The following is a 142,356-nucleotide window of genomic DNA, read 5'->3' on the forward strand; positions in this document are numbered from 1 at the left end:
TCTACACTGTCAGATTGAGATCTTAGTCAAGATTTTGATTTCGACCATTAAGACTGAAGCAAGGTCCTAAAAAACCATTTCCACAGCCTGTGCGGAAAGCTTCTCTAGTAAATAAAATTGAGTGCATCCAGCAAGGCCAAAAATGCCCACATTTCACTTTCAGAACAAGGGTGGCTCTCAAGTCTCAACTACCTAGAGATGAAGGCAGCGGGTATACTTTTTAAGAGCCCCCAACTCTGAGTTTCTACCCAAACGACACTGGCAAGGCCCAGGAACAGCACTACGTCTTGAATCAGAAAGGGCATTAGCTGAACCATCTGTTCTGGAAACAAGATTGGAGTACTTGGGAATTGACCTTATCTTGCCCGATTGATCTAATCTAATATACAACCAAGTTTACTGGAGTAATTTGCATCAGGTCTTTTATTCTAATGAACGCTCATTCACTTAGCTGAATCAGAAGGTCGTCCCTTAGACGGTCTCTTCTGAGATTGCAGATGCATGTGTTTAGTATTGTTTGATAAATGGAATTGGCCTGGGAGGGAATAAGCCTTGAACCAATTTATTAGTAAATAAGTAAACAGCAATAGATCAGTAGCACCTGCACCGGCATGGACCAGCGAGAGCGCATGAACAGCAAAAACAGAGTCCTGTGTCTGGACATGTGAACCACACAACCGGTTAGTCCTTCCCACAAGTAAATAAATAAACAAGGGGAACGGTCACAATATAGTAGAAATGTGAATAGAAACATCATTAATACCAAAAGATGATGGAAAGATAAATAGTTGAGCCTAGAGATTGGAATTCCTTCAGTCAATCCCCAATGAATGGCAGTAGTACCCTTTTAATTCGAGTGCCAATTCAACTCTTTAACTTGGATCAAAATGCTTAAGCCTCTGAAATGGTTTCTGTTCATCTTATCATGCAACATTTTTATTATGTAAAACCAAGAATTAGGGACTATGGATACAACAACTCCACCTGCTAATCCACACACAGGAAAGTAACCAGGATACATTTCCTTTTTTCTTTTTTCCTTCCTCAAAGTAAACATTTTATTGACAATATCTAAACAATGCACTCAATTCAGGGGGAGCAGTTGCTCTTCTATGTCAGATATCGATTTTGAGTTAAACAACCCACACCCACCTCACCTCACCTCCCCGTTGGAGCCAAGAAAGGGAGAGGTTTTGAATATCCCTCCGCATCCAGAATCAAAAGGAAAAACTGGAAGATTCAGTACAACAGTGGACGTGATAATACTAGAGTGCAAGCAGGGAGAGCAAAATTCAATATGTAAGGCTCAAGGAAGTAGCGTAAGATTGAAGAAGAGACAGTGCTTGCTCTGTGATAGCCCTGTTCCTTGCTCGTCTCACCCAATCACCAACAATTCCCTCTGCTTGGCTGCCACGGACTCCTAGCTCAAGGGCTTCTGCTGCTTCTGCAAGCTTACCTTCAGCTAAGAAGCTCTCAACTCTACTAATAATGGACTCAATTCCATCACCAGATTCGTCTTCTTTCACCTGTTTTTGTGAGTGTGTGTGCACAAGACAGAGGTGTGCATCATCAGTGGGTATTGGTTCACCTTAAGATGCATAATATTATGCAGAGGATTTATAAAAACTCTAGAACATAAGTACCTTCAACCAAGATGCAACATGAGCTAAAGAATGAGTCAAGATGCCACCACCACCTGACGGAATAAAGCTGTAATGGCGCAGCAAACCTTTCAAGTTATCAAACTGCAAGAAGAACTTGATTTCAGAAAGATGACAACTTCTGGCTATATGGAGTAGGCAACTTTATGCATTTGATAATTTTTATTAACTAGTAAAATTGATATTTGAAGATATTCCCACACAAGTAGACACAAAGTAGCACTATTTATTGCTTTAGCAAATCAGGATTAGAGTGTCTGATCCACCAATGGGATTGAATGATCCACAATGGATACCATGGTTTTCAAAGCATCCGCCTAGGCGGCAAGAGGGTTTTTTCAACCGCCTTGTTTTGAACCGCTTAACTGATGTGCTGTTTTTTTACCATTTTTTTGCCTAGGCTACCGATTTGTTGCCTTATTGCCTCCTAGACGCTAAAGCAACCACTTTTTTGACACTTTGTACATAATATTTTTTAAATCAAAATTTATTCGACAAAGCAGTGTATAAATTTCATAGTTAGTCATTCTATGTCTGTCGGCAACAGAATGTGAAGCATGAGCCATACTCAACATCGAGAATCAAGGAATCATTAAATGGACAGTGACTTGGAAATCGGAATAATGAGATCTTTTTTTGGGGATGAAAATGTGATTATTGAATGTTTGTTAGCTTATTCTAGAAAGTAGTTGTATTAAAAAGTAGTTAAAAAATAATTATATTGAAATTTTTTGACCCCAACCGCTTTGGTCGCCTTATTGCCGTCTAAGCGCCACTTTGTCGTCTAATCGCCTAGGCGGAGCCCCAACCACTTTGGTTGCCTTGCCGCCTTGACAACCATGGTGAATACTGATCCATAATACTGATATTGGAGACTTCTATGCTTAGAGCTTTATTGAGGATAACTATGGGAATCTTGGACATATGGAGAGAGTGCAAATACATAGTCACAAAAAGGCTTTCAATTATTGGCCTCTTCCAGCTTTTTAAATAATGACCAAACAATGAAGACTCCAGAACTGCATGCGTATTGCATTTTTTTTTTTGGGGGGGGGGGGGGGGGAGAGAGAATGCCAAACCCACCTAGGCTGATCCACCTGAACCCAGAATGGTAGAATGACCACAAAAGCAGGCTATTATTGAATTTGTCCCATTAGCTCAATTGTTAAATGGGCTGGGCTCAGGCATGATACCTGAACTCAATGGGCTAGGGACGCTAGTCTACTAACTGTTCCTGATTCCCATGTTACCCACCAATAGCCTGGTCAATGCTGCTCAAATACATTTTCTATATACCAGAAAACTAAAATTTGATAACTAAATTCTCAGGAGCTGGACATACAGTCTGAGACACCAGAGCCCAACCTGGGGACCCTGCCAAAGTGCCACCCACCGTAATCGCAAATGACTATCTAAATTGATTCATTCTGCTCTGTGTTTGTGAGAGAGAGAGAGAGAGATGGAACAAGCTGGTTGTTTGTGTGTGTACTGTTAGCTCGATTATTAAATGGGCTGGGCTTACACAGAGAGAGAGAGAGAGAGAGAGAGAGAGATGAACAAGCAGGTTGTTTGTGTGTCCTGTTAGCTAGATTATTAAATGGGCTAGGCTCAGACAGGGACCCCAAATTACCAGCATATGTATAATAAGCAGGTTGCTACTGAGTTTGTGCTGTAAGCTCACCTATTTAATAGGCTGAGCACAGGCACAGTCTGTAAACTCTGAATTGTGTGGAATAAGCAGGTTCTCACTGAGTATGTGCTGTAGCTTCGGCATTGAATGGGCTACAAGCAGGCATGATAACAAACAGGTTGTCACTGAGCTTGTCCTGTGAACTGGATTATTAAGTGGGCTGGTCTCAGGCATGGGGGTGTGTAAAAGAGAGAGAGAGTGTGTTCGCAGAATAAGCAGGTTGTTACTGAGATTGTGCTGTTAGCTTAATTATTAAAATGAGCTGTGGTCATGCATGGTAATAAGCAGGTTGTTACTGTGTACTGTTGGCCTTGTATGTAGTATGGCTTTAAACAGAGCTAACTGGAAGGCAAGAATCCATGTAGCCGACCCCCGACCCCATTTAGTTGGGAAAACGGCTTCTTGCTGCTGTTGTTACTGGGTACTGTTGGCTCAATTATTAAAAGAGCTGGGCTCAGGTGTGGGTGGGTGGGTGGGTATGTGTATGAAAGAGAGAAATGATGTATGCATGTCATAGACAAGTACAATGTAACTGAGTCTGTCCCAGTAGCTCAATCATTTATGGGCTGGGCTGGGCTGGCCTCAGGCACCATAAAAGCAGGTTAATATTGAGTTTGTCTTGTTATTTTGTGTGTGGATTGATGGGTGTGCATGGGAAAGGAGTGATTGAGATCTAACCACCTTAAATTAAGGACTTCCATAAACAATAAATAAAATCTGAATCGTGGAGGGTTTAGAAACCAGTGAACCAAAGTTAATTGACCCCCCCCCCCCCACCCCCACCCAAAAAAAAAAAGGGCCCAACACCTAGGCCCAAAAAAGCCCAATCTAGAGCTGGTCAAATACCCCAGGGGCATTTTTCCCATTTTCCCAACCTTTTTGGGTTCAATATGGGAAGTTGGAATCCCCTGATTCCAAGGGCTATGGATCTACCTTTTTTTTTTTTTTTTTTTTTTTTTTTTTTTTTTAATTTGGATTAGTATTTTGTGGGTTATGGTCCATTTTAAATTCTTATTTGAGTTGCGGATAAGATAAGACTCTTTCCTATCTTTTAAGAGTTTCCTTTTGATTAGAGTTTGTCTTTGGGTTTTTGTCCTTTATTGGGACTCTAATCTGATTTAAGAGTCCCAATTAAAGTGTCTAGTTGTTTCTTATCTGGGTAGAGTTAGTTGGATGGACCCAAGTTGAAGTCAGTTAGGAGTAGAGTTTGATTTGATTCCAAAGATTATAAAGGCTATAAATAGCTTAGAATTCTATGTAATTTTCAGTTTTGGATTGAATGAAAAGTTACTGAGTAAGGGACCTGGGTTCCTGTTTTGAGGGGACCTCAGCGGATTTTAGAAGATTTTCTTCAAAATCCAGCATCATTCAAGTTCCAGCAGGTTTCTTCAAGCTTTTGAATTCTGTTCTGCAATTTCCAGCAAGTTTTCACAAGCTACAGCCATCAAATGACAGTCTCTAATCAATCCCAGGTCAGTCCAGTCGCCTCCCAACCCCATCGCAGCCCCTTCCTAACCCCTCCCTCTTCTTCTAGACCACCCAAAAGCTTCTCTTCGCCTCCCCATCTACTTTTAATTTTCCAGAATTTTTCTGGAATTTTGACTTTTTCTTAGACCTAAAATTCAAGGTCAGATCTACAGCAATCTAACCGTTAGATCTGTCCCAGACTTTAGGAACATCATCCCCCCAACCTTGGTGACCATCCTAATTTCAACCCAATCGGACCAAGCCCTAACCCTAACAGAGAATCCTAAGCCAAGTAAGAAACCTAGTTTGAACCGTAGCCTTAGAGGATTAATTCTGAAGTTTGTAAAACAACAAAATCTGAGTTAGTTCTAGCCTAACCGAACCCTTGACTCATTCCATACTCAACCTTAGAAGCCTTAAAACACCCAAACCCTCTAGTTTCCGAAAAGTTTTGTTAAAATTTCAGATCTGAGTTCACATCAAGGAACGACCTTTCGTTGGTTTCGCCCAGTTCGCTACCCAGCGAAAGGGCGAATATCGCCAAATCTCGGCGATATTTCGCCCAAGTTGCCATTCAAAGTTTTAAAAATGAAAACCATAAGTGTCAACATCAATCGGTGTCAGTTCTTCCATTACTATTTATAAATTAATATAAAATTTGAAAATATCCTGCAAAACATCACATTCAGTTAGTATTCACCTTTATAAAAAAAATATATTTTTTTAATAATCCCATGGTTCTCCTTGAACCACGTGTGGCTGAATTCCAAATATCAAAAAAAGTTACAACTTCATCTTCTAAGCAAGGAACTTTTTTTGACCGAAGTTCGGTGATTTTGCCCCCTGGCGAACCTAAACCAGGGGGCGAAACGATATTGTTTAAATATCGCCGGAAAATCGAATCAACGAAAATCGCCGACGATTTTCCGGCGAATCAAACGAAAATAGCCGGGTTGAAGGAGAAGAAGAAGAAGAAGAAAGAAAGAAAGAAAGAAAGAAAGAAAGAAAGAAAGAGAGAATGGAAGAACTGCTCCGGTGATTAGCACTTTGTCCTGCTCTGGTGAGTTGGCGAGAAACAGACCGCTGCACCTGCAAGAAATCACCGAAGATGATGATGAATGAAGTGAGAACTTAGAAGATGAAGTTTTAACTTTTTTTTGATATTTGCAATTCAGCCACACGTGGTTCAAGGAGAACCATGGGATTATTAAAAAATATATATTTTTTATAAAGATAAAGGTGAATATTGACTGAGTGTGATGTTTTGCAGGATATTTTCAAATTTTATATTAATTTATAAATAGTAATGGAAGAACTGACACCGATTGATGTTGACACTTATGGTTTTCATTTTTAAAACTTTGAATGGCAACTTGGGCGCTTGATTCTAAGTTCTCACTTCATTCATCATCATCTTCGGTGATTTCTTGCAAGTGCAGCGGTCTGCTTCTTGCCAACTCGCCGGAGCACGACAAAGTGCTAATCACCGGAGCAGTTCTTCCATTCTTCCATTTGTTTCTTTCTCTTTCTTTCTTTCTTTCTTTCTTTCTTTCTTTCTTCTTCTTCTTCTTCTTCAACTTGGCTATTTTCATTTGATTCGCCAGAAAATCTATGAATTTCCGGCGATTTTCACTGATTCGCCAGTGACAATTTTCCGGCAATATTTAAACAATATCGTTTCGCCCCCTGGTTTCGGTTTGCCAGGGGGCGAAATCACCAAATTTCGGTGATATTTCGACGAAATTCGGCGAAAAAAAGTTCCTTGGTTCACATTACAGCAGGGTGGTTTTAGAGTAATAAAATACCCTATAAAACCTAGGAAAACCATTTTCTTTTGCTGGAAATTCCTGGGCAGCCCTTAGATTTAGGAAAATTCCAGTACTACCCGTAACCGTAAATCTGGGTTTACATCAACCAGATTCAAGAGAGAGAAAATCGACTGGGCCAATCAAATGTCCATATGAGGCCAAACTCTGATCAAATGTCTCTATTGCACTAAGAAGCAGTCTGCAAGATTTTGCTTAAACTAGAAGGATGAATTCAAAATTACAAGAATCCTTGTTGAGGCAGGAATATCTATTTCTGCATAATCAATTAGCACCATTGAAGATTTAATGCAAAGATCAATTGAGGCTCAAATCACAGATTAATTGACACCAGAAAGAAGATCAGGTTACCCAGCAACTAGCATAGGTTAAGACCAAAGAGAACAGCATATAAGAAAACCAGAGTTTTAGGAGAATGTAAATTTCAGAATTCAAATCTGATTCAGTAATAACTTTAGTTATCTGCTTGAGTAGAAGAATGTGACTTGAAAACATAATTTAGATCCAATGGACAGATTTGCAAATCAGGAGTCTTGCTATAAACAATGAAACTGGTTATCAGAAGGTCTAATATGAATTATACCTATAACATAGATGAATCCAAGTTTCACGTTCTTTTAAGTTTTCTTTTCTGAAACAATGCTAGACAGAAAACTACAAATCATGTGACATATCAGAGCCCTGGTCCCTTATAGAACTAAGACAAACATTCTAGGATGTATTAGCAATGCTACAAGTTATGACCACAGCATACCATGGATCTTTTGGCATCGAAGTCCAGTGCAAACTACTAATTGAGCATTGTCAAAGCATTGAAATATTAAGATGAAAGCAGTGCAGACTAAAAATTCTGTAGGACTGTGACTGATTAATAGTTAAAACAACAGAAATAAGTAAAGTATAAAACCACATTAAAGAATGCAGAAATTTGGCAGTGAAAACAGATGAGGTGAATATAATGATTATAGATTAAGAATCACATATACTTTAGCCATGAGAAGCTGCCAATAACTTGCCTTCTCATTCAATTGCAATTGAGTATCGGCTCCGGACTTCAGAGTTTCCTCTGGGAGAGATGAAAGGACCAAACCTATAAGTGAATCTCTGTCAATGCCTTCTATATAATCATGCAAAACATTTATTTCAGCCTGAATTGGCAACCCTTTAGCTAGTGCGTCTTCCAATGCAAGTGCACCCTGCAAGATCCCAAAGTTAATGCTAGGTTGCACCAAATAATTACAATGTCTCAAGAGTACCTAACATGTGCATAACCTCCATATATTTGTTATATACTTAGTAATCATACATCTCAAATGTAATTTTTTCCTATACATTAAAACCGAGGGGACTGGAATGCAGAAAAAGATTTTAGACCCAAATTTGGAATTACTTGGAGTTTGCACATGCTATGTTAGGCATTGTTACAAAAGTAACTTGCTAAGGTTTAAAATTTTCACTCCATTTCCCCTCATTTCCCTTTCAACCAGATGGAGCCAATAGGACAAACAAGGTAGGACATTTACCAGGGCAAGCTTGTGAACAGACTGAGTCTGGCGAGCCTCTTCAGACCGAGCATAAAAAGCCATGCATAAAGCATTTATCTGATGCAAAGAAATAATTAATTAATTAATTAATTGAAGGAAGATCTAGCTGAATTAATTTAGTTTCTACATACAACTTAAGATGATCATATGACACAAAACAACTAAACAAGTGAAGAATAGCCAAGTGCACTAAGCATACGTGGTACCACAAGCAGCATGAGGAACTCAAGAGTAGCCTCAAATATAGTGGTTAACGATCAACTCAAAGGCAGTCAAATCCTAATAGGGTGGAACAAATGGGATGAAGACATTGAAGAATATCAGCAAAATATCAAGGGTCAGAAACTAAGGGGTTATATCCCACAGTTAATCGCATAGAAAGGACGTATGCAGGTAAGATGTGTCTCGTGCTTGTGTAGAAGCCATACATGCAAATTTGCTTCTGCCATTTTTTCAATCTGTGATGCTTTCTCACTTGCAATAGCTGCAGCTAGTTCAGCTTTTGCCAAGTCTTGAACATTCTTCAGTTGTGATTCTGCTTCCTTTTCCTGCAGACAAGATATAATAGTAATTCAAATTAGTGATCTGAAGCCATTGAACTGTGCAGCAATAGCAAAGCTGTAGAAAAAATACCACACCTTGCGTTCCAGTTCCATCTTAAGCTTCTCTTCGGTTTTTTCTTGAAGTGACCTGATATTAGCTAGATTCTTTGCTTTTTCTTTGTTTAACTCCTGAAAGATAAAATACAGTGGATAAAGCAAGTGATCAAATATGCTGACCATTACTGTTATACTGCATAACGGGCATTGTAATAAAAACTTGTGAAGGTTCTGATTGCCTCTACACAGCAGCTCCTGCGATTTTGAAAGTGGTTTAAAGGTGATAAAAGGAAACAACCAACCCTTAATATGGTTACTCAAGACAATCTGAACCCAGCTCACGCAGCACTTTAATGGGCCGACACCGAGGTGCCAAACCTTACAATCGATGTGCACTCTTAGGGAAACCTTAATATCCTTAATATAGTGAAATTTTTTGAGAAGAACCACTGATCTAGACATGGCAAGATACTAGATGAAGGTGATCATGATGGCGGCACTCAGACAGTGTAGGTCACCATGCACACAACTAGAAATAGGACAGATTTTGCCTATTCATGCTAACATACCTCACTGTTACCAGATGGACAAGGAGCCACTATAACTATTATTTCCTTAAGAAGCAGTGCATCCATCCATTTTTTCTCTCCCCCTTCTTTCCATTCAACTTTTTTTAACCAGTACCTCATAGATGTAGTTTACATAATACAGTGGTGGAAAGAATAGGGTAACAGATTAAAATTGAACGAGACTTGCAAATTCATTCAAAATACAAAGGACGTAAAGTAGACATAACAGAAACTGGATCTCAAGCATTAAGAAAATAATAAATAATAATAAAAGGAAAAATGGGTGAACATCTCGTTTTTTCTATTTTTTTCTAGAATTAGAGAAATAAGATAATACATGAAAAACAAAAGCATTCTCTCAAGCATGGCTATCAAATCATCGCCTAGGCAGCAAGACATAAGATGCCCACATTGGTGTCCTAGGCTGGACACTTTGCCTTGGTGATGCCTTGGATGGACCATTTGTTGTAAGGCTATTCTTTTTTCTTTGTTTCTTTGTTTCTTTTCTTTTCTTTTCTATGTAAGTGAAGCTTTTTCTGCTTCTTTTTATCATATTCTATTATGCTCTTAGCTTCTCTATAAATATGCTTGTAATATATCCAATTATTTGTTTATTACATGTTCATTTCCCCATATTAGGTTATTACCAGCATAATTATATCAGCCAACTAAAAACTCTTGTAGGGGCAGTCTGGTTAAGCCATACTAATACAACAAGCTTTTGGGATCCAGTTGAACCAAGTTTGACAGTCCAGGAAGGTCCGGACTTCCAGAACAAACATGAAAACTTGTAAATTTAAGCAGATCTATACTTCTGAACATATTACTAATGTGAAACCTCTTTTCCTTCTATTTTATTTTTTCCACAGGTGGGCGGGGGATGTTGTAGACACTTATTTTAACATAGTAAAATTGGTAAAAGAAGCAAGAGTGTACTGGAATAAAAAAACACCATCAAGAATCAACTGAGCTGATGAACATGGATGAAGAAGTAGAAGAGCTTAAAAGAAAAGAAATGAAGGTAAACATTATCCATACAACCTTATCCAATATAGCTGCCTCTTCAGCATACATAAGCTCCCTGGCACGTGCATCCTTCAGTTCTTTCTCATATTTTTCCTAAAACACATAATAAAATTGGGAAGAACCGAAGAAATAAAAAAAAGTAAAACATCCATTATTTATCAAAGGAAAAGGAATTTAACATCGATGGGAATATCCTCGTATAGAAGCTAAATCATATTTGGAATTATTCAATTTAATAAGCTGTATATCAAACCTTTAACATCCTTTTTTCTTCAGCAAAAACACGTGCATCCAACTCAGCTTGTGTTTTCTCAGCAGCATGAATAGCTTGTAAAAAATCAAGAACCAACTTTCCATCCTCAGATATATAAGCAGTCTTCAGATCATCACTCGTCCCTGATGAAGTCTTTAGTTAAGGAAATAGTTTGTTAGATCTACGAGGGATGCCAAGTATATGCATGAGCTACAATAGAGGATGCAAGCAACATGGTGAAAGCTCTTTCAACAAACTAACCTCTTTTCTGCGGGGTAGTTCATCATAACCCTCTCCACTCAAGGAAATCTCAGGTCTTTCAACATCCTTTTCAAGTAGAAAATATTCGTCCAGAAGGGGTCTTGCTGACTTGGAATCTTTATTTGGTTCATCCTGTAGGAAAGGGGAAAATTAATATTAATGAAATTGCTTCAAGCAGAAACCAATAAATAACTCTGCAAACACTGAGCAGAAGTTTGAAATTGATCCACTCAATAAGAGAAACAACTTAAGATAAAATAAAACACATAAGCCTCCAAGCTACTCCAAGACCAACTTTAGACTGGTAAGCCTTGAGTTTGGTCCGAATTCATTCATTAAATCCTATAACAATACAATTTGAACCCAAAAAAATGTAGATCACATGGTGAGTGGCATTTTAGCTGGAATTGCTTGAGTATCTGGAATCATAAAGACTTGGTCACTGAGTCTTAGGACTGCTTATAATTCCTACAATTCATAGGATTATTAAAGATGGACATTGAGTTGACTAAGTAGAGATTAGTCAAACTCGGTCAGAGGGAAAGAAACTCGTTCATTTCATTTCATCTGTCAATCGGCCTGGAATGCAGTTAGGAAGCATCACATGTTGGTGAGTTGCAATAGTATTATCTGGAGAAAACGTGCACTTCTCAAGCATTCTTGCTTTGAATGGAAACAGAATAGTGAGTCTCAAATGGAGAGAACATGAGAAACATAATATTTATCTAATTCCAAGATGTGAATTGTCACCACGATTATGGAAGCTCACATTTTCCTTCTTTTCCTCTATCAGTATGAATTTTGAGTTAATTTTCTGTGTTTTTTTAAGCAGCAGTGGGCATCACTTGATTCTGAACAAAATCTGCTATCACAGTGGAAAAGAAAATTTGCCGTTCTTTCATCCAGGGATATCAGGTTGACTCTTATTCCTTATCCCCTGTGGCATGAAGAAAATCAAAGGTGTTTTGAGAATGCAGCAAGGCAAGGGGAAGATGTTGTGAAGTTAATTAACTAAAGATGTTTCATCAGTGAATCATCGCAGAATTTGAGAATTTCTTCAGTCAGGATCACATGTGTGCAAGACTGATGGAAATTAGAATTTAGAACTGTCCGTAGCTCCAACAGAGATATCAGAAGTTTGTTGGTTGCTCCAACGGAGACAGCAGATTTGAGTTGAAGCTATTTTCAAGCCTTCTCTTCCCTAAAACATAAAACATAGATATCTCCTTCAACATGACATAGAATCTGATCCTGTTTGTTACCTCTATTTCTCTGCTTCAAAGCTTCAGATGGAGGCAATTTGAAGAGGTTTTGGGAGAGACTTTGATTTTTGTGTTTTTGTAATTGCTTTTGGTTGTCATTCATTTAATGGAAATGTCTATGCTGGAACCCCTGAACGAGCTTCCAAACAATATTTATATGGCTTCCAGTTAATGGTTAGGCATTAAAATATATGCATAATTAGATTTAATCTATTTCAAATTTCTATAATTTTATGCAATTTTTTAATTCATCTGCGGAATAATTTGAACATACAATTCATCGTTCAAATCCTGATTTGAGTCAACACCATCTTATTAGGATGCCCTGTTTCAATCTGATGTGAACAATTATGACGGGTAACACTATTTTATTAGGAAATTGGTGCAGGAGACAGGAGATAAATTCTGTGGGTACTTGGGCTCAATGTTTGAAGAAATGGAAAACATAAAAAATGCAAAACCACTACTCACACTAAGCCGAGACACGAACTGGTCCAAAAACCAGTAAAGACCATATCTGACAAGTTAGGATTCAGGAATTGTTCTGAAGGCGTAAAATGTGAAAAGATATGTTTGGTTAATTGTGAATTCATTAAAAAAAAGGCTTGATATAAAATTTGGATTAATTTGCAAACTATTTGGTTCCCCATAAAAAAATTGAGTGAACAATTCAGATGTTAATTTTTCATATTTGTTGTATCTAATTCACCAGTCTCAGTATTCTTATGACTCTGTTTTTCATTGAAGATGTGGACTGCATCCAGCCCAATGACATTTATTGTTGTTCGTTTGCTTGCATGGTTGTTCTAATAGTATATTATAATTTTGTCAATTAGGCCAAAAATTATTTGCATGCAACCAAAAAGCAAAATTAGTTTCCCACAATAGCAATTTCTAGTCTCAAGATTTCAACATTACCTATATTTTTATAAATCCAAACCAAAAACACTTCTCTATTCATTTGGCATTTTCCTCATGCTCAGGATTTTTTTAACAAGGTTGGTCAGTCAAGATAAAAACCACATATCCGTAAGCTCTACTACACTCCTATACAGACACCACCTGGATCCAGTGCCTTGCCTACTTTCATTCTCCTTAAAAGTTCCTTTACTTTCAAAACTCCATTTAGATATCTACAACATGAGGTGTTTTGATGAGCAGTGCAGTCACTCAGTTGAAGTGTCTTCATTTAGTAAGGTATTCTTTCCTTAATATCCCCAACACATATTAAATTGTATAATCCTCACAGTTAATGCCTAAAACCTGGTCAAAATCTCTACACTTCCTTCTTCTCCCCAAACTAACAGATATTTTCCGCCATCACGTCTCACTGTGCAGAGCAAGACTCTTTCAAGTTTGGAACATCTAATTCAAACGGATGTCTTAAATCTAACGACACACGGTGGACAAGCTGCAAGGGAGGGCTCTCTTAAGGCTCATCTACATATAGGGCCTTATCCAAGCAAGCAATTCAATTATTCTCTTCGTTTTAATGCGGTTGCTTGCACTTTTTTTGGGGGGTACTGGCATGTTCCTACATGTAATTGTGGCTACCATGTTTCTTACATAAAACTAACTAATTTGGTGAATAAAAAAAACTGAAAATTTACAACACAAGAAAGAAAATATGAGTGGGGAGGATAATGAGAAATATAGATCTAACTGACCACAACATTTACACAAAACAGATAAAAGGATATATACCTCTGGATTGTTGTTTAAGGAGAGCTGATGAGCTGGAGTTGTCCTAATCTCAGCTTCTTCATGCACTGCCTTTGTATTGGGAAAATTGGGTACACTGTCGTCTTTCTTGTTCTGTTCCTCGTTAGTTTCTGCGTGCGTAGCACCATTTCCAGTGTTTTTCAAATCAGAACTTTCTTCAACTGATACATCAGAATGGGGACTTTGACCATCAAATGTGACACTATCTTGATGAGAACTAGGTAAATCTTTCTCTTGAACAGGAACTGTATCCTCCACAGGTAAAACTTCCACTGTATCCTGGATCTTGTTTACATCTTCCTTAGTGCTTGGATTCTGAGCGATTGGAGGTTCCAGGTGAACATCATTGTTTTCCTCAATAGAACTGCTTGTCACGTGATTGTTTTTATGAACAATTTGTTCCCCTAAACTTTCAGTGCCCTTGGGAATTTTATCATCACCACCATACTTGAAGTCAATGGAAGAATGATCTTTGAAAATAAGTGGATCTAAATAGCCAGTTTGATAAGCTGCCATGAGAGCAGCACCAACTGCAATACTTCCAATTAGAACTTTTGAGATGTTACTCCCTGATTCAGGTGGTTTGCCCGTGGATCCAGAGCTTTGAGGTCCATTTTGTTGGGATGCAACTGATAAATCTTTTCTAGGAATAAGCCAAAATGGTTTCTGCTGGGGTAGGGAAGCACAAAAAGGCAAAATAACAAATTCTGCTAATAAATAAATTATTGTTTTCAACTATAGTTGCTAATTAATAAGAGCATATCGTACAAATATATTATTCTGAGGTTTCTATTGAGACAAATTAAATAAAAGCTGATACTTCAAGAAGGGGGAAAAAATAATTCTAGATATCTTTTAATTCCCACCAACAATTTAACCGCAATAGCAACACCATAAAATTCTCCATCTGTAAAGTTACTTGTGGCACCAGTGAAACCCTTATTGTAACTCAAGCAGTTCCTTTGTCAAACATTTCAGAAGAATCAGAACTAGGATTGCACAAAGTCCATCTAAAATCATATATCGATGCATACAAAATAAGAGGTCGACACACTTCAAAGTGATCTAAATTGAAAGAACAAATTGCTCTGGCACCCCAAAACAAAGGCTTTTAAACACTGACACCCCCACTTTATCTTTGAAAAGTAAAGACACCTGAAAGTTGGACTTTCATTGGACACATTAGTCCGATCTATTACTAAATGCCATTAAATCATCAGTAATTTTTTTTAAATCCCAAAACTACCCTTTGAATTGTATGAGATTACCTAAATATTCAATTTTGGTATGACACATGACCCAGAAAGATCCAACAATTGCAAGTAAAGAGCACATAAGGAATTGAAATTTTGCCACACGAGACTATTTTTTAAATTTACAAAAGGAGCCCAAGGGTAAGTTAAACATACAAACGAAGTTCTTATTTGATCTCTTTTTCTGATATTCTTCCTCCTTGTAATTGAACTGTTGGACCATTACCCCTCTGAAGAACTCGACGGCGCTGGTTCTGGGCTGGATCTGATGTGATAGTCCTTTGTCAAAAGTAATGTTTGAATCCTAGACCTTCTCGATCGTTCTAAAACGCACCCATATCTTTCTGTATACTTGGACTTCCTTCAGCTCTGCCTCCACTGGACAGCACTCAAAGAGAGGAAATGGGTCCATGCTCACATTAAGAGCTATGTTGTATCCGGTCCTAATATGATTCAAATCCATTCAGTTGGGTTTGTCTCCCTTCATTTACAGAAGGGTTTTGGATCTCAGGTTGTTGCTTCAACGTGTTCTCCTATTCGGCATTTTGGACAGCTTTCTTTCGATCCATTTTTCAGGCATAGATTCCATTCCTAGGTCTGTAGGAATTGAACAAAAAACGTTATCTACTTTCTTAGTCCATGTATCATAATTTAAGGGGATCCTGTTCATTGGTGGAAATTGATTGTCTGGATAAAAACATTATCTCAATTTCCTAGCAGCTTCAAGTTCTTTCTGCCAATCCTCAAAACTTGTTGCTGCAACTCATCAGCTTTGAAACTTCTCATTCTCAAGAAGCTATTTACCCTTGAAAATTTTCTTTAGAGATTCAGTTCTAAGCTCTCAGTGCAGAATCTACAGATCTACAATTCATAAATCTCCCACGATTTAGGTTTGAAACAACCCATGAAATTTCAATAGAGGACGAAGAAATGAAGAACTAGTCCCCATAGTTTCTTCCTCTCTGCCAACCAACCCTCAGTTTTGGTGTTAGATCAACAAAATGGAGGAAGAAGATGACAGCCACTCCCGTCCACTTTGCACCGCCATCATAGTTTCTTCCTCTCTGCCATCCAACCCTCAGTTTTGGTGTCTTCAGATCAACAAAATGGAGGAAGAAGATGACAACCACTCCATCAACTTTGCATCACCATTGGCCATCGCTGACGGGATTTTTTTGTTTGTTTGTTTAGTTTCCATGTACAATCCTCTGAACCTAAACCTAGACCGCTTTTCAAAACATCAATGGGCCTCCTTTGTAAATTTAAAACTATAATGCCCATGAAGTAAGAGGACATCACACTCGCAACATCCCATTGTACATGACGGTATAATGGTTCATTACAACTGTTATTCCCAGGTTGACACTGAGAGGAGGGTGAATCAAGGTCACAAAATAACTGTTCCAATTCCTGCAAATACTTAGCATACAGTCATGTACACACCCCAGCCAGATTCAAAGACTCTACCAAATGTGTACACCCATCCTGCAGACAACACATTTCACAAACAACTGAAAAAGAATTGGATGGATTTTTGGCCCTTTTTGGGAAGACAACTTCTAGTTTATTTGCATGGGATGGATAGAATCTGAAAATGTTTTGGATGCCTTGATATATTGCCTACGTCTAGTTTAGATCATGCACAACTTTCCCACTACCCGATAAAATGTTTGACGTAATAAGGAATTCTTGATCTATTACCCAAACCAAGGAAACATGGATGGCCGCTAAGCATCACTCCTTTTTTGGTGGACATCTTTAAGTAGTACTATGAGTATTAGTCTCTTGTTTTAAACATCCAGGCCTGCTAACACTTTTGACTCATATGGCTTTAGGGGTATCTCAAGGTAGCAACAAGAAAATATGGCTTAATGGAAAACTATGTGATCTATGTACTTGCAGTATCTAATTAATAGACTTTCTACCTTTTATTTAAAAAATAAAGTAAATAAATAAAACACTTCACAAACAAGAAGGAACAAACATTCAACAAACACAAGATATACGTGGTTTGACAAGTTGCCTACATCTACAGAGTAATGCATTAATAAGGTTTTTTATTTACTCAATACTCTCCTACTAAAAATTTAATCACTACAGTGACCAAAGAGCACACACTCTCAACACATGGAGCACCCACTCCAATATAAAACCTTGCACCCACAAAAAAATGAGGCTACAATCTCAAACAACTTATATGAAACAAGCACCCATTTGAAAGGTACTAACCAAATAAGGAAAATTACAATAGAAAAGCTCACTCACTTTCTTTAATATTTTCGTCAACTCATGCCTTCGAGCTTCTTCACCACACAAACTTTCCTTCTAGGCTTCTTCTCCACCTTTTTCCTTGTCTCCACATGCTAAAATCACCAAAACCTTATTCTATCTCGTTCAAAATCGAGTTTTACAAGAGAAAGAATGTGAATGTAAAGGAACCATAGATTGTCTTCTAGATGACGTCCAAATAAAATCTAGCATTCAAAATACCATATAATGAGTAATATGATTCAGTACACCTCGGGGATATAAAGCATGATATGAAACATTCCATCTGAAATAATCCTGCTTAATTCAAGGTGCTCTAATGTGATTTAAGAAATTCAATGGCCCAAATTTGACCCACCACTTAAAGCAGCTTATCCAATGGTTTTGAATGCCAGATTCTATAATGAAACCCTGAATCTAGGGCTTAGGGTGCTGGGTAATTTCCTTGGATTCTTAGGGTTGCCCAAGAATTCTAGCAAAAGGGGAAGAATGTTTAGGGTTTAGGGATACTCTCAAGGCTCTAAAACTCTGTTTTAGGATGTGGTTCAGAATTGAACTTCAGAACTTAGGGTTTATGAAAGTTAAAATTCTGCAGAATTTCTTAGAGAAGAAGACAAAGTGCAGAATTCTTCAAGGGAAGAAGGCAAAGAGAAACTGTAGGGTGGGGGAAGGTGGAGAAGGGACTACCGGGGTTGTGGAAGGTAGGGGAGGTATAGGGGAAGTCTTAGGGGCTTACAAGTGCTGCTAAACAGATGCGGCAGCAAGGTCAGGGGGTGGGGAATGGTGCGCAGGTCAGGGAAGGGGCTGGGGTATGGAGTGTGATGGCCTAAGGGAGGTGGGGAAGGGGGAAGCAGTGGGGAGCTTCTGTACTTGTCAACTGAGGAGGCTTGGTGGAACTACTGCTTGAAAGCTTGAAGAAGAAGAGGAGGGGAATGAAGAATTGCAGAAACACTATCTCAAACCCAACTGCAGGTCACCCCTAGGGATCCCACGACTTCTATTAGGTCTATTCTTCAAATCATAATTTTATTCATCAATCAAAACTGATAATTACAATGCAAGAACAAGCTATTTATAGCCTAAAAATAAAAGACTGACTCTAACTGGGGTTGGGAATCCCTAATAGATAAGGTTCCCAACTCTTTCACCAAAACACTCAAAACAAAATCATATTACTATAAGGCCTCAACCCTTAGATTGGAATCTTGTTAAGACACTAAACTAAACAATTTCTAGAAAAAAACAACCTCTAAAAGATAAAAAAAAAACCCCCTTGGATAAGGAATCTTATCTTATTCCAACTAACTAATTTCTATGGACTTGAACACTTCATAGTTCAAAATTGACTAACCCAAATAGAAAAACAAAAGTAGAACCATGACCCTTGGATCGAGAGGATTCTATCAAGCTCCATATTAAGCCCCAACAGGGGATCTGAAAAATGACCAAAATGCCCTTGGAGTTATTCGGCCAGCTTTAGGAAGATTCATTGGGTCTGGATTTTTGGGCCCAATTTTAGGGGGCCAGAACCTCGTTACATCATTCTATCTGGATGTCATCCAGAAAAAATAATCGGACAATTCTTGTACTCACCTTCTTTCTCTTGTGAAACTCGATTTTAAGTGAAAAAGAAAAAGGTTTTTGGCGATTTTGGCGTGTGAAAACAAGGAAAACCAAGAGAAGAAGCCTAAAAGCAAGATTTGTATGGAGAAGAAGCCTAGAGGTATAAGTTGGTAAAAATATTGAAGAAAGTACGTAAGTGTTTCTATCGTGATCATCTTTACTTTATTAGTATAACCTTTCAAGTGGGTGCGTTGGAGAGTGTGGGTGGCCCTTTCGGGGGAAGGTGCATGTGTGAGTGTCCATGTTTGAATGTATTGAGAGTGGGTGCTCTTTGATCATTGTAACAATCAAATTTTTAGTAGGAGATTATTAAGTAGATATAAAGCCTATTAGGACATTACTCTGTGAATGTAGGCAACTTATCAAACCACACATATATTCTGTTTGTTGAATGTTTGTTCCTTCTTGGTTATGAAGTGTGTTGTCTACCAGATTGATGCACACACTTAGTGGAGCATTTGAGTCTGGCAAGGGTGTGTACACAACTGTGTGATAAATATTTGTAGGAATTAGAAGAGTTATTTTGTGACCTTGATTCACCCCCTCTCATTGTCAACCTGAGAATAATAACCCATTGGATCAACATCAACTCCTTAAAGTGGCGGGTCAAAGCTGACCCGTCAAATTTCTCAAGTCACTCAAATCAACTTGAGTTGAATAGGATTATTCAAACCAAATATTTCAAGATCATACTTTAACTCCGTGATGCACTGAATCATTTTACTTAATATACAACGCAACGTACCATATTACCTTGCTCCCGACCAACCTACAACCTTGCAATGGAATATTTTTTGCCTTAATATTTGAACTCTAAGCGCAAAAATCTCAAACCTTGAAACCGAATCTTTATGCTTGGCTTTCTCATAGTTGTTGGATTTGCACAATTCAAGCGTGGAATGACCAAAATAACCTTTATATTCCACATCACTCCTTAAGACTTGATTCTTCTATGAAAGAGATCGGCAAAACTCTTCTAAGTTATATTGTAACCCCTGTAGCAAAACAATACCACAGAGGGCAATTCTCTTTAATCTCCAAATTGTCTAGATTTATTTCCATATCGCGCATCCTAATGAGAAACACCATAACTCCTTCATTTGATGTCGAATCACAATCCGAAAAGTGTGTCAGAAAGAGACTTCACAAACTACCTTTGTTCAGTTCAAGTTGAACCTTAAAAGCAACTGTATGACCATCGAAAATTCATTGAATATGACTCATATGTAGTGACCTATGAAATTTGTCATACTAGGGAACCTTAACTTCACCTAAAACTCTCAAAGCTTCTCATAGGCACTCAACCATTAAATTGTGCTAATCACCCTCAAAAAACGTAGTAAATACCCAAAATCTTCTGAAACTATATACTTTCAGTCAAACAACATAGCGAATACCCAAAATCTTCTGAAGCTATATACTTTCAATACATGCCCATACACTCTTAGGACATACTACATTTTGGTTGTTAACAATGACAACACATGCAATCTCAGCCAATGGATCAATAACAACTATAAGACTATCTATTCTAACGGAAGTGGAAACCATGTGTTTTCCAAAGATAAAGTGGAGTGTTAGGGTTTAAAGGCCTCCATTTTGGGGCGTCCGAGCAATTTGCTCAAAATAAAAATATAGAAGATTATTTGGAAGCACAAAATGTAATTTCATATTCGGTAGAAGAGCACATGTAATCATATTCTCGGCATAAAACATCTTCTTAAGGCAATGCCTACGGTAAAAGTATGTTGTTGGGCATCTGTCCAATATGTTAAGGTGACCACGCAAGCAAAAAACATATGAACAATATTGGACGATATACAATAGAAACAATCCTGAGTTATACATGCCTGATTTGTAATCTGCCTAGGGATCCGCCTTACAGATCGGCTGCCAGAGAACTCTAAGATACACCTGTTAATGTCAAATTACATGTCACATTCTTCTTCTAGCAATGCTTCAATAGGGTAAGAGATAACTGATATTATTATCACTACAGAAAGCATTTTAGCAGAGTGGTTGTGAATCGAGGAATCCCCAACGAGTCTCAAAGGTAAGCAATGCAAATACCAAAATAAACTCGGTAACCTCCGTTTAAGAAAATTAAATATTGAAGTACGGAAGAAAATTCGGGAAATAAACCCTACAAGGCATCGGATTCGGCCAATACTTGAGAAGAGAAATAACGAATGGAGGGAAACTTTTATTGAATTGATGTGGACCAAACAATTGATACGTGAGCTTGCAATAAACTAAAGTATGGAGAAAACCAGAGAGAATTGTTCGTAATTCGTACTTTCGCATCATCGTCGATTGTTTAGTTGAAAGCAGAAGACGGAGAGAGTTCGGCAAGTCAAGCTGCTGCTCCTTTTGATTTATTGATGACTTCCCGCCATTGAAAACCTTTTTCCGAAGTTCGAACTTCCAATGTTGCAAACTTGCAGGTTCAACAGCGTTGCAGGAAAATCCCTCGCTTACGGCGAAGGGTTGTGGCAGGGAATTTTCATTTTCTACGCTCTACTCTTAGAAATGTCCTCTAGTCTCTACTGTAGAATACGGTAAGACAGAACTGCTGTTATTCATGGGCCTATACGAATGGTCCTGGGCCCCGACATATCTGATCGGCCCAGTAACTTTTTGGGCCACGATAGGTCTGTGACCTTGGGCCTGTCTAGTAGAGCACGATAACAAAGCCGACCTATATATTTGAGAAAGAGAAAAAGACTTAAAAGTAAAAACCCTTACCTCAGGCCCATAAGTCCAATGGTCGGTCCATGGACATATCAAAGCTAGGGCGGCACTTCAGCCCTAAACGACCTTTAACTGTCTCATCCTGTGCAGGTTAGCGAAACCCTTTACGGTAAAGTATTTAAGTTTAAAGCCTTGACCTAAGGAAAAAAATCTAAGTTTCAGGCCCTGCGCTCCAGCGTGTTAAGCAGCTTCAGTCTCATAAAAACTCTAACTTTCTTCTCCAAAATGGGTCACGGTAAGCCGAAGCGTAACAGAAACCACCACTCTCATCGAGGACATGCCAGTAGTAGTCGGGATCATTCAGGGTAATTCCTTGGAAGCAGAACCTTTTTCTTAGCTTCAGCAATTAACTATCACCACTTTCTTTTGAGTAGCTGATCGTGGTTACTCTTAATCCGCATAAACAAGAATCGTTTCATCTGACGATGAATTCCTATTTAATTTTGATAGTAATTAGTTCCTTAATTTTTTCCCCAAGCGTTTTGTTGTGAGAGATGGTTGATTCCTGTTGTTTTCATTATTATCTCTACTGCAAGTACTCAATTTTTGTGTATTGGACTTGCTTTAATAGTGTTGTTATTGCCCTATACAGAGAGTACTGTCTTGATGAATCTCTCCCACAAGATCAAGGTAACACCCTACCTTGTTTTCCTCTAATTGTATCATGGGTTGCTTATATTCAACTTCTTACTTGGCTGCTGCTTGTTTTAGTGTTCCACGGGGAGTTCTCTACTTCTTATAAACCCAGAAATTTTACATATGAATTCTGTCTACTCTAATCTTCTGAATTTGGTTTGAAGTGATGATTCTCAGTGTAGTATGCCAACACAATGGATAAGATTGAGGACAACAATGGCTCCACTATTCGTCTGGAAAAAAAAACCCACAACGGCTCCACTCTATTGATATTTTTGCCACATCTGATATATAATAAATACATTGATAATTTAGCTGTGTTGATATCTAATAAACACATGTTGATAGTGCAAGTGCATTCCAGAGGCTGAGAGGTTGTGGCTGTTTTCCTTGAAGAAGGTTTATGTTTGGGGGCTTGCAATTATCTGGTTTTGGTGGCATTCAGATTTTAGGAAATGTTGTGGAAAGGATGCATATGATAAGGGGTGGGTAATAATTCATTTGGTAAATAGATCACAAAGCCAGATCATTTATTAGCAGATCTTGAGAGTAAAATGGAAGGAAAAATTAAAGATGTAGAGATAGGAAACTTCAGGAATCCATCAGAAAATGAACACATGATATGCTTCATAGAGTGATCAAGACAAGTAGGTGAGCGCTGACATTGGAAGGGATGCCTAGATAAAAAAGAAGCCTCCTAGTCCCCGCAGTGCAGTATTTGACCGTTTGAAATATGATGATGAGAATTTATGTACTTGTGCTTGTGTGCAACATAGATTAGAAACCATATCGGTGGATAATGATGTAATTATGCTAGTATTGGCCTTCCATGAGAAAATCAACATGTAAGCAACAAAGCATAGAACGTAACATAGCACTTTACAAATAAATTAAAGTGGTAAACATAAATCAGCATTAACTTGGGAACAGTCAACAAGGCATGTTGCTACCTTAAACCTAAGGAAGAGCCTAGACGTGCCTGCAGGGTGACTAAGCACTGATGCCTTGACAACTGTATACACTAATCAAGATCCCATGGAAAAATACGTTAGATTTAAACCACTAATTTAACTAATTAAAATTTTCTGCTGCTAAATAAGAACAAAGAGCATTTCAGTGCATGAGCTTCTTCTACTGCAGGGTTTTTCGGGGCATGATAGAACATTTTCAAGCCTCGAACCCTTGGAATAACGAACTTAAACGTTGTACCAAGGCTTTTCCTACTCTCCTGCTTAACAAGAATAGTTGACCTTCACTCTGTAGAGGTTCCATATGATCACTCACTTGCAACTGGTTTGCTATGGATCTAGTTTCATGTTTGATATCATATACCACTTCATCTTGATGGTGTTTGCTCCATTAGTCTCATTGTGATTTCCGTCTTTCTTATATATGTAAGATTGGTTTTCATAGCAAGTTGGAGAATGCAATTGCTTTCATGTCCAGACATGGGGAGTTGCCTGTAACCCCCATTTTAAAACGGATGTTGATTGTCTGCCAAAAAATGAGACATGGAAGAGAGACAAGTAACCTGGAATTGGTATGTCCACTGTGGAAAACTTGTCAGCATGCTTTCTTGAATTTATAGGGATGGAGTCTACAATGTCACCACCTTCTGTAAAATCCTTTAGGATAACACCCCCCCCCCCAACCAAACAAGAAGTAGCAGAAGACACCGAATGCTGTTTAACTTATGCAGGGCTTTGTTTGGCCTTCAAATAAGCAAACCGAAGTCCTGCATAAGTTCTTCAATAATCCATCAATTGGTATTTTTTTCATCGAGCAAAAAAGTACCAAGAGAGGGGAAATTGAGAGAAACTGTCCAAAATAAGACAGTGGCTTGTGTCGATGAGATCAGAGGAAGAGGAATATTCTAGAATAAAATTCAGAATGCTTACGAGGACACAAGTACCAGTGAACCCAATTGCACCCATATTACAACAGAAACTAGTAGCTTATACATTATAAGATTATTTACGAAGTAATTCAACAACCAAAAGTTAAACGACATCCTTTCTTTTGGTTATTTGAGTGCTAACTAGTTCTTCAATTTTTGTTTTTTATCCTTTTCAAATAGGGTCTCGAGTTTCATATGCTTGTCAGGTTGCCAGTGCTGCTTATTGTCAATTTTTTCTTTCGTTTATAACTTTTGTCCAAGAATTTGCTAAGATGTTTGTCTTACAAGTTTCTGAACAAATGCAGCAAATGAAGAAGAGTCTCCAGTTCCAAAAATTCGGCTTGCAATGTGGGTATGTTCTATACATCTGCATGGATTTTAACAATAGGAATTCTTTGCTAAGCATGCTGATATTTTCCATGAACTAGTCTCATGTCCTTAACATGATGCAGTCCTTATTGACTTGAATCAGCCAGCTATTCTTTTTTAATTGCCAGAAACCATGATATTAGGAATCATGGGGAAGTGATATCTCATCAATTTGAGACTCAAATTACATCCAATTCAACATGTGATAATTGACTGGAGATTTTTACATTTTTCTTCTAATGAAGAATGTGGGTTGCTATATGTATGTCTAAGATATGAAACTGTTACTGGACTACTTTGACTCTTGTTATTGGACTACTTTTGACTTTTGAAACTATCATATCTTAAGTCAATACAGTGGAAAATCGGGGGATGTAGACTGATAACATATTGTTGATTCAGGATTTTGGACAATGTGATTCAAAAAAATGCACGGGGCGCAAGCTTTCAAGATTTGGATTGCTGAAAGAAAGTACCTGATCCATATTGATGTTGCCGAATCTTTTTTGGTTTGGATGCATAAGCTTGATTTCTTTTTGTGTTTAGACTGGTTATTTCATACTTTTGTCTTCTCTCTATTTTATTAATTTACATTAGAACATTCAGAAATAAGTATGCGCTTATTTCTTTGGGAGCAGTTACCTACATCCTGGTATAACTATACATATAAGTCTGATAAGCTTCTGGGTTTCCACCTATACAGTATAATATTAACCAGGAAACAAGGTGTGTTTTTAGTATCAACAAAAAAGTTAATGCTAATGCAGTATGTCATGTGTGATATTGTTCATTACTCCAGAGTCATGAGGAATATTCATGTAGGATGGCTCAAACCACCATTATGGTTTGGTAGAACTTGGGGTGGCTAAATTTTGAATGTCCTACCTGAATGTGATCTAATTTCATTAAATCTCATATTATCCTCGTTGTTGTTTTCAAGATTAGTTTGTAATTTCATTTGCATGGGCTTTGCTCCATTAGTAGTTGAATTCAAGGGCTATTGTGTTCTTCTGGATCCATGCATAGATTAAAAAAAAATCTATTTGGAAGGAGCTACAGCCTACAGTACAATTTGTTTAATTTTTATTATTTAAATTAGTGTCATCTAAGAATGAAGAAAGGGAACCAACGGGGGTTGGTCCAAGTGGTAAGCAACTTGGTCCACTTAAGCAAGGTTCCGGTATCGAAACCTTGTGGATGCAAAAAATCACTGCCGGGAGACTCGTCCACCACAGCCAGGTGTGCGACCTGGGTCAAACACCTGATTAGTCAGGCCAAAGCCTTGGAAACTGGGGTTGGCAAACCAAAAAAAATAATAATGAAGAAAGGGTGATGTCCCATGTGACTGCCTCATGCCTGCCTTAGCGAGGTTAATCGTCAAGGCCACCTTTTGTAGCCCATTGATGAAAGAAAGTCTGAGTGAATTGGTGGATCTTCATGTTTATTTATTGACGAAAAATGTTGTGGGTTTCTGGAGATATTATTATGATGCAATTGGCAAAACAGGGAGTCCCAAGTGTGTGTCCTGACATAATCATGTAATCATGTGAGAGGTGCGGCTAGATGAGATGCTGGCAAGGTCTTTGTCCTGTATGCTACACTTAAGGTTTAGATGATCCCTTACTTTTCTGCATTTATTATCCATCAATTTCGTGGCAGATATAGGATGTATGTGGGATGGGGTAGTGCAAGGAAAGGCATCTTAAGTGGATATATTTGAGAGTTACAAAAAGATAAGTGAGAGATTTCTACCCTCTTATTTCCAAACGGTCATTTTTTGTGGGAGAGAGTTAGGAAATATTAACCATCATCAACATAGACGAAGGACTTCCGTCTACCTATAGAACAATGACATCACCTGAGGCCTTGTTCTCACAATCTGAATATTGGTTTACTGAATTTGCTTAATTTTATTTGAAGGAAAAAATGAAAAACATAAACCTATGTGCATGAAATGTCTTGCCCTATGGTATTTTTTTTTTTTTTTCACACTGCTCATATTTTAAAACCTTTTGTAAATTTATTTGTTCCCTTTATTGTTGTGGTTGTCCTGGTGACTAAGAAAACATTGACAATGCAGGAGTTGCGTGTGAGCTGTAGCTTTGGGGGCATTGTTTTGAGGTATATTTTGATGGAGCAAAGCCCTTTCAGTTACGATTTAGTATGTCAGGCCTCTGTTGAATATAGTTTGCATAGCTTTTGTAAAAATAGAACCTGATGCATTTTATTCTGGGTTGTGGATCATTTGACTTTGGATTCAATTCCAACAATACAACGTAAAAATATCTCAGTCTAGTTCCAACTTCTAAGTGAATATTCTTTCTCTGAACTTGTTATTCATATAAAGACTTCTTACTAATATTCTCTGGTGTGACACAGTTGAGGCTGTTTTACATATAACCTGGAGGTCTCTTTACTTGAATGCTTATTAATTTGGAGCTGAGGTCATGCAGTTAATGCTATCATATTTTTAGTACTTCGTGTAGGTTCATTAATTTGGTGATCCTAATTATCTTCCATTGAACGTCATGTACTTATTATCTGTTGCAGAAACAAGTCAGAGAACCAAGTAACTCTGCTTGAAATCCATTTAAGCCTTTTGTGATGTTCTCACCTAATGAATGATCATGCCAGAATACACATCAATGAGCCATCCATGTTTTGCTGTCAGCTTGAAGTTAATGTGGCCTTTTTATTTTTGAGGCCAGAATGTGGTTAGATAGTGGTGCCATTGGTCAGTGCAGTGGGCGGCTACCCTGATATTAGTTTGAGACAGTGCTGCAGGTTTTGTTTCACATTCAAAGAATATAATTTTCTAATTTTAGGTCATAAAATGTGGGGTTGATTTTTAGGCTAGGAGATCTTGCAGCTGGGACTAATAAGATGGGTCCGCCAGATGGATGAGCATTTGCACTATGCATATGTGAATGCCCCGTTTATTTAGTTAGCATTTTGTAAATAAGTGGTTTATTCATCCTACATTCTGTTGATTAACTATTGCTGGAATGATGGCTACAATGGAAATTCTGAGTTCCCTTTTTCTTTTCTTGGCATTCTTTTCTGTTGCCACTTGCAGTCCTGTTGGGAATCGATGTGTCTCGAGGGAAGACCAGCCCTTAATGAAGAAAAAAGGGCTGGCTGTGGTGGATTGCTCATGGGCACGCTTGAGTGATGTACCCTTTGCGAAGCTACGGTGTGCTGCTCCTCGTCTCTGTATGGCATCCTCTCATATATTTCAAGTATTTGATATTTGTTTCCTGTTTCTGTTGCAAGACATGTAAATTTCGTTCTCTATTCTGAGATTTTGAAATATGTTACTGTCAGATGGGACTTACAATGATGTCTTTTTCTCTTGATTCAATATTATTTCAAATTTTATTTCAAAAAAAAAAAAATAAAATCTTGGGTATCATACCCTCGGAGTTTGCTCCAAGTGAGGTCCCATTATTTTGGAAGAAAGTTTCAAGGTTTGGCACAGTGTACCTACATTTTTTTTTTGGGGGGCGGGGGGTGAGTTAAAAAATGTAGGTATATAGCCTATCTTAGGAGAACATGACATTCAAATCTTTTCTTCCTAGCCATAAGAAAGAAAAACTCAAATGGTTACAATCTATTAAACTTATTTGTGACTTTAGAAATCTGCATGCAGATGTGCCAATTGTCAGATGTTACACCCCAGTTTGATGGTTGTGCAACCTGTTAAGGTCTGGTACCCATGTTGAATTGGGTTTGAATATCTGAAATAGGCTTTGAGATGGACCCCGGTCCCTCTCCCCATGGAAGTGATGCAAACTGAAAATCTAGACCAAGGATCTCAGATGTGAGCAGACCCAATGGTCAAATCTATGATCAGATCTAAGATAGAAGAAGATGTTGTGCTGTTAAGGGAAGAAATCAGATTGATGGAAGGGAAGGGAAGGGAAGAGAGGTGAGACCAATCTTCTTGGAAGCTACTAAGTATCCTAATCTAGCATTGGCAATACCCTACTTTATGTGCTTGTGTAGTGGTTCCATTGCATCAATGAACTCAAGAATAAGAAGCCCAGGTCAACTACACTTTTTGAACATTTGGCAGAATCCTTGAAATTCTGAATATCATAGAAGTTCATGCAATCCATGAAAATTTGACGAAGCTTCAGAATACTAGAATTAATATCAGTACACGTGACTCATTCTTGGAACTCTCACGTCCATCCTACATAAATAATTGGTCCATACCTTTGTCCTAGTTTCAGGCTCAACCTCTGCACTTACTTCCGTTAGTGCCTGGGGTCCAGTTTTGCCAGTTTGACTGGTGAGTCAATTTAGTCAAAACCTCCAATTGCAATGGAGGACAGGAAGACATTTGCAATCAGTGGTGGACTGTTCTGGAGGTTTCTGCATTGAAAATCGTTCTAGCTCAACATACTTTGGGAATCTCAGAGGTTTTTGAAGTTCTGTTTGATGACATTCATATGGAAGCTGATTGATCGCATGTGCTTATATTTGCATACTGTCATACTTGACTCTCTTTTACTCTGGAATACATTTATGCTACCCTTATAAAGTAAGTTAATGCAATATCATGTGCTATTTTGTTCTTTTTGTGTTGCAACGTTGCATGTGCAAGTTTGAGTTCCCTTTTAGAATCCTTTTAAATGGATTCGCATAAAAAAAAAGTGTGACAGCTCAAAATATACCACTTGTGAGTCCTACCCAAAAGCTTATACTTGGGATAACCTCGTGGTATATGAAGACTCCTCCAAGGTCTCAAATGTCAATGTGTTACTATACCTTTATAACTTACACCATCTCAGAAGTTTCTTTCTATATTGTGACCAGTACTCTGTGTACACCATTTTGTGTTTCTTAGGGTCAAGTGTAAGAATATTTATTACTATACTTGGTTATCTTCAGAAATTTTACAATCGATATCTGAAAATTTTATATGAACTGCAGTACCATGGTTGGTGGCAGCAAATCCAGTAAATTATGGTCGGCCATGTCAGCTATCTTGTGTGGAAGCACTATCAGCAGCTTTAATAATATGGTATCAAATTTTTTTTTTGCCTTTTACATTTAGTGGGTTGATGTTATCGTAGTATTCTGATCCAAATCGATTCAACTTTCTAGTCTTTATTAACTGCTTCTAGTCCTAACCTGATTGTTTGTGGTTAATTATGTCAAAGATGATGATTCCAGAGTATTTTTTCTCCCTTTTGTATGCTTAATGTAGTGACAAATAGAAGGAACAGAAGCCACATAACATTAAATGTTGCTATGCAATCTGATTGGATGGTCACAACATGCCAGTTTTTAGTACTGAAGAATGTTCTCTCCTTTGCCAAATCTAGTGATAGGAATAGCAATATTGTAATATGTTTGGCATTATCTTGGAGTTCATAAAGTTGCAAAATCTGGTACTGGAATAGCAATAATGTGGTATGCTTGGCAGTAGCTACGGAGTTCATAAGGGTTTAAAGTTCGGTGAAAATTTTTGTAGGCTTGGTATTGGTGTCCTCACGACATCTTCAGTAACTGTTTATGTGGGATTTCCAGTCTTTCCTCGTATTTTGAATTTACTGTTTAATGGTCCTTAATTGTGACCAGCATGTAGGAGTCTGTGGATTTCACCCTGAGGCTCGTCTTTGTGTGAAGCTCAAGGTACAAATCGCAGGATGTCATGCTGGGAATTCTGAACTCATTAGCAGTGCAATGAATGAAATATACAGACCAGCTTCTTTATTATAGTCTTACAGATCAATTTGTTGAGCTTCTTTGTGGAAAAATACTCTACTTCTTGAATAAGGCTGTTTCATAACACTTTCATCACATGTTTCAACAGCGGAGAAGAGGAAACAGCTAATCTGCTGCTGGGAAAATTTAAGTGGGGTCATTCATTCTTGTCTCTAAACAGGTACAATGCATTTATTAACCAAAAAAAAAAAAAAAAGAGTGGAATGTATCTACTGTTTGGGTCTTTTAGATGGTGATAATCATCTATTATTAGAATATCGCATACTTGGAAACATATGCATGAGGAACAGACTACTTCTGGATCCTACCGGCTACTAAGCTTATTTTCTCTGAAGAAGAAAGTTGCTCTGCCTGGATGGTTATTACCTCCTGTCAATGTGAATTTTCTGCTCTAATATTTTGTAGTTAGTTAGTGCAATACTCATTTTCTCCAATTGGATCTAGAAAGTCTATGTTGTTCTTTGGCATGGCATCTACAAACCTTCAGCTTTTGTTGCATGTTGGTGAACATTCTGTTTCAGTGGAGGATATAATCAACCATGAGACAGAAAATATAAAAAAAAAATTGTTACAATCCACAAATTTGTGGGTACTTTTTGCTATGTATTTACTATTGTTGCGATATGTCCATGTAGACAACTGCTGAAGGCATATTCAGAATGTGCAAACAGTGCCGATGTTATTTCTGTTCAAAATTCTTGGCTTTCTCAGAGCGATAAAGTTCCACAACCTCATCCAGAAGCGGATGGTATGTCTTTCTGATGTTGTGAAGATTTATTTTTTCTTCCAAAGTTGGTTATTGTGCCATTTGAATTGCTTTCTGGCTTTGACTGCCGCAATGAATTGCTCACTGCATGGGTTTTAAATATAGTAAGGTCTAAGGTGTTTATGCTCAGGTTCTGGTGCTGTGGACTCCTCGTTACATCTCAAGGGAGATGCTGAGTCTGATTATGATTCTGAAGATGGACTTCCACCGCTTGAAGAGAATTTGAATCACTTGCAGTTGGATGACAGTGAGGATGAAAGTGAGTGAATGAGATCAACATGCTCAACTTCCTCTTGCTCAGTTAGAAAAAGATCATTATGGGCAATTTGCTGCTGGTGTCTGGTATGACTTCAGTGTTATGATTCAAAGACGAAGCACATTCTAGAATGCTGATTGTTGCCCTTGAGGATTATATAATCCAAATTTTCTATTGTAAATTTGTAATGGAAAGTGCTTGTTTAGCGCTCTTTGAAGGGATTCAAATAGTTATTTGCAGCTCAAGGTCAAGTAATCTGTGGCTGCTTCGAGACTCAGAGAGCAACTGGTTTTCTCTCTCTCTCTCTCTCTCTCTCTCTCTCTCTCTCTCTCTCTCTCTCTCTCTCTCTCTCTTTAAATGACTACTCCACAGGTTCACAGGCCCAAATCTGATTAGAACATTGCTGCTGCCTTGTGGCGTGCGGGCAACTGAGCGATCATAAATTATTAAACGTCCATTCATCTATCCCTGAGGGAACTACTTTCTTACTGTTGCTACAACACTAGCTATTGTCACCTTCAGTGATTTCTAACAACTTCAGAAGACGGATGATGCCTGTCGAAGAAAAATAGGGATCACGCAAGAGAATCTCTCTCCCCTTCCAGTGACAAATAAAGATGCTTACTTTTCCATTTACTTCTTGATCTTGGTATAAACCATTTTCAAGGGTGAGATCCCTCGAGTGTTCCTCGCCCATTCCTGAGTCACACATCATGTACGGGTTGTTCAGTATATTTGTTTTTCATGGTGGAGGTATGGATAGTTTGAATTGGATTTATAGAGTTTGGTTGCAGGAGGATATGGATTCAGATTTTAAAAGCTGGTACCAGAGTGGGCAAAAATAGATGTTTGTGTGCCACTGGGTGCAGCAAGTGGGATGCCATATGATATAATGTTGGGACACATGGCACACATCTGCAATAAATGGATGGTCCATTTCTGACAAGGAAATGAACCTGATAAATTTGCGGATGACTAGAGCTGCCGTTTTGGACCTGCGAAATTGCTTCAGTCATGTGCATTTATACTCAAGCTAGATTTTGGACCATCGGATTTGAAATCTCTACCGTTAAATTTCAATGGTCGAAATCGAGATTCAATCCGACAGATCGAAATGTTTAGCATGACGGTCTTGCTCATTAAATGCTCAATACTAAAGTAAGGTCCATCATCCAATGTATGTGTCATTTGTTTATCGGAGAATCCAATGTGTATGTCTCATTGGCATGTTTGCTGGTGTAGTGAATTTACATTTGAAGGGTGCATGGTGGCACACTAAGCTCTAGCAATTAAAGGATTTGAATCTTAGTCAACATTGTCCTTTGCCTCTCTCATCGAGGTACTTACCCAATGAAAAAAAAAAAGGGTTTTATTTCACTAAATTGTTGAGTCATACTTAGCCCTAGCACTGTGGCACTTTGAAGAAAAGTATCAAGCACTACGACTCATGTAGTTATGAAGTCACTACAGACACATGGGTTTTTTTTTTTTTTAATTGTCAAACACTAAAATTTGTATTAATTGAAAATAAACAAATCAGGGGACCTGGACAATAGCAAAAAAGTATCAATGATAAACAGATGTGGAACATTGCACCAAGACCTAACCAAAGAGAACCTAGAAGGTCCTTTAACAAGAAAATCGGTAAACAAATCACCTTCTCTAGTAAAGTAATGGAAAAAAACATTCTGAAAAAATAGAAGGATAACCTCTTAATCTTATAAAACTAAGCTAAGAATCCTCCAATCTAGTGAAGAGTAAAGATCCTGCAGAGCATAAATAGCAAAAGTTAAGACACATGGGTTGAAGGCAAGGGCAACTTGTCTTCGAAGAAAAGTAAATCAGAGAAATTGAAAATAAAAAAAGGTGTACCAAACACTTTAACTCTTTTCCTTTTAGGGCTGCTTGATGATTTGGATTCACGGGAAAATTAACTCTATTTCTTACTCTCTTGCTTAAGATGAGTTGAATTAATCATGCAGGACATCATGATCTTGGCATGTTGATCCTCTCCTTCGTTAGCTAAATTGTAGGATTCAGGTTTTCAATCCAAGTATGTAATCTAGTTGCATAATAGATGAAGAGTTTAATCAATATTATGAACTAGTTTGGAATTGATCAACCAAGATAAAGAAGTGATCCACCGAGTTATCATTTTATTTTATGTTGGAATGGATTAGGAAGGGTCTTCCTCTTTCTTTTATCTCTTTTCTTTTTCTTCTTTTTTATCTTTATATCTTTCACAAATGCTGGAAACAAAGTCTTTGTGGAAAACTAACAACATTTAGGGAACGAGAATCGCTTAGCATGGCTTGGTATTTTTTTTCTTGGCTAACATATATATCAAAAGAAAGAGTTTAGATCACAAGACTAATACAAACGAAAAGAAAAGAATCCATAATAAACAAATGTTGTATACCCCACTAATTGCACACAAAAAAAAAAGTATACCCACTAAGTTCTATTTAAAGAGAATCTACAAGCACCTTAGGAACAAAATTAGCAAAATCATTGCCAACCATAGACTAGACCGATCTAACCATTATGAAAATTTCTCGTTATAGTGAATTGCTCTCAAAACTTTTTTTGGTGACCACCCGTCTCTTAGGCAATGCAACTCAAATTTTGAGAACTGCGTTCAACAACTCTTAGTGCTCATTAACTGGGATTTTACTGGGCTAATGCCATTGACGTCGTGGTGCTTGTGGTATCCACCGCTGGATGGTCACTACTTAGTCTTAGTCTTCATTAAATCTCAACGCTCAAAACATGTTTCTATTCGTTTTAAAGGAAATTGTTTTTCTCATTTAGATTAGCCTAACAACTTGGTGGCAGCCATCTAGCGCATCATAAGCACTAGCCTAACAAAATCCTAACAATAATTCTTGTAGCTCTATTATTATTATTTTATTATTATTATTATTATTATTATTATTATTATTATTATTATTGTAATGGTGGCGCCACCTTGGACTTGTAAAGACTTGAAGCGGTTGGTTTTTTTTTTTTTTTTTGGGTAAATGTAAAGACCTATGTATATAATATTATGAAAAAAAAAATGATGGCATGGCCCAGGATTAGGGGTATTTTCGATATTATGGCGCCACTAGTAAACCGCGCTATATATTACGCAGGGCAGACCTCAAAGCGACTACAGTGAACTCGCGCTCTTCTCTCTGGGGTAAACCATCTTCGAGAGATCCGGCATGCACGAAACAGTAGTGAATAAACCCTAGCAGGCACACTTCTTTGGTTTTCTTATCTGGAAAACCCTATACTACCATCTAGCTGTTGTTTCCTCTTTATTGATTTCATTTCTTTCTTGTAGTTCATCTCTTTTACAGGGATCCAAGAACGAACTGACAGCTTTTTGCTGTAGTTTATCTTCCGGAGTTCCAATGGTTGTCTGAATGTCTTTTTTGAGTTTTGAGTTGTTCTCTCTAATGGTTGGCTTTCTTTTGTGAAACTAGGGTTCACGTCTTACTACTTCTTGAGGGAGTGTCGATTTTTTTTGCGAACTACAAAGCTGACGGCACTGTAAGTTCTCTTTCCATATAGTTACTCTCCGATTAATGGCATTCATTTTCATTTCTTTCATTCTGTATTTGTATGTGGATCCTCGATATTCTGTCGTTCGCCTTGATTCCCTTTTAATAGTTTTAGTTTTCCTTTTTCATCTGCCTCCCTGTTGGTTGTGAAGTATTTGATTTAACCGAAATGTACACCTGTTCATGCATGCGTGTCTCTGTTTTTGTTTTCCTCAGCCGCGTTCTTTCATATATTCATCCTAACTTTTGGGTTGATTTGTGTGCATTTGGCCCAATGGGTTATCTGTTACATCTGGTTCGTCTTGTACTGTTATTTCGCTTGTCGGGGTTTGCATTCGAATGTTTCATTGGCATAGCGAAATTTAAAGAAGTTCTTGTTTCTTTTATATCTACTGCTTTTTTTCTTCAAATCCCGTAACAAGAAGTTAAAGGATTTTTGTTTTTTATTTCTTTTCAATTTAGGTTCTAAACTTTGAATATTTCTTGGCATTTCCCCTTTTTGGCTTTGTGTTTAAAGCTGTAGGTCAGCTTGATTGTTCTGGTTCTTTTGTATTTGCCCGCTTCTGTATTTTATTGGTCTACTGTGATTTTTGAACTCCCTCTGCTATATTTAATTTGTATTTTTGGTTAGTGCGTGTGCAGCTTAGATAGTGTTGGACAGAAACAAGGAAAGATGTCAGGCCAGATTCCTGTTCTTGATAACCGATCCATTGATCAATGGAAAGTGGCTGAGTTAAAGGAAGAACTTAAGAGAAGGAACCTTACCACACGAGGGTTGAAGGATGAATTGATAAAACGATTAGGTGAAGCAATTCATAGTGAGAGAGAAGCTGTTGAGGGTGTTGATTGTGATACTAAAGGGGTCAAGAGTGAAGAGGTAGAGTTAAAGCTTGTTGACACTGAAATCATTGTTGACACTAAGGATGGGTCGGAAATTGAAACCCAACCTATAGAAGTTACTAATGAGGGCAGTGAACTTGGAACACTAGCAGCAGATGTCACTCGGTCTGTTATTGATGTTGATAAGAGTATACCTAAGATGGCTCAAGGTGAGGCACAAACTGAGGAGTCAGCTGGTAATACATGTCCTATTGCGGTTGTTGATGAACCAGATGTCAATGCAATATCTGTGGAATCTGCAGTCACAATCAGCCATGTCGTGGTAACTCAGTCAGCGTCGAGCGAGCAGGAGTTGCAGAAGAATGAAACCAAGACAGAGAATGAGGATCGAAAGCCCCTCCAGGAAGATGCTGTGCTCAACGATCCCAATCCAAATAATCAGGTATCTGAGGTCAGCCCTGTTTTAGGGTCCCAAGTAAAGTCTGAGTCTATTTCTACTGATTCTGTGTCAATTATTGAAAAGAATGAACTAAAGGGTAATTTCAATGCTCATAATTTCCATTTAGACCTAGATGTTAAGCCGGAAATGGTGCAACCATCATCCAGTGATGTTCCTCCTAATGGTGGCAATGTACGTCCACTGGATGATCAAGAGCCGTGTGAGTACCAGGGCTCTGTTGAAGATACTGATGACACCAACAATACTAATCTGGACATTAGCAAGAAAAATGGTGGTGGGGGTTCCTTTGAAAAATTAAATTTAGACCGAAGTTCTGGTGATGAGTCAATGGAGGATGATGTGATGGAGAGTAAGCAGATTGATTCTATTCATAATTCTAATGAAGTGAGAAATAGGAGTAAGCTAACTGAAGTGCATGTTGTAAAAGTGGAAAGACAGATTGGCGCTATTGGGGGTGGCTTTTCTTCTGAGGAGAAAAATGTCTATGATGATAACGAGACTCATCATGCTGTTCCTGCTGAGAAAAGAAAACCTGAAGGTACATTTTATTCTTCATATGCTTTTCTTCATTCTTATTGAAGCTGCAATATATTTCTACCGTAGTAACTTCCATGGTTTTGGACTTCCTCAGTGCCTATTTGTGTTGTTCTTTGAACTATTGTTTATATAATTGTGACTGTATTCTGAAACACGGGTTGTGGTAGAAGTTCTTTGTCTACGAAATCAATCTATCTGTCTCGCCATCTAAGTCGGACCATTTGGATGGAAGCATTGTCAGGCCTGTAGTTAAGCTTGTCCTTTTTCTAGTGGATTATTGGATTATCTATCAGTGCATGCAAGACATTGTGGTGACAGTTATGGTGGTATTTTTTTCCCCTGAAGTCTTCTTGTGGAAGTGATGTTAGAGTTCTTAACGTGATGTCTACTATTAACTATACGCCTCTGGTACAGGGGTTGGAAAATGCTGGGACTATAGATTTTCTATGTCTTCAACTTGACGACCACAAGCTGCTTTTCTTTCAGTTTTTATGCTTAGTTCCGGATTGGAGACTAAGTTTTCTAAGTTGACCATTGTAAGTGTATGGATGGGTTCATGGTTAGGTTAAGTGTTAATAATTATCCATGTAAGAGTTGGTATTAATTTCATTTAGACCGTATCTTGGATTTGTATGAAGGCACTTCACTTTGAGGTCATATCTGAATATTGTTAGGAAACAAAGAAAACATGTCCAAGAGGTATATAAAATCTGTAGAATAATTGATGACCTTACTACTTACCAATCATTAGTTCTAACACCTGCTTACCAGAAACCCCCAGAAATTCCACAGGACTTCCAATAATCTACACCTTTGCTAAAGTACTGAAAATTAATGATCCTCATGAAGTTCACACACTACAAATCTATACAACCCCCTGACCAACGGAAAGAAAAAGGAAATAGCTAGCAGTCTAGCATCAGAGCAAGTGACTCATTGGGTCCAATGCGGGTGGTGGGGGTGAAGGCACACTAAACCATCTTCACATTGCAGGCTTCCTCTTGCCTTTCCTGTCTAGAAACCGGGAAACTGTCCTATGGAGGGACAAAAATGCAACGTGTTCAATCTGAACATGATCGGGAGCCTTGTCTTGTCTTGTCTACTTCTTTGTTGTTTTTCATGGCAGACTGCTTCATCAAATGGGAGACTCCTGGATTGGTGGCCACTTTACAATCTAGTGAACTGGTCCATGCTGAGGGAGGTCTTTCTCAGTCCCAGACATTGCACTTTCGAGAGTATCCTCCCTAGAGAATGACTTTCTGTCTTCCTTATCTAAGTCAAGTCATGAGCCATACTAGATAGGGTGCTTCAGTTTGTTGTAAGATTGCTTTGACCATTTGCTGTGAGATGAACTGATCTGTACCATGGGAATTCCTAGATCCACATTGAGGGTTTCTACTGTATGACTGTAATGATGCCATGTTGGATACTTGGATACTTGGATACTTGGACTGATAGAAGAAACTCTTGAGTCTCTCTACCAGTGAAGGCTTCTACTGCACACACAAATTCATCAATCAGATAGAGCATATTGGTGGGAAGTTCAACCTTTGGTTGGTGTAACTATATGATGGGGAAATCTGGATTAGTGCCACACGGTAATAGTCATTGAGGTCCTTATCCCCTAGAAGATATGCTTATGAACAAAAGAAGTCACTGCAGAACTGACCTCTTTCGTTTCCCCTTTGGTTTGCTTTGTAGGAAGTGCTACATTTATTCCTCCTCATTATGCTTCAAAGTGGTTCTTAAAGAGCCATATCTGCTCTTTGGCTACCTTCTAGTTTAGCTCTAGAATTATGCCTTGATCTTTTTTGAATGTATTTAGGACCAGACCTTGCCTTTTGGCCCTTAGTTATTCCATATAAAGCCATAAAGGCCTCCCCCCTTGGTTGGAACAAAACTGACTAGTGCAACTTGGACCACTGAAAACAAAGCAAACAAAGAAACAGTGCTTAGGGAGAAAGTGTTGCAGTTCTAGTAACCATTATTCCAGTAATTTTCTACTATTCAACCTTATTTTCATTGTCTTTTTAACAAGTTTTGTCTGCAGATCAAGAAGTTGTTGGGAAAAGTGAGCCACCTCCAAAAAGACAGCGTAGATGGAATTCTGCGAATATTGAAGTAAAGCAATTGCAAGTCTCCAATTTCACACCTTCTACAACACCCAAAGATGTTTCACACACAACATTCTCCAAACAAAACTTCACTAGGTCTGACTCAAACATAAGTGCTGAATCACCCAAGGAACGTGTTGGTGAGCATCTACCCCCCACCCTTAAAACAAACAACCAAAAAAACAGTTCAATTGAAAGTGATGAATTTATGTTATACTTAATTATGGATTGGCATTGCCTTTTGTTGGCAGTTCCACCTTCGCCAAAGCCTCCGTCCACATCCCTTAGAGTTGATCGTTTTCTCCGTCCATTTACCCTCAAAGCAGTGCAAGAGCTTCTATCAAAAACTGGAAAAGTCTCTAGTTTCTGGATGGACAACATCAAGACACACTGCTATGTTACGGTAAGTTTTCTGCTTGTGTGCTGTACTGTGGTTTTGCTGGACTGATGTGCATTTTATGTAGAACTGAACTTGAAGGCTCAAAACAGTACCAATAGACAAGATATTTTCTCAAATAGCAAGTTCAGATTTGAATATTCAAAAAACCAGCAAATCGATGGCCAAAATAACATCAAACTCCAGTTAAACCTAGTAGTAGAACTAATGCTGAAAATCTCAGATCTACCTAGATGTGACCTGGAAGGGCACTAGTAATTTGATTAACCGAAGTAACTTAAGAACTCAAAACTTTACTGTCTGGTCTATCCCCTGTATATGGGTTATAAATATTAGCAGAAACAGGCCATAGACCAGAATTTAGTTAAGCTTTATAATGGGCGGATTACCTTTCAAAGGTAGAATCAGAAAGCTCATTTTATTTCTGGATCACTGATTTCTCATATAGTTCCTCTTTAAAGTTGAATAATTACTAGTAATATATATGTGGGCAAATTTTAATAGTTGCATTGCCCTAATGAGAGTTAATGCATGAATTCCTCATGGAAATGGGACTCTTGTATTGACTCGTATGTGCATGGTCAAGAGTACAGTTTATATTAGAATAGAATTTAATTTCAGCAACTTGAAAAGTAGGTACCAGATCGTGAATTGCTGAAAATATTAACAGTACCTGGCATTGACGGATGGATGTGGAAGACCAAGACAAGATAGAAGTTAAACACCTGGTCTTTTGACTGCAAGCCTTGATTGAACACACGAGTCCTTGGTTAACATCAAAGGACTTCTGTGCTGCATGAAGGGAACCTTAGTGATGACTTTTCATTAATCAAAATTTGTGATTAAATGTTGGCCTTAATGTAGGAAACACGAAAAACTGACTACTATCCAATCCTTAACTAGTAACATAGACGTGAACTGAATTGCCCTTTTATTATAGGCCCATTAAGGTGCTCCATACTATGAAAACACGTGGAAGAAAAATAATCCCACATAAAAATAAAATAAATCTGTTCATATGATTTATTTGCATCTAATGTGCATGAGGCTTGGGTGGTGCAGTATTCATCGGTTGAAGAAGCCATCCAAACCCGAAATGCCCTCTACAATTTACAGTGGCCTTCAAATGGTGGACGATTGCTGGTGGCTGAATTTGTTGATCCCCAGGAAGTGAAAATGAGAGCCGAAGCTCCCTCTCGTCCCCAGGCATTACCTGTCAGCACCAGTCCAACAGCAACAGTAGGGCTGTCAAAATTCCAGACTCAGTTGCCTCTTCATCAACAAGGGCTGCCGGAGCTACTTCCGCCCCCACCTCCACTCCCACCCCCACCCCCTCTCCCATTGATGTCTGCTGATCAATTGAGAGCAATCGAAAGGTTGCCTCTCCCACCTCCCCCCATGAAGAAATCAGCACCGCCGATTATTACCCTTGATGATCTGTTCAGGAAGACTAAAGCTAATCCTCGGATATACTACCTACCTTTGTCTGACGAACAAGTCGCAGCAAAACTTGCAGCAAGAGCGAAAAAGGGATGAAGTCACCTGGGAATATCAAATGCTGTTGGTTTGGTATTCTGTAAGCCGTTGTTAGGATGAGATAGATTAGTCTAACCAATGGCAACCGTTATACTATGCATTGGAACTATTTAGTCAATTCGGTTCATTGTCTCGACCAGTGGTGCTCTCTTGATGTTACAGTGAGGTGCGAACTTTGATTAGCTTAAATTCTTCAAGTGGTAACTCGTAAGCGATGTGTATATGACGCCTCTTTTTTTGAATCAAAGTGGAATATGGTCCGTTCTGATTAATTGTGTCTTGGATGGAAGGAGGGCTAAATAATGTCTCGTATTGGAATTAAAGAAAGGGTTAAGGCGTGGGGATTCGGTTAATACAGATCCTCTGCCCCTAATGCCTCTTTGCCCTCAAAATTCCCTCTCTCAGTCCACTTGACACAGTTTACTTTGGTTCATCTGTCAGGTGGGTTGTAAGAAGGAAATGTTGAGGGCACGGGTACTAAGTGTAGAGGATCTGGAGTCGTGGTGGGTTTGGTTTGCCAGGGATCATTGCCTAACCCTTTGTTGATACTTTGAAAACTAGTTGTATATTTGTATTGGGTAGTTTATAGCTGTTGTAGTGATGCCCATTGTTTTTTCTGGTAGGTTAGCTGTTGGCCAAAAGGGAGGGTCCGGAAAAGAAGGGGAGGGGGAGAGGGTTTGTTTTCGCATGACGGTGGCTAGTAAGATAATAGGTCTTGTGAACTTTTTTTTTTTTTTTTGGTAGAGGTCTTGTGAACTTTTTTTTTTTTGGTAGAGGTCTTGTGAACTGATTTGATGATTATTAGAAAGAAAAAACCATTTCAGGATAATGTGAAAAATGCTTACGTTCTTGTAAAAGATAAATGTTTTTTTTTTTTTTTTGTGCCCGGCTAAAAGGTAAGGCTACAAAACTTTTTTTATTTTTTATTTTTATACGTTGCATGTACGTTAATTCACATGTTTAATAGAAATATGTTACATGGTTAATCAATATCACAATCTTTCTATCGAAATGTTTGAAGAACGGTAGTGTCCATCATTTGGTAGAATAATTTTAAATACCTAATTTCAAGGGTTGGTGCAATTGGCAAAGACCAATGTTTTATAATGTGAGGTGAAAGGATTGAATTTTCATATATATGAAGAGTTTATTCCCCTAATATAAAGCTGGTCTGGTGTGCCTAAGCTGAATCAGAGAGCCAATTTTGGAATGTTAGATGGGGATCTGAGCTTCTAATTGGTTTAGAACTAAAAGTCCAATAAGAACTCGACTAGGATTATCGTCGAAATTGCTTGAGTCAGGCATATGACAATCAAATGTCTAGAACTGAAACAAAGTCTGACTATCTAGGACCTTCTCCGATTCAACTCGAACCCGTACAACATTTATGACTTGCCTATTATTTCGCTTACAAGGGTTTCTGGTAATATTTTTCTCGTCAGTGTAGCAAGAAACTAATTTTTATTTGGATTCTCCCTAAAGAGCGGTTAGCGCCATAGCGGAAGGTTTTGAATTTCCTGTACGTAGCAACGATGGTGACGGCCAAGAAAAACATTGCGTTCTCTATTATGTTGATGCTCAACGTGTTCTCTAATTCTTCCTAAATTTCTCTTCTGGGTGTTACAATGCTCTTGAGACCCAAGAGAACACCAACAACAGGCTTCGCGCTCGTTATGAAAAGCGGAAAATACGCGCTTGGCTGCAAAACCGTGGTCCATTCGCTCAGGAACTCGAAATGTGGATTCCTTGCTTCTCGTTTTGTTCTGTTTAGCTCCCCTCTTTAAGGATTTGGATTTCATCGACTTTATTGCGAAATGGCAGGAAAGCTTAGAATTCTTTCAAATAACTGCCCAGACTTCTGCTGATGAGTTGAAATCAATTAGTTGTGATCAATCATTTTTCTTCCCTTCTGCAGACAATGTTGACTTGTGCACAGCCTGTGGTAAATATTTCCCTGTCTCATGCCTCAGCAATATCGATCCAGGTGCAGGAAAGCTTAGAATTCTTTCAAACCCTTTTTCGCTGTCCTTTGCCATCCTCTCAAGAACCTCTCTTTACTTTCACGTGAATAAACATCTGTACCTTTGTCTTGAGGAAAAGAGAGATGGATATATGATATGGAATGTTACATTTTTTGGACAAAAAACGAATGCTAGCATAGGCCACATGCTGTAAAATGCTACTTCCTAGGAAATAATTTGAGTGCCCTAATTTGATTAGCTTATCAAAGTGTAAAGTCTTCATTGTGCCATGTGGAAAGAAGTGAGTACTTAGCCAATGGATTAGTATACATTTTTTTAGAATAGCTCTGTATCAAATTTAAAGCTTTTCCTTTGTCAATTCCACCCCCCACCCCCAAAAAAAAAATGTGGACACCTCAGTTTGATTGAAAGAATAGGTTTCTTAAGATAGATTATAATTTATAAGCCATTTCTTTTTTAGATAACAGCTAAACCTCTTCTTTTGATAAGGGAAATTGAACAGATCTTTACCCTAAAGGATACAATTCAGTTGAACAGAAGATAAGCAATCAAGGGGAGAAGATAGATTTGTTCTGAACATGGTTGGTTTGACTGGAGTCATCTGGGTCAACAACAGCATGGGATAAAGCAGAGATAATGAGGAAGAACAATCATACACATTGTGAAACTCTTTTGTTCATGCTCGAAACTTTATCCAATCAATTGTGAAATTTTTTGGATGGAATTTCTTTGTAATTCTCAAAAGCAGCAAGAATAAGGTATTTACAGAACTTATATCAGTAGATTGCTCCTGTAAGCCTTACAATGAAGCCTCACTTGCTGCCCAACTTAAATTTCTCAGTACATCCTCCATTTCATCCATCCTTGAATGAGAAAAATCCCCAACTGTAAATTTCTGTGTCATTCCCTGGACTTCTATTAAGCTTTGCCCGGCCTCCTTTTTGATTATACTACCCTTCAACCTCTTCCAAGCCTCAGCAACACCCTCCCACCTTCCATCTGAAGCATACAAGCTTGACAACAGAACATAAGGTGAACTGGTCACAGGGTGAAGCTCCATAAGCTGAGAAGCTACCCGTTCCCCAACTACAACATTCCCATGTAGCCGACATGCAGAAAGTAAGCTCCCTAAGATAACTACATCATTCCCAGAGGAAGATCTCTTCATGAGTTCTTCAGCTTCTTCCAATTTTCCTGCCCTCCCCAGCAGATCAATCAAACAAGAAACATGTTCAATCTTCGGGGATATTCCATACACTTCCTTCATACATTTGAAGTAGGCACGACCCTCGTCCACAAGCCCAGCATGGTTGCAGGCTATGAGAAGTCCAATGAATGTGAGGGAATCTGGTTGCAGTCCTGTCGCCTTCATCTCTTCAAATAATTTGATAGCTTCTCTCCCAAGCCCATGATTTCCAAATGCTGATATGATAGTGTTCCAAGAGACAAGATTATGATGGTGGAACATCTGATTGAAAACATTTTTTGCATATCCAATGGAACCACATTTGGCATACATGTTCATAAGGGCGTTATCCACTCCTACATCCTCATACAACCTCTTTCTGATCAGGTAAGCATGAATCTGCCCTCCATGGCGCCCGGAAGCAAGACCTGCAGAGGCAGCAAGTGCACTTGTAAATGTGAAATCATCAGGTTTAACACCATCAGCATTTCCCATCTCTCTAAAAATTCTCAGACTCTTTGCATAATCTTCACAGTGGGAACAAGCTGCTATAAGGGTGTTCCACGATATGGCATCTTTCTTTTCAATTGCTTTGAAGGCCTTCTCTGTCATCTCTATCAAGTTGCACTTTGAATACATGGTTAAAATCACATTGCCAACCAAAGCTGTGCTTTCAAGCCCCAATTTAATTGACTGACAATGTAACTCCATACCTCTCCACAAGTGTTCTCTTCCTGCACAAATTTCAAAGATACCCATGAAAGTAAAACGATCGGGAACAACACCTTGTTGGTGCATGAGCTTGAACACCTGGAAAGCCCTTTCTGGTTGCATGTTTTCTGCAAAACCAGTGATCATTGCATTATAAGAGACAGAATTTGGCTCATACATGCGGGTAAATATGGAGGATGCATCATCGTAAAGACCGCAATTCATGTACATTGAGATAAATGAGTTAGAAACGAAAGAAATGGGCAGGTAGCCAGACTTTGCTGTTTGGGCATGGACCTGTTTCCCAAGTGTCCATTCCAAGAGGCTGGCACAGGCACTTAAAACACTGCCATAGATATATTCATTAGGCTCTATTGGTATCACAGAGAAGAGGTCGAGTGCCATTGCAGGCTCCCCAGCTTGGTCATAGCCGGAGATCAAAGCTGCCCATGACACTAAGTTTCTCTCAGACATCTCGTCAAATGCTTGACGTGCAGCATTAATGTCACCACACTTGGCATACATATTAAGAACATGGTTGGAGAGGATCAAGTCAGCTTGACATCCTGCTTTGATGATTGCAGCATGAAGGGATTGGCCAGGTAGGAAGGTCCTGGCCTTGGAGCATTGGTGGAGAAGAAAACCAAGATTTTGTACCATCATCTGCGCAGACGCCCACAAGCAATAACTGTGAAAACCATTTAACAGTACTCTGTTTTATTGAGAAGCCACGATTTTAGCGTGTCTGGGGCGCAAAACACATGCTCTGATCCCAACCCCCAAGCTCCCCCTGTTTCTGGCAAATCAAGAAAGTCCATTTTACAAACCCAAGCTCCCCCCTGTTTCATGCGTTGATGAGATTTTAATCAGTTGTATCGGACCGCTGCTTGGTTGTTCCTGAGCCGGGATCAGTAATGTGTCCTCAGCTGACCGGTCTGATCGGTCCAAGACAAACTTTTTGGGCTTGTCGCCAGGATCCAAGGGTATGGTGATGGAATCTTTTTATTTTTATTTTTTATCTGTAGGTCCCACAGGATTTTTGGTGGTAAAGCCATCGGAGAGCACAGAGAGTGATCCCTTAACGGGGTGATGATCCGGATTCCAGAGCACATGCACAAATACTCGTTACGTTTGATTTTTTCCTTCCCCACCCCTTTTTTCTTTTTGATATCTTCTCCAAATTATATCGAGAATAAATAATAGTGCTTATTTCATCATTAAAACAATAAAAATAAATAAAATTAAAAACTCTAAAAACTAAAATCTTTCACTAACATGCCTGTTTTGGAATCCGGATCATCACCCGTTAAAGGGGGGAGAGCTCTCCGACGGGTTGAGGCTCCGGACTTCCTGTTTTGCGCCCCCATATGTTTTGGATCATGTCAAGTTGCACAATCAAAAATAAGAAAACTATTTGGAAAATAGATTCATTTATAAGAGGTTCGTATTTCTTTTTGTAGAGGGGATGAATGGGTCTCATAAGAATTATACGAATTCTTTTTCTTTTTAAATAAAAATACTTAGCTAAAAGAAGCCAATGACTTTTTTTTTTTTTGTAGAATCCCAATGACTTCAATTGTTTAGAAAATTGAGAGGAAAATCAAATTATAAGAAAGCTAAAATGGAAAACCCTTTGAAATCATCGAGAACAATGAAACATGTTATATTTATTATAATATGAAATCAAACTCATTAGATATAAGGATGAAAATAATGATTTCACTTGAAAAAAAATTTATTACCACATTTGGAGAGAAACTCAAGTAAATTATACACTACATTTATTATCGAGCAAAACCATTAATTTACAAAATATTCTCTAAACGTTCCCCGAGAAGTGGTTGAAACATTGATTTTTTTGTAATAAACTCTCTTTGGTAGTTTACAATCACATCTAATCATGAGAAATAATTGACTAGATATTTATTACGTTTTATTTCTAAAGGCAATGAAAAAGACTATTGACTTAACTAAACAAGCAGATACAAAATGAATTCAAATGCAAATTACAAGGCAGTATCGACTAAAAATAAATTGCACGTGTCAAATGGATCAAAAAGGGTAGAGTTCCCCTACAAACCATTCAAGCTAAAATTAACTATTGTGCCTATATATATCATTCTCATGAAACACAAATAGAAATAAAATAAGCATATTGTTGGAATCTTTGTCCTCTCAAGGTGAACACAAACCCAAAATGATGCATCAAGCAATGACATATACAAGGTCAAAAACTAAATGCACTTGTGAATACATCAGGTGAGTGCGCCAAACTTGAGATGATTAAATTTCAGATACGATTCTTAATGTCATTCATTGCCATTGCCACCTCCAAACAGTGCTAATTGATTAGGGTTACAAACTAAATCACTGTCCATAATGGCAAACTCAACTAGAACATGCGTAAATCATAATGAAAAATTATGTGATTGCACATTGATTGCCATTGCATCTATTAGATAATTGATTGTGAAGATAAAGAGCGAAGAAGAAACCTTATACCTAGTCATGCTCCCTTGAAAAAGTGTCATTGCATCAAATTTTACATTGATGATAGGCGGGAGGAATCCATGTAGCGTTCATTGCTTTTTTTGTTGGAAACGGTAAACTGAAGATCTTATCAACTAAACTAGAAGATAAATCTACTGTTGTGTATAAAATTTGTAGAACGGAAGGAGATGAACTCATCAGGATCTAGACATCCTAAAACTCAAAGCTCCATTTACTAGAAGATGAACACACCTCTATTAGTTGAGACTTAAGCTGCTACAACCAAAGAAAGACTGATAAAATCTAAAGCCAAAATAACTTAAAATTGTAGTCGTTACAATGGGAGAAAAAAAACCCCATGAAGCTGGGGAGAATAAAGAGTTTGCATTAAAAAGATAACTAAATAAAAGGATTACAATCTACAATATGGTTTTCTAGCAGCATCACTTAAGAGTGAAGACAATAATATCCAAACCAGGAGACAGAGTCAAATTGTATCTCACCAGAACTTGTAATAACCCTACCAATAAATTTGTTTCTTGGTTTAACTCACGGACATGGTGTAAGATAAAGCAATCCCTGCAACTCCGTTGAAGTGTGCGAATGTCATCAACCAAAAAATCAACATACCAGGAAACTCACACACTACGGTTCGAGGAGAGAGAGTGTATGATAATTGACAATTGACATATGAGAGGGCGTGGAAAGGAATCTCCAATCCTTGTTGTGTAGATTCTTTTCACCTAGTAGAAGTGAAAAAGTATAAAAATCTTGCTAACCCAATGAGTTTGAATTTTCGAGTTTCTTATTGGCCATCCAAACCGGTTCACAATAAAAAAATATTCGGAAGCAGTGACTCTTGATTGGGTATACGGTTTAGTCTGTGAATCTGGGGCTCTTCTCTAAAAATCCATCTCGGCCCCTTTTTTTCGGATTTGCGGTGCGCGTCCTTGTTCTAAGATTTGAAACTTCGCTACCGTCCTTAAGTCTAAACCTCGTTAAACGCTTAAAACCCTCTGCAACTGTTACGGTTTCTCCTGCATTCGACTTCCGACTTCGTTTGTTTCTCTTGTGCTTCATTTATCTTACGTTAGAACTTCCAAATTTTACTTTAGGGCCTGAAGATGAAGTATCACTACAAATGCCGGAGAAGAATTGAGGTGAAATTTCAGTATTCTCGTTTTGTTTTCTCCTGCTTTCTTCAAGTTTCCTTTTTCTTGTTTCGTAGCTGCTCACTCATTATGGTTCGGAGATATTTCCGCTATATTAATCGTTCGTTTTCAGCGTTTCGTCTGCTTCTTTGAATCTTTTACAGCGCTTGATCTCTGTCTCTTTCGATTGTTTAATTTTAAGTTTTGCATGTAGAACTGTTCCGCGATCTCTTTCCTCGACGGCTTTCTAATGATTATTATGGTCGAATCTTTAAGTGGAGTTCTAAATCTTCTTTTTCGTCTCTATTGTTTTTTTCCCCTCCCTTTTTCTTCTCACAGCATTTTTAATTTGTTTTTTTTTTTTTCGCAGGTTCTGTGCCGTTAAGCTTTTGCATGGGTGAAAATTAGGGCGGTCTTGAGAAATTTTCGTTTTGTGGAACTTAATCCTCGGAGGCCTGAGGTCTAGGGGGAAATTTTCTCAGGTGGGATGAATAGTGCATTCAGTGAGCAGATACTGGCGGACAAGCTTACTAAGCTTAACAACACCCAGCAGTGTATCGAAAGTATCCTTTGAAAATATTGTAATTCCTTCTTTGTGTTGGGAAAGAGAATTGGAAACCTTCTCACCGGGTGAAAAAGAATTGAACTTCATGTTCATTTCTCTGGAAACAGCCCGGTGATAGAAGTTTGGTCCCTTTTTTTCATCTGAAATATGAAATATCATAGTAGTTCGAGATGTAGATATTTTCCATGTTGCTGTTCGAATTTCATTCAGTGTTGTATGTGAGGAAGCTGCTGATACCTTAGTTTATCTCAAGATGCAAACTTTTCCTCTATACTTAATTTTCAGTGACTTTCAAGTAGCTGTTCTCTATGTTTTAATTTTCGGAAATGTTTAGAATTCTGGCTGGAGCATCATTGGTGGTTTGTTAATCCACTGCTAAGTGAAAAACTGTACCACTTGAATGTTATGGTATACATGAATCCACATAATGTGATAGTCCCTTGAAGGTGATCCACAAATTTGCTAGGGTTTTCTATGGAGCTCCTTATGGATGTTGCCAGAAAACTAAGTAAATTTACTAACAACTCATGGCCATATGTATCAAAACCACGTGTCATTGATAGTAAGATCTTCATATATCCAGCTAGGTTTACTCTCAGTTCCAAGATATTTAACTATTGTTGTGTATTGGTTGATATTTTTGTTGATTCTACAACAAAGTTAATGCCTTATTTCACTGCTGAACACAACACTAGTTAAAATTGAAATTTTAGGATGACTTGTCTTCTCAGAGGAATTGATTAAAAGGAAAATTTATTTTACCGTATAAAAGTATTTGTTACTAGGGTTTAAGACTTGCATCTTTCCTTAGCATGCTCCAAATTGGTACATCCAGAACCTTCATAATTTGTCGCTTGATCATCATATTGAATCCATGAATCTAGCTGTCACTATCAAGGTTGTCAGACTAGAATTGGGATTTGGATCGGGTGTATCTGTTCTCGACTGTGATTCCGTTGCCAATTCCAGTTCTTTTGGAATTGGCGTGAAACCTAGAAGGCCAACATAGATCAGTCACTTGGGGTGTTCTGTAATGGGGATTGGGCTCAACCAATTCACCTAATCAGATTCTGATTCTGTTCTTTGAACCCTGGTCATCACTATTTTCTTTCGTATTGAAGTGATTACCGTCAATTCAGTCTTATATATTGAAGGAGTATGTTTTCTTAACCTTTCTATAGCATTGTCACATTGGTGTATTTTTCACCAGAAGAAGGCAGACCTTGTTGTTGCAACGTGGAATAAGCAATTTCATAGCTCAGAGAATTCAAAGAAAGTTGCATTTCTATATCTTGCCAATGACATCCTACAGAATAGCAAGCGTAAAGGCACCGAATTTGTCACTGAATTTTGGAAGGTTCTTCCTGCAGCAATTAAGGATGTTAATGAGAAATGTGATGAGCATGGGAAGACTGTGGTATCTCGACTGGTATGTGTTTTTCACCTTTAATGTATAGAGTGACTTTTTTTTTTTGGTAACCTTTAACGTAGAGTAACTTATTTGACCAAGCGCTGTTGACTGCCCATTAAACCACCGTTTCTCTTAGAGAAGGAAAAAAGGAATCTTTGAATTAGTTGGCAACTAGCAATCATTATGATGTCCCTCCAACCCCTCCAATCCATAAATAAATAAATAAAAAAATAAAATAATAAGGCAAAATTTGGAGATTCTTGTGGTGTATTAATGATGGTGGATGCATGTCACGCTGTTTTATTTACAGGTGGAGGCTTGTTTCTTCTACGGTAAAGTTGCGCTATTGCAACCATTGGGTTGCAGGTTTGAAACATGGAAACAGCCTCTCCGAGAAGTGGGGGTAACTGCATGCATTTGCCTGCCTACACCCAACAGTGACAGGGAGCATCTTGTGCAAGGATGCCTCCCCCATCTTTTTCTAGAATACTGGAAGAAGTTCTTGTCTACTTGGTATCTCTGTTAATTGTATTTCTTTGAATTCCTATGCTACATGGTCATGCAATTTGTTTATGGAATTCTTTGGTTGGTTATAAGTTTTGTGTCTTCATATTCCCACAGCCTGAGTCCAGCCTGGCTGTATCCTTTTTTTTTTTTGGTAATAGCCTGGTTGTATCCTTTTATGACAAGCTTTTGATAATAGGTTTCAAATTATATTAATGTTAGGATGCATAACATTTCGTGCGGGAATCACAATCGTTTCCTTTCTAGTTATGAACCTTAGGTGGCTGCCTGTGGAAGTGATCATTGTTCAAGAAGCCTAAGTGGCTAAAGCAATGCAAACTAGCATTTCAATTGAGTGTGTCTACCTGTTCTTCCTTAGAGGTTTCATTTCTTGGTTCTGATGTTGGTCTTTAAGTAGGGTTCATCAAGCATGGTTTGGAGATCAGTATTATTTTGGCTGGATCATCTGATCCATATCCATATTCTGTATCGGACAAAATTACTCCAATATTTAATGTGTGGTAAATCAGCTGATCCTGTAGCAATATCAGGATTTTTCTCTAAGTGCTGATTCTTTATTTAGATTGATCAATATGGATTAGTATTGTACAGGTCTAGTCATGTCTCCTAGACTAAATCATTAAATACTTTGATCTGAGTTTCTGAATATTCTTGTTATTGATATGCTATGGAAAACTTTGTATTGGTTGAATTCTTGTGATTTTTATCTTCTCTATAACCGATGAAGGATAACCACGGAGTAGTCTAGTAGGTGAAGGGTTAATAATTAGGATAATGATTTAAGTTAGAGTTGTGACTTGGAGGAGAACGTGTTTGGAGAACTTAACAACAATTAGAATTATAAAGTAAAAGTTCTTAGTGAAGTTCAAGTATCTCTAAAGCCCAAAAAGAAATGAAGGAAACTAAATAAATTGAAGTGATAGAAAGAATACGTTTTGGATGAGTCCTCCTGTTGGACTTCTGGAAACGACAATTAATGATAATAGAAGGAACACAGTCCACCTTTAAAATCATAAAATTCTGAGGGGGTATAAATTTTTCCTCACAACACAGAATTTTTCCCCTCAAAGATAGATGGTGACAAACCTACACTGGTTAAGACTATTAATTGGAGTCCTAGTTAAATTATAGGAGTAGAAACTAGAGATGCTGTCTCAGATTTAGTTGCTGTTACTATTTGGTCATGATTCTCACAGATCACCTTGGATTCGTGAGATCTTGATCTTTGTTGGATAGGTATTTACAACTTTCCAAGGTCTTCAGTATCAGAATTGGTGAGCATATCCACAAGCCAATTTCTAGATATGTTTTGTGGATGGTCATGTTCATTCATACAGTGCTAAATTGAGACCTAAAGCAATAAGCTTAGTAGTTATAATTTCTCTTATTATAATTCCATTAAAATAACTAAAAATATGAGCTCTAATAAGTTGGAAATCTGTGGATGTGTAGGGACGTTATTCTGACCCATAGATGATTGAGAAACCAAGTTTTATTTTATGTTAAGGAAATTCTCAATCTTCCTTTCATATTGCATAGAGAATTGGAGATATACGGATATATTAGACAATACAAGATCTTGAAATGATAAAATATTCCACTTTTAGATTGTATATGTTTAGTGGAAGGAATATTTACTATAATCCTTAATTATTTCTTACAACTTTAATGAATGGAAAGGAGAGGGAGATTTTCCTGATTAATTTATGGGGACAGAATACTTTGTACTAGTAAGGACAAATTAATTGAACGAATTCCACCCATCTGCACATTGTTAGTTTTAACTAAGCAATCAACTCGATTGTGACCACTAACCAGAAAACCGTCGCCTGCATTTGCACAGAAGGTTATTCCTGTTCTGAACACCGGTTATTCCTGTTCTGAACAACCCGCCCCCAAAATTTTCTGTGTTCCTTGGAGTTCTGAACACCCTGCTAGGTCAGTAGGCGAGTCGTTTTGCAAGAACTGCACCCAACTGGAAAAAACCGTCGCCCACATTTGCACAGTAGGTTATTCCTTTTCTGAATACCCGCCCCCAAAATTTTCTGTGTTCCTTGAAGTTCTGAACACCCTGCTAGGTTATTAGGCGAGTCATTTTGCAAGAACTGCACCCAACTGGAAATTTTAATCAGGTCTATTCAATCTGTTTTGATGATGTTTTCTTTTTCGGAGCCTTGGAGATAGAGATGGAAGCTATTACCAAAAAAAAAAGGTTGAGATGGATGAACATCTTTATCCTGCTACTAAGTCTTTGCGAGACAAGATTCTTCTGAGTGAATTTCTTTCCAGAAAGGTTACCCAGAATGGAGTCCTAAAGTCCTCTGTTAGCCCTCAGAGGTAGATAAAGGTTCTGTAGATGTTGCCTTTTGACCTATGGAGTTTGGTGAATTAACTATACTTTGTTTTATACCAACATTGAGCCCAAAGGTTCTAGTCAAGGTTACAGCAGCGTAAAACCCTACGAAAATCACAGAAATCAGTGTGTATTTCTGTTATAATCACTATTTGTTTCCAATTTATCTTTTAGGTACTGTGTAACGTAAATAAATATTTCACAATAATAGGGAAAAGAAACTATTTGCCTAAAATGCAAAACCTTTGGCGATGGACCTGCCTAGTTTACAGAGTTCATTTTTTTCCTACTCTTTCCTTGCTGCTATGCTCCTCATTCAAATGGTTTAGTCTTGCTTGTCCTCCAATAGAATCTGAAGATGGGGGCTCGGCAAAATCCCTATCTCTCTCTTTCTCTCTCATATATATATGTAATGTTTTCAGGTAGGTAATTGAGGGGTACATCCCCAAAAGCTTTCTACCCATTGGCAACCCAAGCCAGGGTGGACTGCAATGTTTGTGAGGTTATTCCTCTGTTCTGATCAGTTAAGAGCGATTGAAGGAAGTCCTAACTATTGGTAAGTCAGTCATACTTACCTGAAAATGATTACCCAATTTAGTGGCTCTTTCCAAAAGGCTTCCATGCAGATGAAAATTGTCCATCTAGCTTTTGGATGTTACGTTTGAGAAGTTTTTCTATCTTCATCGATCATTCATTCGGCCACTTCCAAACACCATTCTGTCATATGGCTGGATTCACCCTCCATATCAAATGTCAAAATCTTCTTTCACCGTGTACAAATGAGAAGTAAAAAACCAAGAAAAACAGACATCAAGTAGCTACTTGAGATAGAAAACTAAGAAAACAGATATCAAATGGCAACAAAGATTTGTTTCTTGAATTGAAGTTTATTTTCTGGGACACAATTTTTTGTTGGTGCAAATGGAGTGGATCCTGTCAGACGTGGATCATATTTCTGTGTTGCACTCATTGGATGAATCATAATGTTTGTTATATGCATTTGTGAAAATTTAGACATTATTTTCATTGTCATTGACAAATTGTTGCTGCACTTATGTGATGAATAAGTAGATATATCCATAACAGAATCCTTTTGTTTTAACTTGTTTTGAGCCACATTTTCTCATAGCATTGTCACCAGTGCCAAAGGTGTACAAGGGTCTGGCGTGTTTCCTGTTCAGCATATTTTCATATTATAGGATAAACTTTGTGTATTATTTTATTCTGAGGTTGGGGTTTGTGCTGTACCTAAATTGTTAACAGTTATATTTTGGACCTGGAAAGTATAATCAGATGTGTAGAAGATAAACTAATTCAGGATTTGAACATAACAGTTTGCCTTTCCTTTGCACCTTTTTTCTTCTTCTTCTTTTTTTTTGGTTGGGGGGGGGGGGGGGGGGGGTTGGAGGGGTGGGTATGATTGCACCCATCTTCATTCGTTGTTATATTGTATTATTTTAAACCTTTTATTTTTTATGATCTGTGATTTCATTGCACATGGTTTCCTAGAACACACTAAATAGTATGCTACACCAATTAACAAAATGTGTTCATAATTCATAGGTTAATATCTGGGAAGACAGGAAAGTGTTTGGATCTCAATCTCAGAGCCTCAGAGATTTGATGCTAGGCCAAGAGTCACTGCCAACTTTGGAACTTGGCAGAAAACGTTCACGCTCTGTTAAAATCATAAAAAGGGATTCAAGGTCCATAAGAACTGTAAGAACCACTAGGCTTGTATTGCCTCTCTCTCTGTAATGTCCATTTATTTTTGAACTTCGAGTAGTTAAAGTTTTAGCCTCCACCCATCTCAGTCTTCCATTTTCTTTGAAAGTTTTTTGTCGATCTGACCTTGAAAACTACAATATAAAAACCAGAAATTGACCATTGGAGGCACCATAGAGAAAGTAGTATCTGCATTTCACTCTGTGGTTAGTGAACATTCCGATGAAGATATAGAAATGAGCAAATGCAAGTCAGCTGTCAAACATTTGAGGAAGATGGAGAAAGATGTTGATATTGCCTGTTCCAGAGGTAAGTTTATCAATGACTGCAAACCTTTTCTTTTTTTTCTAGCTGGCCTTTCAGAAACCACTCATTGATCAGCCTGGTATGCATTCTTCTTTTTATTTGCTAGAACTGACGAATAGTAATTGTCACTAGTAAAGTGCTGTAATTTGCCTGACAATTTCTTTCTTTTGCTTTTTCCTTTAGAGGATCCCAACAAGAGGACAAGTTTGGAAAATATGGTTGACGATCAAGAGAAGGTTTTGAAACAATGCGTTGAAAAACTTAAATCAATTGAAGAAACAAGAGTGGCCCTAGTCTCTCAACTAAGAGGGGCACTACATGAGCAGGTATGTGATTATAAATTCTAACCCCATAGTACTCAAAAAATTTTAAGGTTAGAATATCTTTAAAATAGGTGAGCAGGTGGTGAATATAGAACTTATTTGGTCAACTGTTCAGGAATCCGAACTGGAGAACTGTCGCACTCAATTGCAGGTGTGTGTCATAACCTTGGATCTCCAGTAACATTTACATTACCTGTTTCCTTCAGCTCCTTCTTTTCTTAAGGAAATTAAAAAAATTCCACTGTTTCTGTATTTGTGAATAAGAAATCCATCCAATTTTCATACCATACAGAAGTATATTTGCTAATGTTTTTACATTCGTAGTGTCCCAAAGTAAAGTTAGACATCACTCTTTTCTTAAGGACTGATTATAGGCTGTGTGGGTCACTTGATTGCTAGAAGTAGAGAATATTTTAAATATCAAATGCCAAATGGCAAAGTGTTTCCTCTATCTCATCAGTCCAGGAACAATCTCAATGGAGTTCCAAATAGAATCTTCTTGAGGTTGGTATAGGAGGTGGGTGTTTCTAACTCATCGTTGTATAGGATTCCTACCAACTGAGGGAACACTCTCTGTGTTTCTGGGAGCTTTTGTTTTTGTTGATACTGTGTATCTGATGTTAACTCCCGCTTTGTGCAGCACTGAAACCATAGAATATGATTTTTCTTAAAAATAAATTAAGAAGAAAAGTCATGGATCTTTAGCTTAAACCTAGAACTATTTCAGATACTTTTTGACTTCTGAAATGACCATAGCAAGCACCTAAAGTACTATGATTAGAAACAATTTCACTTGAATTTACTGGTAAGTACATTCACAATGACAATGCCCCATTGTGGATCATATACAATGAGCATGGCCAGCACACGCCCTAATGACAATGCCCGCCCAGTTGTCTATTGCATACTGCATGCTGTTAATGTAATAGTTATTTAAGGCTGTTAAACTCTCTTCTGTATTATTTAGTAAATCAGAGTTCAGAAATTCACAACCCAGAAGCCCTTTATGTCTTATATATTCAATCTTATTTTATTTATTAATTCATTAAATTGGCTTCTGAGTAATACATCCAAGGCAAAAATTAGTTCTTTTCCACTGTAACATTGATGTCTTGCATATCATCAATTGGTTAGGTGGCACATGCCCAGATGGAGGAAGCCAGCAACATGAAGAAGCGGCTCAGAGGTGAAAAAATAGAGGCACCAAAGAAGTCAGCAGCAGAAATTGCAGCTGAGGTAGCTGATAAGTTGGCAGCTTCTTCCTCTTCACAGTATATCATGTCTTCTGTTCTCTCAACATTTGCAGCACAGGCAGCAAAAAGTGCTGGATTGGCCACATCTTCAATACCCGCTAATTCATTTAGCTCGGCCCCAGTGGCTTCATTTACTGATACTAGGAATATACTTGAGAAGCCCTCCAATATGTTTGTTGCTGCTCCTTCACAGCAACTTCCTAGCTCTTATGCGCAGCAACTTACCAGTCAATACCAAACCTTAGTTCAACCGATGATACAAAGCCAAGCTTCAAGTGCTCAAACTCAGTATCATGTCCTTCCAAATCCTTCCCAACAATATGCGCAGCAATCGGTCGGGGTGGTCACAAGTGGATTGCCTTATCCTTATGCTAGTTTTCCACCTCTGCCACCAGGTCCACCCCCACCCCCACCCCTTTCGACAAGGATTGTAACACCATCATCGGCTCAGCAGGCGCAAATTCCCCAAACTCCGCAGCAACCGATGCAACTGATTCAGCAGCTACCTGTACAACAATCGATGTCATTGCTTCAGCAACCACCTGTACAACAATCGATGCCAATGATTCAGCAACCACCTGTACCTCCTAGTTTCCGGCCCCTTCAACCTCCTGGGATGATGTACTACATCAATCCTAATCAACCACAATGACTTCATCGTCATTGTGCATACTGTCCGAATTAATTTAAACAAAATACACCTATTTAACATTTAGTCCTCCCTCTACATGGGAGCCCCCTTTTTCATAATAGTTTACAATACACCTATTACATTGTTAGGTACTTAGGTGAGAGATTTAAAAGTCGTGGGCCTATTTAAACCAAAAAAAGCAGTTCAATTTGCTATTGTTAATTATGTCCTTGTTTCTTCGTCTTTCTTCTTGTTTTACTACTTCTACACACCCACCCAAATTTTTTTTCTTTCTTTCACAATAAAATAACAAACATGGCAGTTGCAGAAAAAAAATTTTTTTGTGTAGATTCTCTGGAATCGACTCAGCCAATTAGCCTGGCATATTGCACCTCCTGTGGAATTGGCAATTGTATAATTTGGTTCGTTTTAATGTAAAACTTCATCTCAAATTGTTTTTGAAAACCGCTCACTTAAAGACATTAAACTCTATAGACAACAATGTTTTTAAGAAAAACTTTCAACGGATCAAATTTGCTATGAAACAAAATGAGCCTTTAAATATCTAAGGAAAGCAGCCTAAGCTGCACCGCAGGTAAGACTGACATCGCCCATAACGTGTCACAGTTGTGACGTTACTTGGGTTTTCAAGTTGCAGTTGCCTTTACTCATTTCCTTTCGGTGAGGTAACAGAATGAATTGGCATGATGTTTACTTCAAAGGTGAAAATAGAAAATCCAGAATCAATACGATTCGGGATGGACTATAAAGAAAATGTTTACACTTTTGGCGAATTTAAATCCAGTTAAGTATGCAAAGTCTAAAATTTTGAAACTCTGACAGAGATGTTTAATTTAAAATTGCAAAAGAGGTCTTAGGAACTATCGGATCATCCCATCACAAGATAGATATCTCACCTGAAGAATATGCGACTCCTAGTTTGGCAAGGGATGCATTCTGCAATTCAAATTCAAACCAAAAAACAGTTACATTGCTTTTTAATGTTCAATTTTATAGTTAGGTTTCTCAAGGCATCATGCCAGCCTGTAGACTTTTAGGCCGATTAATAATTCTATGGTTTTAAACAAGAAAAAATTTGCCAGTTCAACAAGATTTTAAACGCCAATCAAAGTTTAGAAACTGTTTTAGTTACAGGTAACCCTACTAAATGTGGGAACGATATGAACCAACCTTAGCGTCCGGCTTGATGATCTTGACATCAATGTGCGTTGGTGCAGGAGACTTCAAATGCTTATCCGTTATCCTACAAGACATCAACGCACTCACATAACTTTGTACAGAAATTGTTTATATAGAAACTAAAACTCTTTAAGTTTAAGACCCTGGTATCCACCAAACATCAGATCGAGGGGCCTAATTCATTAGCATGTTGTCCATGTGTTGAAGTTCATCTCAATATGATTTCTGTATATTGTTCAGAGTTGTCCGCTCTACTATGGTCATAGAGCGTGACTGAACAATTGAAATGTTGAAGCAAAGGAAAGCCACATACAGTTTTAGTCATATAGTGGGATTGACCGCCTAAATTGAAATATGACCTCTGCAAGAAACCCTTTACTCTTGGATAAGCAGTGTTGCAGTTGAGGTTGCCCATTTGTCGCCAAAATTGAGTTCTCAAATAATTTGCAAAGGTTTTTTTTCTCTGCAGAGAGAATGGATTCAGATGAAACTTACTAAATTGATAGATGGTAAATGTGCCTTCAAAGAAATCACCAGGCGGCAGATATCTGGACCCAGGCAAGCTTACCGAAGTAGGCTGCCTAAAAATCCTGAGGGGCAAAAGTAGGAGCCAAGTTTTTGCTACTCACCTGACAAGTACCCATCAAAGCCTCTTCAAAGCTTGCTCTGCTTCTCAGCTTCTTCTTGTCCAGGGCCAGTCATTAGATTCCAGCACAGCATGTTCATTATTTCCCATTGATCCTAACCTCAAGGACAGCAATATTGTCTGCATGAAACTCTGGGTCCTAATTTTAGTTATATTAGAATAAGCAAAAGGATGCAAAACACAATCAATGATGATATATTGTCCAACTTACATCCATCAAGTCACCAAGATCAACTCAATGCAGAGGATGCACAGTCTTCTCCCTGAGTAACTCCTGTACAAGTAGCTGGTCACAGAATTATCCAACTACAAAATATGCCTAGGTATCACATTCAATCAAGACTATACTTCATGTGAGTTTTAAGATGACACATGCAAATGCAAAATGCAGTAACACTCTTACAGGAGACACTCTTCATTGGTAATAGAGAGAAAAGTGACTAGTATTTTGAGGCAGTAGATGTCAAACCTGAAAGTGCATAATCTCCTTGCCTCCCAAAAAATGGACGAGATTAATGATTTCAAGGGATAAAATGATAGTGATTAGGATTATCCCCATCACCCACATTTTCCCAGTATATTGTCCCACCTGATAATTAACTTATAGATGGACCAGATTGTCATTTCCTTCCATACCTTCTTTATACAAAGAGAAATATGGTCTCAAATTTTGAATTTTAAAAAGTGGAACCAATGTAGCTTTACCATATGAGAAGAATTTTCTGCTGCATAAAACTAGTTTAACCTGAGAAAGGTACCTCTAGGAATATATGTTCCTAACCAAACCATTGAAAAGGGATATGGGGTGCGCAATTGTTTCAATATTAAAATCACCCCAATACTGAAAAGATAGTTTCAAGGAAACATTTGAGTAAGCAGCCTCTGATGTGGACTCTCTACTGACAGCTTTTGGAGAAGAAAAACCTTCACTGAATAATCTAGAATACTTCTCTTCTCGAATCCACCAGTATACTACAAGAAGAGTACCCCTCCAATGGAATGCCTCTATCACTAAAGGGAGAAAACTCCCAAGACCACAGCCAACTAAATCTGAAGGAAGCACAGAGTTTTGTCGCCAAGAGGCCCCAAGACCAAAAGTTCACTGCTGAACAACAAGCTGTGCTAGACCACATAAGGGCTGAAGAAAAGGTTATGGTTGCTGACCTAAAGTCACTTCAATAAAGAGGAATATGATGGCTAACATGATCTCCAATTAATTTAGGATTCATATGATTTGCCAGAGTATGGGAAAGATGAGAGTAGCACTCACTAAGCTAGAGAGTCTGTCCATAAATGATGAACCACTGAAAGGGATATATGGACCATTAAGACACTGCACCTATTAATTGGGCAGGATGAAGGAAGATTACCTTCAAAGCTTGACAACAAGGTCAATTAAGGTCCTTTCAACAACATTACCATCAAAGGCCTTGGAAGCCTCCAAAAAAAATTCCAGTTTGCAAATTGACATTCCACCATCGAAGAAATCACTGGCAGAGAGGGAGCCCAAAGCCCTTTTGTGCCAATCGGCTCCAGTGGTGGATCTCTTGAGGGAGAGATGAAGCTCGATGAAATATGATCGCCTTAGCCAACCTTTGGGGGGAAGGATGAAAGTTGCTCCTTGTGTTGAAAACAGGGCTGAAGTGATCATGGTGAATGAAGATAAAGTCATCATTTGTCAAAATCCAAGCCAATTCAATAAGACATAACTTTGGGTTATTTTGGTTGAACCTCCACTACTTTACTACAAAGAAGGATAAATCCAAAAAAAGTTTGGGGATGGGTCTTCTAAAACAACTTTTAAGAGAAAATAAAAAAGGCACCATTATAGCACAAAAGGAATGGGAACTGTTAAATTAATTGTGTTGATCTATAGTTTAAACAAAGGAACTGAAGCAGTAAAATATTCTATGATTACATGAGTTTCTTATAGCATACCCATCCATCAATCGAAAATGCAACAAACCTAATGATGCAGACCTGGAATTGGCTGCATGGTGGGCTTTCACTGAAGGGGAATTAGAAGAATAGGAAGATTAACAAAATCTAGGGAATAGTTCAACTTACTGTTGTTGAAGATATTCTTGAATAACAACCTTAACTATAGAAAAGACACTTGAAAACGAAAAGATAAGAAATCAAAGAAAGGAATAACAATCCCGTATGCACTGAAACTCTCATAAAAAGTCAGATTCATTAATCAAATCATACTTCCAAAATTCCTAATTTGACTCTAAAAAGGACTCCTAATCACACTCTAGAAGACTCAAAAAAAGGTAATCAAAAAAGAATCCTATCTGATAAATAAGTATCCTAATCTAACTTAAACACTAACTTAAATATTAAAATTAACTACTAATCCCGTGTATCAGCATTACCCCCACTTATGGGCTTTTATAGAATAGGCTCATTATATCAATTTACCCAAAAGCAAGAGCCTTAATGTCTAAGGAACCCACTGCTGGGCCAAAATTAAGTATTTCAAAGCTCAATTGAACCTTTTGGACATTCTCAACTGCATCACCTAAAACCAAGGATTTGTAGGAAGGCGAAAACAGCAGGAGAAAAACAAAAAGAGGAACAAAACCATACAACTTGCAGCGGCGAGTTGTCCTTCCCGGCAGTCTTCTTGCATTTTCTTCTTCGTTCCTTTGAGTTCTTTCTGTTTGTTCATTCCTTTCTACGTTTCTGCATTATCTCTGTTTTCTTTTGTTCAATTGTTAGGGTTTGATTCAGCAACCATTTCAACCCGATCTGGTTTGAGTAAACTTAGGTTCAACCGCGGTTTAGTCCATTATAGTAAATGATTTGAGCACATGGCAACTTCTCAACAGCCCGAAGCACAGATAGCACAAGAACAGATGCAGTAGAGGATTTGAATAAGATTAGGAGTAACATGTGGTACAATCCGATGACCACCCCGCCCGCCACCCTTCCCCCGCTGCACGACCACATCCTTTCCAATTTCTCCTCCCCAATGACCACCCCGATGACCCTTTCCCCTTCGATGACCACCTCGTCCACCACCCTTCCTTGCCTTCCGCACCGCATTCCAACTCCTCCGAGCCTCCTGGCTCACTTTGTCTCCACACTGCGAATGCGGAACTCTCCCTCCCCCAAGCATCATCTTGCAACCTTCTTTTCCCTCCTTCCGACTGATCCCTGGTTCAGCCCTCCTGCAACGGGTCGAAATTCTTCCGGAAGAATGTTGTCCGGGGAATTCGGCCCGCCTCCTCTTGGCATCATAAAGCTTTCTGCCAAACAATGGAACTCTGGGTTCCATGGATAGTTGTTATTGATAATGGAATTCTGCTTTTCAAGTTCTCCTCCCCTAGTAGCCATTCGAAAGCCATCAATGGATCCCCTTGGTATGTAGGGAAATCCCCTATTTTCATTAAGCCGGGAGCCTCATGCCTGAGGGTTGAAACACTCGGACAGAGGGGGGGTGGCTTCACTCAACTGAGCAGACTCGAAAGGCTGTCCATGCTCGTATTTGTGTTGAGGCGCCCGCCCGCTCAAGCGACGATTCGGGAATTCACTTCAACTAGATTATAGTTTACGATTGGGTTCCTCTTGGTGTCGTCATGGTCAGATGTTCAAAAAGAGCCGGTCTGGCCATGCGCGCCCTCGTCTCGTTCCTTGTGGCGACGATGGGGAATCCTAAAAATGATTCTTCGTCTTCGCGCCGGGGGGGTTCCCCCCCCCTGCGTGCACGAGAGGGGGCGCCACCATGTCGAGGATGCCTCAAATCCCCGAAGTCGATTGATCGGCGGAGATCCATGCCCCGCGCCCGGTGTTCCTCCCACGGAAAACTACAAAAGGAGAGGTTGAGTGGTAAAGATCCAAACTTCTCCGGGGAGAGGTGTGGGTTTGACCTGGGAGGCATTAAATTTCTAGTATTAGAAAAGCACCAATACCAAAAAAAAAAAAAAAGACCGGGCTGGGCGTGGGATTGGTTCAATAGTGGCGTGAGCGGGAGGGAGGGACATGCCTGGCTCCGAAGGTGGGCACCCAACCGAACAGGTCGTCCAAACCCCACCCAGTATCAAATCTAACCACCCATCAAGACAAAGACCAAATCAAACCACAAGAACCGACGAACCCTTGGCAGGTCCCTGGCCGCCACCCACCACATTCCTCGAACTATCTCCTCAACCACTTTCCACATCCCAACTCAAGATCCCTTTTTAAACCCAGCCCATTTACCCCTACCTCTCGTTTAACTTCCAATTCTGAATCCCAAAGCCCAACTAAAGCCACCCCTAGCCCACCCCATGGCATAAACTATCATACCCATCTTGGCTGCTAACCCACCCAAACCCAATCCTCCCATCAACCAACTATCCACCTCCGTTACTCTGTCCCCTGAGCCTTATATTGCTTTACCCCCTTCCATCACCGAATCTACTTTCACCCCTGCCTCTTCAACCCCAGGCTCTACCTCAACTATTGACCCTGACATGTTCGAATCCCCCTACCCCCTTGGTTCATCCTTGTGTGAGTTCCCCCCTCCTCATTGTTTAAATGACCATATGTGCATGCTTAATAGAATTGATGGATCCCCATCTCCTTGTAGCTTGGTCACTGCCCTCCCCCATAGCTGTTTAAATGACTGATATTATCATTTGGAATGTTAGAGGCCTCAATTCCCTTGCCAAACAAGCTGAAATAAAACAATCCATCCGCGAGTCTAAGGCTTCTTTTGTTACTTTGATAGAAACCCATGTTCATTGTGACAATTCCCATCAAGTTGCCAATTCCATTGCTCCTTCTTGGTCTTTTATCTCCAACTCTTCTCACTCTCCTAATGGTCGAATCTGGATTCTTTGGGACCCTTCAATATTCCAGCCCACCCTTCTTTTCTCCTCTTCTCAACTCTTACACTTTCATGTTTCTTCTACCTCCTCCCCCCCTTCTATCTTTCAATTGTCTATGGCTTTAACCGCTCTTTAGACAAGATTCCTCTCTGGGCCGACCTCCTCTCTATCTCCTCCTCCTTGTTGGGTCAACCTTGGTATTGGGGGTGACTTCAATATAGTCCATTTCTCAAATGACCGTATTGGTGGCAACCCCCTTGACTCTGTGGCTGTGGATAATTTCAATTCCTGGATTAATGATGCAGGTGTGTCTGATCTCCGTTGGTCTGGCCATCGTTTCACTTGGGACAACCGCAGATCTGGCTCCGCCCGTATTGCCTCCAAGATTAATAGATTCCTTGTAAACCTCCCGTGGCTCACCCACTTCCCCTCCGCTCATGCCCATTTTGGCCCTCCCCTTCTTTCCGATCACTCCCCCTGCCATCTCAAGCTCCTAAACCATCCTTCCTTCGGTCCCAAGCCTTTCAAATTCTTCAATATGTGGATTTCTAATCCTTCTTTCCTTCCCACTGTCATGACTGCTTGGTCCCAGCCTATCCACTGTCACTCTCTCCCCCTTGTGGCTTTCGCTCGAAAGCTTCGCAACACCAAAATTGCCCTCCGTTCCTGGAACTCTGCTTCTTTTGGTAATATCACCTCTAGGGTCTCCACATGTCGTGATGATCTCGCCAGAGTTCAATCCTAGCTTCAGATTGATCCTTTTTGCCCGTCCTCGGTCATGGAGGAGAAATCCCTCTCCTTGCTCCTCTCCTCTCTAGTAGCCCAAGAAGAGAGCTTTCTCCGCCAAAAATCCCGAATCAAGTGGCTTGAGCTTGGTGACACCAATACCGCTTTCTTCCACCACTCCTTTAGAGCTCGCCACAACTTCAACTCCCTCCCTTGCCCTCTCACTAGCGGGGGTGTCTGGATCTCAGATCCCCCCAGTATCAAGGAGGAAGTTGTCTCTTACTTCTTGAATCTTCTTTCCCCCCCTCGCTCATCCCCCTTTCCATCCATCCTTAATAAATTCATCGACCCCTTGCTCCTCCCTTCCCTCTGCTCAATCCCTTCTCTTGATGAGATCCGCACTACCATTCGTTCCCATAAAGCCAACAAGGCCCCTGGCTCCAATGGCTTTAGTATGGGGTCCTTCCTGGCCACTTGGGATTTCATTGAACCTGACCTCATTTATGCTATTCATAGCTTCTTCCTTAACCCTTCTCAGCTCTCCTCCATCAATAATACTTTTCTTTGTCTCATCCCCAAAAAACCTAGTGCCTCTTCTCTTTCTGACTTTCGCCCCATCTCTCTTTGTAATCTCATCTACAAATTCATCTCCAAGGTCCTTGCCAATTGTCTTAAATTGGTAATCCCCTCTTTGGTGAGCCCCAACCAATCAGCTTTCATTGCAGGCCAAAGCATCTCTGACAATATCCTCCTCTGTGCTGAGATTATCCATGGTTTTGATAGAGCAAACCACTCTCTTGCTGCCCTATTGAAGGTTGATCTTCATAAAGCTTTTGACTCTATTCGGTGGGATTTTATCAGTGAAATCCTTTCGGCTATGGGCTTCTTTCCCTCCTTTGTCCATTGGATTGAGACCTGTATTTCCACTCATCACTTCTCTGTCATCACCAATGGTTCCCCGGCTGGTTTTTTCTCTTCGTGAGTTGGCATTCGTCAAGGATGCCCCCTCTCCCCTTACCTCTTCACCTTAGCTTTAGAAGTGCTTTCCCACCTCATCCAATCCAAAACTGATCAGTTGCTCATCTCTCCCATCCCCAAGTGCCGATCTCTCAAGCTCACCCATCTTGCTTTTGCGGATGATCTCATGATTTTCTCTAAGGCTAACCACTCCTCCATCTCTTCTATCCTATCTATGCTCTCCCTCTTTGAATCCCTCTCGGGCCTCAGATTCAACTTCGAGAAATCCACCATCTTTCTCTCCGGCATCTCTAATTCTACTAGAGCTTCCCTCCTTCAGCTCTTTGGGTTCAGCCCAGGCTCCTTCCCTGTGACCTATCTTGGTCTCCCCCTCATCCTTGGTCGGCTCACCCGCCACCATTGTTCCCCCATGCTTGATCATATTCGGAAAAAGCTTCAACTCTGAAAGAGTAAGTTGCTTTCGTTTGCGGGAAGAGTGGTGCTCATTTGTTCTGTCCTCCAATCCTCCTATCTCTTCTAGTGTGGCATCTTCTCCTTCCCTAAAACCATTATCCACTCCCTGGAATCAATTTTCTAAGCTTTCCTTTGGAAAGGCCAAGAGTCTCCTCACTTCCTTCACCCGATCTGCTGGAAGTCCATTTGCCGTCCCAAATCTGATGGAGGTCTTGGAATCCGTCGTATTCGCGATATGAATATGGCTTGTCTCATGAAGCTCATTTGGAAGATCGCCTCCAAACATGACTCCATATGGGTTTCCTGGGACTATTCCTACCTCCTCAAGAATGACTCGATTTAGACTGTCTCACTTCTCCCCTCCTGGATTTGGAGAAAGCTCCTGCTTCTTCGGGAGCGCGCTCTTCCCGCCTATTCTATCCAAGTTTCGACTGGTGTCTCCACTTCCTTTTGGCTTGACCCCTGGCATCCGATGGGTATCTTGTACACTCTCCTTGGCCCTAGAACCGTTTACAACACCCGTATCCCAAAATCTACCCCCCCCTCTCCTCTTTCATTTCCTTTGGTTATTGGTCCCCCTCCCCCACCCAAGTCTCACACAAGTTTGGAATTCCCTCCCCCCCCCCCCTCCTCTCCCTTTCCGATGACCATATCACTTGGCTCCACCCCCACCCTACCTCTTTTTCTACTGCCTCGGCTTGGAACCTCCTGAGAACCCCCTCTCCCCTTATACCTTGGTCCCCCCTTGTTTGGTTTAAGAGACATATCCCTCGCCATGCCCTTACTCTTTGGAGAGCCCTTAACCTTGCCCTCCTTACCCAAGCTTTTCTCATTAGCCACCACATCCCCGCCAACCCTAACTGCACCAACTATTGGAATAGTTTAGAGGACATCGACCATCTCTTTTCTTGTTGCCCTATTTCTAGCCCTATCTGGACCCTCGCCCTTGCCTCCATTTGGCCCATATCACGTCGCTCTTTGGGCTTTGCTAGAGATTGGAAATGGATTCTGAGAAATTTTGCCGGTACCACTATCTGTGATCTTGTGGGTAAGCTTGTCTTTGCCACCACTATTCACCATCTTTGGTGGGAGCGTAACATAAGGAGATGGTCTTCGAAATCCCAATCTCGAGATATGATTTGGATCGCCATCTATTTTGATGTTTCTTCGAGACTGCGTTCTCTTCCCCACCCCCTGTTGTAGACTCTCTAAGAAATAGGTTGATTGTTAGTTCTTGGAGTCTCTCAGCTCCTTTCCATACCATACTGGATATGTGTATTCTTATTAAATTAATCATAACCAAAACAACTATCTCCCCTCTATTGCTTATTAAATTAATCATCTGAAAATAAAAGATGAGATACATAATATACACAGGGGAAATTTTCAAAGATACCCCAAGATAATTGGCAAAAAGCATAGGCACCCCAAAATTATAACAACGGGCAATAACATCCCAAAATGTTTCTTAAATTTGAAGATAACAACACTCCAGTAGAAAATTCTGTTCAGTCATGGTTAGATAACATCATAATTCATAAGTTGCCCTTAGTCTCTACTGACTTTATAATGTTAACCTTAGTAAATAGAATCCTAAATTTAATCTCTTTTCCTACATAAGTTCCTTCTTTCACCCCTGTTTGTCATTCTATATTATAAGATACCGAATAATATAACTAAGGGTATATTTGTCATTTCCTCTAACCAACTAACAGTTCTAACAGAAAAGTGGGCAATTGCAAAATTTAGCATGGTTTTGGGGTGTCTTTGCTTTTGCAGATTATCTTGAGGTGTCCCTGGAAATTTTCCCTACATATAATTGTCATACATTTATATTCTTGGTTCGGATCAGGGATATGAAATCCGGTATGGTTCATACCAAACAGTTCTGCCTTTATTAAAACCATATCATATCAAGGATTCCTTGTCCAGATGCCAAAACTGTACAGATCCTTCTTTGGTTTGGTTTAAAATGGTTCTTTTGGTTCCAAATTGACACCCTTACATCAGATCTGTCTTTTCTCCAAATCAAGCTGCTGGTTTTGATTCATATACTCCCTAAAATTTTAGAGTAACATACAGTTTTTTAGCCCTAATCCTTAGTGATGTGAGTCATGTGACTACCCCATCAATTGGTATGAAAACTGAGGAGGGCAAGCAGAGCCAGTGTGTAGATGGAATAATATCAACGGTTGCTGAACTCTAGTTCAGAATAAAGGATGGTAGTGCAGATTTGATTCAGCATCACTAGAATAAATTTGTTTAAGACAGGGACTTTTCATGCAATTCAAAGGAATAATAATGTGAGTTGCCAACCAGACAACCAAATTGGATGGGGATAATTACTATTGCCCCCCTATACTTTGGTTTTATTACTAATCAATCCTCGTTCTTTATAAATTATTATTTCCCCCCTCACTTCTAACAGTGTTAAGTGGTTGTCCATGGTACAACCTTTCGCCGAAATTCAACCGTTTCGGTGAAAGGCAAACCGAAACGACGAACAAAATTCAAACTTTGCAATATATCGCCGAATTGACCGATATATCGCCATAATCTCGATATTTTGGCGATTTCTAGCGATTTCTAGGTGATTTCTCTCACGGTTCTATTACGGAATCTTCAAGGTTAATGGACAATCTTACCAATTCTATCCCAATGATTCAAGTTTCAAAAGGCAATGTGACAAACATGGTTAAGGAAGAAAATCTACATAGAATAATTTCTGAAAATAATTCAAATTAGGAAGACATTCTATAGCAAGATCTTCAAGATCAATGAACAATCTTACCAATTATATTCCAGTGATTTATGCCTCAAAAGTCAACATGCCAAATGTGGTTAGGGAAGAATATATACATGAAAGAATTTATGGAAACAATTTAAATTATGAAGGAATTCTGAAATGGAATCTTCAAGGTCAACAGGTAATCTCTCCAATTGTGTCCGAATGATTTAGGCCTCAAAAGGTAACATGTTAAATGTGGCTATGAAAGAGAATTTACATGGAAGAATTTATAGGAAATAATTCAAAGTTACCAAATATTGGCATCTAATTAGGGTAGACACCAAGTTTGGGCCAAATGACCAAACATACCCCCGAAATGGGAGGTCAAAATTTACCGAAACAAGGGCCAAATCTTGCCGAAATTTCGGCGAGATTTCGCCAGTTCGCCAGGTAGGGAACCAGTGAATTTTGGCGAACTTTCGTACTATTATTATCCGCTCTTTTCCCTTTATTATTATTATCCGCCCTTTTCCCCTTATTATTATTATCCGCCCTTTTCCCCTTATTTTAAACCTATTCCCCTCTTTACTTCTAGTATGAGCTTGAGCTTTGCTTTTCTGACAGTAACCAGTTCTATACATCTGCCCTTCTTAAATGTTCCTTGTAGCTGTTAACATTGAATATGTAATGTCTACTTTGCCCTTCATTAAAATTTAAAAAATGACATTACCCTCATTTATAAAAACCATATTGAATGCCAATTATAACCTAAAATCTTATATTGTAGAATCAATTTTGGATTTGAAAGAGTAACAGTTATCTCCATTTAAAATATACAGAAGACCCAAATCAAGAAAGTTTGTGAATGAATTACCTCTTGAGATCTTGCTTCTTTGTCCCTAACTCCATTAAAAACTGCATTGTGGTGAAGACAAACTATTTCACAGTATAAACTTAAGTTCAAACAACAAAAGCAATTATTTGGGAGAAAAGAAATGAATCTGTGTGTGTGTGTGTTGTAATTCTTGGAATTTACATAAAAGAACAAAAGAACAATGATCTCTACTGCAGCGTGATACTTGTTAATGAGGGTGTTACTGTTGCACTAAAAAATATAAATCACATGGAATTTTCAAGTAAGGTTCATCTTCAATGGAAGCATTATCCTAAAATTATTTTTCTTTGTTTTCTTCGAGAATTTTCAAGGATTGATGGGACCACACGCTTATAGTTGTTGAAACTCTCAAGCTCGATTTAAATTTTCCACAATCACAATTATGGAAGTTTTACAAACAAATTAGCATATAAGACGTTAATTGATAGGAAATTTGGTAACATGCACAATGGTTAGCATATATTAGGTGATTTTCAATTTCCAACTTTGAATTAAATTTGATCTTTCCTCATGTTTAGTTTCTATTTTGAGTTTTATTCAATCACAACTTTCCTTTGTTTGATAGTTTCTTTTTAGAGAAGAAAAGTCACATCTTCCATTTATTTGGTGGTTTCTTTTTAGAGAAGAAAATGGATTTAAGGTTAATTTTTTTCCACAATTAATTAAGGATAGTATTATAATTTGACAAAAGGGTAAATAAGAAAAGAGATAACTCGAGGGTTATTTTTAGAATTTTGAAAAAATATATAGATACCAGTCATGCCACATCAGTAAACTAACGGAGCTTAACGGTAGGGGGCCATTAATAATTGTAAACAAAGTTAAAGGTTGGATTAGTAATTTTAAAAAGCACAGGAGATAAAATAGTAATAAAATTAAAGTACAAGGGGGCAACAATAATTATCCCAATTGGATAATAATGGGTAATATGCTTAAGTTGAGTCTCCGTGGGGTGTAATGGGCATGGGCTTAGTAATTTTGAGTTTAATCTTGAAATAGACAATCTCTATAGGCCCAAATATTGGGAATTTAAGTCTTAAACGGGATTAGTGATAGTTTATATTTTAACAATGGTTCTAGAAGTTTGAACAAGTGTCCTACATTCAAGCCATAGTGCCTATTTTATTAAAGTTCTAGAATGGTTTCTATCTTGAAGAAGTCCTTACCATACATGGAGATTTTCTATTTTGCTTATTCTCATGACAGTAAAAATAAAGTTTAGACTTGCTGTTTCATTTGCTTCCTAATTCTGTCCTTTGATTCTAATTAACTTCAGTTTCTACTTTCTACCTTTTAAATTTCTTTAGTTGGTACACTGATAGTTACTGATTTTGCAACTTGCTATTTTAGGAGTTTCTAACTAAAGGGTGGTGCTATTTGGGAAGTTGTTCAAATTCTGTTTCATTTTTCAGTACATAACCCAAATCCAGGACTTCACGAGGTCTTTTAATTCTAATTCATAGGTGATTAAGCTAGGGCTATCATATTCCTGTTCTCTGGGTTATGAATTCCCAATCCACCCACAATTAATGCATGTAAACAGATTGCCCGCCAACCAAATGATCTGTATATTCCAACATCCCAAAGAAGGTTAAAAAAAAAAAGGCCTTGTCAACTGCAGTAAGACCTTTTTTAGGGCATCCTAACAAGGAAAAGTTATAGGTGGGGAGATTTGAACAATGATTAAACTAAAACGGTCAAAGCAACCTTAGAAATGGAGTTACTCTCAGGAATAATAAAAAGACTAGCAAAATATATAACTTTGTATTTAAGCATAGAAACTGGAGGAGAAAACTAATCCTATAAGGTAAAAGAAATGTCAGAAAACAAGTACACGTTTTTGAGTTTTCAACTAGATAGTAGAGGAGAAAACCAAATTTACTAATGAAATCAACTCATGATGAAGCAAAATTTTGACTGAGTGCTCTCTTGATTTTTTTATTTCTAATCTTGTACTTATTTCATCTTCTTCTTTTTTTTTCTTTTCTTTTCTTTTCTTTTCTTTTTTTTTTTTTTTTTTTTTTTTGGGGGGGGGGGGGGTAAGTAATACATCCAAGCATTAACCATTCAGGCCATTCAGGCAAGTCTTTTCCTTTTACGAGGGTCAACATCTATTAGATTCAATACCCATTTATTCATGTATTCTGCATTCTGAAGGATAGATTTCCTAACTTGTTTAATCAATTTCACTTTTCTTTCAGAAACAACATAAGGAGCTTTGACAGTGTCTGTAGTTGATTGAACATGTCGAATAACCAAGGTGTATCAAACTGTAGTTCAACTATTTCGTAACTCTATCCTGTTCTACAGTCTCCATAGCCACAACTATTTTCCCTAATATTCTGAAATACGTGGTATCCGCTCTCATTGGTTCATGAAATTGAAGAAGCAACCTCAGAGCAGAGACTCAAAGCAGCCGACAGAAATCCATATCACCATTTGAAAGTTATGAATACACCATATACTCCAGGGAACCCACAGCATATAGAGAAACAAAAATCCATAAAAAGAAAACAATGGAAAACGAGGTAGATCTAATTAAGAAGCCTCAGAGAAGTATCCTTTATTCTACAAGCTGATTAATCTAGGCAACAGTTCCCATTAAAGAGAAATAAATCGCTAAAAAGACAAACAGAAAAGGAAAGATAAGGGAGAATCAACAATTGAATACCTTTTGGAAATCACAAACAACTGCTGCCATTACATTTCCTAATGCCAAATTGGCTAGTTTCGATCGAACTGTTTTCGGATCCATCTCCCCTTCCTTTCCTGGAAACTGAGATTCTGGAAGCCTAACCATCACTCGAAGCCCTCAAAGGTGAAGAAGAAGGAAGACGAATGTAGTTTCAAAACCAAACAGAGGAAGCGTTAAAAGACTGGAGGTAGAATGGACCACACGAGCAGTGGGGTCCATTAAAAGGATTTGATATGATAGTGGGTCCCACTATGATTATTGGACGTCTGATCATTTTTTTTTTTGTAGAGATCTGACGATTTCCACATGCCCTTATGCATTGTGAATTTATGTCCCTTTTTTGTACGACAGATGAATTTATGGCGGCCATCGCCTTTCCGACTTTTGGGATCCACAGACACGAGCTTATGATTGTAGAATAGCTCAAATCAATCTGAACCGTATGTTTACCAAAAAATCTGAATCATACGTCTATCAAATACCTATCAGTTCAAACTCAGACGCCTGATTTCCAGTACCAGTAAGCCTGTTGCTTCGGGAAATTAAAATATTATATATTTAAGTTCAAAAAAATTTTAAATCTAAGAATTGAAATGTTATATTTTTTTTTCTTTAAATGTTATATATTTAGTTCCAATAGTGGGTTAGTAGTTAGTAGAGCTGTTAAAATAAGTCCAAATTTTCCTGGGGAGATCAGGGTTTGCACCTATATTGGTAATATTTCCTCTCCCAATATAGAAAGCTCTGGTCGAAAAAATAAAGTAATTGAAATATACTTCTCACCTTTTACCAAAAGAAAAAAATAAATATATATATTCCTTGCCCTCCCCAAGGTTTACCTTGAGTGATTATAAGCAACTTTAATATGTATTTCTCTGCTACCCAGAAAAAAAAAACATGAATTTTCTCTATTCTCCATCCCAACAAATGAAATAATTATTTAACTTTTCACCATCTTTCCATGGCATTCCTAGCACAAGAGATGATTATCAACTCAGAGAAATTTCTTTGATTTATAGGAGTTTCTTCCATTTTACTATTTCAAGGCCTCCGAGTCTTTTGTGGGTGGGGGATGCAAATTTCACAAGTGCTGCCAACAAAATACACACTCTCAGTCAAAAGTTAAGACTACAGGGGAAAGCAACCATGTTTTAAGTCCTGAGAACATCCACTTGGGGGAAAATAGTTTAGCCTTGGCACTGTCTCTGAAATCATCCTCCTAAGTTCCCAACCCTCTAAATATATGAGACCCGCAATGGGTAATGACCCTTCTGCTACCAGAATGCAAGTTCTATTGACAAAGATTTATCACTAAACTGCAAAACACATTTCCCCCTTCAAATGGGGATAAAATCCTATAATTTCACATAAATGGAAAACGGTGCAGGACAATTACAGAATGCTAATGTTTCTTGTTACCCCAGAAAAACTTCTGGAAATAAAACGCAAGGCACTTAAAAGCAATCTACAAGTTCGAGGTTCACTACTTTGTTGATAATAAGAAGAACCATTTTATCAATGCACAGAAGCTCAATGTTCAACAGCTATCATCGGAAAATATTCTACACAAGTGGACTTCTCCAACTAGTGGATGGCAGTATCTGGGTCAATCAGGAGGAGATACATGATCAGAGGCCACATGAATGTGAATCAAGAATTTAGTGATGGATGTAAGGCTTCAACTTCTCATTGTCTTCTTGAGTATGAAATCTCTGACAGAAAGTGGGAGATGATACATGATGGCCATAATGGTGGAGAACTTTCCATAAGAGAACCATGATGGTGGATTATTCTGCAGAATAGCAGAAACTGTCTTGTTTGCAAATTCATCTGCAGGGGTTGATTTGAGACCTTGTGAAAAACTGGCTCTGGCTTGGATGACATTACTAAATGGTTTGTAAAGCTTCCACTCAGGCATCTTGCTGTAACTAGCAACTGCAGAGTTTCCTATGTTTGACTTGATTGCACCAGGGAGCACATTTATAACATCAATGCCAAAAGGTTTGAGCTCCAATCTGCATGGACAAAGCAGGAAAATACCTGAACTGAAAATTCCAACATGAAAAGAACATTGATGATGACCAATCGGGTTCATATAGAGCATAACTAAGTCAATGAATGTCAATTCTGGACAACTGCTGCAAATATAGGGAACTAATAACTATTATTGATTGAGCCATTGGATACCAGATTTTCTTTCGTAAATCAGAATTAATGTTAAAAAATAATAATAATAAACGAAACAACAAAAATGGACACTTAAAACATCTAAACAGGATGATTTTCTTATATGGAAGATCTTTTCAAGACAGGACCATCAAAATGGTCTTGATACCTGGAGAAAGATGCAGGCGAAGGACATACTTAATAAATGATTAAGAAGGTTCATATTGAAATACGCAGGTTGCACAAGTATTACACCATTGAACACCTATGCATCCCTTTATCTCTCTCCACATACCACTGGGTGGACAAATAAGTACTTTCACATACCTCATAGTATCTGTTAGGGCATGAAGAGCAGCTTTGGATGCAGTGTAGACACCTGACCATGGTCCAGGGGCCAAGGCAGCAACACTTCCAACATTCACAATTTTCCCCTTTCTCCTGGCAGCCATGTGAGGAACAACAGCTTGAACCAGCCTTATGGGTCCTATAAATAATAAAGAAAACAATAAATACAATATACAATTTGATGATGACATCAAAAAATGTGTAGAGAAAACACTTCAGTAAACAGCATCAGGTTACAGCTTCTATTTGTAAATAAGGACCTTCTAAAAGGAGTTGTTGTAAATAAGTGCACAATAAAAGAGAAAATAAATCCCATAAGAAACTAAATAAATGGGGGGAAAAAAGGATCATGATAAAGACATACAAAATGCAGATCAACTTCTGAAGCACTTTAAGCATTGCCCATATGCAGTAGAATTCGTCACAGGCAAATTTGTGGTTGAAGAAAGATTAAGTCCCAGAAAATAGATCTCTAAAATAGATCTCTTGATCAATTTGAAGCATGTCAAATTTGGAATAAGAAAACAGATAATCAGATGAGGATAACACATCTTCAATAATAAAATGGAGATATTGATATGGAGCAATACGATTTACTTCTCACGTGGTAGGCTTCAAGAATGGGCAGCAATTGGTGAGATGAAATGTTAAATTCTTTCTTTCTGTCCTACCCATCAATTTCACAGCTTCACTTCATCTATTTGTGCTCTCATCCCCCCCCCCCCTCCTTTTTTGGTACAGAAGAAAGAGAGGGGGGGGGGGGGAGTGTTTTCCTCATTACTCAAAATGCTTATGTGAGAACAGAAAATGCTGCCTTTGGATAAAGTAGCTCTTGCTGGCTAGTTTCAATAGCTATTCATACAATTCAAAAGTAAAAGACAAATGGCATTGAAGAGGTGTGCAGGAATCTAGAAAGATGAAGGCAATAAATATACATCCCAAGCCATATAGGAAGACATCATTGTTACAGATGAGTAGGCTTCCAGTAAGAGCTCTTGCAGCTTTTGTAAAGTTATTATTACCTAATCTATTGTTACATCTAAAGAACTTCTATTAAACCTTTGAAGGTTGCATCAAAGTGGTTGACCAACAACAGGCATGTGTTATGTATTCAACAAGTAATCATCTGAAAGAAATATTTGAGGGTAAAGGGACATACAAACAAAGTCAGGTCCAGCATGAATCCACTGTGGAATACTAGTAAAATTTAGGTAATGTTGGCTACCCCAGGGTGACACTCCATTCTACAGAAAAGTCAACAAAGATTTTCAAACTGTTGGGTTCAATTTTCTGGTCTCATGCTCCATGAGTTTAAAGATAGTCTGTTCAACTCTACCTAGTGGAGGAATTCTATGTACCTTGGATCTGGATTCCCATCTTAATAAGAGATTCTGAGATCTCTTGCTCAGCAAATGATACAAACACAAATTTCACAGCAAATGGAAGGGTTCTTGATAGACCACAAGGGGGATAAGAAAGAAAGCCAGTATCAATAAACAAAAAAGTTTTAGACTTAAGTGACATGAACATCCTCTTATATATGTTCTGACTTCAGAAAAGTATGTTGTCACCACTGTCAACACCTGAGATACTGTGGCTTCAGTTGATGAGCCAAGGCACTCAATTAGTAAGTCCCTTGTTTATGGTACAGTCAACACAATACTGTTGACTGCAAGTACATACAAAGCTTTTTTGGAATTGATCAACCAAATGCAGGGAAGAATATTTTCTTCTCATAGAATTTCTTAAGCAAAAAATTGGCTGATCATTCGCCTGGAAAGGAAAAAGGGGGAAACTGCTTCCTGGGCTTCACTTTTTATTTGACTACACGTGACTGGTATATTTAATCTTGATTCAGAATAGGTCCTGTCTGGGTGACAAATCAATAGGAAATGCTATTTGCTTCATAAGAATAAAATAAAAAAAAATTCTATGAAATGCTTTCACAGGATTCCGGCTGCCTGCCCTAAAGATTATTGTGAGTGTTTATCTTGTAGGGGATTTTTGCCCAAGAGCATCATTTAAATATCAGAGCCTCCTCAATTCGCACTACTGCACACTGGTACAGACAACTGCATTTCAGTTGTGAGAGAAAGAAGGTTGAGCACACAACAATTTCCATGCTAATTGGTTCTTAAAAATTTGCAAATATGCCACCCGAAATTGCTTGCATAGTTGATGCATTTATGTCAACCTATGGAATCACCACACAAAGTATTTGTACATTTCACCTGCTGCCAATCTCTGAAACACTCTGGAATACAGAGTCATATGTACATAAATTCTTGGACATCAATACCAAACTAACACATGTCCGGACCTCAGTGCCACAACACATTCTTTAAGCCAAAAAGGGTGTTGCATCCCTCATTGGCGCCACACTTTTTTTGGGGGAGGGAAAAGGAGGGTTTGTTTTGGGTGTTTAGGCAAGCAGTCTGGGTCAGACTGTTTCAGGTTATTATGAGGCCAGAAATCACTGAATTTTGCAACCGTAAACTCTTGTTCAAGTTCACTTCAATCACATGTTTGTTCAGATTTGTTCTCTTAAAACAAATCTAGCTTGTATTAATCAAATTTACAAAACCACGCCCTCCTCTAACATCAATTATTATTTCCGGTAGATAAAAATTCAAATTCTAAGAAAGGAAACATCCAGTCAACGATAAACCACTGAAATCCGAATGCTCAAACAAATGACGTCAAATCAATCTCAAATTTTAGGGTACAAAGAAAACAATAACTATCCTCTTGACCACGTAATAACCAAAAACGAGAAACCAGTAGCCAAATCTCATCGAAGGATAAATGAGTATCGAATTCAACATCCAAGAATCTCGTGGGAGTTAAATCAATATCGAAATTGAAATGAACATTAATAATTTCATAGAAATATTTCCAAAGCTCTTTTGAACTAACAATAGTCCGGAATAAAGAATCCAAAAAACAAAAAAAACACTAATTCAAGAATAATTGCGAAAGAGACTGGAAAGGATTACCATAGACATTGGTATCGAAAGTATTTTGGAGAGCAGATAAAGGAATCTCAGCAAGAGGGCCAACGCACTGTATCCCGGCGTTATTAACGACGACATCAATCCGACCAAACTTATCAAGAACGCCAGTCAAAACCTCTCGGACGTTTTCATCGGACTGAACATCCAGTTCTTGCAGAAATAATCGGTCATCGTTCTGAAGATCTTTCATAGTACTGATAGACCTACTGGTAGCTACGACCTGGCATTTCTGAGAAGCAAAAGCTCGAGCTAAAGCGTGACCAATACCTCCTTCGCTACAACCCGTTATCAGAACTACTGGTTTTTCAGAGACATCCATTTTTGGCTCTGATGCTTCTGTTCGAACAGATTCAGCGAGAGATATAACTAACTATACAAGCCTCAGGCGGCTCAGGAGGTGAGTGTGAGGTTGAATTTTCCTTTTCGGTAATATCAAAGTTTGACTAACTCTTTGAGTTTTGACTGCTAAGAAATGTAAAAGGCATGGGCCATTGTATTTTTTTATGGGCCCTCTCTCCTCAGCCCATAGTGGCGTGGCCCATGACACCATTCTCACGGGAAAAGATAATGACAGATAAAGCACTACAATGATTTTTATAATAATATTTTATGTATGAGGTTTTGCCCTGTCAGAAGTTAGTAAATACGCGTATATTAAAGCGGTTAAATACCCAACTTCCGTAGGAGAGGTCTTGGGTTCGCACCCACTCGGGGGCATTAATATAAAGCTCTCCCCTGAGGAAGTAAATCGTGGTGCAAGCTGGCCCGAATGAACCTTAGTTCAAAAAAAAAACAAAAAATGTGACGTCTCCCCTAAGAATGTACCTTATCATCAATATCACATTTGTCGTTCCTAATCTACAGTGGTACTTTGAGTCAATTGCCCATTATCATTAATATTTTTTTTATATATAATTCTAAAACACAAACAATATCTGGACAAATATATTTTTTTTATGTTGTTGTGTGACAAATGGTTTTGTTTTCTTCATTAAACAATATTTTTTTATTTTTCATGAGTTATGTGATAAATATTTTTTATATATTTCCTTTGTTTGTCTAAGACATAAAGATCCGAAAGAATGAAAAATTATCTAGATTATTGTCTATTGTTTTTTTGTATTGAAGGTTGTATTTTAAATGTATATTGACATACAAATTTTGAATTAATTGCAAAATAAATCAATTCACTATTGATTTTTAAAGAGACAAAACCCCCTCCTCTCCCGTGTTTTTGTTCCCATACTTTTTGAAATCACTCATATTAAAACACATGAAGTATGATTACCGTGCACAACTTATTGAACCGATTTGTTCAAAACATACCATTTGTCGTATGACCTTATTAATTATCGTATGTATTCATACTCGAAATATTATTGTACCCGAACTTGCTAATTGTGCTATTAACCATTGGTTTTTATCAATTGAACCGATCCTTTTGGATAGAATACCGTAACAACTCTTAACTCGTGAATGAAAACTTGACAAGTCAAAATAGTGATTGATCTTTAGACTGATTATTTTATATGAAAGTTCTCTTGATCTATTTGATTCTGTGAATCATTGAGGTGAGAACAATGGAACCATGGCAAAATTCAGGGCATGGTGTAATGCACAAAGTTCTTCTATACAAGGTTTGTTAAAGGTTTTTTCTACAAGCAATTCTCTAGATCAGCCATAGAATATACGTTTGATAGCTGATGCAAGACAAATGGTTACTCACACAACTTATTATCATGTCTAAGATTTTTTATTTTCTTGAACAAGTGGTTAGATGGACTATCCTCACTTCCTTACCCATTCCATCTCCCTCAAACCTCACCCATGCAAGGGTGAAGTGGGTACCCTGCCCACAAGGCCTATATAGGGGAGTGATCGACCTTTGCATATGTGAAGCTGTAGGACATTTTTGTTTGTTTTTTTTTTTTTTTTTTGGTACCATTTTCAAAGCGGGGGAGGTGGGGGTGAACATAATACTACAAACCACTCAGCGGAAATCGGCCATTCTTTCGGGCCCAAAACCGAAAGGGCCTTCTTGGCTAAGAGATCTACTATTACATTAGAACTCCTAGGAATAAAGGCAGGGATACAATGGCGGAAGTTATCCATCAGATAGTGAATATCTTGGATCAAGGGTTCCACTGTCATGGGGGGTTGAATCTCACCTTCAATATACCGGATTAACTACTTGCAATCCGACTCAATTAGGATTGACTCATATCCACATGCCAGCGCCTCCAATAAACCTGCTCTGAAATTAATAATTTCTCCTTCTTCAACATAATTATAATGCCTAGGTAACGATGAAGCGCCCAAGGGTTTGCCTTTGGCATCTCTAATAATAATGCCAACACCACCTTTCTTTGTTTTCTCAACCCATGATGCATCAGCATTTACTTTCACAAAACCATTTGGGGGAGGTTCCCAATGCAGCCGCTCATTATCTTCACAAGCAACCCCTCCAATTGAAGTTGGTATACTCATTTCCTCATTAGCCCAAAACTCTTCCATGATATAGACCACCTTTCCAATTACTTCTTGGGGTTTCCAAGTCTTTTCTCCCATAATGCGATCATTTCTAGCTTTCCATAACCACCACGATACAAATGAGCTAAGACTTTTCATAATTTATGCATCTTTCTTGCCCAATTTGTTGAATTCCTTCCATATAGTGATCCATTATTGTAGAGATTTGCATTTATAATCCGAGATCGACTCTCCAAGAAAGGGGAGAACCATACCATACACTCTTTGCAAATGGACATTGTAATAGTACATGAGACGTTGTTTCCTCTTCCAACCCATATTCTCCACATAAAGCATCTACCACAATCTTCTTAGAGATTAAGTTTGTAGTAGTTGCTAGGCATTCATTGTAAGCTCTCCAAAGGAAATTTTTGATTTTTTGCCATGTTTGACACTTCCAAATCTCTTTCCAATGTTCCTCCCTCAACTCATCCCAATTATGAGTTTTTATGTAGAAGGATTATTCTTTTCCTCCGCTTCCAAATGTTGAACTAGCACTTTATAGGTACTCTTCATTGAGAACTTTCCATCTCTACTGCAGCCCTAAACTAGTGCATTTTCACTAGAAGATTCACTAGAAAATAAGGTCAGCTTGATATTTAAGATTGCACTAGCTTCCTCTGGAAAGAATCATCTAATAATTTATGCACTATTCCATGTCCTTGATTGTTGGTCTATCAAGTCTGCCACAGTTAGAACCCCACAATAAAGAGATTGTAGAACATAGAACATATAAAGAGGTTGAGATGATTGGGTAGAAAGGTAAGTAACATTTTTTTTCTTGGGGTTAAAATAGTATGTTTAACTTGGCAAGAAAAGTGTTTTTCACACACATTAAGTTGTCTATGGGCATGTTTGGTTACTTGTGTTTAGAGAATTTAAATTTGTGGAGTCATGGTTCATAAAATTAACTGTTTTGTTAGTCTAAATCTTTGGAATGAATTGTGTAGACTCATTCTTAAAAAACATCTATGAAATCATAGTTCAAATATTTAGCATTTTTATAATAGGGATGAAATCTATGAACTTCACCTCATACTCATAAATATACACATTCACGTTTTTAGTGTAAAAAAGGTGAATCCCTAAACTGGTATAAATCTCCTATTTGTGAATTCAGAGATTTTAAATATTTAGATTCATGTAACGAAACAGGCCCTAAGTGTCTATATTACTCATTGTTGTAATTACAAATAAAATTTTTCTTCTTTCTAATAAAAATCATTTAAAATGGAAGATGAAATTTAATTAGTTGAATATTTAAAAAATACATTCAAACTTCTTCTTTTCTTTCCAATGGAAACTAACTATATTTAGCAAGTAGGTTGTATTTAATTTTAAATTTATTTGCCTTTGTTTCTTGTGAAATTTTTTTGGCATTTTTTTCCTAAAAGCAAACCAGAAGTTATGGTTCATTGAATTGAAATAAAATGGTAATTTCATTTATGATCATTATTAACTACTGTTTTCTTTGGCCAATCAAAAGCCTTAAGAACGTAACAGGTAACATGAAAGATTAATTACTCAAGTTCATCCAACGAATCTAAAGTTACCAAAACTGCAGATTCTGTCTCAGTCTACCTTCATTGCCTTGGAGAATTCAAATAATTTCAACGTCATTATTTTTTTGGGCTTGGGTGTATCTTATTAAGTAATCAACGCATTTGGGAAACGAAATAAAGATTTCATTATTCAGTGTTTAAAAGGTGAATTCCCCATAAATATGCGATAGACGAAACTGAAAATAACGTCAAGTTCTATCCATTCAGATTTTAAACCCAACTAAAGATTATCAGTCATGGTTGATTTGAAATCATTTTTCCTCCGATCTTGATAGATTTTAAAATAATAAAATATAAAAAAAAAATTATATTTAGAATTTAACTTCTGGTAGAACTTTCATTTTCTATTTAAAGATAATGAAACTTCATCCCATAAATAAGTTGATTGGGATTTTCTTGAGGCGGTGAATGTTTATGATAAATTTACCAAGTGGGATCAAGCACTAATCTCTAATAAGAGTATAAGATACATAGGAACACTAATTAAGAAAAGACACGATACAAAAAACCCCATTATATGCAAAACGGCTCTGATCGAAACGGTATCTAAGTCAGTACATGGAAGTTTGACCGCAACCATCAAATGATTCAAATCTAGCCGTGGATCGGCCTCATCACGGGTATGGGCGGCCGGAAGAGATCCGAACTCGGCGCCCCACCCACACTACTACTGATCATCCAACATTTTCCACTCGGACATTCGCCGTTAGATTTAGAAACCAACTCCGGCATTGATGAAGCCAGTGTCGTCCCAGCCACATCCTCTACCGTACGATCAGCATATTCCTTATCTTCCGTATCATCTATTTCCTCGGTTTCATCGGTTTCACAGTACTCCTGCTCCACATCGGAACTCTCTCCCCCGACCCCAATATCGTCGGTTTCGTGCCGCCGCATGTGATCTTCCTCCAGGTTCTTTTCATCTTCATCAATGCATACGAGTGTCAGAATGAGATGACCGTTCGCCCTTTGAACCCTAAAGTACTCATGATGCGTCATTCTTTCTGCAACAATCACGATCCTATTTCGATCCCTTTCGTCGACGCCATTGTCAGTGCTATATGAGTATTTCTTCAACGACCGCGGCATATGAACAGGACGAGCCGAGTTCTTCTCCGTCTTCACTATCGTCGGCAGCGGTGGCGGAAAATCCCTCTTCCGCCACTCCTTTCCCCACTTCTGCCGTCGACTCATGCACTCCACCACTTCCTCCTCCTCCTCCTCCTCCTCCTCATCAATTTCTTCCTCTCCTATTTGCTTTTCCTTCTCTCTATCATCACTCGGACTTTTCATTCCCATTTCAGAGGAAGGAGAAGAGGGAGGAGACAGGAATTGTGATGAAAAGGAAATTGTGTTTGCGCGAGTTAGGAAACGAAAATGTGGCCTTTGAAGATCTTGTTCATCGGAGGGAAAGGAGAGGAGGGCCTTGAGACCTGGCTGGAGACGTTGCATGGGAAATTTGGATTTCCATGTGTCACATTTTGTCATATCTGGTAGTCGCTTTCCTCGATCTTCCATGATTCCTGCTGAGCTGAAATTTTCTCAGAGATTCGGAGAATTCTTTTCGCTGAAACTTTCAGTATCGAAAACTGTGAGAAAATGGAATTTCTTCAGAGAACAGCTAAGAATGCACATATGACTTCAAGAATCTTCCTATAACCGATAAAACATTTCAAACGAAATCTCAAAATAAGATATCAAAATCGGACTAACCAAACAGAAATTAAAGCACTTCGGTCATCTGAGCCCAGAGTTTCAGATGTATAGACAGTCTTAAGAGTTAGAGTGGGAATCGGAAGCGAAAAGCATCACTGTCAATGCACTATTACAAAACGAAGATGTAACGCTCCAATTCCTGAAGGTCTTACTAAAGACGTACAGGGGTGATATCATACGAACAAGTGTAGTAACGAGTACGTACACGTGTGTTCAATGTAGTAAAACCCACAGAGTATCCAAACGTCATTGGCTAATGATGGGAAGATGGATGGAAGATTCCAATCCAACAGTCATTAGCAGAGGCTGCATTACAGACAAAGGTCCATAGCTGTTATCCAATTTCCATCCAAATATAGTGTGAAAAAATCCAATGCTTTTGGCATAAAATCCCTATAATTTTGCATGGTCAAGATGAGAACCAGAGTCCAAATATCCAGAAAATTAAACGTAGAAAGGTACGAAACGATCGTGTGAGAAATATCTTTATAGCGTAACGCATGGATTTGGGGTTTAGTGTAAAGATTAATGATTGGAGTTCTATTCAAGCTCCATCTTTATGGGCATATTATCAGGATTTCACTCAAACTCAAGAGTTAAAGAATATGAATAATACAAGGGGTTTCAAATGGATTTTAGGGTTTTACTTCTTGAGTTTGAGTGAAATAGTGATGATATGCATGTGAAGACGAAGCTTGAGTAGAGTTCTGTGTAAAGAAATCAGAAACGCCAAGTAGAGGAATGAAACGCTGCTATACTGATTATTACTTCAAAGTTATCAGAACCAGCAAAGAACATCAGAAGTAACTTGAAAAGAAGACGAATTAGGTTTTAGTTAAAATCAGTGAAATCTCGGAACGATGATATCATAGAGAGAAGACGATAATCGATTAAATAAACTCTAAAGAAGAAGAAAGGAGAGTGATGAAAGAAAGAATAAAAAACTGCCATTGTTAGAACTCCAAGAAGCTTACCCTGTGCAACACAAAGGAGGGGGATTTTCTTCAATTATCTTCGCCTTGAGAGTGAAGCACAGCAACGACGATTTCGAACGAAAAGTCCGACGAAGCTGGACGAGCGAGGAAATATCTATCTATAAGGTGGATTTATATCCTACAAATAAGGAAAATAAATATTTGTGGGAAAAAACTCTGGGACACCCTAAAGATAATTGTTGAAAAATAAAGATATTCAAAAATATTTCAAATTAGCAATTATCGTCTAAAACATTTTAAATTTGTATTTTAAATAATTTCATTATGACATGATTCAATAATTTCACAATTCTTATATTACTTATTTAATTTTATTCTCTTGTAACTTTACAATGTTGTCCCTAGTAGAATGAAATCTTAAATCTTATCTTCTTGACGTGTTCGTGAAAATTTTTATTATATTTATTATATTTTTCAAATTAAAAGGATTTAATTGTCAAGTAAATTAAAAGCTATGTGAAATGTCATGAATGCTCTGTGGCTTCAGAGTCTAGATACATGACTAAGTTAAAATTATCAAATTCCCCAATAGACGAATTTTTGCACGTGCTACTATTGATTAATGTACATAAAACTCAAAGTCCTTCTAGAGCTCTCATTTCAAAAGTATTAATGATGAGATTTGAAATATTTTGAAATTAACTACACATCAATATTAAGTAGTAGGTAAGGATATTAAAAAAATTCCATATTAATTAAAAGTGATCTCATTTTATTTTTCTCCCCCTTTTTATTTATGTCCATGAATACAAAGCCTTAATCAACATACTTCCCAAGTTTAGCATTCGAAGAAACTAGTTTCCCTATGATTCGCAATTTGAGAGGCTATGTAGAATATAACTCTAATTCTAAAAAAGGAAGAAAAAAAATTAGTTGACGAATTGGAAGTTCTTCTCAATAAAAGCTTGTTTTCTACCATGTAGACCGAGTGGTTGACATCTCAACAAGACAGTCTTAGCTTGTTTCAAGAGGATAATTTTACTAAATTTCACTCCCTGGTTATTGAAGTTTGTTATTTTTGGAGTGTTCTTTCAGTTTTTTTGGATGAAATTTTGTTTATCGAAAGTTAGCACCCTTGGGAAATTTCAATAATTAGATAGATAACAATGGATGACTAGATTTAGGCACACTTAGTGTCAACAAGTTGATTGGAGCCTAGCCCTCTAGGCCAATGCTGGGGTGGATTTGGGCGCGGCTAAAGCTCAATACTAGGCTAGAGCTTAAAAATCTACCCTTGTTTCACTTGCTAAAAATGGATTAAAAAGCCCATAAGATTTTACCCCGAGAAAAAAAATCACTTGGATAGAACATAATTGAACTTGGTCAACCGTTAATCCGTGTCTTTAGACACTAAGGGAAGATTAAATGGGGGTGGGTGAAGGAAGGAAAAAAAACACCAATACTGTCGGTTATTAGACCCAAAACATACGTCTTTAAACATTAGCACCCTATCTTATCTTTGAAAAAGCATATGATTCGAGTTCCATTAAAATGGTCCTAAGAAGTGAATCGTCAGTGGTACAACTGTAAAAATGATTATACCCCTTATATTTAATAGGATGAAAAGGCCTACCTACCTTCTCTATTAGACTTACTCTCTAACAACTCTTAACAATTTCTTTCTCACACCAACCTCTCTCTTTTTTTCATTTTTTCATAAAATTGTTTAAATAATCTCATATAATTCAAATGGCAGTTTTTTTTTTTTTATATATATAAAAATAAAATAATAATAATAATTTAATGGCGTTTAATAACAAATGTCCAGTAAAAATCCAACTATGAGGTATCTTCACATTGTAAAGATTTAAGTGGGTAACATATTTGAAGACCTATGTTCTAAAGTGCTAGATCAATTTGTTCTTTAGAATATTAAAAAAATAAATAAATAAAGGGAGAAATTTCAAGTATCGAGAGATCAAGTCCTACATCAATATTCAATGGGTGACCTAAAACCTTACCAATCTAGAAGATGTGCTTGAAGAAATTAAGGAGAAATTGGAGGGCTTCAAATGAAGGGATCTCTTTTGAGACTTATTATTCAATTAAAGTCGTTGGAGAAATTTCTCCAACCACATTCAAATATATTGCCATTCTAAATCGGCAATGGGATACTTATGCTTTCCATTGACTTTAGAATTATGTTTAGATTTTTCTTAAAACAAGTAGTCAAGTATCTTAAAATAGAATGAGGATCGAATCTCTATGCATGGTCCATAACGTAGCTTCATAGTTTGATATAAAAAGGAAAAGCCTCAATCTCAACTACGATGTAACTTCCTTTCCTTAATTTCAATTTAATATTATATACAAATATATACTAAGATGTGACATGTTATTAAAATAAATATATTTTACCAAAAAATAAAGAGTTTTTTTTTTTCATGGCGACTACTTAAGTTAGGCCTAAATTTTTGAGTGCACACCTAAGTGAGATTTCAAACTGCCCACAATTCACTTCGTTGGACTAAGTTGGCTCGGCAAGTTGGTTTCATATGTAAGTGTGCCTCTTATTAATTTGACTAAAATACATGGATAAGAATGCGGGATCGGTTTTAAGCAATCATAGGAGAGGGGCGGTGGTCACAGTCAGGAGAAAAGTAGTGAAGTTTCCAACAAGGTACAGGAAGAAGATGGGTGAAGGGATATCTTGGAATTTGATCACTTAAAGTGAGTAAGAGGGCATTTTAGTAATTTGACCATCCAAGGGGTATTTCGATCCCCCATTCAGATCCTCTTTGTCGAAAGCCGTCCAAGTCTCTAGATGGTCGACACGTGACCTGTGCAGAAAACAGTTATGTGTTGTCCATCCAGAAGCCTAAGACGGATGTACGGAAAATATAGTTGGATGGAGATGATATTTATTATTAAACTCTTCAGTCTTCAGATTGAATGATTTAATGCCACTTGTTACTCTCCACGTCATCAACACTCATGAGCATCAGCCTTGGGCTTACCTCACTATCACCAACCGTTGATACGTCCAATCAATTTTTAATTTGTTGTTGATATTTAATTACATAATAAAACACGATATTTTAAATTTTCCGTTTCCGATACGCTCGGTGAACTCCGCTAGTCATCGACTACTCAGGCAACGCTGTCCCTTCCAAGTTAGATCGCTCCTCAATAAACAATGTAACTGGAATTTCGATGCTATCGAGATGGAAATAGATTCAAATCCGACGACAGGAAGCTTATCCGTACGTATGCAACCGCTTTTTCAGATCAAACCACGTATCACGCTTTAGATTTCTCATTTTATGGAATGGCGTTTCCCTATCTATAAGGAATCCTTCTCTCGCTCCCATGATGGATTTCGGGACCACATTGGAAAAATGATGAATTTATTAAAAGAGGAGTTTACCATTGATCATCTTGATCATCTTCTTGTCCCGAGAGAACAATATGCTTTCTTATAAGCTTCATTCCTTACCATGTAATTCAAAAACGTTAGGAAAGCACATTATTTTTTCTTGACAAACAATTTATCTACAATCTACCATTTTCACATTCTATTATTGTTTGCACATAAAGTTCTAATTGATCCGCTCTCTTACGAGTTTATCTGATGATAGATATGTAGATTATCTTGCCACGGGTGCTAGGAAATTTACTTTGAGTTATGTTTGACGATAGTCTCTACCTCCTTTACCAAGTCAACTAACCACTTGAGACTAGTTAATGGTTAAATTGATAGATAATTTTATGCGTGAAAACATATCTTATCAGACATAATACCAGTTCATTAAAAAGCATATGAAAAATTTATAAATGGAAAATTCGAGTGATCGAGCCAATGATGGGTTAGTCAAGCGGTTAAAGGCCCGCTCTCCCACGGGGAATTCCTGGGTTCGCACCCACTCAGCGGCATATATATATAAGTAATTTAGTAGTGATTGACCTCTCCTTAAAATGGACTCTTTTTTTTTTTTAAGTTGAGGCGACTCTGTTACATCCTCAAGGGTCCTAAAATTGACTTTTTTTTTAAGTTGAGGTTTATCCGGGCGCACCCCCGGGGGGGGAGGAGACTCTTTCAATAAGCGTCTAATGATTTTATAGGAGTAAAATATTTTAATCAAAACGCTAACATAAATTTAATATTAAGTATGAATTAAAATATTATAAGTGATTGAATAATATAATTTATTAAGTACTCATTGAAAGGTTTATTTTAAAAGAGGAGCTAAGTATCTAAATTTGTACTATGGGATCGAGTTGAAATATTCTCTACCCTTGATGGGTAGAGCTTAGTACTCTTTTCACACTTTTCTTCATCACACATTAAGAGGGCCCCATATTTTCTTCTAGAAGAAGAATCAAAGTTGAACTCTTTTTTATTTTTTGACCAAGGTGGGAATAATATACTCATGGAAGAACCGTCTACCTTGCATCTCTTCATAGACCAATCTGTGAAGTTTGTAAGCATCATTTGTATCCAAGTGAATCTCCATAGGCTCCGAAGTCAAGCTCGCTAACAAGTCAGCACACGGATTAGTCTCACGGACTTGGTGGATCGTGCGAAATTGAACCAATGAACCTTTCAACTCCCAAATAGCTTCAATAACACTCATAACATACCATGGAAGCTCGAGCTTAGAAATCAAAGGTGAAATCTCTCTAATATATGATGAAGAAGTGTGAATTGAAATAAATAATAAATTTGGCTCAAAGGTCAACATATCAATCTCCTTTTTTTTTTTTTTTCTTTGTAAATACCTATTGGTGTATTTTTATTTTTTTTTTGTATTATATTTGAATTTAGAAGGTATTTGTTCTTGTGGATGTCGTTCTAGCAAAGTAGGTGACACTCTCTTTACAAAGACATAAAGTTTAAAGAGATCATGGATTTGATATTCTGTCTTTACCACATATTTTCTTTCTCTCGGGCTTTTCTTTAGGACATATGGGCCCCCAATCACTATGATGGTCTAAAAATGCATCATCTCCCACCTGAAAAATAAAAGATAATAGAACAAATTGCACTTGTACTCCAAAATAGACGCCTTAAAGTACTGACATCCCCACTTTATATTTAAAAAACACATAGAACACAAAATTAGATTTTTATTGGATATATTTATCAAATTTATCATTGAAAATAATTAAATCACTGTTTATTTTTTTAAAATATCCCAATAATAAATAGTCTAAAAAGTTTTAAAATGACAAATTGGACAAATATATCAAATGAAAAATCTAATTTTGGGTCTCTACTTTAAAGCCTCCATTTTAAGTAAAAAAAAAAAAAAAAAAGCCTCCATTTTAGGTGTGAATGTAATTTGCTGAAACTATTAATAATAATAGAAGGAGAAGTAGGTATTTGTCATTTTGTCCTTTGGAGAGCATCGAGGTGTAGATTAAGCCACACGTCACTTTCTTAACCCGAAAACGAAACCAAACAACTAGTAAGATTAGTTTCACATGCGGTCCAACTAATGATCATCGGATTCGAATATCCTGTGATTTAAAAATGTGTATCTTTAATCTAACGGTCGAAAATTGGGAAGTAGGTTATATGAACCAGCCCCAGGAAAACGCATGAGAGATGGAAGTCGGTAACTAGACAGTGGAGAAGAAGGCGGATACTGCACACACACGAGCATTACAACCAGAAGCGTAAGACTTTTATCTGATTGGAACCTTTTGAGGGTTCTTACAGGTGATCTTCCCTTAGATCTTCGTTTCATGTTTCAGTCTACTCGTTGAATCAATGCAGAAGTAGTAGAAATGTAGAATTCGAAGATTCCGTTGGTTTTCCTGCAAGATATGCTGTTGTTCTGCTCGTTTAACCGAGAAATGGAATTCTGTTCTGCTTTCTTTATATTTTTCTTATTTACTTGAATATCTACTTTAAGGGTTTCGTTTTGCGTTTTCCATATCTGGGTAATGACGTTTTAAGAGGATGGAAAGTGTGTTTTGAATCATAGGATTGGTACCTTGGTTTCCATTGGCTCGACTTTGTTGAGGAATTAGGGTTTCTTGTGTGTTGCTTTGCGTCAGGTTCTATTTTTTTCTTCCCTTGCTGTGTGGATCTGTAGCTTATAGAGTTCATTCGAGTTATAGTGTTCGATTTCAAAATGTCTTTAAAAAAGTAAACCCAAAAGAAAAAATTTTGTTGATCGATTTTTGACGATCAGAATAACTAAATTTGTTCTGGGTTCTTTCACATTGAAACTTCGGATCTTCAAGAAGGCGAATTTTATGAATCTTATGGAGTCTAGAAATGTTGGCCTTTGTAATTTTCTATGCATTGATGTATGGGCTTCTTCTGTTAATGAATATTCTTGGAAATTCTGAATCATGAATTCCTTCATGTGAGGATTTCGAAACATTTATTGTTGTCCGACTTCCATTTTAAAGCTTCCTGCTGATTTTGTCTATTCTAATCACAGTACCTCTTCCCCTCTCTTTATCCATGTTTGCTTATCTCTTCTGTTTTTCGGTTCAGCATTCCGTTGATGAGTACAAGCACGACACGGCCTCCCCATATTCCCTTGATTTTTAGTGGTCAGAGAGTTCTTAATGGGGTCGTTTCTGAGTTCGGCTGGGAACAGGGCTAGCGTGTATGCTGAGGTTTTACAAAATGAAAACTGCAAGAGGCCAAGGTTGTTGTCAGGCTTTAACGATGAGAATCCGAGACTAATTCCTAGTCTTCCGGATGAGATTTCAATGCAGATTCTAGCTAGAGTTCCCAGGATTTGTTACTTGAGTATGAAGAAGGTGTCTCGGAGCTGGAATTTGGCCATTACTAGTCCTGAACTTTTTGATTTGCGAAAAGAACTTGGCACGACAGAAGAATGGCTTTATATATTGACAAAGGCTGATGACAACAAGCTTTCATGGTATGCGTTAGACCCGTTGTCCAAAAAATGGCAACGGTTGCCACCAATGCCCAGTGTTGCTTATGAGGAAGAGCCTAAAAAGGGCTTATCTTCTCGTATGTGGAATGTGTTTGGGTCAAGTATCAAGATTGCAGATATCATCAGAGGCTGGCTTGGACGGAAGGATGGATTGGATCGAATGCCCTTTTGTGGTTGTGCTATTGGGGCTGTTGATGGCTGCCTCTATGTGTTGGGCGGATTCTGTCGTTCTTCAGCTATGAAGTCTGTGTGGCGATTTGATCCAGTTCAAAATGTGTGGAGTGAAGTGAGCTCTATGTCTATTGCTAGGGCATACTGTAAGACAAGCATCTTGAACAACAAGCTTTATGTTGTTGGAGGAGTTAGTAGGGGTCATGGTGGCGCACTGGCCCCTCTTCAATCTGCTGAAGTATTTGATCCTCGTACGAGAGAGTGGTCTCAAGTACCAAGCATGCCATTCTCAAGAGCTCAGGTTTTACCTACGGCCTTTTTGGCTGATATGCTGAAGCCTATTGCAACTGGAATGACTTCATACCGGGGAAGGTTATGTGTGCCACAGAGTCTTTATTCCTGGCCCTTTTTTGTTGATGTTGGAGGAGAGATTTATGATCCTGAAACAGATGCGTGGGTTGAAATGCCTAATGGAATGGGTGAGGGTTGGCCTGCAAGGCAAGCTGGAACTAAATTGAGCGTTGTAGTAGATGGGGAGCTATATGCACTGGATCCCTCTAGTTCTCTAGATAGTGGTAAGATCAAGATTTATGATCACCAAGAGGATGCATGGAAGGTGGTCATAGGAAAGGTTCCTATTCGGGATTTCACTGATTCAGAGTCTCCATATTTACTTGCTGGTTTTCTAGGGAGGCTTCATGTCATAACGAAAGATGCCAACCATGAAATTTCTGTCCTGCAGGCTTCCATCTGTAAACGGTTAAGTTCCTCTGCATCGACTTCATCCTCTCCAGGCAGAATCATCGGAGCAAGTTTTGCTGCCTGTGGTACATCCATGCCATCTGATGTGCTCCCTGTAACTACCACAGAGTTTTCTAATCAACTGTTTCACCCAGTGGCAGAAGCAGAAACCGAAGCCTGGAAAGTTGTTGCCACTCGGAATTTCGGGTCAGCTGAGCTGGTCTGCTGTCAAGTACTTGATGTCTGAATGCATTAATCTGCTGCCACCAAGGCTTTGATTGTATATGGATAAAGGTCACAATTTGATTTCCATGACTATGCTGTCCGGTTGCTTAATTTATCTCGGCATTATGAAATCATAGGTGTAATGGTACTATCATTATATTTTTGCAAGGAGTGTAGCCAGTCATCTTTAATGGACTCCTGCTGATACGACTAGTTGGACTGCTCGAGTTTAGGAATCATTCTTCAAAAGTTTCAGTAGCAAATTCTGATGACTCTTATTTGATGCTTGAGGAGGAAGTTGCCTTGCATTTGAATCTGAGTAATCTTTCCTTCATGAATTGATTAGTAAGATTTTGAATTATGGTGTATTAAACTTCTCCTGAAGGGGCAGACCTAATCTTCTCCTATCCGGGAGTTGGCAATTTTAGTGATTGTACCTTCTCCTTTTCTGTATCTATGTTATAAAATACATGCAAGATATTTGGGAAGTATATTTGTAAAGATAGAGAATTACCTTACCTAGTGTTGTACGTCTGTGCTTCTACTGTGTTTTAGTATACATCTATATTTGTGCCTTTACAGTTTTTTAGTTTTTATTGCCTCTGTTCTGTATAAGGATCAATTATTAGCGTGGTTCAGAGAAGCAAGGTTCGGTTGTGTCTCTGTTGCATGCGGACAATTCCCTTTTTGGGGTGAAAATGTGAACAAGAAATAAAGTTGGAAGTTCACTCAAAAGATGGAGAACAAGGGAATCACCTGCCAATCTGTGTTAAATCTATACAGGATACCAGTTAGTGTGCAAGTTGTGGTTGATTGAAACTGATATGAAGTGGCTGGATGTTTTCATTGCTTGGGGTGAATTTTTGGAGATCTTATGAAATATGAATCTTCCCCCTCTATCATTGAAGGAGCGGAAGATTTTGACTCTACTGTCTTATGGAGCTTTGTCTTCTTCTTCCTCTACCATAAAGTCTATGGCTGCAGGTGTTTGGTCATCCATCATGTAGGTAATGCCTTTTTTTCAGGATACAAAGTTCAACTAGCATGTAGGAGATGGATCTACACGCCACCTCCTGTATTTGTCTTCCTTCCCAAGTAAATGGGCACATGGGGAGGCAGTGCCTCGCAATCTCTGCTAGAATGTCTACATCTCTTAAGTTAGTCTTTGGGCATTACTGTTCTTGCGTATTTTCTGAATCAGCTTGACTTTTGTGAATTTGGGCTTTTCTCTAGCTAGTTCTAAGTTTGAAAATTTACAAGTTGCTTGATTCACAATATATTTTATATATATGCATGAAATCATCATGGTTCTAAGTTGAATCATGGGCTTTCCGTTCAAAATCATCTAAGTCCTGCATCATCCTGATGAATAATCTGTTGTTTTTGTGTGTATCTCAGAAAAGTGTTTACATTGACAGCTTTTGTGGCTAAACTGCTAGAGAGGGTTTGGCATCTCTATTTTCTTTCACCACTGAGTAAGACTGGAATCTATGCCTAATCAACTTTGGTCTTTCCTCATTTGTTTGTGAGGTGGGGTTGGGGTTGGGGTTGGAGAAAGAGAGATTCTTAAGCTTAAAACTGCCATTCCCTTCCCCTTTAGGAAGCTCTGTAATATAAAAAATTGAAAAATATTTGTTTAACAATGACATCAAAGGGAGAAAACTAGCCTGAGCTCAAGATAAAGACCAAGCAAATAGCTATGTAGCACAGGTACTTTCTCTGATGTTCCATTTACTTAAATCACAATATTTTTTTTAATGAGAAACCCATTTTAAGTTAAGTTTATTATTTTCATAATTATTTGGTTTAATCTTAAACCCACCAAGATCGGCAGCCAAATGCATCATCCTAGTAGTCATTTGCTTTTGAACTAGCAACATCCAACTTTTGCCTCAAGGTACAGTTTATTGGGGAAAAAATCATTTGTTGTGCATGTCTCTCTACTGTGTGACCAAGAAATATGCTTATTGTTGTTATTTGGGGTCTCTCTTCTTCCTTCTTGCCTCCTTGAAGGCTTCCCCCTTCCCCTCCTACTTCCTTCATGTACATTCGTTTTTTCTTGCTTTAATTTAATATTTTATTCATAAAAAAAATTAAAAAACTGATCTCTAAGTGGGGAAATAAAATCAATTTTGAAACTCATGTAGCCTATACCCACACATTTTTAAAAATCTAGCTCAACCACTTCTCATGTCCGACAACTTCCCTTGCCGGATCCAGACTCCATTTCTTCATCAACATCGTTTCCTTCTCAGGTGGCACCAAGATTCAAAAGTCAAGAAAGGTTCCCAAACGAGTGGGGAACAACACACGAAGGGAAAGCAAGAGAAAACAAAAGAAATAATGTTGAAGAATAAAGGGAGTTTGGATCCGGTGAGGGAAATCATCAGAGTTGAGAAGAGCTTGAGCTGATTAATAAGAAACGGGTGGATATAGTCTAAATGGGTCTCAAAACTGGGTTTCTTTTCCCTCAAAATCAGTCTTTTAATCTTAGTCTTCTATTTAGCATATTCCACGTGTTGTATTCTTGTTGTACACTGCTTCACAGCAAACAAATGAATTTTTCCCCAGCTTATGACTGAAAGATTTATGTTGAGAAGAAGAAAGATCATCTAACTTAGATACCTCCAGCAGAATTAGATAAACTTGAACAAGCCTCTTGATGTGGTTTTACCTAATCAACGTTTTAAACTTCAATATTGAATTATATGTTAGAAAATTATGCTATATTTGTTAATTTGTTAATGGGTCAGTTTACCTAACCCTTTCTTCAGATAATCAAATATCAAAACCAATAACATTCTATTCCCCTGCAAATTCCACACAGTTCTATAAAAATAAATGATAATAGTAATAATAATACTTACAGTTGACATCTCTACAAGTATATCTCATATAAAATAAGTATCACCAGCTCGTTCGTGAAGAATACCAGATAATGACATTAATAATGCGTGAATGTTCTCTTTTCGTTGTTTATTTTTTCTTTTTTTAATTTTCCATCCATATCTTGCCAACCAAACGTTCTTAAGCAGGGGAACCAGCTAATGTGGGGATCTTATATGTATTATCGACAATCAAAGTGACAGATTTGGTCTATTATTGATGATTCCACGATTTCTTCACCGTAGAGTAAGGAAAACTTTCTCAGAAACGTCATTTCTTTTTCTTTGGCGTTTCAGTAAAATTAAAAAAAAAAACTCGCTTTCGAGTTCGGCATTTAGTGGTCAACTTTAACAAAAGAAGGTTAGTACTTACGTTAAGCTGGAAAGCGTTTCTTTTCACTTCATTATCACGGATTTCTTATGCGTCTAAAATGGGTTTTCATTGGATTTAGATATTATCTTTGGAGTAAAGTTGTTTATCTTTTATTTTTTCATTCATTTTGGACGAACTTTAATTGAACATCATAGTTCTTTCATCGGCTTTTTTATGCTTTATTAGTTTAATTGAGGAGATTGATCTGGGTTTTGTATGGTTTTGATTTTCCGCAACTGCAGTTGAAATTGGTGTTGAAGGAAAGTGGAAAAAGAGAAGCTTTTGGGGGATTTTCAGGGTAATAAGGGTAGTGTGTTATTTGCCCGTAAGAGATTTCTATGAATCTACTTGATGACTGGGTGATAACATAATATAGAAAATCTGTTTTGTTTCTGATGTTTTCATATCTAAGAGACTAAGACTGGGTTTGTTGATGATGGTTGTTCTCTGATGAACATGATAAGAGGTCATCAGGTCACTGTGTTAAAAATCTTATTGAATTTATTGTAGAATCTTAGCGATGTGAAGGGAGGAGGGAATAGTGAATAAATTTTCAGGTGGATTATCTTTAAAGGTAAATTAATGGCTAAAGAGGAATTGATTGAACTCAAATTCAGGCTCTTCGATGGAACAGACATTGGACCCAACAAGTATAGTCCTACCATCACTGTAGGAACTCTCAAGGAACGCATCCTTGCTCAGTGGCCCAAAGGTTAGAAAATATATCATTTTTTCCTTCAGCAATGGATATTGATGTATTTTGATTTTCTCTTTCTTTGTTTGCTCTTTTTTTTTTAATTAAATTCTCCTTTTCAAGGAATAACCTTTTTTCTTCTTCTCTCAAGTGATGGTTCCAGAATTGGATTCAAAGTTTCCAGCTATTTAGCTTTACTAGTGAATCTCCTTCCTCTGGTTTATTCCACAATTTCCTATTTGAATTTCTCCTGAATCTTTGCTCTTAAGCTTTGGTTTTTTGCCATAAAGATATTGACAGAGGATTTCTTTTCTTCCTGCCTTTAAAACTGTGTTGATTTAATCGACAATTTATTTTATCATACCAGAAAAGCAGAGATATTCTTGTATGGTATCTCTAACCCTGAGCGCTGGCAAGTTGATTCTTAGTCATAGGAGCATGTAATTGGTGAATCTCAAGCGACATTCGCTGATATGTACATAGTGCAGCATGTAAAAGTCCAACCCAATGATCAATGTGTCTTTATGAAGTTTATGTGGGATTTAATGAGTGGGTTCTGTTTCATCTAGATAATGCTAATTTTCTCTCATCATGTATGCCTCTCTCTCTCTCTCTCTCTCTCTCTCTCCCTTCTATTTTTTGGAGAGCTTTTTTTTTTTTTTGGGTAAAACGACTTCTGTTCAGAAGCAGAGCAAGATCTCAAGGTTAGAGAAGTACACAATACTTCAAGCCATGGAGTGGACTCGGGCCATTTTATCCTACCCTGCAATGATAGAGCCCTCCTAGCTAGGAATCCGCTACTGAGTTGGCCTCCCTAAGAATGAAAGAAAAGGTACTAGAGGTATCACTGGCAGCCAAGCCCCTAATGTCCTGCACAATAGGAACTACCTCACTCGGCATCACAGCAAGAGGATCAGTGATCCAACGAATTACATCTTGACTATTGTACTTGATGATCATCTCTGATGCAGTGTGCTCAATGGCTTCCATTAATCCCCTTCAAACTGCAAGAGCCTCCCCTGTGCATTTGTGCTAATATGGTAAAAATGCACAGGATCAGAGACAGCTGCAAGCACCTTCCCAGTCTTATCACGGATCACCACACCAATCCCCATTTTGCCAGCTTCAGCTCTTTCAGATGCATCACAGTTATTCTTCTTCAGAGAATTGAACCCATAATTACATTGTTGGTCATACTCCGTTAAGGTGCCCCCATTTGGGTTCTTGCTTTTTAGTTCACACTCCACACCATCTGTGTGATGGTTATATACTTTCTTTTAACAATTTTTCTGTAGTAACTGCTGGGATGATCTCAACCTTTTTCAAGATGTTTGTCTGCTTTCCTGCTTGCTATCAATCTTTCAGTCTCTCTATCCAAGTGCTTTGGCATCTCAAAAATTTTAAGATTGTAGATTGATAGGGATTCTATTTTCTGAACTTGCACAGTGACAGCATGGCCCTGAATGGCCTAGAAACACTGATGTAGCCAACCTCAAATATTCTTTGATGTCTTAGATGATTTGGATTTCATTGTCTATTCAGAAGGAATGTTGCTTCAGAGTGACTGTATGAACATCACTAAAGTAAGCTATCTCAGCAAGGAGTGATTTCACTTTGTTGCTCAGTGATGTTGTTACATGCTTGTTTTCTTACCAGAAGGAATGAGTTTTTCTGCCATAGTACCTTTGTCTTCTTCCCTTTTTTGTTTTTTGGGGGATGGGGGTGACAGAGGTTCATATTATATTAAAAAAAGAATAGTTGAAGTGTGACTGTTGATTTTGGATATTCATCTTTTATCCACTTTCTTGTTATTGGTTATGTCTAATTCTCTGAGTTATTTCTTTCTTTGGTAGACAAAGAAAATGGGCCAAGAACGGCAAGTGATCTGAAGCTCATCAGTGCAGGTAAGATATTGGAAAATAACAGGACCCTTGCACAGTGCAGAGTACCAATCCATGAAATTCCAGGCGGAATCATCACCATGCATGTTGTTGTGCGCCCTCCGTTATCAGACAAGAATGGTGGTATGCCACTGAACGCATTATCTTTCATTTTTACAGAATATATCACTTAAGATGTGCTTGTATCTTATCATGTGAATCAAGTTTACCTTAGTTGTCTATCAGGTCATGTCCATTCTGAATGACCAGGTTTTTTTTAACCTGAAAAATAGGCACCATTGTTGGGGTACCTACATTACATGGACAAGTATTGGTGTCGAAATCTGTCACAAACATGATGCTTTGACTGAGATAACAGACAAACCCCCCCCCCCCCCCCAACCCCCAATTTTAAAATACGGAAGGTATTCAGGGACTTCACTTTGCAAATCATTTTAATTTTTTTAAAACTATTTTTGCAAGCGTTTTGGAAGGGGCCAAATTGTATACATGTCTTTTTATTATTTGTCATCTTTGCATTAGCTTATTTTGATTGGTTATGCTGAACTGTAACTTATTTAAGCATATTCTAGGATTGGCCATCTCTTATTGCTGGCACTTCAACCAGTGTCTTAAACTTTTAGTGCCATATTATTGGCATACCTTTACAGTTGAATGGAACGTTATTCTGTTGGGTATGCTAACTGCATGATGTGCAATGTTGGTGACAAAGACAGAGTATCTGGTGAGTAATTTAATCACACAGGAACAATTAATGAGGTGGTGAATATTGATGAGACAGAGATCCGCTAGAGTGACTCTTGACATATTTGAGTTCATCATGTATGAAGGAAGTAATATAAGTGATGATGTTTGCTCAAATGATTAATTTAGATGTATGAAGTGGAGAGACGCATCTAGAGTACTGTATGGTCAAGAAAATTTTATAGGAGTGTCAAACAGTTGACTATGATTTATGGTGCAAAATGTTGGGTAGTTAAGAAGTGCTATATAGATAAGCTAAGTGTTGTAGAGATGAGGATGTTGAGATGGATGTGACAAAACTAAGAAGTATATAACAAGGGATGGTCATATTTGAACTAATTTGGAAAGTTTCCTGATTCAAGATAAGCTTTGGGAGACTTATGAGGTGGCATGGTCTCATTCACTGTAGGCCCTTTAGATACTCAGTTCAAAGGAATTGCTTGATTCAGATTGAAGATTCTAAGAGAGGTAGGGGCAGGTCTATAGTGACAATTGGAGGTGGTGAGGAAAGGCATGGACCTGCTTCAAGTATGACCTTGTAGAGAGATAAGGCAAAGATCCATGTAGCTAATCCCATTTAATTCGGAATACTGCTGTGTGGCATCACTTTGCTTCTTGTTCTCTTGTTTCTGCATTTCATAATCTTTAAATAAGGCAGAGTTTTTGTTTTTATTGCGATAAATGTAGTCATATATTTCACACCTAGAGCTTTTAGGCATCGCCTAGGTGCCCCTGCTAGTCATCTAGTTGTGACTCTTTAACGCCTTGGGTTGTCTAGTCACCATGACATTCATAGGTCAAAACTGTTTGCTAACCGCCAACTGAACGTATACTAGGAATCTGTTAAGAAATTTGGTGCTTCCTTTTAGGTTCTGATGGTCTCTCCACCTTTAGAATCCTCTTTTCTTTGGACAGGAAAGCTGGTCGATGGTTATTTATAGTTTTAAGTAGATGAAGATAGGTCTTGAACCAAGATTAGCTCACAAGGATACTCTTGCTCTACACTCACCTCTTAAAGCAGGAGCACCATATGTGATCCAGAGACATATACATTGTGCCCTTTATAATTGTGCCTTACACAAAATTCCCGTTTCTGTCAGTCCATCAAGTAGAACATCCTCTACAACCGTTATATATGTGTCGTTGCCATCCACGTCTGCTGCATTACACCATATATGGCTACTTTGGCATGTCTGCCTCTTGAGTATGAAATAACACATTATAACTATGATCTTTTTGAGATTTAAGCTATGGTTCTGTTTTGCACTATACTAGACTATTTTTTATTTGAAGATCTTAGTGAAGGTGAAGTTTGAGGTCTGACCACATGAACTTCTATTAAGCCTCCGCAAAAGGTGCCCACATAATGGTTATAATTTTCTCGACACATGAGATTTCTTTCATTGCGAATCATTTAGGAATCCTTACAGTATTTAAACCACCTAGGCAACACAGTTTCTTTTTCTTTCTTAGGATTTGAGCACAGACATGGGTAAGCTAATCAGTTCTGCACTGATCATATGCATTTGTCTGTCTTTTACAATTTTACATGTCTTGAAAAATGCAATAGGAGCAATATTAAGTTCTCGAGGGCACAAATTGCTAGTTCTTGGCCAAAATCTGTTTAATACTAACATCATGTTTCATTTGGTACAGAAAAACAGCAGGCTGGCTCACCAAAGGCCAGATGTTTGTGCTCGATCTTGTGACTTATAGATGCAAGATTGACAGTACTCTCAGTTGGTTGTCATTGCCTTCCACATGTCTTAAGAGTATAAAGGCTGCTGGGACGCTGATTGGAGTATATGTAGTTAGCCTGGACTCTAGAGTGCCTGCCAAAGAAGTTTGAAGCTTGGGATATACTCATTTGTTGTCAGTGAATGTGTTGTTTCTTGTTGGGAAAATCATTGTTGGCCTCCAACATTGGAGGGAAAGAGTACAAATGATACTTTTTTTCTTTTTTTGGGAGGGGCGGTTGTGTGGAGCGATAAGGTCGAGGTGCATACAAGGGATCTCCCTGGGTGGAACACAGAAAAAATACAAAGAATGGTGGTCTAGTTTGTGTGGGGTTTTGTAATTGCTCATTAGCTTTCTAATTGATCGATGAACAATAATCCATTTTCATAGCTTTTGAATAGTTTTTTGGATGACCATTGTTAATAACAGTGAAGGAACAATATAGCTTCCTATGGACGTGGTCTGAGGTGGTAGAGGTAAATGTGGCTGGCTCTGGAGGAGTTTTGCTATGCAAGACAGGTTTTGGCGTTCGTTGGCTTCGTTCTAGACTTCCAGTGTTAAAGCAGATTAATTTTTACAGTTTCTTGTCCTTCTGTTGCCTCAAATATTTTGCTTTGGGTGCTAGCAGAAGTTGCATTAATGATGGAAATTACACTTCCATTTTCACAGCAGCATTCATGTAGGGTTCTTATTCATTTAGGTTTAGGTATGACCCTTGTTTCTTCTATCCTTTTCAGCAGACCCTGGAATCCAGGATTTCTAGTCTCAGTGGATTTTTCTCAAGTCTGGTTTCAGTTGCAATCTGCTCCTAGAAGACGTTTAGACAGTGGATGGGTTGCACAGGGGATCCTTTGCACTTCTAGCTGTTTATACTCAGAAAGAAGCTCCACTGGATATTCTGTTTCCTTTAATATATTTGCTTTTTCTACCACCAAAAAAAAAAAAAAAAAAGAGGAAAAAGGTAGACCCTATAACACTCAAGAAATTTTAATGTAGAAAGTACACCCTCACCTTAACGAGCCAACTTTCAGGGATAAGTATCCATGGAGCAAAATTAGATTCTACCAGGATCTCTTCTCGAAGAGAACCGTGATAATAACTTGAAATGCTGACCTGTAAATGCGAGGAGCTATAGAAGGCAAAAAGCTTTGGAGATATCTGCTACATGCTGGAAGAAAGGAATGGATCTGTTTGAAGTGCAACAACATAAACCTCCAACTAGTCAGATCAATGAAAGAATATAATTACTATACAGCATCAACGAATTATGTACCCAGTTATGGACAGTTGAATGTGCCACAGGGATCCTGCACGATTTCTTGGCTGACCATGAGAAATGGGAGACAACACTTATTATTTATACAAAATCAAGATAACATCTCATCCTTGACTTCAAAGTCAAGAGTTATGATGCTTGAATTTACAAATGATAAAAGTCCACCCTTCCAGGAAAAACAGCCAAAATTGGATCATTTTTGGCCAGAACTAATGGTGATCTCTACGACTTGAGATGATTTCCATTCATTCCTTTGCTGTTGCTGTCATAAGTCTTCAATGCTGGCTGAAGAAGAGAAATTTAAGCGGGAAGACATTTTGGGTATTCTAACATTCTTGAGTGTCATCAAGAGTCTCTGTCTTTCCCCTTCTACCTCGGCAAATTGTAGGCTCAAATCAGAATAACGACCATGCATCTCTTTCAGCTCATTCTCCACTGTTCTGTATCTTCCCTTCAAATCTAACATGTCTTTGATCAGTTCATTGATATCTCTAAAGCTTTGGAATACAGCTTCCTCATCAGTGTGTTGCTTCAGGAATGAACTGAACCATCCAAGACAGGAAAAATGTATCAATTACATGAGATTTATATTTCCATTAGTCATATCAGATAAGCGTATTGTTGTCAAAGCAATGCCTATTCTTTAGCCTCAAGAAGAAAAAAGCAGCGTTGCCTAATTACAGAATGGCAATGGCAAACAGGCAATGTAAAAGGCCACTGAAGTTCTAGCAAGACAAACTAAATATCAAAAGCCAGGTTAAGTAGACAGAAGTAATGTGAGGAAATTACAAGTCAGCATTTCACCCACCCACCTTAACATCCTCATCTGTGCAACAGATAATTTATCAAGATGGCACTTCTTCACTGCCAAGCATTCTGCTTCATATATTATAGCTGGTTGTACAACAGTCATATAGAATGCCCCTTAATCTTCAAAGGGATATGTTTATCACAGCGCCCCAAGATGCACCTCTCTACTTGACTACTTCATCCTCCGACTTTATTTCTCTATTAAATATCATCCTCTATGTCACATTATTTATTTATGATTGACACCAGACATCTAAATGGCCACTTTGCATCTCTCTTTTTACTCAATATGCACTATGTCGGTAAACCATCATAGTATGTGATTGAAATTACACATCACACAAACCTTCTTTGTTCTAATCTCTGAACTTTTTCATCCACCAGAATGATGCCATCAGCAAAGAAGCATATGCCACAAGACCTCATTCTGAATGCTCTTTGCTAGGTCACCCGTGATAAGTGCAAAGAGGTAAGAGCTTAAGGTTGATCTCTGACGTAACCATTTGTAACAGAAAATTCACCCTCACCTCCTACAGGTCTCACACTAGTCACCATGCCCTCATACATATCTTTAATTACATTATCATATCTACTTGCCACCCCTCTCTGGACACAGACTGAAATTCATGTCAAACTAAATTACTAAACTATATCACAAGAAGATCTGACATTGGTTAATATATATTTAACCTAGTTATCAATGAAATGAAGACTACAAAAGAAAAATAATTAGCAAAGTTTATGAAAAGAGGTTATTAAAATAAAAAAATAAAAGGATAAAAAAAGAAAAACAAATAAAAACCAATTCCGTGTGTCCACCATTAGCACTGTAGCTTTTGCTTGTTCAGAATTCAAAACATCAAATTTTGATGAATTACCTCTGGAAATGAACAGTTGTCTTTTTCTTTGCCTGCAATGCTTCCGCAAGCTCAATTTCTAATGCAAGTACCCTTTCTAATGCATTTCCACTCGTAAATTTATCAAACAAAGGAAACAGGCTTCCCAATTGTACATTTGCCTGTTAAAAGGACAGGAAGAGAATAATTAAAACTTCACAGAGACGGTCAAATATCAGAAGGTTGGAAAGAATGTATGCATAAAATACCTCGTGCAATTGCACCAATTCTTTTTGTAAACCAGGAAAAGCGGGTTCACATTCATGGTCATCTTGTGGAAGAGATGAAACCAAGTTTTCATTTTTTATCCTCTCTAACTGCAAGAGTACAACAGGTTTAAAACAGGTCACATCAGACATCCCTCTGAAGAATTTCTCTGAAGTCAAGACAAACATATTTTTCTACATGGTCAAAACTTTTGAAAAATAATAAATAAAGAAGAGATTAAAATGCTTGTCAGTTTCCTTCAAAACCATAGTTACCTCTCTATGTAGGAGATCCATACTAGACTTCAGGCTTTGGGCTTTGAAATGATCACTGTTAAGAGCTACATTACTTTCAAGAAGAGCTTCTTCACCCGTAATTACTTGAATTGGGCTTCCCAGTGCACTTTGTGATATAGTGTTATCCTGCTAAGTTGTAAGTTCAGAGATTAGTTTTGACTGTGGGGACCAAACCAAGTAATAACCTAATAAAGATTATAGTATCCTTGAACAGGCTTACAGGAAAAAAGATCACAAAAGAAGAAACCAGTCCCTGGTTCAGATCCATAACCAAAAAAGGGCGGAGATAACAGAAGAAATCACACAACACATATTCTCATTACAGCTGCCAAATATGGCTACAATATATGCATGCCAACTGGTAATTATGGAGAGCATTTCATTATTAAGGAAAATTAGGGCCACAACATGTGCAGTGCCAACTGATAATTATCAAGATTCTCCATTTCTGAGGAAAATTAGGGCCTAGCATTTAGACAAGTATAAGAAACTTTTTGTAGATAAATGGCCGGTACTATTAGACAATAGACACAGGATAAACCGTGGTCTATGGTGACTACAAATGATGTAATGCATTCCTTGGTGATGATGGCTAGGGGTGCAGAAAGTTTGGCCTTGACGGTCCTAAGCTTGCCCTGAGCCCGGATAGGACTTGGGCTCAAGATTCTAACCCTGAGGACGGGTTAGGGCCAAAATATTCTGGCCTTGACTGGGGCCAAGGGAGGGCCTAGGATTACTCATTGCCCTGCCGGGACTGTCCTTGATTTGTTGCCCTGACTGGCCCTAATTTTGTCCTTGATGCTTGATCTCAATGAATTAGGAATAAGGACAAGGATAGGGCCAATCAGGGCCAGGTCCAAGTATAGGGTCAATAAGGGCTGGGGACATGGCCAATAAGGGCTGGGGACAGGGCCAATTAAAGCCAAGGATAGGGCTAATCAGGGTGGGAATGGATTTGGCTTGGCCCTGTAGGGCTTAGGGTCGGGGACAGTAACGCAGTTGTCATTGATCAAGAAGGAAATCCAAAAGGAACTCGAGTCTTTGGTGCGATTGCTCGGGAGTTGAGACGGTTGAATTTTACTAAAATAGTTTCATTAGCTTCTGAGGTCTTATAAATACTAATAAAGGACACCATGGAAAACCTCAGCATTTTAATGGTTGTAGGAGCAAGGCGCAGACGAAAAGTTGTGTTCTCCACTCCTTCGGACCCTCTCGCTTTGCTCGAGCCTCCTCCTCATGGAAGCCAAGAGAAGAGGAGCAGCGGCACGAGGTCAGTCATTGGTCCTAAATTAGGGCCAGGGTGGGAATGGGCTTAGATTAGAATATATAGGGCTGGGCTTGGGATAGCAAAAGCCTAGCCCAGCCTGGCCCTGTTGCAACCCTATTGATGGCTTCATTATGGTTAACCTCTCAATTTGATTACACCATATGGGAAAAGAGAAACCGGCTGCTGACAGCATTTGCTTCATCAATTAAGTATAAACAATCCAGTGGAGACAACAACAGCCTTATCCCAACTTAATGGGGTCAGTTACATGGTCCCTTGCCCTCCAGACAGCTCTATTCACATCAAGCTGTAAACAAGACCTAAATATGCATGTGTTTCTCTACTACCCATTGGAAAAAGTCCACTAATATTTTTGATAATTGCATCTATTCTCAAGAAACTATTGAGTTGAAACAAGTACTTGACCACCTACCCTGATGCATCTGGGAGACTTACATTAGCATGACAGAAGAAATAGAGAAGAACATTAGAAAGCACAAAATCTCTAATCCAAGCTAAGATGGGCTTGGGAGGTGACCGAATGAACTGTTCTGAGTTGCAACCCATCAACCCTTAGTATGTAGCACAGACATGAAACATAGATCTAGCCTCAGTTTCCAGAAGCCAAAGTCACAATTCAGAAAAACTAATGGAGATTCCCAAAAAAATACAGAAATAACCAAATGTTCAGCCAATATAAAGGGCAAAACCCGGTGCCAAATGTTCGGCCAATATATATGTGAAAAAAAATATCAACTGATACTGCATTGTTTGATATGCTGAGCCAATACCATAGCAGTTGCATCGTACGGACAAGGGGTGAAAAAGGTCAGAGAAGTCCATTTTCTAAGAAAATCAAGGCAAATCGGTCCAGTACTACCGATCCCTGCTGAAATAGATCGCTACCATGTTAGTTCTGAGTATATACCCGTTCCAGTACCAAGCACTAAAACCATAACTAAGCCACACAAATACATTCAAGTAAATTTTTGATGGAAAAAATTCATACAATATAGGGAACTACAAATCTTAGAAAATTTTAAGTTTAATATTTTAACAAGTTTATAAACCACAATACAGTAAAATGAAATGAAATCCATCAAACCATGTTTCAACATTTGTGGCTGTTGGCACAGGAAAGAGATTCCTTATCTTACTTAACCTTACGGGGGGGGGCTCATACTTTGTCAACTGACAGCTATTTAATTTCCTAGAATTCATGAAATTATTTTTGTCATGAAAGATAGGAAACTAAAAATGAGACCAAGAAAAAAGTAAATCAAAATCATTTCCAAATCCTTTTCACTGCGCTCTTTTCATCATTTGGTAACTCTTTAGTAACTACTACTTAGACCCTAAAGACAGTCCCCAATAACAGCATAAAGGAGCAGCTAGGATATATGCACAGTTGTGTGACGAACTTCAGTCTCATGGGATGCTTAAAATCTAGTGAACCATATTCACCGGGGATGGGGAACTCTTAGGTTGGAAACCAAATAGTGCACCTCTCACTAATATGAACCATGAGTTCCATTACAAGTTTAGGAACTTTCAATAAAAGATAATGTAACTTGCCACAGGAACAAGACATCAATTTTGCTTTACCAAGTAAAAGTTAAAAGAAAAATGGTGGGCTAGAATTAAATGTGAAGATCCAAAATTAAGAGAAGTAACTACCCGTATGGACGCCAATGGAACCGGTGAACTCAATTGACTGCTTTCTTTGCTAGAAATTGAGTATTCATCTTCTGCTTGTTTGCACTTCAGCAGCTTATCTCTGTCCAACGAATTAAGGTATTGATGAACTCCCGATGATACTTCTTGTTCAACATCCATGAATTTCTCATTGGGTGTGCCTTCCTCAATGCCTGGTTGGGTATTTCCTTCCTCTCTAGTACCTACATGCAATGCACAACTTCTCAGCTGCTCTCTCATAGAACAAAGCTCAACTGCGATTCTAGACTTTTCCTTCTCACATTCCTGTAAAGAAGCTTCAAGCTTTTGTTTATCTTCTTTGCAACAGTCAAGGCTTATCAATGAACATTCCAATTCAGCTTTCATTCCATCATAAGCCTTGGCCTTCTCTCTCTTGTCAGAAAGCACTGACTGCAACTCTGTTTCTAATTCCACAATCTTCAATGACAGCTCTTTGTTTTTTTTTATGTGAGAAGCTTCACTTTTCTTCCTGTTCTCAACCTCATCAAGGGCATCTTGCAGTTTCAACAGCATCTCTTCACCATGCCTTTTGGAAATATACAGCTGGTTTCTCAGCTCTTGCAGTTTTGTTTCACACTGTTCTTTGATAAAAGCAATTCTCAGAGACTCCTGCATGGTGACAGATAGTGTTTCAGATTCTTTTTTCTCCCGAGCCTGGTTACACTCAGCATCAGCCTGGTCTTTAAGACCCTTTAAATAGATAGATAGGTTTTTGAACTCTTCCGTCTTCAAAATTTGTTCGGAAAGCTTCTGGGTAAGCTCATTGTGCTGGTCCCTTAGCATCATCAGTTCATCAACATTTTCCCCCTGCAATGAAATTCCAGCACATTGCTCATCTAATTTGGCTCTGAGAACAGTAACTGTGATTTCCAGTTCATCCCTGGAGGACCTCAGCTTATTAATCTCTTCTTCAAAAGTATCCAATATCTCTTTCAATTCTCGAACTTCAAGTTCATTCCTATGACTATTCTTGACATCATCACCAGCTTCTGCAATGGCAGCTTCAGTCTTAAACTTCTCACATTCTGTCTCAGTCTTAAACTTCACAAATTCAGCTGACCTTGTTTTGTCTTTATCCAGAAGTAAATTTCTCTCGGCAACTGAAGCTTCTAACTTAGACTTCAGTGACTCAAGAGCTGCCAACAATTGACCTTTTTCTTCAGCATACTGTCCTTCAATAGCAGTATGCCTCTTCAGTGTGTTCAGTACATCCAGATGATTCAGAGAGAGTTCCTCATGGCGCCTACCCACAGAATCAAGTTGTTGGTTGAGCTCCTGCATCCTGGTCCGAAACTTATTTCTTGTGAAAATGAGTTCAACATCAGCAGCTAGCAAATATTCATATACTTCTGCAAGGCAAGTTTCCAGTTTAGTTACCTGGAGATGCAATGATGAAACAGTTTCATCTGCCTCTTTTAAACATAACTCTCTATGCACCAAAATACCACTAACTCTTGATTTTTCTTCTTCTAGGTTGGACACTAGTTGTTTTAGATTAACTAGTTCAGCTTTAAGTTGGTCAAAACCAAGCAGCTGGTGATGTTTCTCATTCAACTGGGCAGCAATATCTGACATTGTGCCTTCTAGTTCCACTCTGATTTCTTTCTCAAAGTTCAATTCGGCAGTCATACATCCCAAGCTTGCTTTTAAATTATCAAATTCCAATGCCAGCTTGATATATTCCTCATTGTCAGCTGCTAAAGAAGTCTTCAAAGCTTGGTTTTCTTGCTTCATCCTTTCAAGTTCCTGATTGACACTTTCTAAGGCCAGAATCTTTTGAGCAATATCCCTGTTCTCAGTAACAACATGTTGCAACTCAACTTCCAGCGATTCACCTTTTGAGAAGAGCTCTTGGTTTTGCTCTGCATAATTTTCTTCAGATTCCTTGCTTAACTCGATTCTATTGGCAAGGCCCTCTAGCTGTAGCTGAAGCTTTTCAACATAAGCATTGGATAGAGCTAGTTTAGTCACCATATCATTCAATTCAGATGCAAACATCTGCTTCATGCTCAAAATTTCTGACTCCATACCATGTAATGACCTTTGAACAATATCCCTTTCTTCCTCCATAACCTTTTTCTCTTGGGTAAGTTGAATAATTATTTCACAAGCTTCCTTCTGAAGCTCTCCCAAATGCAAGACGCTATTGATAATGTCATTGTTTTGCAAGCCCTGCTGCAACGATGCACCTTGAAATGCAGATGCATTGAGTTGCTCCCTATGGGATAGCATGGCTGAGATTAGATCCCCCAACTTATCTTGCAGAAAATTGACAGTTCTATCCAGATTGTCCCTAACAGAAACCTGATTATCAAATTCAGCCTTAACAACAGTCAATTCTTCACGCAGAACACTTATATCTTTTAGAAGATCAGCTTTCTCCAGAGTTTCCTGTTTCAATAAGTTCATTAATTCTGTGTTTTCTGCAGTACATGCTGTATATTTGCTTTCGTGGCTTCTGGACTCCATTATCAATCCTTCATATTCTGCGATTTTTTGAGTTAGATGACAATTTTCAGAGGAAACAGATTCCAATTTGTCTTCTAGAATTTGAGTCTGCAACACCAAGTCACTGCATTTGGTAACACAACTAGACTTGTACTCGCTGAGTTTGCCTACATCATCCAATGCAGTTTTCAGCTGAAGCATCAACAATTCTTTGGACTTGGTTGAATGTTCAAGCTGTTGGGCTAATTCATCCATCTTCTCTTTCATAATCCTGGTGCCATCACATGTTTCATGCAATGTTTCTTGCAGAACCTTTGCAAATACATCCAAATGCATGTAGACAACATGCATCTCATAAAGTTCAGCTTCAACTATCTGGCAACGATCTTCTTGGGAGTGAAGTAACCTCTTCAAGTCCTCCAAAAGAAACTCTCCACCCAGGAACTGACTGTTTGGATCAGAGTTTTGGTTCTGAGATAGCAGCTTCGCATGATTTCCTTGTGTGGGTATTTTGCACTCATCCAGGAGAGGTGCATGACACTGATTCACTGTTCCGACATACTCCTGAAAAGAGAGTTGGGAACCTTCTGCAAAAGCTTGCCTAATAAGGTTTTCATTTGTCTCAAACAAGGACAACACCTGTAAAGAGAGCAGTTTAAGGTCTTTCTGTAACCGATCCACTGCAACAGAATAATTTAAGCGAGCCCTTCTGAGTGCTGCTTCTGAGGTGATGGCCCTTTTCTCAAGCTCCTCATTGAGGGACTCCAAGTTATGCCTGTCCTCTGCAAACTTTAAGAACTGGTCATTCATTTCTTGGTGCACTGTTTCCACTTCAGTTTTACAGGAAGAAATTGTGTACAGGCAACTAGAGTGCTCATTTCTGAGGTTCTGCAACTCTACTAGCATTTGCTTCTGACTTTCCTCAAGTCCCTGAACAAGAGCTTCATAGTAGCATTCCATCTGGCCCATTTTCTGGGCAAGGCTTTCTCTTTCAGTTTTGGACTCTTCTAACTCCATTTGAAGTTCATGAATTTTGGTCTCCATTGCAGATGTAATATCAATACGTTCAGCCTCCACAGAAATTTGCCCAGGTCTGCAGAAACAGTGAAGCATACCTTCAGGTAGAGAATTGTTGGCAGCAAAGCCCTCTAAACAACTTCCCCCATCTCCACCATTGAAGTGTACGGTTCTTTGCACAGCCATCACTCCAATTTCCTTCATTTTTGCTACTTCCGTTGGAAGTAAATTTATCAGAGAAACTATATCTGTGGTTCCCTGTTTAAGATCTTGCAGGGTGTGTTGCAATGCCTCTAAGTCTGAGTAGAGGAAACCGGCATCACAATCACTATACCCAAGGCATGCCTTGTTCTGAACCTCCCTTAGCTTATCCTCCATAACCAAAAGACCCTGCATCCATTTCATCTGCACATCCAACAACAAGTAATCATGCTCCTTCTCAATGAATGCCTTATTGGTCTGAGGATCCGATCTAGAATGCTGAAGCTGTTCAAAATCAAATTTTAACTGTGAACACTCTGCTTTTAGTGAAGTAACTTCTTTCGCCAATCTTTCTCCAGAAGCAATTTCAGCAGCAAGCTGCTCAGAATACTTTTCTGTCTCACCACCTAATTCATTAGCTTGACTTTGTGCATTGCTTACTAGAAGCTTAAGCTCTAGGATAGAAGACTCAGCCACTTCCAAGCTTTCTCTAAGCCGGCTATTCTCTTCATAAACAGTTGTCAAGTCATTATCCAAAGAATAGTCTGAACTCCAACCATGGGCCCAATCACTGCTCCCCTGTTGCAAAATCTGAAGATCAGAGGGGTCCTTTTTCTCAGGTTGATGACTTTGATTAAGAGAAAGTCCTCCTAATTCACCAGACAATGCGCTCTTGAGACTATCAAGTTCGTGCATGCTGGATGAATCTTGCTTTTCAGCATAAATGCTTTCAGATGTGTTAGATGAGTCATCAATCCCAACAGCTGAATCAGCATGGTCTTCATTTAACTCTACATCCTCTTCAAGAGAAGGAAGTTCTCTTGATTCTGACTTGAATCTAACTCTCAGATCAGCCTGCTTTAAAAAGAAAAACGATTATCTTAAAGTTCAAGCATGATATGGCAAAAGACTAGGAAATTCTATCAGTAAGACAATGACTAAGAACTGGCAATAAGCTACAATATGTAATCTGTAACAGAATAGTTCCTTACCACGTACTACAGTTTATTATGATGATCTCATATGAAGATTAGAACAAGATACAAACTAGCCAAATGCTTTACGAGGATTTTGCAACCCATAAAAACATTATGCTAGGGCGTTTTGCAACAGGTAACGTGCTACACTATGATCCTGGTGAAGAGAAAAGTGAACAGCTAGGTTTCCCCTTTAAGCAATACGTTGTGTCAAAAACCAAATGTAGTGATAAGTAGGCAAGGATTCTCTCACACTATGGATGACTGCAGGTAAAAAAAGCTTTTCCAAAATCGTAGGATTAGATTAGCATTTTGAGATATTGAATCTTTAATACGTAAGAATCCAGGATTGATAGATGTTATCAAGAAAAGGAGGTATATCATAGCCTATACTCAAGAGACTATATGAAAGGGTAAAAAAGCTACGGGGTTGGACTACTTTACACTTCAGTATACAAGGGATAAAAGTACTACAAGTAGAATGTGCAAAATAGTGGATAAATAAGGAATGATGCAGTGGGTGGTTAAAGATTCTGACATAGTATTTTTTTTTTCTACTACGCTTGTGCTGATCAAAGACCCTGTCAATATAATTAAGAATTAGCACCTATACACCTTGAGCAAGGTTGGATGAAAGTAGTACATTTCACTTTTGAGGAACATATAGAGTAGGGCTGCAACAGGGCTGTGTTGGGCAGGGCTTCTTAAAACCTTGATCCAGGCCTTAAGTACCCTAGCCTAACCCTAACCCTGACCCTACAAGGTCGAGCAGGGCCAGCAGGCTAGGTTAGACACTTCACCATGACCTTGGCTCTAATTCTAACCCTAACCCTAATCACAAAACAATAAAAAATGCATAAATCCATATTGTTGTCCTACTTCTACTAAAAATAACCTAGGTGGTAGGATCAGGCCAAGCAGGTAGGCCCTAGTCAAATACTCAACTGTGATCCAATCTTCACCGTAATCAAGGCGTCCTGGCCCAGCCCTCTGCCCCTAAAATGCTAGAATCTTATGCCCAAACCCGTTCAGGCTCAATGCCGAGTTGGGCCAGAAGGTCCAAACCCGCACCCCATGGTAAACACAAGGTTTTGGTCAAAGGAAAAAAAATTAATATACGGAGTGATCATGGTCAAGGAGAAAAAACCATTATAGAGGATGAACAAGATTGGACATTTTGGAGAGAGAGGACTACAGAGGGGACCTTAATCAAAGACTTTGTTGTGGCTTATGATTTGTCCATAGTAATCACTTGCTTTGAAAAGAGAAAGGAACATTTAGTAACCTTCATAAGCGAGCATCATTATAGGTAAACAGAATTCTTCCTAACTAGAAGCTCCGAATGTCCAATAGGTTGTTATTGAATGAATGAAAGGATAAAGCAAGGAAAAGCCTAACCATACAATATACAGTGGTCATGGTCACTACAAAAAATTAAGACTCATAAGAGGAGAGTTAATTTGCCCTAGGATATGAGGTGGAGCTTAAAAGGAGAAACTTTGAAATCTTATATTGATGAAGTGGTCAAACAAAGAAAGTGGGACCTTTGCGGGAGACATTGGTTATCTATATTAAGAAAGTCACTAAAGATGTCTGAAGCAAATCTAAAGGAAAACTTTATTAGAGAGATTTGGACGCATGACAAGGTTCAAGCAGCCATTAGAACTAAGAAAGCTAGTCTTAGACATGTCGAAGAATTAAGGACATAGAGGATCCATAAAGATGTAAATTTGTCAAGAATTAAGCTAAGAAGATTGTGGGAAAAGCAAGAAAGAGGATACATTAAGATATTTATAACAATCAAAGCTCAAAGAAGCAGAAAACAAGAAATTTTAAAGATAGCTTAAGTAAGGGAAAGGAAGAGTAGAAATCTCAATCATGTTAAATGCATTACAAGTGAAGATAGTCAAGTACCAATAACGTATGAGGTCATTGCAACACTTGAGTAATAGTGTTCAAGAAGACTACATTACCCATCAAGATACTGCATGTAGTAAATACATACAAATTTAAGATACCTGAAGTAAAAACAAGCATTGAGACAGATAGTAGGCAAGGCAAAAGGCCTAGATAAGGTACCAATATGTAGGACGATTTAAGATGGAGCTCTAAATTGCATGGTTTCTTATCCCATATCCTGGATTTAATTAAATTCATCGGGACCAGCCTATCTAAGCTCAACTTTTGGCTTATATGTGGGAAATTTAATAGCCATCAAGATTGCTGACTTAAAGGAAGATGATCTCTCAAAAAGGTCAAAATTATCAGTTAACAGTTTGCTGATTTGTGGGAGAGAATACCAGATAGTGTAGGCACACAACCAGCTTTCCTGTGATCAAGGTTTAAAGACCATATTGAATCCAATAACTAATAAAAATAAATAAGCAAATGCATTTTAAACAAATTAAGATATTATTTATAAATAAGCAAATACTCCTTATTTGAATCCAAATCCAACATGGTTTAAAAATATAAATTTTAAAAGTTACACTCAACCCAAAAAAGAGGAGAAACAATTTAAGAACAAAAACTAAATTTTCAGCACAAAGGTGTAATTTTAAGATTTTAAATGCTAAGTTTTTTCTCAAATCCAAAAATTTCATAACTCTTAACATGATAAGACACAGTTAAATGTGTGAGAAAATTTTCACATGATTCTATACCTAGAAATCTATTTACATTCAGATCAACTTCAAACAGCATTCAAACATATCAAACTAAGCCTGTTCAGAACATAAATCCTTCAATATAAACCAGATTGAAGCACTTTGAAGATCTCCAACAGCTCCAAGATCACTTACTGAACAAATTACATTCCTGTCAAATTCTATTCCATTACATGTCCAAGAACAATATATAGCACTAAAGTTAGGTTAAAATCACAAGTATTATTTAGAGTGTACTCTATGTAAAACCAATGCATGGATTAGGTTCAAAATGTCAAAAATAGGCATCCCAAAAAGAATAAGAGCAAGAAAACATCTTTTAGACCTTGAAACCAGGGTCTGAGTTTGTTTGGAGAAAATACCAGGCTTTTATGTACATATGATGGTCCTCTGGTTTTTGGCTGGTTGAAAACTAGGACAAAACCACGATTTAGAACCTTAATTCTAGCAGAATTAAAGAAACCAACTATTATGAAAACTCAAATCGACAAGAGCCAAAACAACTGCAAAACCTTATATACCTGGTCATTGGTCATTCCTGTGGAAGGTGATAACTTTTGAACAGAATCATGATCATTCTGCTTGGTCAACATCCGAAACCCCTTCTCCCTAAGCTCCCTTTGCTGCTCAAATTCTCTACAATTCAAGAGAACATAAGACAGATTTGTTGAAACAATAAAGCACTCAGTTTATGGTGTCCTTGGTGCAGTACCTGAACCCAGTTTTCGAAGTGAGCAGCTGGACTGTGACCTAGCAACAAATAATCCATTGAATCACAAAATAAGTAGCAGTTTATTTGTGATTGATATATATACTATCAAAAAAAGTAAAGGAATCAGCTCCATCATGGGCATGATTACCAAACAGGGAACTAAAGAAGAATTCATTATCTCAAACCAGTTGGTGGAAGTGTTTAGATTGTTATCCTGAAAATACTGATGAACTAGAAAAACAAATATCCACAAAAACCCACATGCAAAACAGCTCCAGAATCACCATGAAGAGGCAGAGAAACAGCACAAGGTTTTGATGCATCAGCATAATCAGCAAGGTTGATGTTACCCTCACCAAGAAAGCTGGACCTCGAAGAACCCTGATGTCAACAAGATCCACAGCAAATACAAAATTTAGTTTTGGTTTGGAAGAATTTAAATTTCTCAGAGAGCTTTCTAAACAATGGAAGAAGCATAGGAGTAAGATGATGCTCAATTGCATGCAAACAAACTCAAAATAGCATCAAAAGTGGAAATGCAAGATGAAATTAAAAAGGATTAATACCATTGCCACAACAAGTTTATACAGCTTTTCATCATATTCTTTGGTTTTTGGATCTTGAAGAAGTCTTGTGGTCTCATAGATTGGATCTGACCATTTGCACGTTCCATTTCTCACATTTGTTTTGGTTGTCTTTGCTGTTGCTTTTCCAGAATCAGCAGGAATTAAAGATACAAATAACTTATCCCATCCAGTTTGAGGAACCTGAAACAGGAAAAACAAAATAAATAAATAAATAATCAATCACCTCAAAGATTTAAATGCACATAAAACCTTTCCAAGGCGCAAAAATACATCCAGTTCATTTCACAGTCATCAAAATCTGGAGATCACATGTCACCAGCAAACTGTATGACCTGCAATGATATACGGCTTTATTTGAATCCATTGTCAAGGCGACAAGGCAAGGCTATGCGATAAAGGGCAACGAAAACCAAGGCAACGCCAAGCAAGGTGACAAGGCGAGATCATATCACCTTGACGGCTTGACCAAAAATGGGCCTAAGTGCCTAGGTGGACGCTTTGACAACCATGTTTGAATCTCCAACTTTAGCATAATGCAAAATATCAGAACCTGACCAAGTAACCATTTGTATTTCTTCAACGTTTGTCTTTTAACAAGTTAATTAATTATGCAACCTCAGTCACCAAGAAGGCATATTAGCAGCACTAAAGTGACTGCTGCAAATGTGAAGAAGACAATGATATAGCAGTGTCCAATGGAATGATACGGGCTAGCTTCCTATTGACCTTCAGGGCCCCTCTCTTTTTCAGCTATTCAACCCATCTGTTGTTACAACTCCATTATCTCTATCGTCACAAAATCCTACAATGCTATCTCACGCCACACCCCTACCCTTTGCATCACTATCCAGGTGCCGCCACAAGACATTGATCTGCCCAAAGAAATAAGATTCCAGTGATATAGAGTGAACTTTGCATCCTTCACTGTTTCTGCGGCCCTCACTATCACATCAAGCACGACATGTGATGAAGTGCCAACAACTCGTCTTACTCTCATGAAAAAGTGAGATATGCAAGTTTTCATTCTCATACACACACACACATGCCTATTGATAAATGAAAATTATGACAGGCATACCTCCAGGAAGTGCCCACATACACATGCCAATGGATAAACCTCCAGCAAGTGCCCATTTTACCTAATCAATGGCTCTCTTTATCGACAGAGTTCAGGGAAGGTTTGTCCCCAGATGGATGAAAAGGTAAGTAGAGACCCAGGACTTTTGAGATACAAGCCACCGAACAGATAAACAACTCCAAATAGAAAATATTTATGTAGCATATTTTGAAGATACAGCGGTTATGACATTCAGGTTAAAGCTCTTTATTCATATTGCAGGGGTATGCTGTCTTATCTTCTTTCTTAAGGAGTTCACTTATCATGTCTTGTTTAGTTATAATTAATATTGGGGCTCATGGTTAGAACATCCAGTCAAACCATGAGAGCTATTATCTCAGCTGTCTTCCAGTTCTCCTCTTTCTCTCTTCTTTTGCATGACAAGGTACTGGTTCTAGCCTTGATGTACTCATGGATTCAAAGCTTTGAAGAATCAATACATGCATCTGCATTCCTGGTTAGACAGCCTCTTCCGGATCTCTTTGCCATGGATTTTGCAGCAAGTAGAGATCAGTTACTTACTATGTAAGAACTTACTTTCCTTTCTCTTTATCTCTTTATCTCTTTTTCTCCCAGTCCAAACCAATTATAATGCATTTGATGAGGAATCGAGGAATCACTATTAGGGATCCCAACACAGCAATAAATTATATCACCACCTACCTATCTTAAACATAAAAAGAGGATAAAATTGAAACTTCCATAGCGAGATCAAATGGAGCTACATAATGTGAAATGTTTAAACAAAACAATTAGGATCAATGAAAATGCATTAGTTTAACACAAGATGAAGAGATGAACCTCCTGGATATCTGGTATAAATATTTAGAGATAGATGGCCCTTAGCAGACTAAAGACATCAAGCAACACAAGAGAACTTTGAAAAGAAAGCTTACATGTGAAGCATGGAACTGCAACCTGAAAACCACTTTTACTTTCAACTTCTCATCCTTCCACTTAGAAATTCTTGACATTATTGAATAGTCAATAGATCATCTGATGCAAACAATCAGTTCTCCACTTTCACATTCCCGTCTATGATAGCAAAATGAAACCACTCCCTTCATAGAATAACACAGGAGTGTCAAATGTAGCAGCCCCAAAAGTTTTATACAAGAAATTGCAAGCTACCAATGACTACAATATCAGGATCCAATATTCAGCATATGATGACAGAATTTTGGCTCTATATCAAGAAACATGCTACTTCATCTTGATGCTGGGATCCTCATCAGAACAAAATTTCATGCAAGGATAAATTTGACAAAACCATCAAGAACAGGAAGTATATCAAACATATGTTTAAGTCTCATATTCGGCAACAACGTAGCTTTTGTCGTAGAAAGTAATACTCAACTAGCAGAACAGCACTGAAAAACATAAATGCTATACATATGTTGACGTTATTTAAGAATTATGTTCGTGCACGTGCTTGCTAGCATACCTTGTAAGGGACACCAGATCCAAAATGTTCACTTGGGGTATGAATGACAACCTGCTGAAAAGCTAGACCTAGATGGAGAGAGACTGAGAGCCTTCCTACCATAAATCATATGCCAAGACTTTAACTATGTAATTAGAGACAGCAGTGAATCTTTTACAAAATTTTGGGGGATGTAAGATCCCAATGTCGTGAACCACCAGTTCTAGGACCAATAGATGAAAATTCACCAATACAAGGTACTGATGTTTCAGAAGACTGGAGAGTTTTTTTCCCCTGTCAATAGAACTAATTTATAGACTAAAGTTATCAAAGAGAACCAATTTAGCAGTTGAAAACACAAAATCTAAAAATTTGGCACAGTTCAAATGCCCAAGATTAAGTGCTGTAGGAGGTAAAGTTTACATCAGATATTTAACTTTTTCATATGTTCCATAAAAGTATTAGAAAGGAAGAAGCACTTCCATATCAATGGGTTCTCTTATATATTGCTTGTCAAAAGCTTAAAGGAAGTAGGGAGGGAACGATAAAGAAAGATTATACAAAACCTGGAATTACATAAACCAATCCTTCAATCTGAAATGCTGTACTAGACTATTCCTCAGTTTTCTGCTTATGAGAGGGATATGAATTTGCATTTCCAGTCATTGGAGAATGAGGACAGATAACCAAAGGTAGAATTTTAGTTGCTTATTTTTTTAATTCCCTTTTTTTTTTTTTTTTTGGTGGGAGGAATGAGTACCAAAGCAAAATTATCAAGCCTGAATAAGCAGAATGCACTTCAGAGCGGAAGCAACAAAACAGATTGAATATGCATTCTCCAGCAGCTAGAGAACCAGAATTAGACAAAATTTTCCAGCATGGGAACTATAAAAAGGGAAAACAGTGAGAAATTCCCTGACTTTCCTATTAATTTGGGATATCCAAAAATCTGAAAATGAGCAAAGAAGAAGAAGAAGGGGGGGTGGGGTGGAAAAGGCAGATATAAGTAAAAAAGAAACAAGTGTAACAATGCTAACAGGTAAATAAAAAAGGCATGAAAAACCCTCCAACCAATGAAAAACTAAAATCCAATTTAGTTACACAGATTGAATATGCATTCAAGAACCATAACCAGACAAATTTCTCCAACATCAGAACTACAAAAAGGAAAAACAGTGAAGTCCTTGACATCTCTATTAGTTTTGGGATGTCCGGACATATGAGAAACTAGCAAGTTAAATACATAGAACAAAAGCAAAAATGAGTGAGAGGGTAACAAGTGTACAAATGCTAGCAGATGAAAGTGACATGAAAACCCTCCAACCAGTGCAAAACTAAAATCCAACTTAGTAAAACAAAGCTTTGGAACCGAAGGGGAAATTAGCACAGCATTCTTACTTAAATGGTAAGACAACTTTGAATGATTTAAACTTACAAAATAGACCAAGCTATATCAAAGATGAAGAAGATACAATTCTGACAAATTCAGAAATCAGATTCCTTTAAAGCCTATGACGAGCAGAAAATATATGATTAGATTCAGAAGGTCAACACCACGAAAAATAGAGTAGACACTGCTTGTATATACACATCAGCTGTCGAAGTTGCTGCTAGATAGAACCCAAGGTAATACCCAATTCAAAGGACACACCGACTAATCAAATGAAAAAATCAGAGATAAGTGCCAAAGAAAACGAAAATTAAAATTGCTCGATTTAAGAAAGCTAAATTTGCCCAAGAATGTGATCGAACAGGTATGAAAACGTATGTCAAGGTAAACCCAGCATCCGCTCTCTTGAACTGGGTAGACAATTCCAAACGACGTCATTCTATGGTCAAAAACCTCGAATTTTCAAATGCCACTAGAAATAAGTCTCAACCAGCTGAAATGAAAAAAATGATCAGCTTCGAATCCTACGGAACGAGCAAAGCTAAAATTCCGCACATGAACTACCACATTAACACAATCTTAAATATCCAACTAAGTTGTACCTGGAGAAGAGAGAAATCGAATACAGCTCCTCGGGAATATCTCAGATAGACAACCTAGACTCAAAAAACAAAGCAGCTTTGCAGAAACAGGGAAACCGAAAAAATGAGAATCTGAAACGAAATGTTTGCCTGAATCTGGAAAACAGTACAGTGAAAAAGCAGTAAAGAAAAGTTAAACGTACAACATTGCTTCGTAAAAACAAAATATCCGGAAGTCTACACTAGATTCCACTTCAGAAAAACTCCAAATCAGACACAGAATGCAGTAAAATCCTCTTCCGAAGCCTACCTTCGATTTAAAAAAACTAATATCTTTTCAAAAAGATGTTGTAGAGCCATCAAACGTACCTAATTCGGGATCTGCTAGTGCTTAGACTGCAAGGGAGATTACATAAACTTCCGACGGAAGGTTCGACAGCGCTGCGAAGACAGATCAAGATAGGTCTGAATCGGATCTTGGAAGTGGATTCGTGATGAAGAAGTTTGAAATGGAAGTGTTTCGCCATGGGATTTGATCATTAAAGAGCTAGACTAGAAATAAATATCAGGTTTCGAAAGGGGATTAAAATAAAGCGACATCCCGCCAAAGCCTGTAATTGTCAGTAATAAAACACGAGCTTGAAGCTACAAGGTAGAAGTTAGAACTAAGTGATTAAGTGAAAGCTGGAGCTGGAATTTACATTCTTGCCCTTGATTATTGTTTTGACCAGAGAGTTTCATTATTGGAAGGCTAGTAGAAGTTCAATAGGCTCTCCGGTACTGGTCGTTAAGAAAGAAAAAGCGCCAGCTGGGTTCTGCGCTGGTTTTACACTTTTACCCCCAGGTTCTTATTTGTCGCAGCTTAACGGCGTCAAAGTTCTCCGTGTTAAACCGTCAACTACGATAGCTATTCTCCTAGGTGAACCGTCAATTATGCCATCTATGCATCCCGTGGGCCATGAGTCATGACTTCGTATTTATTGAATATTTATATACAAGAAAAATAAAATAAAATTCATGACTCACGACTATTTGCTCTGGTCTTGGTTGCTAAATTGGAGTATTTAGCGTGGATTATACTCGGCCTCTGATTGGAGCCGAGCTATGTTGTACTATGTTGACATGATCAATGTTTACGCTAATAATTCACAGGACTAATAATTGCATAGGTCGAATTTAAAAGTCGAAACATTGTATAGCAAACAAGCAAAGTCGCCATTAGCGTATCTCCACTTTATCCTTAAAATATATATAATATTAAAGTATTTACAATTAAGGTCGAAATTTTAAAAAATCCAACCCAACCCCATCTCATTATAAGCCTATATATAGCCATGTACTTGTACTATGTGAAATCAAATGTTGTAATTTGGACAACTAAATATCTAGGTAAGGGTTTGGACCCTATATTGAATCATGGTCTCAAAATCTATATTTGAGCACTTTGTGTTGATATCACTAACATTGGTTTTAATATTTGGGGGCTAATTGTTAAAGGAAAATCCAATTATGTATATAAACTATGGACAACAATTGTCAAATTTGAACTGATACATGTTGATCCATGTCAATATTGTATTTGATTTGTGATAATCAATCTATATTGCCTGTTAAATCCATTATTGGGTTACATTAATCTTTAATTTATTAAAAAAAAACAAATCGTATCATGAAAATTAAAACCCAAATCCTAAGCATGTTCCCCTCCCCTTCTCTTTCTCATCTATTGTACTTGTGGCCTTGCGGGCCCCAATTATTGTGACTAATCTAAAATGACCATTGCAATGATAATGAATTTTATGTAGATAATTATGGTGTTTTAATGTCTATATTAAATAAACTATTCTCAAAAATTTATGGTCTAGGGCATGGCTAACAATTTAAATTTGATGTGCAAGTTTGATTGTCTTTCATCTATTAAATTCATTTGGGGTAAAGTAAAATTTACCATGCCATAATCGGAAAGATATTAAAAAGTCGAGATAGAACATTATAATGTAAAAATTAATTTTGAAAAATAAAAATACAATTTTGAAAATAAAAATACAATTTTAGGTAAACAGGATGAATTTATCATTTAATAATGAAATCTAACCAAACAGGTTACCCAAAAGAAAAAAATCCAACCAAACCACAGCGGAATCCCATGTTTTCAATGGCTACTAATAGGTATAAAGTCTATAAACTATCTCTTTATCCTTTTTGGCCAAAACCGTCCCAATTTGTGAATAGCTTATTATAGTTTGCATTTAAATTTCAATGACTTGCTCTTTAAGTTTCTTTAAATTTTAAATGAAATAAAAATTGATTCTTTGTTGAGTTTGAGATAAAAACAATGGCCGTTATGATGTTTTTTCCAAATTAAGTAAAAGACAAATGTATTAATATGACAAAAATAGGCATTGGGGTTGGAATTATATTCAAAATATTCTGTCTCGAACAATAAAAGTCCAAAATGTTGAAATCGATCGATAACTATGATTCACAAAAAAAAAATGATTCATTTGTAAATATGAAATTATTTTTTACAAATAAAAATAACTATGAAATGTCTTGAAATATCAAGTAATTTAAGATAAGATGTCAAAAAATTTGAATCAAGACAAACTTTTTCTTCCTCGTTGATAATTTTTTATTCTTTTTTAATTATGTTACTTTGAAATTAGCTGACCATAATCAAGAGTTAGTAACGCCCTACCTTCTTTTTCTTTTATTGGAGCGGGGCTGTTTTGGAAAACTTTTGAAATAACATTAAAGTAAATAAATATATTATTTTATAATTATCTAATAATAGATAATAACAAGATTCCATTGTTTCATAAAGTTCATTGTCTCGGTGCATTGCCTTATAGTGCAGTGTGTCAGGGTCAATATAGACACACATAGAGCATCAATAGAAGTAGAGGTACGTAACGAAGTGGTAAGTGCAAACCCTACAACATCTTTTAACACTAGAGCCATGCTATTGAAGATTCTTTTTCCCTCGAAATATCAGTGCAAAAAAGTTATATCTGGGAAAAATGTACTTTGTAGACCATCATAGGGTTACTCAGATGACAATGACCAACATCTCTCATCGAAGAGATTATGTAATCCGTTTTCTCTATAATGGTACATGTAATATATTACCTTATAATATAAAACATTATTATTTATTTTTTAGGTAAAAAGAAAAAAAGGGATGATGCTTCTATAGGGAGACGATGAAATGACCATCTTACCCATTGTGTGACCCTTCACCCAACTCCACCCCATAGGTTGGTGGTTGGTAGGTCTTGACTCTTGATAGCCCTAGCCTATATTGCATAGCCAAAGCACCAAGTCTGAAAGCACTTTTGGATTTTCCCAACCATCACTTTGTCTCATTCTTTGAAATTTCCTTCATTTGATAAAGACACAGCTTTTTATGTTAAATCATGGCATGTACTCAATCCTCATAAAGTCAAGGTGATAATTACCGCTTATCCAATAAATAATTAAATTATAATTACTGAAAATAACTTTATTTTAAATTTTACTTCATAGATAAAATAATAAATTAAAATAATGTTTTTTTTTTTTTTGGGGGAATTAAGGGGATGGGAACTATTACATATAGCTAAGGTTCGAAAAATCACTCCATGCTGCCGTGTTGGTGGTTGGCAATGCAACTGACCCAGTGACATTTTGCTATATGTCAAGTGACATTTGGAGGGGTGTCGATGTATTTGGGATCATTTTAGTTTGAATTTTGTGTAACCTAACTTGAGGCCAACAAACACAATGTGAGCGTTATTTTGACCTACATCACCTAAACTAATGTTATTGATCAACACATGTTTAGTTGTATGTGAACGAAAATGAAAGTTTGAAAAACTCACAAATTCATATGAAATTTCATTTAATCGATACAAACAACACAATAGTCAACGGTAACAAAGCAATATGTATTTGTAAATGTCGAAATTAGAGCAAAATAAGGTTAAAATATGCAAGAAACATAAGAGATAAGTGATATTGGCAACATATTGACGACATATCATCGACTTTTTGTCCACATTGTGTCGGAAGGGGGTGTCTTGTTGCCCCACTCCTACATTGCGATATATTACCGACACTTTCAACCATGCATATACAACAAAAAACTTTGAATCTATGATATCCACTAAGAAGTGTCGATTACTAGCAACTCAACAATTCTTTTGTGATAAAATAATTTATTATTATATCAAGATATCATTTATTTGTTGTATATGAAGTAGGGTGGGTAAAAATAAGTGAGAAATTTTTTTAAAAAGTAAACATTTATAAGAAATTACATTGTATATGGCTTGTTTGATTTATTAGGACAGAAAAACTGTCAAACAAATTGTTTGTAAACGTGGCATGTTAATTTTTTCACTTTATTCTTTTTAAAATTTTACTAAATAAGTGAAATTTTCTAAAAATTTATATATATAAAGAATAAAAAAAAATTTAATGATACGAAGAAAACATGAAACAAAAAGAAGAAAACAAAAACAAAAGGTTCCTCAATGATTATCCCACTCTAGAAAGAAAATGCATGTAGCCCACCACATGGAGAAGATAGATCCACAACGATCATCTGAAGAAGAAGAAGAAGAAGTGGTGGACAGTAGCACGTGAAACTGATATTTTTGGTTTATATTGATCTGATTGTCTTTTGGAACTACCGGCATTAAGTCTATTGATCTGTCCCTGAGTGGACGGAATCAGGATTGGTTCATCGGTTCATGGGGTCCGGTTCAATTTTGGAATTCGTGATACGAACCCTAGTCAAAATTAATCTAAATAAAATGGGTAAGTTGATGTGACTCCATGTTGCCCTTGCAGATGTATGTAATCATATATAGGAAGTATATTTAATTAGCCAACCAAAGCTGTTTTTTTGACTAAACAGATTGAAGAAATCGTCTTGATTTGGATGGTTCATTTTCATAACTACACTTCAAGGTCATTCCAGCAATTTCCAACGGCACAAATGCAAATATGCAATTATACCTTACCCAAAAAAAAAAAAAATGCAATTAGACTGGACAGTTGATTTGATTTGTTGCATGGGCTGATGGGGCTATGTCGTTAATGGACTGGATCTCGTTAAGCCCAAAAGTCGATAGAGACCATAATAAAACAGCTCATCTCCTTCTGGGGCTGCAATAGGGTCGAGTGGGTTAGGGTGAGTTTTTGTAATCTCAAGTTCAACCCTATATATTATAATCTAAATTCATTCCCACTCGACTCCTAGTACCAGCCCAAAGATTATTGTCTTTATCCCTAAGCCTTACAAGGTCCCGCCCTAATTGGCTCAGTCTTTGACCCTGATTGGTCATGTCCCTAGCTCTGATTGACCTATTCTTAGCCTGTGACCTTAATTGACCCTATAGTTGGCCTTGACACTAATTGGTCCTATCATTGTCCTATTCCTTATTCATTGAGATCAAGCATCAAGGATAAAATTAGGTTCAGAATCATGGCAAAAATCAAAGTCATGGTTAGAGCAAAAAATTAGAAACAAGTCGGGATGGGCTCAATGGGCTAAAAAAGTAATCATAGGGCCACTATTGACCTTAATCAGAGCTATTATATTTTGGCCTTGACTTGCCCTCGGACCAAAATCTTTAGTCCAATCCCTATTCGAGCTTAGGTGAACTTAGACTGGGTTAGGGCCAAACTTTACATTGCACCCTATCAAATCTTTCTCAAAATTCAACATTTTATTAACTATATATCAGATCTTTGTTTCCGGTAATAATTAATAAATTAACTATCAGATTTATTACTGTCAAACTATAGATGCACCATAACCCTGTCCTTAGTCTACCCGGCCTCACTGGGCTTCTCCCCATCACGCACAGTGTTGCTGCTGCAGGCCCCCTCCATTATTGGAAATCTGATCTCACGAAGCTCCATTTCCTCCTCCTCCTCTTCATCATCGTCTAACTCGTTATCTTCATCATCCGCATAACCCTCTACGTCTTCTTTCATTGCCTCATCAGCTGGCTCGGCCTCTTTTGTCACCGTTTCTTCTCCCTTCAACGGTGCTTCTTCTTCCATCGTCGCATCAAAACTCACCTTCTCAGCTCTATCTACCACCGCACGATTGTTGTTTCGAGGTGGCACTGATAATATTGCATGAACAAATAGCATTAACCCTTTCTTGTTAAGGTTCCATGTCTTGACACCTCGCATAGGGTTCCACGTCGGATGATCGTCCGGCAGTCGGAGACCACAGTTAAGCATCGTCTTCGAAGCTTCCACGGCATCCATGACATCGAAGAAGACGAAAATCGTCGGGTAAGCCCGGCAGGAATTCGGATCCTTGCTTCCATCGGGTTGGGGTCTTCTGTCAAAGATATCGATGGAATCTTGGTCAATTTCACCCACCACAACGACTTGGGTGATCAACTTGGTCACATTTGACAGATGGATGGCCTTGTGTAGCCCCTCATTCATGCCTTGTGGGAAGTTGCTGGATGATGTTCTTGGGGTGGTGCTCCCAATCATCCTGAGTAGGGGATCCGTGATCTGTTGGATCTTTGGCTCGGTCACCCACCAGTACCGGGGCAGAGACTCTGGTACTGAAAATTCGACTCCTGTCATGAAATCAAATAGTGGGTAAATCTTCACCGCGAAGGAAATCATATATTGAAATTTATAAAAAAATTTAATTCAAGAAATAATTTTTACAGAACAAAAGAGTGAAAATCTAGTGATACAAATTTAAGAAAAAAGTTTAGAGAGGCGTATTCATAGAATTTGACCGTATATCTGAGAGGTCCAACAACCGTCCAATATATTGCTAGATTGTCTCACAACTTGCTCAGATTTTGAGTAGTTATGGAATTTGATATTCTAAATATAAGAATTCAAGTGTTTTTCCACCCAGGCGGGCAGTCCTTCCATCCTCCCACACTGACATAAGACCAAATACCTCTTACAATGACATAAGGTCTATTTGTGCGTGCACCATGGGTAGGCCATATGTGAGTGTGAGAGGATGAGAAGACTGCTTGTTGGAGGCTATTTGGATTCAAAAAATTCTGTTAAAACCTGTTGAGAGTGTTTGACTTTTAAAAACAAGTTTTACCAAATGTTCAAAAAAATGTTTTTGCTTCTAGGAATAATCAAAATTGTTTATGGTGTTTTTTCAAAGTAGAAACGCTCAATACATAATCAAATTAATTCTCAATATAACAAAAATTACAGATACACTAAAAAAAAATGCTCCTCATTGCATTATTAAATAAAAATTATAGGTTGGCATCCCCAACTTGAAACAAAATTATATTGTTAATATGAAAAAAAAACTCATTGCATACTCAAGGTAGCAAATCACTTTACCCGTATCCAACCAAATGGACTACAAAGTCCCACCCTTTGATGTTTGGATTGGAATTTTTTTTCCCACCCTTGTAGGAAAATCATTGCAAAAGGTGATTCTTATCTCATTCTGGGTGAAGAAAACTCGATCATTTCGTTTATATCCCAAAAAAATTAAAAGAAAAACTCGATCACTATAGGATCAAGTGTCCTCTCAATGTTTATTTTTCAACGAAAATCTTGATCACTATAGAATCAAGGTTTTCTGTCATGAGAAAAAAGAGTATCGGCTACAGAATCAAGGTTTTTTGTCATGAGCAAAAAGAGCATTGGCATCTAAATTTACATAAACTTTCGAAAACAAGAGTAAAAATTTTGCCAGATTTTCGAAAGCTCGAAAGGAGAATCGTTGACCAAGAATCTGCACTCTCTGTTTCATTTACTGACGAGAGTTCTTAAGGGGAAGATTATATACCAGTAGTTCTGATGGAGTGATCCTCAAAGCGAGAGAACTTCTGGAAGAGCCAGGAAAGGGCATGTAACCGTTTCTGGCAGCAGTTATCGGCGAACTGAAGTCCATAGAGAAATCCCGGCATAGCGAAAGCAAAGCTACGAGTGCCGATACGTAGCACTGGTATGTCAATGGTGATGGGCCAGTAAACATTACCCACAACACAGATCGCAATCAGAATAGGTGTGATTGTCTGCACCACAAGCCTAAGAGAAAACGCTCCACCGCTAATCACTCCGGCAGCCGGAAAATGCTCGAAGCCTATCAACGACAGAACGGCATTATCGATCTTAAGAAGCTCAGTCTCACTACCAGTAGGAAACTCTTGCTTCGTTGTCACCAACAAATTGGATCTCCACAAAGCTGCCGCCGATGACTCACCCTCCATTGCAGAAACCCTTGACGATAGAACTATTTCCAGAACAACAAGATAAAATTCTTAAAACCACTTCAAAAAATCACACATTGCCCAGAAACTATAAAGAGAGAAAGAGAGAGCGCTGAGGTGTAAATGCAACGGCGTTGAGACGTAGCGACACATGGTGGTGAGCGCTACAACGGGTAGAGAACGAGAGAGAAACCCCCGTTTTAGAAGCTCACCATGCATGCACAAAGGTCACACAAAGCGTGAAGGAGAGAAACTGCAAGGGTCATTAATTTGGTGATACCATAAAGGTATTAGCCTTAATTACTGATTAGAAGCTGTAAGCCAAAGATTAAGGTACGTAAACCACGTGTCAAAAGGAATTTAAAAACTGATGACAAAAGGGAAGCAATAAATTTTATTTCATTCATTTTCCGGTGGCCAGTGAAGAAAGAAGCCGCTTTAATGCCATTACTCTTCCAGGGAAATGATTAGTGCCAACCCATGTATTCTGTAGCAATATTAATGTCATCACCTCAAAATAAATCAAAATATTATGTATATTATATATTATTAGAGGAATATTTTTGTTTTTTCAATTAGTGGGTCTATTTAATATATTGGTTTGATTTATCTTGCATAAGGGTGTCTGAATTGCGTAGTGAAACCGTTTAACAACCTTGCCGTCTAAAACTGTACCGAACCACGCTGTCTAAAACCGTACCGTACCGCGCACCTTTCAAAATTCGGTATGGTACATATTGAAACGAAATTTCTTCGATATGGTTCCGGTTTTAGGTACTCATATTATCGGTATGTATCTAATTGGTACCGTACCAAATTAAAAGATATAGAAGTAATTTTACAATTAAAACACTTCACCTTTTTACCCTATCCATAATTCCCTATTTCAAAATTTTCGTTTTATCTTTCACTCCTCTTCTTAGATTTACTTGTTTTGTTTCTATTAATTAGATTTATTTGCTTTGTCTCTATTAATATCAAATGCTATCGATTGTTTGATCGCAATTTCATTAAAATATTAATGAACTAATAACAAAAGTGGCATGGGTTTGTTTGTACCAAAAGTGTATCGCACTAAATACCGTATTTAAACCGTTTTCCCGTACCAATTTAATACTAAAACCCTACCGAACCGTTTTTACAAATACCAAAACCGTACGTGTAAATTCGGTATGGTACGGTTCTAGTTTTCGGTATTCAAAGTTGGTATCGTACCGAATTACTGAAACCGTACCAATTGATACCCTTAGTCTTGTAGTGATATTATCATTAGCGATAATTCAGTGGGTGATGCTGAAATTTTTTCAAAAATACGACCAACATGCTTCGACGTAAGCAAGCATAGAACATTCCTATTTTCAAATTTTTTGTAAAATCCTTGAGTTTCTATTTATTTACATTTGTGTAAGTGTTTATCTATTATGAATGTTTGGTAAATGGACTTTTTTGGATACATAGTAATTATGTATCGACTAATTACAAAAAAAAAAAAAAAATTGTAAAAACGAGATTGGGAAGGGGGGGGGGATTTTTACTTGCAGTAACCAAAGGTTAAGCTCCAACCAATGATGACAGATAGAAACACTAAAAATGAGCCTGGCAGTGGTGTTTGCGATGAAGGATCCGCCAAATCGAAAGATAAACCAAGCACACTCAAGATCAAAGGGGAGGCTGCACTAGGTAGTATGGTTTCAGGGTTAGAACTATATTGGTTAGGATGCAAAGGGGAGATGTTGGGATATGATGATGAATAAGGATTTGGTGGAGAGGCAAGAGGTAGGGCTATCTAGATAATGAAGAATGCCTAGGAATACAAATCTTAAGCTAGACAAGCTTGGAGTAATATGGAACTACTCAAGGGGAAGTGGGCCTAATGAAGTGCTAGGAAGAGGAAGATAGCATTCCGGGACTAGAGGAACTATTGAGAAGGGAAGATTTGGGGAGAGGGGGGGGGGGGGGAAGGGATGGGTTTGAGCCAAGTGGGGAGGTTAGGGGGAAAGGTCCAAGTCCCAAAAGAGATGAAGGAAGAGAGGGAGGCATTCTTTGGGATGCCGAAGGAGTGGACAACCTTGGGACCAAAATGAAGAAAGAGAAATTAGAGGATTGCCAATGATCCAATCAAAAGGAAGTGGAGGACCCACCTCCAAGCCACCAACCCTGATGAAGAAGGCGGAAAGAAGTGTCCTTCAAACATGGGAAGGGATGGCTTGAAGAGAATCCAAAAAAAGGAGGGCACAAATTTGCTTAGAAGGGAGCTCAAAAATGAGCAAAAGAATGAAGGGGGAAGCAGGAGGGGAAGGGGGTCAAAGATGGGAGAAAAGAATGAAGGAGATGGTGGATCCATGAGAGCCCACAAGAGAAAAGTCATTAGGAGTTTTTATGGATTATTGGAATTGGAGTCACCAAGGGAAAAGTTCCATGTTTGATTGTTGATAAAAGGGATAAGTTCTTCAAAGGAAAATAGGAAAAAGAAAAAAATTGTGAAGTGAAATCCCTTGCATGGTAACATATGGATTCATGAACAAACTCATTTTTCCTTCATATAAAAACCTCCTTTGTCCCTATACAACAAAGAGTCTTCTCCATAGATCAAATGATGGAATGGAATTAAGGAGTCACATATATAGAGGGATAATAGACTTTATCTGTACCCAATGTGGGATTATTCTCTCAACAGACATAATAAAAAACAATTGATTAATAGCATACAAGTTAATTAATGATAAATAATTTAAAATTAATCAACATGATAGCAACACTCCAACCATGGTGTGTATGAGAGAAGGGTTCTTCCATGCTGAATTGGCCACTGATACCATTTCTAATCCCTGGCTGTGTTAATCTCTTTTTTTATTAAACTTCTGGAGTAGAGACTGGGGAGGGAATTCCTTTCAAGAACATTGATTCCAAGGTGGGGACGGATAGATATCCTTGCCTTAGATAAGACGGCGATACATTCCCTTTTTTTTCTTTTTTTTTCTTTTTCTATTTAGAATTGTATGAATTATGGAATTTTTGTAACATGACTCATAATCAACCCCTATATTATAAAGGACATTTGGCTGATGTGGATGAGACTTGAAAGTTTTTCTCTGAGCAGCAGATCCTTTTGGTCTCTCTTGTAAACTTTTAAGAACCCTATCTGCTCTTGTCGGCATGTTAATAATAATGATATTTAGCAGCTCTATTCTCTTGGGTTATGCATATTTTCTTCCCTTTCTTTGCAATAAATTTGATATTACGTATTAAAGAACCACAGTTTTGATGTTATTCATATGAAAAAGGAGGAGAGAAACAGAAGAATTTGCTGCAGAGGAGACTATAACTTGGACACCCAGTACTGCTTTTCACCACATAGCCAAAACCCAGAAAGAACTAGACCAGAAGAAGAACAGAAAGCTATCTAAGAAACTTAGAAGCTAACAGATAAGTACTGCTAGCTGAGAATTACATAACTATTCGTACTCGGTTAAGCTGGTCTTTGTTGAAGCAGTATTGCTCGGGTGAACCTTCTTCTTCCTTCCAGCAGAACTAGGGAAATGAGATTTCTTCTCCACTTTGCTCTCATCACTGTTACTGTTGCTTTCTTCTTGGAATCTCTTCACCATATCCTTTTGGACGCGCTTCTTCATCACATGCACCTGAGCCATTTGAAAACCAATAGAAGCCATTATGAAGCAGAGATGCTACTCAAATCAAAGCAAAATGGAATAGTTCAGAGTTGAAGAGCTAAAAGAGAGATCTGGGAGAAGAGGCTACAAAGCTTTGTGAGTTGAGACTTGGGAGGGTCCATATTATATAGGTTATAGGTGGTAAGTGACTTTGCAGACCAAGGGCTGAGGTGGAGCCCATAGATCAAGTTGCCTTCCATGAACGTGCATTGTCATCTATGATCTGGGTTTTTATATTTTTCTAATGCCGGCCCCTAAGCTTTATTGGATGAAACAAAACATGCCACTTTCCTGATTTAATTTGGGAAGTCCAACACTTTATGTTGGATTTATCCAAATTCTTGAGTTGGAAACTTAGAATACAAGAACTCATTGGATACTCGTTGTGAAAGCCTTTCTAAAAAAGAATGATACAAACTCAATTATATCGATTGATTCTAAATCTATATTTTCTAACTTCTTTTTGCTGTTTTCAAAATTTTAACTCAGCTTCATGCTTTCCTAATGTTAGAATTAGAGTGATCAATCACTACACAATCAAATAAAAAATAAAAAAGAAAGAGATACAAATTTTATCCTAGTTCACCTCAATGTGAGGCTAAATCCAACATTAGATTTTTCACTATATTATTCTCAAAACAACTGCATCAGATGTTCTGTTATAAGAGAATATATATATATGTGCTTACAAACATTAAGCCACATCTATTCATGGGCTCAAAGCCAAATTCCGACTGCCCAAAGAAATATGGATTCTTGTGTCCATCTACAAGACAATATGAAGCGTGAGCCATACTCAACACCTTATTATTTGTTTCTATTATTTGACTTCTACTCATAATGCTTTTTATTTTGTCAAGTAAAACAAATCTAACTTTCTTGTTCCCCATCTTAGCAGAAGGCCTACCACTGCTAACAACAAAGAGAAAAGAAAATCTAGGAGAAGTCTTAGAAAGAAATGAAATTTTTTTTGTTGCTTTGGCGAATTTGGAAGATCTTCACAACTCAGTTGTTTCTGGTAGCTCTCGGGTCCTTTCTAAGGTTGCTCTAGTTTACATAATAGAGATCCAGATTACTTAACAGGTCACCCTCATGCCCAAAAAAGAAAGACAAACTGATCAAATACCAAACTCAACAAAACCCAGCTACCAATCAAGAAAGCTGGAACGATTGACCTGAAATTATAGTATTGGTATATTCGTTTCAATAGTTGGAAGCATCAAAATTTATGGTTCTCGTACAATTGCTTTTCTGAGACAGACCTTTCTAATTTAGATAATAATGGTGCGTTAATAAAGGACGGGAAGTACACAGTAGAATGAGTCAGATCTCCACCTTGGAGTCTCCAACAGGAAAATTTTTAATGCCAATATGCTCCCTTTGTGACCAAGCAGTATAATCTACACACCATACCAATAAGGTTTTTTATTTGTTTTCTGATAAAGAAGCTACCACTGAGTGTTTATGTGGGTTTCTCTCCAGAGACCATTTAGGTTCTGTTACATATTTTAATCTCCCATTGTAGCTTCATATACGTTTGCTTATGTAGTATAGAAAATGTCAATTGGGTGCAAAAAGTTAATCTTATCCCTTCCTGTTTGGTCTTTTTTCATTGCCACCATTAGTGCCTTCAGCTGTTGTGTCTGGATTCGTGAATTAGGCTTTATTTAAACTGAAGTACCAAAAAAAATATAGAAAATGGTCAATAAGCATTCGAAAGGTGGAAGTACCACAAAATTGTACGCAAGTGATACCACCCTTGAACCTTCAAGCTTTGGAGAGTTCCATTAACTACAACTTTTTGCTGTTTTGACTTTTTTCTCTTTTCATTCTTTCTCCACTTTTAATATTTGAAGATGAATCTGTATCGATATATTTTGGTGTGTGATTCGAATAAATCGATTCATGACATTTGTGATGGAAATAGAAGGCTTAGACTGATAGGATTCATGAGATTTATGATGGATTGACCAGTTCACCTGATTAAAATCTATAAATATATATATATATCCCATTGTTCTCCTACCATGTCATTATGAGATTTAGGATTTTGGTAATAGATTTTTGAATGACAGTTCTATAACGCTGTTTTGATGATTTGGATTGAGATCTCCGCTGAAAATTTTTTCTTCATAGTTATAAAGGAATGATCCATCACTACTACACATGTCATGTTTAGTGATGGATGGCTGCATTACAATAGTGGAAGTTCTTTTTCTTCATCAATGGACATGGCACACGTACCATATTGGTGTATGACAACGGTAAATCTGTGTGTGCTTGATTGGTTATTGTTTTCCGTTGGTGATTTCTTGAGGTTCGTTCTAACAGTTGAGATTACAGAGTTCTTCTAACTTTACTTCTAGGGCTTGTTAATCATCAGTTACTGTTCACATTTGCCTTAATTAGGGTCACAACACTCATTAGCAAAATCAAAATTTAAATCAAGTTAATTAACAACAAAATGAGATGCTTACAAAGTGGTGTTGACACTAATTGTACTCCTATCCACTGAAACCCCTAGTATTGAAAAGAGTTCTGAGCCTTTTAGAGGCCTCTAAAATATGTTTCTTATGACCAAATGAACTCACTCGAATATAGCCTTCACCACCAGGACCAAACCCACTTCCAGGAACAGTAACTATATCTGTTTTCTCCAGAATCTCATTAAACACATCCCAAGAACTTGAACCTGGGAAATGAACCCAAATATAAGGTGCATTTCTACCACCATATGCTTTCAACCCAAGTGAATGAAATGTATCAATCAAGATTTTTGCATTCTTTCTATAGTAGTCAACCACATTGCTCAAGGCCTGAAAAACAGAAATTTTTTGTGTTAGTTTCTTCTTCAATGTATTACTCAATTGGCTTGAGGGGTTTAGTTTCAAGAAAACTGACCATATAGCCTTCCTGTGAAAGGCATGCTAGCCCACCAGCTTGAACAATATTTGATGCACCATTAAAACATGTACAAACAATGCGATTATAATCCTTAATCACAGGAAACCCATTTGCATATTTTAGTTCTTCAGGAACTACTGTCCAACCAAGACGAACTCCTGTGAATCCCGCGAATTTGGAAAAGGATGAAACTTCAATTGCAACCTGCATAATCAAGCATTTCCAGCTTTAGCTTAGAAACATTTGCAGTTCAGTAGTCATATATATAGATTCATATGACATATATACCTCTTTGGCACCAGGAATTTCAAAAATAGTTTTTGGGCTATCATCTGAGATATAAGCAGCATAGGCAGAATCAAAGATGATAAGTGATCCATTTTTCTTTGCAAATTGTACAAGTTGTTGTAATTGTTCTCTTGACGCAGCATAGCCAGTTGGGTTGTTTGGTGAACAGAAGAAAATGATATCTGTTCTTGAAGTTGCTGATAAGTCTGGAAAGAAATCATTTTCAGGTCCACATTTCATGTATTCGATATTCTTGTATCCCTTAGTTTCCTCCATGAACTCATTAGTCTGACCTAGGATGACCCCTGAATCAACATATGCCTGTCTCAAAACATTTCCCATTAGTCAATAATTATCAAGGAATAATACTACCAAAATATAGTAAGGAAAAGGATTAGAAATTCACTGGAAAGGTTGGGTCTTGAACAGCCATTGTTACATTGGATCCCATTAGGAGCTGCAGCAGAGAATAATATCAATTTTCCAAGGAAACAAATCGAGCCCAAGTATATTTAATCTATCAAAATCCTATTGCAAATGAAAATCTGTCGAGACTTGGTAGATGGTGTAGTACCTGAAGGCGAGAAATGTCAGATTGAGCACCATCAGATACAAAAACTTCATTATATTCAATCCCTACATGACCATATAGCTTATTTGCTATAGCTTTTCTTAATTCCTGATTTACAGAAAATTAAATTTAGTTAAGATCTGGGAGAAAAAAATTGTGGAACTAGAGTTGCTTTTGCCCAAAGATGAAATCATCTACTTCAGACTACTTGTCAACGGTTAACTTACTACTGAGCCCAAAACTGGCCCAAAGGCCAGAATATTGGGCCGGGTTGTGTATTTCAGTTAATTGAAACCATTAAACTGGAGATCTTAGCTTGAAAACAATAGCCATTAACATCTTAGGGCTATCTTATATATACTATTAACACTGGTATTCGAGGGTATCAAAATGGTGATTTTGTTTTACCAAAAAGAAAATGTTGATTTTGTGAAACAGTTCATCATTTTGATAGCCAGTTTGGCCATTTTTTTGATACTTACTTAATATCTGAACTATGTATACGTATGGTTAAACCCTTCAGTATTTGGTTTGAAGTTTTGCTGAGACAGTTGGCTAGGGTCAAAATTAACGTTGTTACGTGTCCGTAGGAAAAAAATGTGTTTTTTTGATGGTGTGTGGATGAAAACAGATTCGAAAGCAACGATTGTTCTAGTGAAAGAAAAAAAGGAGGTGTCTTTGTTTGTGCTTCAGCCATGGTGAAATTTTCGAGGATGAGATAGACTAAAAGCTTACTAACTGCTTCAGGGAAACAGACACCAAATTTCATTGTCGATTATCTTGCTAGTTCAACAGCAAAGGAGCAAACGTCAGAAATAGATCAAAATTGACCGGTTTTCATAAGGAAAGAAATGGAAATAGATACCTTCTGGCCTTGTTCATCCCCGTAGCCTCTGTAACCTTTAAAAGTTGATAGTTCGCGTGCTTGCTGCAAAACCAGTTTTTATGAAGTCAGAAAGAACTGTGTATATAAGTGTGTGTGCGTTAGCAGCATTATCATAAGCCTAATTCTGACTTGATTTCTTAATTAATTACCCGAATCATGGCGGAGCTTATGATACGTGGAATAGGTTCAGTAGTGTCACCAACTCCAAGGCTTATAACCTTTGCATCTGGGTACTTCTCCATATGTTCTTCCTTCCTCTTGCATATCTGCCATTAAATTATCCAATCACTACTGTCCTAGGGTAAAATTTATTTTTTCTTTTAATTAATCAGGAAGCTTGTTGCTTCAAACCACTATAACAAATAATTAAAGTAATGAAAACCTATATTAGTTAACCCAAATTCCATGTAGAGTTCGTGAGGATACTTTCCTTACACCCTCTCACATCTTGGTCATGTGGGGTTTCATGGTAATATTTTCTCTCCTCCATTGACAAAACCATTTCTCAGACCGTGATTGATGTGGTAGAAGAGAAATTCGTTCACAACGAGGTGAGAAACCTTTTCTCTGTTGATACTGATAGGAAATATATGGCAGTCAAACTATATAGTTTCCATGCCTCATGCATGCAAACGTCCATTTTACAACTTGTCTTTTACGAAATCTTCTCCAAATTTGAAAACCCTTTTTGTTTTTTTTGTTTGTCAACTTCTTTTTCTCATGTTTTTAATCAGAAAATAAATTTTTTTTTTTTTGGGTATTTCATCCATTATTCTGGTCTAGGATGACAAATTGCCTCAAGAGAATGTATGTTTGGGTACAAACTAGTTTGTTATACTACCAAATGTACGTTATAGTGTTCTTGAAGCACAAGTCAATAGAAAAGAAACAAGGCAATGGTCAAGTTCGGCCGGTGTGCAATGAATATTGGAGAATAGTATAGAGATACTGCCAGTTTTGTGTATAAATTGACCATTAATGGGTCTACTTTTCTTCTGCTTAGAATGTTGTTAAGCATCTTTCTCCAACAGAGAGAAGGGGGAAAAAAAATGAAATTCTAGAAACTTTAATTTGTTTTCCTTCTTTCTTCTCCTCTTTGTAACTCTGTCTCAATTGTTTACCTTGGATCTCTATCATTTTTGTCAACCATTATTAGTCAGAAAAACTTATGACCTTTTACTTTATATAATGAGTATTACTACACAAGTCAAATATTAACTTTCTGAAAAGCAAAAAAATAGATATTCTATCTCTATTGGAAGGGTAGCTAAATTTGTGTGTGTGCAAATTTTTATTCCAAAGGAAAAGAAATCTTCTTTTCTGGGGGAGGGGGTGATCAGCTTTCTCAAAAACACAAATTATAATCAATAAAAAGAGAAATATATGTGCCAAAGCAGAACTGTTCTAGTGTTGAAACCAATTGTGGATTCGATTCTTGCTAAGGCATATTAATATCCCATCCCCTGGCTTAATAAAGTCCCATTGAACCAAAAAAAAAAGAAAAAAAGAAAAAAAAAAGAGAGAAATATATTCATCTTTCTATGACCAAGAAAATAGAAGATGGTTGGGAGGAAGGGAATAAGAGAAAGATTAGTAGCAGCATCAGAAATAAAATGAGCATTAAAGTTAATATCTCTAGTGATAATAAAAGGAATTGTTGTAAAAACGGGGGTGCCTTCAACTTACCAAACCACCACAAAATTCTTACTAGATAAAGGGATACTGGGATCTATACAAAATTTTAATTCCATACATTTGGATCAACTATTTAAACATATGACCATAATGATCATGAACTTGTTTGAGATCCAATCGAAGAATCCACTCCCTTTTTCAGAAGAACAGAAGAACTGTCAGTATTTACAGCATGATAATTAAGGTCTTTTAGTACTATATTGGTTCAACATGGATCTAGTAATATTGAATAATGTCAGAAAAAAAATTGTTAACTTCCTTTTAACATCTTCTTTTGTCAAGTTCTTAACCCCAGATGAGGTGCAACTGGGTCAGTTCTTTGCTTTTCATATGCATTAACAGTTCTACCTTGAACTTATTCTGCTATAAGATAATTTGTTAGTAAACTAAGAATAAACTCAAATAAGAATATAAACATAAGGAATAGGAGGAGTTTTAAGGGACAGCAGTACTAAACAAGAACTGAAGTGAACAAAGGAAAAAGATATATGATTCATGAAAGGGATTGAAAATCACTGACCTCTGGAAATAAGTAACCATTACGCAATTTCTCCATGTTTACATTGCGAGGAACCTTCAAACAATGACCTTCTACTGAACAAATAATTTCACCTGCCAAAAAAATTCATCACCATCAGAAACTAAAACAGAAGAGGAGACTATCCAAAGGAGTACAAAAATGGACATACCAAAGTTTTTCTTCTTTTGGAAAACTTTATAATGGGAGAATGCTACTTTTGGGTTTGCCTTCATTGGAGACTTCAAAATGCAAGGGGAGGACTGGGTCTTATACATCTTCAAAGAAACGAATAAACTATCAAGGAAAGCAAACATAAATTGGATTCAGCATCCAGGGATGAACAGGCGCAGATATAAGTTAGACATGAAACTAAACGCAACTACAGATCTATATATTTATATACATTTTAATTTTTACACATGGGGATTAAAAGCCAATGAATTACAATGCTCTTTCCTTAATGGAATGGTGGTCCACGTTGAATTTTCTGGAAAGGAACGTATGAACAAACACCAAGAGTCAAATCCATGGCGTCATGGCCAGCGTTTGTAGAGGAACCAGTGAAAGAATGGGTTGCTGTATTCATTTGATTTCTTATCTGTTGAATTGAACCACGGCCCAAACCATGAACCAAAAATCTTAGGTCTTTCTCCTCCTTTTCCACAGTAAATTTCTCCCCTAATTTCACTGCATTTTCCATGCAAATGGTACGTACGACCCATCTGGAAAATAACCTATATCCTTGGTCTACCGTATTATTTCTTGGAAGTAACAACCCTGATCCAGAAGTATCATTTATTTCTTTCCAATCTTGACTAAGGTTTTCCTCGGAAATTGATGGGAGGGAAAACCAGGTAGAGTTAAAAAGAATCTACGTAATATGCATGGATGGTGAGGAGAGTTTAATTATAAGTTAGAAAGTGTTTCTTCAGCGAAGGTGGCAGCCTCACATTTGTTTTGTTTAGGTTCGTGAGAGAGATTTTTTCACTGAAAGACATAAAAAATTTAGTCTTTTGTAAGGAAAACCAGAGAATGAAACAAAAATTTTCCACGAACAGGACGGTGATGAATTGATGATGTAAACTTGAAGGTTACTTATCTGAGAATGTATTGACCAAATCCAATCTTTGTGTTCGCAGCTCGATATTGACTATAACCTGAGCCAGCATCTCTCTATAAAAACAAAAATAAAAATAAAATCCTTTTCACTGTTCTGATTGTTGAGTTCACATTACAGTGTGAACCCTATTTTTCTTTTTTCCATAAGCGATGTAAAGTGATGCAGAATGCTCCAAAGCAATGCCTTCTTTCTTTATGTCTTCTCTTCTTTATTTTCTTCTTGTCTTTCAAGTACTTTTCTTTCTTCCCATTTCCTTCTTAAATTTTATGTTTAAAAGTTTTATATAATTCTATTATTTTTAAACTCACAATGGCATTGGGTTAATTAAACACGTGCGATATTAAGCACCAGAAAATTGATATTACTTTCAAAATTAAATACTTATCTTAAATGTTCACTGGTCCTGTTTATGAAAATGAAATCAAAGAAAGCAACTAGAGAATTTCCACAATCTTCTGAAAAAAAATAAAATAGTTTCTTTCATTTCGATTCTCATTGGACCACCTACGCATCCCAAATTGAATGATTTTGAATGCAATGAATTGCAATTGAAAGCTATGATTTGAATGACCATTTTTCTTTACATATGCAAGTCAATAAAGTAATTTGGTTATCAAATTCTTGTGTCTCTCCTTTTGTTTCATTATAAGAAGAAGAGAAAATGACAAGCAAAGATTCTTTCTTTAAAAGTTAGGGAAAAAGATTTGGCACCATGATGTAAGAGTGCACATTTCTTTGTATGTCATCTGCTATCATATCAACTGATGCATATTTTCTCTTATTCATGAATCTAGTTCTACTCTCGGGGTAAAAGATAACGTTATCTTGATTTTGTGTCACTGTACTTTTCGGGACATTCTATCTTATCAGTGTTTAAAGGTGGATTTTTTTATGAATATACAGTGAAGAGGTTAAAACACTAATATATTGTATCCGACCTCAATGGTAGAAAATCTCTATTCGTTTATGACTAGATAACTTTATAAATAATTAAATTTTACACATTCTTTTTATTTAATAAATACTAAATAATGTAAAAATGAAAGGGAACATGTACCTTGGAAGATGTAATGGTTTTGGATCAGTAAATGTATAATTGGATGACCAAAATCTGGTGTGAGAACCACCAAGAACCACCACTGGCCTTGAGTGAAGGTCTATCAAAAACGAAGTTTGTGATTCTTTTTATTTAATAAATACTAAATAATGTAAAAATGAAAGGAAACATGTACCTTGGAAGATGTAATGGTTTTGGATCAGTAAATGTATAATTGGATGACCAAAATCTGATGTGAGAACCACCACTGGCCTTGAGTGAAGGTCTATCAAAAACGAAATTTGTGAGCAATTGGTATGCTAGTATTTCAAAAGGCAACAGTAGCATGGTTTGAAGTTGGGAAGGGGTCCCAAAAGAGGGGTATATATATATAGCATATTAGGTGCTTGATGAAATGCCTTCACAAACCTCCTATGGGTTAGTCCGGTCATGGGTAGAATGGAAAATCTTATTATTTATTCATTCGTGATTCAATTGGACTTTGATCATCAGATCAAAGACGTTTTTCCAGGGTTTCATAACAGCTAGAATATATATTGGTTGATCTTCAAAAAATC

General features: G+C 37.7%; 10 protein-coding genes and 1 long non-coding RNA gene across 28 annotated transcripts; 5 read left to right on the forward strand and 6 right to left on the reverse strand.

The window, feature by feature from the left end:
- Window positions 1–576: 576 nt before the first annotated feature.
- Window positions 577–21,553, reverse strand: LOC149026831 (MICOS complex subunit). Of its 2 annotated transcripts, none has more exons than XM_089156523.1 (12): window positions 21,321–21,553; window positions 20,875–20,938; window positions 13,863–14,549; window positions 10,897–11,028; window positions 10,636–10,788; window positions 10,398–10,475; window positions 8,827–8,919; window positions 8,617–8,736; window positions 8,168–8,245; window positions 7,661–7,840; window positions 1,644–1,745; window positions 577–1,526 (listed from the first exon to the last, which is right to left on the reverse strand). In XM_089156523.1, the coding sequence occupies exons 1-12, from the start codon at window positions 21,329–21,331 to the stop codon at window positions 1,293–1,295; spliced, it is 1,932 nt and encodes a 643-aa protein (XP_089012649.1). In that variant the 5' UTR covers window positions 21,332–21,553; the 3' UTR covers window positions 577–1,292. The 2 variants fall into 2 exon arrangements, with proteins under 2 accessions (XP_089012649.1, XP_089012654.1); XM_089156528.1 differs by having other exon boundaries at window positions 580–1,526; window positions 13,863–14,546.
- Window positions 21,554–21,869: 316 nt separating this feature from the next.
- Window positions 21,870–31,712, forward strand: LOC149026832 (RNase L inhibitor protein-like protein). The gene is made up of 10 exons (XM_089156534.1): window positions 21,870–22,080; window positions 22,368–22,405; window positions 24,614–24,660; window positions 25,080–25,145; window positions 26,758–26,798; window positions 27,754–27,890; window positions 29,616–29,706; window positions 30,502–30,573; window positions 31,049–31,161; window positions 31,310–31,712. Exons 1-10 carry the CDS (start codon window positions 22,001–22,003, stop codon window positions 31,444–31,446), a joined length of 822 nt encoding a protein of 273 aa, XP_089012660.1. The 5' UTR covers window positions 21,870–22,000; the 3' UTR covers window positions 31,447–31,712.
- A 2,873-nt stretch (window positions 31,713–34,585) lies between these two features.
- Window positions 34,586–41,157, forward strand: LOC149026833 (SAP domain-containing protein). Of its 4 annotated transcripts, none has more exons than XM_089156555.1 (6): window positions 34,586–34,674; window positions 34,906–34,972; window positions 35,626–36,821; window positions 38,871–39,074; window positions 39,186–39,337; window positions 40,394–41,157. In XM_089156555.1, exons 3-6 carry the CDS (start codon window positions 35,657–35,659, stop codon window positions 40,865–40,867), a joined length of 1,995 nt encoding a protein of 664 aa, XP_089012681.1. In that variant the 5' UTR covers window positions 34,586–34,674; window positions 34,906–34,972; window positions 35,626–35,656; the 3' UTR covers window positions 40,868–41,157. The 4 variants fall into 4 exon arrangements, with proteins under 4 accessions (XP_089012681.1, XP_089012671.1, XP_089012676.1 ...); XM_089156545.1 differs by having other exon boundaries at window positions 35,615–36,821; window positions 40,394–41,156; XM_089156550.1 differs by having other exon boundaries at window positions 34,586–34,972.
- A 2,239-nt stretch (window positions 41,158–43,396) lies between these two features.
- LOC149026834 (pentatricopeptide repeat-containing protein At3g53360, mitochondrial-like) lies at window positions 43,397–45,558 on the reverse strand. The gene has a single exon (XM_089145946.1). It carries the CDS (start codon window positions 45,407–45,409, stop codon window positions 43,649–43,651), a length of 1,761 nt encoding a protein of 586 aa, XP_089002072.1. The 5' UTR covers window positions 45,410–45,558; the 3' UTR covers window positions 43,397–43,648.
- Window positions 45,559–48,093: 2,535 nt separating this feature from the next.
- LOC149026835 (ENTH/VHS family protein) lies at window positions 48,094–57,743 on the forward strand. Its single transcript, XM_089156559.1, has 8 exons — window positions 48,094–48,396; window positions 48,758–48,950; window positions 50,134–50,381; window positions 54,805–54,960; window positions 55,119–55,275; window positions 55,456–55,598; window positions 55,711–55,746; window positions 56,730–57,743. Exons 2-8 carry the CDS (start codon window positions 48,875–48,877, stop codon window positions 57,498–57,500), a joined length of 1,587 nt encoding a protein of 528 aa, XP_089012685.1. The 5' UTR covers window positions 48,094–48,396; window positions 48,758–48,874; the 3' UTR covers window positions 57,501–57,743.
- Window positions 57,271–72,789, reverse strand: LOC149026836 (uncharacterized). 10 transcript variants are annotated; one of them, XR_016173576.1, is made up of 8 exons: window positions 72,594–72,789; window positions 69,902–69,942; window positions 59,537–60,963; window positions 59,309–59,445; window positions 58,993–59,142; window positions 58,671–58,743; window positions 58,397–58,436; window positions 57,398–57,483 (listed from the first exon to the last, which is right to left on the reverse strand). It is a non-coding gene; the product is annotated as an uncharacterized LOC149026836 (long non-coding RNA). The 10 variants fall into 10 exon arrangements; XR_016173569.1 differs by lacking the exon at window positions 57,398–57,483 and adding an exon at window positions 57,271–57,354 and having other exon boundaries at window positions 58,671–59,142; XR_016173570.1 differs by lacking the exon at window positions 57,398–57,483 and adding an exon at window positions 57,278–57,390 and having other exon boundaries at window positions 58,671–59,142.
- A 1,021-nt stretch (window positions 72,790–73,810) lies between these two features.
- On the reverse strand, window positions 73,811–78,558 carry LOC149026837 (NAD(P)-binding Rossmann-fold superfamily protein). Its single transcript, XM_089156572.1, has 3 exons — window positions 78,128–78,558; window positions 75,111–75,270; window positions 73,811–74,632 (listed from the first exon to the last, which is right to left on the reverse strand). Exons 1-3 carry the CDS (start codon window positions 78,462–78,464, stop codon window positions 74,296–74,298), a joined length of 834 nt encoding a protein of 277 aa, XP_089012698.1. The 5' UTR covers window positions 78,465–78,558; the 3' UTR covers window positions 73,811–74,295.
- An 11,949-nt stretch (window positions 78,559–90,507) lies between these two features.
- Window positions 90,508–93,959, forward strand: LOC149026838 (Galactose oxidase/kelch repeat superfamily protein). The gene is made up of 2 exons (XM_089156577.1): window positions 90,508–90,609; window positions 91,399–93,959. The coding sequence occupies exon 2, from the start codon at window positions 91,473–91,475 to the stop codon at window positions 92,967–92,969; it is 1,497 nt and encodes a 498-aa protein (XP_089012703.1). The 5' UTR covers window positions 90,508–90,609; window positions 91,399–91,472; the 3' UTR covers window positions 92,970–93,959.
- A 2,126-nt stretch (window positions 93,960–96,085) lies between these two features.
- LOC149026839 (membrane-anchored ubiquitin-fold protein 3-like) lies at window positions 96,086–103,819 on the forward strand. Of its 2 annotated transcripts, XM_089156595.1 has the most exons (4): window positions 96,086–96,193; window positions 96,716–96,917; window positions 98,753–98,923; window positions 101,201–102,035. In XM_089156595.1, exons 2-4 carry the CDS (start codon window positions 96,788–96,790, stop codon window positions 101,251–101,253), a joined length of 354 nt encoding a protein of 117 aa, XP_089012721.1. In that variant the 5' UTR covers window positions 96,086–96,193; window positions 96,716–96,787; the 3' UTR covers window positions 101,254–102,035. The 2 variants fall into 2 exon arrangements, with proteins under 2 accessions (XP_089012721.1, XP_089012726.1); XM_089156600.1 differs by lacking the exons at window positions 96,086–96,193; window positions 101,201–102,035 and adding an exon at window positions 103,752–103,819 and having other exon boundaries at window positions 96,203–96,917.
- LOC149026840 (sporulation-specific protein) lies at window positions 102,501–121,515 on the reverse strand. 4 transcript variants are annotated; one of them, XM_089156587.1, is made up of 11 exons: window positions 121,238–121,514; window positions 118,371–118,535; window positions 116,337–116,537; window positions 116,032–116,151; window positions 115,771–115,808; window positions 115,580–115,694; window positions 107,711–112,270; window positions 104,746–104,892; window positions 104,473–104,580; window positions 104,246–104,385; window positions 102,501–103,099 (listed from the first exon to the last, which is right to left on the reverse strand). In XM_089156587.1, exons 2-11 carry the CDS (start codon window positions 118,446–118,448, stop codon window positions 102,823–102,825), a joined length of 5,784 nt encoding a protein of 1,927 aa, XP_089012713.1. In that variant the 5' UTR covers window positions 118,449–118,535; window positions 121,238–121,514; the 3' UTR covers window positions 102,501–102,822. The 4 variants fall into 4 exon arrangements, with proteins under 4 accessions (XP_089012713.1, XP_089012708.1, XP_089012711.1 ...); XM_089156582.1 differs by having other exon boundaries at window positions 107,711–112,273; XM_089156585.1 differs by lacking the exon at window positions 121,238–121,514 and adding an exon at window positions 120,890–121,218 and having other exon boundaries at window positions 107,711–112,273.
- Window positions 121,516–135,262: 13,747 nt separating this feature from the next.
- LOC149026841 (aminotransferase ALD1, chloroplastic-like) lies at window positions 135,263–139,682 on the reverse strand. The gene is made up of 8 exons (XM_089153786.1): window positions 139,623–139,682; window positions 137,557–137,673; window positions 137,387–137,449; window positions 136,525–136,629; window positions 136,357–136,407; window positions 135,951–136,271; window positions 135,660–135,866; window positions 135,263–135,574 (listed from the first exon to the last, which is right to left on the reverse strand). Exons 1-8 carry the CDS (start codon window positions 139,656–139,658, stop codon window positions 135,263–135,265), a joined length of 1,212 nt encoding a protein of 403 aa, XP_089009912.1. The 5' UTR covers window positions 139,659–139,682.
- Between the last annotated feature and the right edge of the window lie 2,674 nt (window positions 139,683–142,356).

This window comes from Hakea prostrata, chromosome 1 (genome assembly GCF_041222555.1).
Source record: "Hakea prostrata isolate BN-2017 chromosome 1, UWA_Hpros_2, whole genome shotgun sequence".
Lineage (NCBI taxonomy): Eukaryota > Viridiplantae > Streptophyta > Magnoliopsida > Proteales > Proteaceae > Hakea > Hakea prostrata.

Bases quoted from the DNA above. Each gene is read 5' to 3' on its own strand.
- LOC149026840 (XM_089156582.1), bottom strand. From the start codon at position 118,448: ATGTCAAGAATTTCTAAGTGGAAGGATGAGAAGTTGAAAGTAAAAGTG. The intron at 104,893-107,710 runs GTAGTTACTTCT...ACAACTTAGCAG, and splicing joins TTCCATTGGCGTCCATACGG to GATAACACTATATCACAAAG. The intron at 103,100-104,245 runs GTAATTCATCAA...TGGATGGTTCAG, and splicing joins ACAACTGTTCATTTCCAGAG to TTCATTCCTGAAGCAACACA.
- LOC149026839 (XM_089156595.1), top strand. From the start codon at position 96,788: ATGGCTAAAGAGGAATTGATTGAACTCAAATTCAGGCTCTTCGATGGA. The intron at 96,918-98,752 runs GTTAGAAAATAT...TTTCTTTGGTAG, and splicing joins CCTTGCTCAGTGGCCCAAAG to ACAAAGAAAATGGGCCAAGA. The intron at 98,924-101,200 runs GTATGCCACTGA...CATTTGGTACAG, and splicing joins GTTATCAGACAAGAATGGTG to AAAAACAGCAGGCTGGCTCA.
- LOC149026837 (XM_089156572.1), bottom strand. From the start codon at position 78,464: ATGGATGTCTCTGAAAAACCAGTAGTTCTGATAACGGGTTGTAGCGAA. The intron at 75,271-78,127 runs GTAATCCTTTCC...TATTATTTATAG, and splicing joins TTTCGATACCAATGTCTATG to GACCCATAAGGCTGGTTCAA. The intron at 74,633-75,110 runs GTATGTGAAAGT...TTGTCCATGCAG, and splicing joins GCCCTAACAGATACTATGAG to ATTGGAGCTCAAACCTTTTG.
- LOC149026835 (XM_089156559.1), top strand. From the start codon at position 48,875: ATGAATAGTGCATTCAGTGAGCAGATACTGGCGGACAAGCTTACTAAG. The intron at 54,961-55,118 runs GTAAGAACCACT...TATAAAAACCAG, and splicing joins ATTCAAGGTCCATAAGAACT to AAATTGACCATTGGAGGCAC. The intron at 55,276-55,455 runs GTAAGTTTATCA...TTTTTCCTTTAG, and splicing joins TGATATTGCCTGTTCCAGAG to AGGATCCCAACAAGAGGACA.
- LOC149026841 (XM_089153786.1), bottom strand. From the start codon at position 139,658: ATGGAGAAATTGCGTAATGGTTACTTATTTCCAGAG. The intron at 137,674-139,622 runs GTCAGTGATTTT...ATTTAATGGCAG, and splicing joins ATGGTTACTTATTTCCAGAG to ATATGCAAGAGGAAGGAAGA. The intron at 136,272-136,356 runs GTGAATTTCTAA...GTTTTGAGACAG, and splicing joins TTCAAGACCCAACCTTTCCA to GCATATGTTGATTCAGGGGT.
- LOC149026838 (XM_089156577.1), top strand. From the start codon at position 91,473: ATGGGGTCGTTTCTGAGTTCGGCTGGGAACAGGGCTAGCGTGTATGCT.
- LOC149026831 (XM_089156523.1), bottom strand. The intron at 11,029-13,862 runs GTATATATCCTT...CCTTTCCTACAG, and splicing joins CCTTAAACAACAATCCAGAG to GATGAACCAAATAAAGATTC. The intron at 10,476-10,635 runs GTTTGATATACA...TATGTGTTTTAG, and splicing joins AAGAAAAAAGGATGTTAAAG to GAAAAATATGAGAAAGAACT.
- LOC149026833 (XM_089156550.1), top strand. From the start codon at position 35,657: ATGTCAGGCCAGATTCCTGTTCTTGATAACCGATCCATTGATCAATGG. The intron at 36,822-38,870 runs GTACATTTTATT...TTTTGTCTGCAG, and splicing joins TGAGAAAAGAAAACCTGAAG to ATCAAGAAGTTGTTGGGAAA. The intron at 39,338-40,393 runs GTAAGTTTTCTG...TGGGTGGTGCAG, and splicing joins AGACACACTGCTATGTTACG to TATTCATCGGTTGAAGAAGC.
- LOC149026832 (XM_089156534.1), top strand. From the start codon at position 22,001: ATGGGTCACGGTAAGCCGAAGCGTAACAGAAACCACCACTCTCATCGA. The intron at 22,081-22,367 runs GTAATTCCTTGG...TGCCCTATACAG, and splicing joins AGTAGTCGGGATCATTCAGG to AGAGTACTGTCTTGATGAAT. The intron at 29,707-30,501 runs GTATCAAATTTT...ATGTTTCAACAG, and splicing joins TCAGCAGCTTTAATAATATG to CGGAGAAGAGGAAACAGCTA.
- LOC149026834 (XM_089145946.1), bottom strand. From the start codon at position 45,409: ATGATGGTACAAAATCTTGGTTTTCTTCTCCACCAATGCTCCAAGGCC.